General features: G+C 38.3%; 5 protein-coding genes, 1 long non-coding RNA gene and 3 pseudogenes across 11 annotated transcripts in view; 5 read left to right on the top strand and 4 right to left on the bottom strand.

The window, feature by feature from the left end:
* The first annotated feature begins 23372 nt into the window (after window positions 1-23372).
* On the top strand, window positions 23373-27506 carry LOC104087824 (uncharacterized). 2 transcript variants are annotated; one of them, XM_033653878.2, is made up of 9 exons: window positions 23373-23747; window positions 23833-23874; window positions 24824-24933; window positions 25023-25079; window positions 25161-25460; window positions 25773-26020; window positions 26318-26624; window positions 26736-27009; window positions 27151-27506. In XM_033653878.2, exons 1-9 carry the CDS (start codon window positions 23418-23420, stop codon window positions 27403-27405), a joined length of 1923 nt encoding a protein of 640 aa, XP_033509769.1. In that variant the 5' UTR covers window positions 23373-23417; the 3' UTR covers window positions 27406-27506. The 2 variants fall into 2 exon arrangements, with proteins under 2 accessions (XP_033509769.1, XP_009590683.1); XM_009592388.4 differs by lacking the exon at window positions 23833-23874.
* A 419-nt stretch (window positions 27507-27925) lies between these two features.
* On the top strand, window positions 27926-32290 carry LOC117274545 (uncharacterized). The gene is made up of 2 exons (XR_011413066.1): window positions 27926-28200; window positions 32023-32290. It is a non-coding gene; the product is annotated as an uncharacterized lncRNA (long non-coding RNA).
* A 519-nt stretch (window positions 32291-32809) lies between these two features.
* Window positions 32810-33541, top strand: LOC117274547 (octanoyltransferase LIP2, mitochondrial-like; annotated as a pseudogene).
* Window positions 33542-66298: 32757 nt separating this feature from the next.
* Window positions 66299-76582, top strand: LOC104087825 (DNA (cytosine-5)-methyltransferase CMT3-like). Its single transcript, XM_009592389.4, has 21 exons — window positions 66299-66886; window positions 69314-69351; window positions 69452-69551; window positions 72076-72183; window positions 72268-72387; window positions 72469-72568; window positions 72672-72841; window positions 72976-73041; window positions 73122-73382; window positions 73571-73629; window positions 73712-73778; window positions 73909-74238; window positions 74312-74380; window positions 74463-74549; window positions 74654-74741; window positions 75005-75093; window positions 75177-75281; window positions 75351-75394; window positions 75496-75565; window positions 75655-75758; window positions 76169-76582. Exons 1-21 carry the CDS (start codon window positions 66407-66409, stop codon window positions 76323-76325), a joined length of 2712 nt encoding a protein of 903 aa, XP_009590684.1. The 5' UTR covers window positions 66299-66406; the 3' UTR covers window positions 76326-76582.
* Window positions 76583-77370: 788 nt separating this feature from the next.
* LOC104087826 (probable rRNA-processing protein EBP2 homolog) lies at window positions 77371-78909 on the bottom strand (annotated as a pseudogene).
* Window positions 78910-97369: 18460 nt separating this feature from the next.
* LOC104087827 (receptor-like protein Cf-9 homolog) lies at window positions 97370-101148 on the top strand. The gene is made up of 2 exons (XM_009592390.4): window positions 97370-100823; window positions 100949-101148. The coding sequence occupies exon 1, from the start codon at window positions 97756-97758 to the stop codon at window positions 100798-100800; it is 3045 nt and encodes a 1014-aa protein (XP_009590685.1). The 5' UTR covers window positions 97370-97755; the 3' UTR covers window positions 100801-100823; window positions 100949-101148.
* Window positions 101139-104209, bottom strand: LOC104087828 (uncharacterized protein At5g01610). 4 transcript variants are annotated; one of them, XR_684387.4, is made up of 3 exons: window positions 103714-104209; window positions 103139-103195; window positions 101139-101359 (listed from the first exon to the last, which is right to left on the bottom strand). XR_684387.4 is itself a non-coding variant. In XM_009592391.4 (2 exons), the coding sequence occupies exon 1, from the start codon at window positions 104207-104209 to the stop codon at window positions 103718-103720; it is 492 nt and encodes a 163-aa protein (XP_009590686.1). In that variant the 3' UTR covers window positions 101139-101359; window positions 103714-103717. The 4 variants fall into 4 exon arrangements, 2 of the variants coding, with proteins under 2 accessions (XP_009590686.1, XP_070047538.1); XR_684386.4 differs by having other exon boundaries at window positions 103088-103195; XM_009592391.4 differs by lacking the exon at window positions 103139-103195.
* Window positions 104210-132528: 28319 nt separating this feature from the next.
* Window positions 132529-137668, bottom strand: LOC104095450 (receptor-like protein 9DC3; annotated as a pseudogene).
* Window positions 137669-139821: 2153 nt separating this feature from the next.
* The window catches only part of LOC104095449 (DEAD-box ATP-dependent RNA helicase 37-like), a 6278-nt gene continuing 1920 nt past the window's right edge, over window positions 139822-144179 (bottom strand). Inside the window, exons 3-7 of one of the 2 annotated variants that reach the window (XM_009601594.4) lie at window positions 143991-144074; window positions 143055-143297; window positions 142585-142752; window positions 141696-141809; window positions 139822-140792 (exon numbers count right to left, since the gene is read on the bottom strand). In XM_009601594.4, coding sequence (XP_009599889.1) covers window positions 140301-140792; window positions 141696-141809; window positions 142585-142752; window positions 143055-143297; window positions 143991-144074 — 1101 coding nt within the window. In that variant the 3' untranslated portion in view covers window positions 139822-140300. The remainder of the gene's footprint in view (window positions 140793-141695; window positions 141810-142584; window positions 142753-143054; window positions 143298-143990; window positions 144075-144179) is intronic. The other variant, XM_070192153.1, reaches the window with a different exon arrangement.

Raw genomic sequence — 144179 nt, forward strand, 5'->3', positions numbered from 1 at the left:
GGCGAGGAAAGGGAGTCTAAGGAGGCCAAAAGGTCTCGAAGATCTGGAGGGTTCAGTGGATTTTTACTCTTCAGCTAGGACCCATTATAGCAAAGGCTCAAGCAGTCGGCCTGTTCAGGAAGATTATCAGATTACTCGGAGTGCTCTAGTAAGTTCTTACAATGCACCACCGGTACGAGATTTCTATAATGATTACTTTAGTTGTCCGGCACAGACTCAGTACGAGCAGTCGCGACCTCAGAGGGGTTGTTATGAGTGTGGTGATGCTAGGCGCATCATGAGAGATTGTCCCAGACTTGGAAGGGGTGGATTTCATCAGAGCACTCAAGCTACAAGCTTTATTCCAGTTAATACTCTACGTGCACAGTCAGCTAGAGGTGGAGGACAGGCAGGTAGTGGGCACCTAAGAGGTGGAGGCCCGACCCGTTGATATAATCGTTATGATTTGGCTGAGGCCGATACACCAGATGGTGTCGTTATAGGTACGATCTCGATCCTTGTGGTAAAATATTTATGCGTTTAAAATTCTCCCTTAGTGAAATTTAATTTGTACAATAGTATTAATAGGGAGTCATGCCCGTTGGGCTTATTTGATAATTATTGTATATTTTCTGTGCATATTCAGCCATTTTTATGCTGTAAATATTGAGTTTTAGCATATGAGGTGAGTGCCCAGGTGGCGTTAAATGTGACTCATTAATTGTAAGTAATCATGAGGTTTTCATGCCTCACATTCTGTTGTCAGTGTTGTGAAAATTCAAAATGAGGTAGTGGTTAATATGAGATTTATGGATGATACCGGAATTAATTATGAACAACTTTTAAGACCAGGGATGTGGTGATGTGCTTCATGTCCTGATATCATTATGATAATGCAGTGCTTGTAATGCTGAGATTAGTGTTATTGATATATACCTTGTGGTGTTTTGTTGGATTGTGGACGTGTTGTTAGGAGATATTTTGGTGTTACTCTGGCAGGTGGATATGCCCAATTACAGGGGAGACTCTGCAGAAATTTTTGAAAAATTTGGGAGTTAGTAAAAATTTGGGGGATTGAGGCGTGCAAAAGAAGAGATAAATTATGTTATGTGTTTGAGGGCGAATGATCCTAAGTGGGGAAGAATGTAACACCCCAGAAAATTTTTGAAGTACTTCAACACTATCAAGAAAGTTGATGTGTGCGTAGGCACGAGTTACTAAACCCAGTTTAGACTAATACCATGCGTTGTTGTGAAAATCAAGCCTTTTGAAAATGTTTGGAGTTAAATAATCTCAAATAAGATGGTGTTGTCGGGCTTATCTCAAATGCGGTAACATGGGATCAACCATGAGTATATGTGTAAAATTAAAATCATTAATTTGGTAACCTCGGAATAATTCTTAGCACGTTCGAGGATGAACGTTTGTTTAAGAGGTGGAGAATGTAACGACCCGACTTGTCGATTTAATAATTAACGCCCTGTTCAGTGACTTAAGGTCACGAGCAACTTCGTAATAAGTATTATGACCTGTGGGTGTGGTCGAGTTTGATTTTCGGAAGATTCAGATTTTAAGTAAAAGAACAATTCTTATTTAGAAGCTTAAATAGAAAGAGTTGACCGGAGAGTTGACTTTTGAGCAAACGACCAGAATAGAATTTCGATGATATGAATAACTCCATTACATCAATTACGACTAGTGTGCAAAATTTGAAGTCATTCCGGATTGATTTGATATGTTTCGGCGCAAAATATAGAAGTTGGGAGATTCGAAAACTCATAATTCGATTCGAGGCGCGATTCGTAATTTTGACGTTGTTTGACGAGATTTGAAGCCTCCACTAAGTTCGTATTGTATTTTGGGACGTGTTGGTATATTTGGTTGGGGTCCCGAGGGGCTTGGGTGTATTTTTGGATCATTAGTTGAGAGATTAGTAACGTTAAGAAATTTGGGAGTTTGGTCATGGTCAATATCGGGTCAAGACGACCTCTTTTAAGTGTTTTGAGTGCGCGAGCAGGTCAGTAGCGTGTTGTATGATTAAAATTCATATATGGTTTGTGTCCGGGAGGTTCCGGATGAGTTTCGGGAGTGCTGAGGCAAAAGGGAGGTGCGGACCTCAGGGGAATTGTGCGGACCGCACAATTTTGATGCGGTCGCACTTTAGTCCGCAGTGGAGTGTGCGGGCCACACAATGTTGTGGGTGGCCACACTCAAGAACTCTCAGATTTGCTTGTCCGATTTCGGAAGCTTATAACTTTTGATCTACGAAGAATTTTGAGATGATTCAAAAACGAAAGTTATAGCCCTTCGTGTCTAATTTCCAGAAAGGTAAGGAAGTTATCATTTGGACATCTGTAGAGTGTGGCCGCACCATTTTTGTGGGACCTCAGGAGCTGGGATGTGCGGCCGCACTTCGAATTGTACGGATCGTACATTGGATGTTCAGAGGATGTACTATATATCCGAGGTTTAGGTTATTATGTCATTTTTGGACTTTGGGAGCTCGGTTTGAAACGATGTTTCGTGGGTTTTTCAAGAAATTCATCGGAGTAAGTGATTCTAACTTGGATTTGGTTAATATACATGAATATATCAGTGATTTCATCATTTAATTAGTATTTTGAGATGGAAATTTGGGAAAAATTGTAGAAACTTCATAAGATTTGAAGGTCCATTAGACATCGGAATTTGATAATTTTAGTATGGTTGAACTCGTATCAGAATGGGTGATCGGATTTCGTGAAAATTATGCTGGATTCCGAGAGGCGAGTCCCATGTTGACTTTTGTTGACTTTTTGGAATAAATTTTTAAGTCGACGTATTATTATCCGAAATTATTTTTGATGAATTCTAATGAAGTTATACACTTAATTTGGATAGATTTGAGCGGTCCGGAGGTCAATTCAAGCAAGAAGGTGATTTTAGAATATCGGCATAACTTCAAAAAGGTAAGTTTCTTGCTTAACCTCGAGTGGGGGAATTACCCCTTGGACATTTAGTCTTATGTTCCATTTGTGAAATGTGAAAAGCCGTGTACGCGAGGTGACGAGTACGTACTCGGGCTTATATGTGCAAATTTTATTGGATTAAAGTCTTAGGCATTATTGTAAAGTAAATTGTGTAATTGTGGACATTTATTGAATCATCTGTTTGCCATGCCTAACTCCTTGTTGTTGAATTTGTTTTTATATGACAATTTGATGTGATTGTTACTTGAAATATTTATGAAAATTCATGAATATTGTTGGTTTAATATTTATTGGAAATTAATTTCAATATGAATTTTTCATATGCAAATAATTAATTAAGCAAGTTTAAAAGAAGTGTTAATATAATTATCTAAATTTGGATTAATGAAAGATTTACTTTATGTTGAGTAATTTCTATCTCTGTTGATTGCTTTTGGGGAGTTATACACATTGTGTGGAGTCTTTAGCTATTTGTTGTAAAATTTAATTGATTGGTTGTATCTTTGAAATTTTTGGTTGTGGCTGTCACGACCCAATTTCACCTATAGGTCATGATGGCGCCCAACACTACAGCTAGGTAAGCCAACTAATAAGTCATACGTACATTGGTTAAACTTTTATTCCAAGAAAATAATAAAATACCAACTTCTACCAATGTGTGTGTGCCGAGACCCGGTGTCACAAGTGCATGAGCATCTAATAGATTATACAAAACTCCAAATACTGTCTGAAATGAAATAGCAGAATATAAATATAAGAAGAGACACTGGTAGCTGCAGAACGGCTCAGAAATGCAGCTCACCACTATGCCTCGGGATGACGTGGGTATGTGATGATAGGTCATCCACTAGTACCTATCTCAGATCCTGCACAAAAAGTGCAGCAAGTGTAGTATGAGTACGTAAACAACGTGTACCCAATAAGTATCAAGCCTAATCTCGAAGTGGTAGAGACGAGATGGCCGACTTTGACACTCACTATGGGTCAATAATAATAACTAAAATATAACTAGAATATTTAAATCAGCATGATTTACAGAATTTACAATAATTTATTTAATCAGCAGAGATAATCAAATTCCTTCAATTGTAACAATTCTCAATATATTAATTAAATTCCTTCAATTCAAAAAAATTCAAATTTATCAATTTAAATATCATTTACAGGAGTAACAATTAATTCCATAAACAAGCAAGAATAATAATTCATTAAATTCCAAGGATTTTCCAATTTATTAATTAGCTTCTCAAGCTGAAATAAATTATTAAAGTATCGTGTAATTATTATTATTAAGCAAGATTTCTACCGAGGATGTACGGCCCGATCCAGAGTGTCGTGTACACTGCCGAGAGACGTGCGGCCCGATCCATAATTAAATTGTGAAAACAATGATATACTTGTATATGTAGACCAAATCCGAGTTAGAATCACTTACCCCAATATTTTCTTTTAACAACTAATTGATTTAAACAGATAATCAAGCCTATGAGATTTCCATCCTTTAATATATTTATCTAACAATTCACAATATATTCATATTGATATCAATTAATATAAATAAATTAAAGAATACAATTTACACAAGTAAGGCATGCTTTGAGTCCTAAACTACCCGGACTTTAGCATTAATAGTAGCTACGCATGGACTCTCATCACCACGTGCGTACGTAGCCCCCCACAATTCCACAATTAGCAACAATTATTTAATTTTAATCACCTATGAAGTAATTTTCCCCTCACAAGATTAGACAAGAGACTTACCTCGTCTTGCTCCAATTTAATCCACTATAAGGCCTTTTCCACGATTATCCAACTCCATCTGGCTCGAATCTAGCCAAAATAATTCGATACAATCACTAAATACTATAGGAATCAATTCTATAAGAAAATACTATATTTTAAAGAAAAGATTCGAAATTAATTAAAAGTTCGCCCGCGGGGCCCACATCTCGGAATCTGACGAAAGTTATGAAATCCGATAACCCATTCAATTACGAGTCCAACCATACCAGTTTCACTCAAATCGGACTCCGAATCGATACCGAAATTTCAAAATTTCGTTTCTATGAGATTTCTAAACTTTTCCAAATTTCAATCTCAAAACACTAATTAAATTGTGAAAACAATGATATACTTGTATATGTAGACCAAATCCGAGTTAGAATCACTTACCCCAATGTTTTTCCCTTGAAACTCTGCCAAAAGTCGTCTCTGCTCAAGCTCAAGTTCGTCAAAAATGGCAAATGGGACGAATGCCCTCTTTTTATAAAACTGCCCAGCAGCCTTCGGAACTGGACCTCGAACTAGGCCTCGATCGCGGCTTCGATCACAGGCTCGAGCCTAGACCTCGGTCATGGCCTTGATCAGGGCATCGAACATGTGCCTTCGATCAGGGCATCGAGGTTGGGCCTTCGCTCAGGGCATCGAGCTTGGGTCTCGATCTTAGCCCTCGAGCCTTACCTTCGATCATGCCCTCGAGCCTTGCCTTCGATCGAGGCTTCGATACTGAGTCTCATCCCGGGCTTCAACTCAGGGCTCGATCGTGGGCTCGATATCTGGGCTCGATACCTGGGCTCGATATCTGGGCTCGATCACAGCCCAGAATGTCCAACAAAAGAGGAAAAATTACAGCAGCTTTTTAACTCAAATATTTGATCCGTTAACCATCCGAAACTCACCCGAGGCCCTCGGGACCTCAACCAGATATACCAACAAGTCCTAAAACATCATACGAACTTAGTCGAACCTCTAAATCACATCAAACAACGCTAAAACCATGAATCATACCCCAATTCAAGCTTAATGAAACTAAGAGTTTTCAACTTCTACATTCAATGTCGGAACCTATCAAATCAACTCCGATTGACCTCAAATTTTACACACAAGTCATAAATTATATAACGGAGCTATGAAAATTTTCAGAACTAGATTCCGACTCCGGTATCAAAAAGTCAACTCATCGGTCAAACTTCCAAACTTAAATTCTTGTTTTTAGCCATTTCAAGCCTAATTTAACTACGGACTTCCAAATAAAATTCCGAACACGCTCCTAAGTCCAAAATCACCATACAGAGCTGTTGGAATCATCAAAATTCTATTCCGGGGTCGTTTTCATAAAATGTTGACCGAAGTCAAACTTAGCACTTTAAGGCCAACTTAAGGAACCAAGTGTTCCGGTTTCACCTCAAACACTTCCAAATCCCGAACCAACCATCCCCGCAAGTCATAAATCATTACAAGCACCTACGAAAAGTTTTATTTTAGGGAACGGGGTTCTAAAAGTTAAAATGACCGGTTGGGTCATTACATTCTCCACCTCTTAAACAAACGTTCGTCCTCGAACGGGTTTAGAATTATACCTGAAGTGCTGAATAAGTCTGGATATCTGCTCCGCATGTTTTCCTCGGTCTCCCAAGTCGCTTCCTCGACTGGTTGGCCCCTCCACTGGACTTTTACTGCAGAAATCCTCTTGGATCTCAACTGGCGAACCTGTTTATCAACAATGGCAATTGGCTCCTCTTCATAACCCAAGCTATTATCTAGCTGAACTGTGCTGAAGTCTAACACATGTGATAGGTCGGCATGATACTTCCGGAGTATAGATACGTGAAAAACCGGATGAACTCCTGATAGGCTGGGAGGCAATGCAAGCTCATAAGCAACCTCCCCACCTCGTTTCAATACCTCAAATGGGCCTATAAACCTTAGGCTCAACTTGCCCTTCTTCCCGAATCTCAAAATTCCCTTCATCGGCGAAACCTTCAAGAGAACTTTTTCACCTACCATAAATGATATATCATGCGCTTTCTGACCTGCGTAACTCTTTTGTCTGGACTGTGCTGTACGAAGTCGCTCCTGATTCAACTTTACATTTTCCAAGGCATCCCTTACCAAATCAGTACCATATAACTTAGCCTCACTTGGCTCAAACCATCCGATAGGTGAACGAAATCGCCGACCATATAAAGCCTCAAATGGAGCCATCTCAATGCTGGATTGGTAACTGTTATTATAAGCAAACTCGGCCAAAGGTAGGAAACGATCCCACTGACCTTCAAAGTCAATCACACATGCTCTGAGCATATACTCCAAAATCTGAATTATCCTCTCTGACTGTCCATCGGTCTGTGGATGAAAGGCTGTGCTGAGCTCTACATGGGTCCCCAACTCACTCTGTACTACTCTCTAAAAATGTGAAGTAAACTAAGGACATCTATCTGATATGATGGAAATTGGCACACCGTGCAACCGAACTATCTCCTGAATATAAATCTGAGCCAACCTCTCTGAAGTATACGTAGTCACAACAGGAATAAAATGTGCCGACTTAGTCAACCTGTCAACAATCACCCAAACTGCATCAAACTTCCTCAAGGTCCGCGGCAACCCAACTACAAAATCCATAGTAATTTGTTCCCATTTCCACTCTGGTATGGTCATCTGCTGAAGTAGGCCACCTGGCCTCTGGTGCTCATATTTAATTTGCTGGCAATTTAGACACCGAGCTACATACTCAACTATGTCCTTTTTCATTCGTCGCCACCAATAATGCTGCCTCAAGTCACGATACATCTTCGTAGAACCTGGATGAATAGAATATCGAGAACTGTGTGCCTCCTCCGGGATCTTTTTCCTTAGTTCATCCACATTAGGAATACACAGATGATCCTGGAGTCGTAGAACACTATCTGCACCAATAGTGACTTCCTTGGCACCACCTCGTAGTACCGTTTCACGAAGAACCACCAGGTGTGGGTCATCATACTGGCGAGCCTTGATCTGCTCAAATAGTGAAGATTGGGCCACAACACATGCAAGAACTCGGCTGGGCTCTGAAATATCCAGCCTCACAAGTCTGTTAGCCAAGGACTGAATATCCGAGGCTAATGGCCTTTCCTCTGCTGAAATGAAAGCCAAACTACCCATACTCTCCGCCTTTCTGCTCAAGGCATCTGCAACCACATTTGCTTTGCCCGGATGATACAAAATAGTAATATCATAATCTTTTAGTAACTCCAGCCATCTGCGCTGTCTCAAATTTAGGTCCCTCTGCTTGAACAAATGCTACAAACTGCGATGATCAGTGAAAACTTCACAAGACACCCCATAAAGTTAATGCCTCCAAATCTTAAGAGCATGAACAATCGTAGCTAACTCCAAATCATGTACCGGATAAATCTTTTCGTGGGGCTTCAACTGACATGAAGCATATGCAATAACTTGCCCTTCCTGCATCAATACACAACCCAAGCCAACGCGCGAAGCGTCGCAATACACTGTATACATCCCCGAACTGGAAAGCAACACTAACACTGGTGTTGTAGTCAATGATGTCTTGAGCTTCTGAAAGCTCACCTCACAATCATCGGACCATCGGAATGGGGCACCCTTCTGGGTTAATTTGGTCAAAGGTGCTGCAATAGATGAAAAACCTTCCACGAACCGACGATAATAACCTGCCAAACCCAGAAAACTCTTGATCTCAGTCACCGAAGTGGGACGATGCCAATTCTGAACTGCCTCAATCTTTTTGGGATCAACTTTAATACCTTCGCCCGATACAATATGTCCCAAAAATGCTACAGACTCAAGCCAGAACTCACATTTACAGAACTTAGCATATAGCTTTTGTTCCCGCAATGTCTGAAGCACTACTCTCATATGTTGCTCATGTTCCTCCTTACTACGTGAGTAGATCAAAATGTCATCAATGAAGACAATGACAAATGAGTCAATATATGGCCTGAATACCCTGTTCATCAGATCTATAAACGCTGCCGGGGCATTAGTTAAACCAAAAGACATTACCAGAAACTCATAATGACCATATCTAGTATGGAAAGCAGTCTTCGGAACATCCGAATCCTGAATCTTCAACTGATGGTACCACGACCTCAAGTCGATCTTAGAGAATACCCTAGCACCCTGCAACTGGTCAAATAGATCATCAATACGCGGCAACGGGTACTTGTTCTTAATAGTGACTTTGTTCAATTGGCGATAATATATACACATCCGCATTGTTCCATCCTTCTTTTTCACAAATAATACTGGTGCACCCCAAGGCGATACACTCGGTCTGACAAACCCCTTGGCTAGTAACTCTTCAAGTTGTTCTTTCAATTCTTTCGGAGCCATGAGATATGGTGGGATAGATATAGGCTGCATATCTGAAGCCAAGTCAATACAGAAATCAATATCACGATCAGGTGGCATACCTGGAAGATCTGACAGGAATACATCGGGGAACTCCCAAACTACAGGCACTGAATCAATAGCCGGAGTCTCTGCAGTAGTATCCTAAACATAGGCTAGATAAGCCAAACAACCCTTCTCAACCATGTGTTGAGCCTTTATAAAAGAAATAACTCGATTAAATAAACTAACAGGCGAACCCTTCCACTCCAGCTTAGGCAATGCTGGAATAGCCAAGGTAACAGTCTTGGCATGACAATCTAGAATAGCATGATATGGAGATAACCAGTCCATGCCCAGAATAATTTCAAAATCGGTCATCTCAAGCAATAGGAGATCTGCTCTAGTTTCATAACCACAGAATGTAATAATACAGGACAGGTAGATCCGGTTCACAACAACAGAATCGCCCACAGGAGTGGACACATAAACAGGAGTACTCAAGGACTCACGAGAAACACCCAGAAATGGAGCAAATAGAGATGACACATATGAATACGTAGATCCTGGATCAAATAATACTGAGGCATCTTTTCCACAAACAGAAATAATACATGTAATCATGGCATCTGAGGCCTCTGCATCTGGTCTAGCCGGAAAAGCATAGAACCGAGCTGGAGCGCCAACTGTCTGGCCTCCGCCTGGCTAACCTCCACCCCTAGGACAGCCCCTACCCATCTGTCCTCCACCTCTGGGTTGTCGGACTACTGGTGGAGTAACTGGTCCGGTAAGCATAGGCTGTTGACCCTGCTGTACTGGTCTACCTCAAAACCTGGGGCAAAACCTCCGCATGTGACTGGGATCCCTGCACTCGTAACAACCCTTCGGTGCGATGGGCTGCTGACTAAGTGTCTGGCCCTGGGAACCTGAATACCCACTGGGAGGACCCTGAATAGCTGGTGGGCGGTAAGAACTCTCTGGTATAGCACTGAAATAAGGTCATACTGGAGCACCTCGAGGAGGTGATGGTGCTGGATATGGGGGTCTGCTGGACTGTCCCCTCACGAACTGACTTCTACCCCCGGACGGAGCACCTCTGAACTCTCCAGAGTACCTGAACCGTTTATCTCTCATAATCTGCAATCGGCTCCGCTGACGTACACCCTCAATCCTCCGGGCTATCTCCACAACTCGCTCATAAGAAGTACCCATCTCAACCTCTCGAGCCATAGTGGCCTGAATACCAGTATGTAAACCGGCTACAAACCTTCGCACTCTCTTCGCCTCAGTAGGGAGTATCATTAGTGCATGGCGAGATAATTCAGAAAACCTCACCTCATAATCAGTCACTGACATCTGACCCTGCTAGAGCTGCTCAAACTGAAACCGCAACTCTTCCCTCTGGGAGGGTGGAATATACCTATCCAAGAAGATACGGGTGAACCTGTTCCAAGTCATGGGAGGAGAATCAGCTGAACTGCCAAGAGCATAAGACTGCCACCATCTACGGGCTCTACCCTCTAGCTGAAAAGTAGCGAAATCAACCCCCATGGGATTCCAATATCCTCATGTTGTACAGTCTATCCTTGCAACGATCAATGAAATCCTATGGATCCTCATGTCGCTCACCCCCGAAGACAGGAGAATGTAGTTTAGTCCATCTATCCAATAGTTTCTGAGGATCGGCGGCTACAGCTGGCCTGGGCTCAGGTGTAGCTGCTGCCACTGGCTGGACTCCACCCACGGGTAGTGCACCCTGGGTCTGATATACAGCAGTTGCCTGTCCATGAGCCTGCGCGGTAGGGGTCTATGCTCCCCTGCCCGCCTGAGATGTGGCTGGGTCTGCCGAAAATAAACCGGCCTGAGTCATATTGTCCATGAATCGCAGCATACGACCCATGACATCCTGAAATCCCGATGCAGATGTGAAGTCCACCGAAGCTGGCTTTGCCATAGGCACCTCACCCTGCTCTTCAATAATGGGATTCTCTGCTGGATTTACTGGCGACATAACCGGAATAGTCCTGGGACGTCCTCGCCCTCTACCACGGGCTGGAGCCCTCCCTCGGCCTCTGCCTCGGCCTCTAGCAACTGGGGGAGTAGCTCTTCCCTGGTCTGGAATCTCATTAGAGCGTGTTCTCACCATCTGTGAGAGAATAAGAGAAGGATATTTAGTACTACATCAATTGCACGATGGAATATGAAGAAAGGTAGTTTCCTAACACCATATAGCCTCTCGAAGATAAGTACAGACGTCTCCGTACCAATCCGCAAGACTATATTAGGTCTGCTCATAACTTATGAGACCTACGTGAACCTAGTGCTCTGATACCATGTTGTCACGACCCAATTTCACCTATAGGTCGTGATGGCGCCCAACACTATAGCTAGGCAAGCCAACTAATAAGTCATACGTACATTGGTTAAACTTTTATTCCAAGAAAATAATAAAATACCAACTTCTACCAATGTGTGTGTGCCAAGACCTGGTGTCACAAGTGCATGAGCATCTAGTAGATTATGCAAAACTCCAAATACTGTTTGAAATGAAATAGACAGAATATAAATATAAGAAGAGACACTGGTAGCTGCAGAACGGCTCAGAAAGGCAGCTCACCACTATGCCTCGGGATGACGTGGGTATGTGATGATAGGTCCTCCACTAGTACCTATCTCAGATCCTGCACAAAAAGTGCAGCAAGTGTAGTATGAGTACGTAAACAACGTGTACCCAGTAAGTATCAAGCCTAATCTCGAAGTGGTAGAGACGAGATGGCCGACTTTGACACTCACTATGGGTCAATAACAATAACTGAAATATAACTAGAATATTTAAATCAACATGATTTACAGAATTTACAATAATTTGTTTAATCAGCAGAGATAATCAAATTCCTTCAAATGTAACAATTCTCAATATATTAATTAAATTCCTTCAATTCAGAAAAATTCTAATTTATCAATTTAAATCTCATTTACAGGAGTAACAATTAATTCCATAAACAAGCAAGAATAATAATTCATTAAATTCCAAGGATTTTCTAATTTATTAATTAGCTTCTCAAGCTGAAATATATTATTAAAGTATCGTGTAATTATTATTATTATTAAGCACGATTTCTACCGAGGACGTACGGCCTGATCCAGAGTGTCGTGTACACTGCCGAGGGACGTGCAGCGCGATCCATAGATGCATCTATCCTGCCGAGGCGTTCGGCCCGCTCCACAAGAAAGGAGGACATTTTCTTATGTGCCTCCGGAAGGAGAGTATATTTATTATAAGGTAAATTCGGGAGGAGAACAATTTCTTTTAACAACTAATTCATTTAAACAGACAATTAAGCCTATGAGATTTCTATCCTTTAATATATTTATCTAACAATTCACAATATATTCATATAGATATCAATTAATATAAATAAATTAAAGAATACAATTTACACAAGTAAGGCATTCTTTGAGTCCTAAACTACCCGGACTTTAGCATTAATAGTAGCTACGCACGGACTCTCGTCACCACGTGCGTACGTAGGCCCCCCACAATTAGCAACAATTATTTAATTTTAATCACCTATGAGGTAATTTTCCCCTCACAAGATTAGACAAGAGACTTACCTCGTCTTGCTCCAATTTAATCCACTATAAGGCCTTTTCCACGATTATCCAACTTTGCCTGGCTCGAATCTAGCCAAAATAACTCGATACAATTACTAAATATTATAGGAATCAATTCTATAAGAAAATACTACATTTTAAAGAAAAGATTCGAAATTAATTAAAAATTCGCCCGCGGGGCCCACATCTCGGAATCCGGCGAAAGTTATGAAATCCGACAACCCATTCAATTACGAGTCCAACCATACCAGTTTCACTCAAATTCGACTCTGAATCGATACCGAAATATCAAAATTTCGTTTCTATGAGATTTCTAAACTTTTCCAAATTTCAATCTCAAAACACTAATTAAATTGTGAAAACAATGATATACTTGTATATGTAGACCAAATCCGAGTTAGAATTACTTACCCCAATGTTTTCCCTTGAAAATCTTCCAAAAGTCGTCTCTGCTCAAGCTCAAGTTCGTCAAAAATGGCAAATGGGACGAATTCCCTCTTTTTATAAAACTGCCCAGCAGCCTTCGGAACTGGTTCTCGAACTGGGCCTCGATCGCGGCTTCGATCACAGGCTCGAGCCTAGACCTCGGTCATGGCCTCGATCGTGGCATCGAACATGTGCCTTCGATCAGGGCATCGAGGTTGGGCCTTCGCTCAGGGCATCGAGCTTGGGTCTCGATCTTAGCCCTCGAGCCTTACCTTCGATCATGCCCTCGAGCCTTGCCTTCGATCGAGGCTTCGATACTGAGTCTCGTCCCGGGCTTCGACTTAGGGCTCGATCGTGGGCTCAATATCTGGGCTCGATACCTGGGCTCGATATCTGGGCTCGATCACAGCCCAGAATGTCCAACATAAGAGGAAAAATTACAGCAGCTTTTTAACTCAAATTTTTGATCCGTTAACCATCCGAAACTCACCCGAGGCCCTCGGGACCTCAACCAAATATACCAACAAGTCCTAAAACACCTACGAACTTAGTCGAACCTCTAAATCACATCAAACAACGCTAAAACCATGAATCATACCCCAATTCAAGCTTAATGAAACTAAGAGTTTTCAACTTCTACATTCAATGTCGGAACCTATCAAATCAACTCCAATTGACCTCAAATTTTACACACAAGTCATAAATTACATAACGGAGCTATGAAAATTTTCGGAACTGGATTTCGACTCCGGTATCAAAAAGTCAACTCATCGGTCAAACTTCCAAACTTAAATTCTTGTTTTTAGCCATTTCAAGCCTAATTTAACTACGGACTTCCAAATAAAATTCTGAACACGCTCCTAAGTCCAAAATCACCATACGGAGCTGTTGGAATCATCAAAATTCTATTCTGGGGTCGTTTTCCCAAAATGTTGACCGAAGTCAAACTTAGCACTTTAAGGCCAACTTAAGGAACCAAGTGTTCCGGTTTCACCTCAAACACTTCCAAATCCCGAACCAACCATCCCCGCAAGTCATAAATCATTACAAGAACCTACGGAAAGTTTTATTTTAGGGAACGGGGTTCTAAAAGTTAAAATGACCGGTTGGGTCATTACATTCTCCGTCTCTTAAACAAACGTTCGTCCTCGAACGGGTTTAGAATTATACCTGAAGTGCTAAATAAGTCTGGATATCTGCTCCGTATGTTTTCCTCGGTCTTCTAAGTCGCTTCCTCGACTGGTTGGCCCCTCCACTGGACTTTTACTGCAGAAATCCTCTTGGATCTCAACTGGCGAACCTGGGCTTGATACCTGGGCTCGATCACAACCCAGAATGTCCAACATAAGAGGAAAAATTGCAGCAGCTTTTTATCTCAAATTTTTGATCTGTTAACCATCCGAAACTCACCCGAGGCCCTCGGGACCTCAACCAGATATACCAACAAGTCCTAAAATATCATACGAACTTAGTCAAACCTCTAAATCACATCAAACAACGCTAAAACCATGAATCATACCCCAATTCAAGCTTAATGAAACTAAGAGTTTTCAACTTCTACATTCAATGTCGGAACCTATCAAATCAACTCCGATTGACCTCAAATTTTACACACAAGTCATAAATTACATAACGGAGCTATAAAAATTTTCGGAACTAGATTCCGACTCCGGTATCAAAAAGTCAACTCATCGGTCAAACTTCCAAACTTAAATTCTTATTTTTAGCCATTTCAAGCCTAATTTAACTACGGACTTCCAAATAAAATTCCGAACACGCTCCTAAGTCCAAAATCACCATACGGAGCTGTTGGAATCATCAAAATTCTATTTCGGGGTCGTTTTCACAAAATGTTGACCGAAGTCAAACTTAGCACTTTAAGGCCAACTTAAGGAACCAAGTGTTCCGGTTTCACCTCAAACACTTTCAAATCCCGAACCAACCATCCCCGCAAGTCATAAATCATTAAAAGCACCTACAGAAAGTTTTATTTTAGGGAACGGGGTTCTAAAAGTTAAAATGACCGGTTGGGTCATTACAATGGCAATTGGGCAAATTGTGATATGAATTGATTTTGTTATGTTGTTGTGATAATTTACCGTGTAAATTATTGTGTTGTGTGATTTGTTATTTTGAGGAGATAAGGGTGGCATTTCACCGTTGATATTATGTGGGTATAAGGGTGGCATTTCACTGTTATTGTGTTTGTTGGAATATTGTCTGGGCGGAGCGATAAGGGCGGCTATAGGAGCGATAAGGGTGGCTATAGGAGTGATAAGGGTGACTATTGATATTGTCAGGGCGGAGGGATAAGGGTGGCTATATGAGAGATAAGGGTGGCTATAGGAGAGATAAGGGTGGCTATTGTCAGGGACGATATGTGATGATGTGGAGTTGTGGTGTTAATGATTTTCATGTGATGTTATGATTTTCTTGTGTTTATTTTTATACCTTGTGCAATGTTTCTTGTTGTTGGTAAATTGATAACAATCTGATTTACGTTGAAATTGAGAGTCTGTGGCTATTGCCAAGCGGATTATAAAATGAAATGCGGGCACGAGGTGTTGTGAGTAAATAATGAGGATATTGGCACGTGAATTGTCCGTGCAGTTGTGATATGAAATGTGGGCACGAGGTGCTGTGATTAAAGGATAATGATACTTGGAATGTGAATTATCCGTGCAGTTGTGATATGAAATGAGGGCACGAGGTACCGAAAAAATATGATGATTTAATTATGGGAACGAGGTTCCATGAAAAATATGAAAAATGGGTTGAGACCCGTGTTTACGAAAAATATGAAAATGGACTGAGACCCGTTTTTTTATAATTATGAAACGAGGTGTCACATGGTGACTTTTTAATTGAAAGAATTATATACAAAATATTTATTTGGAAGGATTTTTATTTAGAAAGTATTATATGAAAGAATTGTATTTGAAAGATAATTATTTGAGAAAATTATATTTGAAGAGATTTATAGAAAGAATTATATTTGAAAGGTAATTATTTGAGAAAATTATATTTGAAAGAGAGTTATTTGGAAGAATTATATGTGAAATACATCTATTTGAAGGACTTGATTTAATTGGGTGTAATTGTATTTATTAATTGTTGAGCAATTTTAATGGTATTCTTGTTGTCTGTTGTGCCTATCACTAGTTGTTTTATGTTGTCCTTATTGTTATTTGTTTCCTATTATTTTGTATATTATATTGCACAGGCTATTAGACTAGTGAGTGTCTTGACTGTACCTCGCCTCTACTCCACTGAGGTTAGTCTTGATACTTACTGGGTACCGGCCGTGGTGTACTCATACTACACTTCTACACATTTTTGTGCAGAGCCAGGTATTGGAGATTTTGGACTTGAGCAGAGTTAAAGTGGGATCGTAAGGATTTAAGGTAGAGTTTCTTAGTCATCGCAGTCCCTTGGAGTCTTTTTATTTAATTGTACTGTTAATTTTTAATCAAACAGTATTGTATATTCGGTCCTCGTGATCATTCCATGTATTCAGTTAGAGTTCGTGACTCAGTACTACCAGTCTTGGGAGGTTGTATATTCATATTTATGTATAATTATTAAAGCGACTGTGCTAGAACCACGGAACTCGGGAGTGCCTCACACCTTCTCTCGGGTTAACAGAATTCCTTATTCGGTCTTCTGTGTTTTGCAGACTTAAACAGAATCAATTTTCTTGAATTGGGATTGTAAAATAAATGGTGACTTGGGACACTGTAAATATTTATTTCAAGTGGCGCCTCTTTAAAATAAAATAAATTAATCCCTTTTCAAATAATATCACTTAAATTAGAAAAACTCTCTACCCAGGAGGTGTGACAAGTATGAGTAAGTAAAGAAGGTTAGCTCTAGTGGTTTTTTGAAAATGAATCTGAAAAGACTTTGTTAAGTACATGTCATATCTCTTGCGTAAGAGAGCTTGAAAAAAGGTTTAGCTGAAATTTCACCTAAACATGAGTCTGATTGTTAATCATCCCTATTTGGTGTCAAGCTTTCCTAAACTATTAATACAACTTCTAAAGCTTGAAAAAAAAGTTTGATGTTTACAGTAGCTAGAGCTCCTCTTTAAAAAAAAGTTTGATGTTTGTACCTAAGAAAAAAGGTGATTAAAAATGATTATGTTATAAGAAAAATCAAATTATGGTGGATGTCTATTCTTCCTGCATGATCTTCTCAAATGATTAATGGCATATTCAATGATTAATGACATATTCAATGACATATTTTTCTTCACTTTTCATGCCTATATAAAGGCCTTATAATAGATAGGAAAATACACACAATTGAAGAAGAAAATCTCTTCCTTCTCTCTATCTCCATTTCTTGTTCATGTTTTACTAAATTGCTTTTATTTCATAACAACATTTCTTATTCATGTTTTACTAAATTGCTTTTATTTTATAACACGTTATCAGCACGAAACTCTAACTAAATTGAAAGGATAGCCATTTCATGATGGAGCTATGAATAACCGACAACGTTAAATCAATTTGGTTGAGTCAAATAAAACCTGGGCATTTCGTATATCATATCAATATTGAGTTTGCATCTTACTGTCCAACAGTGAGTATTATTTTAAATTATTATCATAAATTGTGTATTTAGCTTATGTTAAAATTTAAGATTTGTAGTTGCTTTGGTTAGACAACAGTAAGCATTGATTTTAAGTTTTCATGCCTGTATGGTTGTATATGGCCGCTAACTTTGTTCCTAGTTCTAAGACTGATCTTATACAATTATAACGTCATGCTATCATTGATTTGCCATGATATTAAAAGATCTCTGTGAAACATTAAAAAAAAAATATTCTGGTCATGTTAAGTGTAATGTAACATTTGGTTTAGAATCATCTTGTGTGTGAACGAGGATTTTAAGATCGACTGCCTAATCTAATTAGATGCAATATTTTTTTATGTTGATAATTGACAAAGTGATATCATTATGTTTTACTAGCCTATTTTGACTTCTTCTGTATAAAAACAAAATATACTAGCAATAGTTATTACTTAAGATTATTTGCTTTCTGAAGTTAAGTATATTTAGAGATGTGTTTCAATTCTTGCGTACATTTTATGTAACCATCATGCATTAGTTTGCAGTAACACATCACATAGTAATAACGCTACATGGTGAGTCTCTGTTTTGGCATGTTTATATGTAGAATACTAGTACACGAGTTTGTCCTCCATCATTTTTTTTATTGATAATAGTTCTTATTATTTCTATTTACTTATTTTTATGATAGATTTTACTACATGGCTACATAAAATTATGTTCCATTCCTAAAAGTGAATGAGATAATTGGTGATAAATATTATATGAGGGTAAGACGGTGGGTTCAAGTCTCAACGCGACATGAGAATAAGACATCGGGTTTAAGTCCTGGTGCACCATGGTGATAAGAGTTGGGTTTGAGTCCCAAATCATTATGGTCTAACGTGTTTTTATATAGGTAAGATATTGGGTTTAAGTCTCAATGCACCACATTGATGATATAATGATGACTAAATAAGATAATGTATTTTTCATGAAAAAGCATGAAGCTTGTCACACTTGATTTGTTCCATTCTTGAAGTGAATGTGATAGCAATGCATAATAAGTTTAAATGAAGACAAGTAGTTAACGAATGAATATTGGTGTGACAAATAAAAAAATAATAATAGTCATCATTATGGTAATTATAAAATGAGAGAACAATAATGATTCTCAAAATATATCCTTCAAAAGGTGAAGGCAATGTTTACCATCAAATTGGTATAGAAAAATAATAAAGCACGTCGCTATGACTATACTCCATTCTTTGAAGAGAATGTAATTTGTGATAAACATTGAGAATGCCGACCCATTCATGAAGCTGAATGCGGCAATATGTGATAAAAGTAATGAATAAAGACATGCAATGCATAATTGGATGAATACCGCACAACTCACCTCTAAGGGATGTTTGAGTGAAATAAAGAGAATTAATATTATTGTGTCGTTACATGAATATGTCATTGTTCGCGTACATGTGATACGCCAAAAGATTTTGGCATGCCTTATAAAAGTTATTAAATGCAAAATTAAAGCAAGAAATGATTTTGCTTATGATGATTTTGACCATGACAATTTATTATGATGTAAGTTTCTCTGTGAAGGAGACATTTACCATATGAATGATGTGACAAAAGATCTTGTAGTACAAAAATTATTAAGAGCTCCGGAAAAATTAATTTGTTACTACCCGGATGAATAAAATTATTCACGACATTGATATTGTAAAGTCTCAAAAGAAACTTTTTGAGTTTCAAATGTTTAAGTCAACATGGTTAGCATATTGAGACTATAAATAAAAGGAATATTGAATATCTTCATATTTCTATAATCATAACGGGCAAATATAAAATGTTACCTGATTTTTTTTCTATTTGTACTACACAAATATAAGCATCATGATGAAATCATATGTCACAAGTAAACTAGAGGTTTACTAAAATAAATATCAGTTGGCATGACCGGTTGACTATCCCGGTTGAATTATGATGCAAAAAATTAAGGGATAATTACATTGACATATATTGAAGAAATAGAAGATTCTTCAAGAATTCTCTTGTGTTGTTTACTCTCATGATATACCAGTTAAGGTTGGGATTGAATCCCTTGATTTCTGGAACGAATAAAAGGTGATAAATATATGGGTTGAGTCACCTGCCATGTGGACCGTTTACTATTATATGATTTTAATAGATGCATCTATTCTATGGTCACATGTGCATTTGTTACCAACTTGCAATTTGGCTTTTGCAAGATTGATTGCTCAAATTATTAGAACACAATTCCAGAATATAAATTATGATGATTTATCTTGATAATACTGGTTTAAATCCAAGTTAGTTTAGCAGAAATTGTATGCTTCCAATTATATCTAAACCATTGGTTATGAGAACAAAACTGCCAAAATAAAATTTGGTATTTGATGTATTATTTAATATACAACAACACTTGTACGCATCTAGCCAAGTTATGATAAGTTCTCCATATCACAATCGGTTCATGGTCAGGAACCAAATAACTTCCATCTAGAAATATGAATATGCTATATGATTTAATTGTTCCACCACAATGCACAAAGATGGATCCCCAAATAAGGCTAGGGATATGTGTTGGTGATCCCAACAATAGGGGGAGAAAATGAGCAGCTGAAAAAGTAATGCATGTAATGAATTATTATCAGTACATCTGGATCCTCGTATGAGAAAATGTGAACTTGAAATTCAAGTGATAATTCATTTGCAAAATATTGCCAGACGTATTTGCTGACCCAAAGTTAAATGTCATATTCAACTGCTAATGCTCCAAATAAAATAAAGTTCATAATGAATAGAGTCTATGGCATGCATGAAGCATAATAGACTAATCGGTTCCAAAGATAAAACTCCTTGAAGAAGGAGATGAGCAAATGTTCAAGATGGTCATAATAAGGAGGCAAGTGCTCTAGAAGAGTACCACGGCCTAACACTTCATAAGACCTCATGGGAGAGGCTCAGGTACCTAAAAATAATAAGATAAAGAGATCTAATATAATGTAGCGCTCAATATTATTAATATTGACGGGGATCTTGAGCTCAAATCTGTCATGAAATTTGGATAGATAAATGATTGGCCAAATGAAAAATATGCAATAAAAATTGATTTCACCTGAAAAATATGAAGTTGGACGGATAGTCCTAACACCTGAAAGTATAAAGCCAGTGGAGGTATAAATGTGTTCTTGTGCGAAAAAATAAAGGTCAAGTCGATAGACATAAAGACGACTTGTGTCACAAGAAGATTTGTAAATATCCTGGCATTGATTATATAGAAACATGTTCTTCTGTGGTGGATGTCGCCATTTCAGGTTTTAATCTGGCAATACAAGAAAAACGTGATATGCGTATATTGGAAATTATTGAAGGATTTAAATTGTTTTGAAGCATATTAAGGTTTCCAAAAAAAAATTCTTAAATAAAGCTTCAAAAATCCTTATACGGATTGAAACAATCAGGGCACATGTGGTATAATCGCCCGAGTAAATACCTATTGAAAGAAGGGTACAATAATGATTCAATTTGTCCGTGTGTCTTTATAAAAAGATCTGAATCTAAATTTGTTATAATCGTCGTGTATGTTGATGATTTAAACATCATTGGTACTCCTAGGGAACTTCCTAAAGCAGTAGACTATTTAAATAAGGAATTTGAAATGAAAGATCTTGAAAAGATAAAATTTTATCTTGGTCTACAAATTGAGTATATGAAATATGAAATTTTTGTCCATCAATCAACATACACTAAAAAGATTTTAAAGTGATTCTATATGGATAAAGCACATTCATTGAGTACCCCGATGGTTGTGAGATCACTCGATATAAATAAAGATCCATTCCTACCTCATGAAAATAATGAAGAGTTTCTTGGTCCCGAAGTACCATATCCTAGTGCAATTGATGCACTAATGTATCTTTCTAACATTACAATGTCTGACATAACGTTTTCAGTTAATGTCTTAACAAGATATAGCTCTGCTCCTACAAGGAGACATTGGAATGGAATCAAATACATATTGCGGTATCTAAAAGGGACTACCGATTTGGGATTATTTTATGGCAATGATTGCAGTCCTGATCTTGTTGGTTATGCCGATGCTGGGTATTTATCTGACCCACATAAGACTCGATCTCAAACATGCTATGTATTTATATATGGAGGCACTGCCATATGGCGATCGACTAAGCAATCAATCGTGGCTAATTCATCTAATCATGCTGAGATAATTGCTATTCATGAAGAAAGTCGAGAATGTGTATGGTTGAGGTCTATAATATACCTTATTCGAGACAAAAGTGGTTTGAAGTGTGACAAACTACTCATAATTTTATATGAAGACAATGCAGCATGCATAGCCCAATTGAAGAGAAGATTTATAAAAGGGGATATGACAAAGCATATTTTACCAAAGTTATTTTTCACACATGATCTTCAAAAGAATGGTGATATCAATGTGCAACAGATCCGTTCAAGTGATAATATCGCTGATTTGTTCACCAAATCTCTACCGACATCAACCTTCTAGAAACTAATGTACAAGATTGAGATGAAAAGATTCAAGGATGTGAATTGATGCTCTCATCGAGGGGGTGGGGGAGTTAATAAGCGTTGTACTCTTTTTTCCTTATAAGGTTTTGTCCCACTAGGTTTTCCTTATAAGGTTTTTAACGAGGCAACCAAAAGGCGTATTTCTAAATATGTGTATTATTTTTCCTTCACTAAAATTTTTTTCCCATAGGGTTTTTTCCTAATAAGGTTTTAACGAGGCACATTATCTATGGACATCCAAGGGAGAGTGTTATAAGAAAAATTAAATTATGGTGGATATCTACTCTTCCTCCATGATCTTCTAAAATGATTAATGACATATTCAATGACATATTTCTATGCTTAATGACATATTCAATGATATATTTTTCTTCACTTTTCATTCCTATATAAAGGCCTTATAATAGATAGGAAAATACACACAATTGAAGAAGAAAATCTCTTATTTCTCTCTATCTCCATTTCTTGTTCATGTTTTACTAAATTGCTTTTATTTCATAACAACATTTTTTATTCATGTTTTACTAAATTACTTTTATTTTATAACAGATTATTCATACTTTGTGAACAGAAAGTTAACAAAAATAATAACAACGACATTTATATGTATGGATCTTTTGAAAATTTTATTTGGGAGATATCAATAAAAAGAACTTAACATAAAAAAACTACTACTAGATAACAACAATATCAACAAATATGTATGGATTTTAAATAAAATGTAATTAGAAGTTCTTCTGTGTGGATCTTTATTGATCATATTTTTTTATTTAAACTTATGTCAGGCTAATATTATAAAAATTAAAAATATTTTTTTAAAAGTTCTTTATCCTTTCTTCTGGCATATAAATCTCTAATGTAATTAACAGAATGTTATAACAAAATATTCTAAAATGATATGTTCATTTATTCCACAATATTAACAAAATGAGATTATTAACCAAAATCATTTATTCAAAATTGTACCCACATCCCCTTAAATTCCAAATGAGATTATAAATAAAAAATTTAGGTCAAAACTGCCTCAAATTTTGAGTGGGGAAGCAAAATGGATAATACAAACCAAAATTGGACCCCAAAACAAAAACATAAAAAGAAAGACTTCTACTTCCTCAAGTAAATAATTCATTCATTTTAGTCCCCACAAAATTACAAAAAATGCTTTCCCACATTTCAGCTTCACTCTCTCACACCTCTTCCACCACCACCGCTTCCTTCCTCCTCCGCCGCGGCCCATCTCTTCGACCCAAATTCCCTTTTTGCCCTTACAAACCCTCCAAATTTCAAAAACAACACCGTTTTGTGTTTTCTTCAATGGACTCAGCTGCCACTGTTGATTCAGTTGCTAATGATTTAAAGAAACAAAGCTTAAAAGGAACTGAAAATGTTGATATTAGTAGTAAATTGAATATTGAAGAGCTTAATTGGGATAATTCTTTCGTTCGTGAATTGCCTGGTGATCCCAGAAGTGATAGTATTCCAAGAGAGGTTTGTTTTAATTTCTCAAATATTTTTGTATTTTTATTGAATTTTTATCAATTTGAACCTAAAAGGTCCTTTTTTTATCAGGCAGGTATTACTCTTTTATACTCCGTCCGCCCCAATTTATGTGGTGGTGAGTTAAAACAAGCTATAGACATTTGTGTAAAATGAGAATTTTAAAATTAAATTATTTCTAAATATAGAAAGATGATATTGTTTTTGGGATAGACTAACAAAGGAAGTATATTAGTTATAGTGGAAGAATATATTAAAATAATGGTTGAAAATTTAGTTTGATACAGAAGATGTGATAGGAAAGCTCATTTGAATGATTATGCATATTCAAAATTGAATTTTTGTTTGAATGCTTAATAAATTAGTTGGAATTTCTGGAATTACTCTCTTAGTCCCATTTTGTGTGCCTGTGCTTGCAGAACACGGTGGTTAAGTTGTTAAATTTGAGTTTTTTGTATTAGTGGTAGCGAAAGAAAATATTAAGGTAATGATTGAAAAGTCAGTTTGATAAATCACCTCAACAATTCAAATTTGAATAGCTTAAGGAAGTTGAATTCTTGAATGTTGTGAAAGCTGTGTGAGAATTGTGTAAAAAATCTTACGTCCAAATTAATAGCGTGGGTCATATAAATTGGAGCAAAGTAAGTATTATATTAGTGAGAGTGGAAGAAAATAATAATGTAATGGTTGAACTGCTAGTTTGATAGAGAAGGCTTCACGTTGAAGTTTAAAACGTGATATGTATAAATGTATAGTGAATTTGAATTACTTAAGTTGTGGGTGTGTAGAAATGGAATTATGACAAATATTCTAGATGCTTCAACGTGGAAAGAATGTTATATAAATCGGGATGGAGGGAGTACTATTTTATCATAAGTAGATAACAAGTTAGGTTTATAATAGATACTCGTGCTGGTTTATCATAGAATTCATAGATAGCAAAAAGTGGAAAGTAGATATTACCTATGTGATAAACGATGCAGTTTGCCTTTAATTTGAAATATCAGTAACTGCAAGATAGAATCCTTTTGTAGGTCATTTATCTGTGTCAAACATTGCGCTTGTAGGTGTTGCATGCTTGCTACACAAAAGTGTTACCCTCTGTAAAGGTTGATAACCCTCAGCTTGTAGCATGGTCAGAATCAGTGGCGGAGTTACTCGAATTGGATCCCAAAGAGTGAGTTTTCAAAAGCTTGCTGAATGTTATGGTCATGCTAATTGTGGGTTGATGAGATTGATACAGACTTACTTATCTTAATCTTTCAGATTTGAGAGGCCTGATTTTCCCTTTATATTCTCGGGGGCATCACCATTAGTGGGAGCGTAAGTTTCTCGAAGCTTGTCGGCTTTGTCTTTGAATTCTTAGTAATGAAACAACATCCGAAGTTGGGTTTGATTCTGCAGGATGCCTTATGCCCAAAATTATGGCGGACATCAGTTCGGCATGTGGGCCGGTCAGTTAGGGGATGGTAGGGCGATAACTCTTGGAGAGATTTTGAATTCGAAGTCTCAAAGGTGGGAGCTGCAACTGAAGGGTGCTGGAAAGACCCCATATAGTCGTTTTGCTGATGGTCTTGCAGTGCTTCGTAGCAGCATTCGGGAATTCCTTTGCAGCGAAGCAATGCATAGTCTTGGAATCCCAACAACACGAGCACTTTGTCTAGTGACGACAGGAAAAGATGTCCTGAGGGATATGTTTTACGAGTATGTTAAGATTCTTTCTGTTGTTTGATAAGCTGCATATCAGTAAGAAATCATCTAGCTAGCCTTGAAATGCATTTTGTGTTCTCTTAATCAACTAATAGCATAGAGCATGTCTATCATTGTTGCTTCAAAAGACAAATCTTCTTCCTTTTGGAAGAATGATACTGAGGAGTTTTATCGATAAGTTGATGAGAAGCGCTTATAGACTTGTCTCCGGGGAGGTTTTGGGTCTGCATAGGAATTCATGTCTTAGAATTATACTCCAGATAATTGTCGTTTCATCTATTGAATATTGTCTTCCTTCTCATGCAGCGGAAATCCCAAAGATGAGCCTGGTGCAATTGTCTGCAGAGTTGCCCAATCCTTCCTGCGTTTTGGTTCTTATCAGCTACATGCCTCCAGAGGTAAAAAGGATCTTGAGATTGTCCGTGCTTTGGCAGACTACGCCATTAGATATCACTTCCCCCATTTGGAGAACATGACTAGGAGTGGAAGTATATCATTCAACACTGGTGAGGAAGACAATTCAGCTGTGGATTTAACTACAAACAAGTATGCAGGTAAATATATAGGTTATCTTGAAGATAGTATGGGGGTGGATTCCCGTGTCTATGAAAAATTTAATCTCTGTTTATTGAGACTGAATATAGTTAGGTCAAGGAGAGTAATGGTGTGTTTTTGCTTTTGGTTTGATAAGGGCGGAAAAACTGTGGGGAGGGGGGTGGCTACTACTTTTCTCTACTGTCTTCTAAACAATCTGAATACCAAACACTTGTATAAAGATAGGTTACGAGGTCCATGCGTACTTTGACAATTTGCTTACTCACATGCATTGATGAATGGGTGCATTATTTCAGCATGGGCAGTGGAAGTCGCTGAGCGAACCGCTTCAATGATTGCCAGGTGGCAGGGTGTTGGTTTCACACATGGAGTGATGAACACTGATAACATGAGCGTGTTAGGACTCACCATCGACTATGGCCCTTTTGGATTTTTAGATGCTTTTGATCCCAGTTTCACACCAAATACCACTGATCTTCCTGGCAGAAGATACTGTTTTGCAAATCAGCCAGATGTGGGTTTATGGAATATTGCACAGTTTACCTCTGCTCTATCTACTGCGGAGTTGCTAAATGATAAGGAGGCTGATTATGCCATGGAAAGGTTGTACTTAAATTACTACAAGTTGGCCATTTTCTCTAGTGTTTTCGTTTTGTTATTTGCTCGATTTTTTCTCTTTTACTGTTGACGATGTTTATCTACTGACTTTTTTAGTTATGGCAACAAATTTATGGATGATTACCAAGCTATCATGACCAGAAAACTTGGTCTGGCAAAGTACAATAAAAAGTTGATTGGTGAACTACTCAAGAATATGGCCATTGATAAAGTTGATTATACAAATTTCTTTCGATTGCTATCAAACATCAAAGCTGATCCTACAATTCCAGAGGACCAGTTATTGATTCCTCTTAAAGCTGTTCTCTTGGATATTGGCGAGGAACGCAAGGAAGCCTGGGCAAGCTGGGTAAAGGCTTACATACAAGAGGTATGTGACGATGACATTTTTTCTTCAAATAATGATGAAGCATATAATGCATATAATACATATAATGAATTTGTCAAGGTTCTTTCTTGTATGTGTGAGATGATTAAGGTCTCACTTTTTCTACTTCTTGGCTTGTTGCAGCTCTCTACAACTGGTGTTTCCGACGAGGAGAGGAAGGTTTCGATGAATTCTGTAAATCCAAAGTACATACTTAGAAACTATTTATGCCAGACTGCTATTGATGTAGCAGAACAAGGCGATTTTGGGGAGGTTCGGCAGCTATTAAAGGTAATGCAATGCCCATTTGATGAACAACCGGGTATGGAGAAGTACACACGGTTGCCTCCAGCTTGGGCCTATCGTCCGGGTGTATGCATGCTTTCTTGTTCTTCATAAGATTTTTCCACTATGTAATAGTACAAGAGTTTTAACTTGTATATAACAGAAATTAGTTCTTCAATCTTGTAGTAATGTGCAAAAGGCATAGCTTGCGTCTATTCCACGTTCTTGTTTTTTGGTCATTAATGCGCAACAGTGTATTGTAAGTGGAGGAGTAGCGCTGCAGCCACAATACAAGGATATCCGGCTCTTTCTGCTCAAACATAGAAAAAAATTGTGTTTTTCTATACAAGTACTCTTCTTTGTTTAATCTCCTTTCGTGTAAGTGATCGATAAACCACCCTCTAAAGGTTTAACAACATAAACTATACATATCAGTAACTTCACAGAAAAAAGTTATAAATTATAGATTTTCTGTAAAAAAATAAATGTTTTTGTAATCATTATTAAAGAAAGACTTGTTTAACTCCTTTCAGAATGACAATAATTTTCAATCGGATCAACAATCCAAATTCAACATCTCGGAAAAAATTCAACCTCCATCGTTTATAAACTCCTCTCTACCACAAGAATGTGGAAATGCTACCACAAAATTTATTTGAACAAAAAACAAAGGGATAAACAACAACACCTGTTAGCTTGAAATATTTGGATAATCTTTTTTAAAAAAAAAAAAAAAAAAAGAACTCGAAAGTGGAGTCGGGTCGGGTCATGGTACTTTTGTTTCATTTCGGGTCGGGTACATTTTTAACTTGTACTATATTATCCAAAAGTAATGTCCCCTCGCCAGAGCCACTTCCAGCCAAGAGGAGAGTTACTCAATCTATTTAATTTACACAGTGAACTGTTCAAGTAAGTTTATTTCTCTCTTTTTCTATCAATATTGATGCATAAATGCATTCGTGTTACACATGTAACCTTGCTGTTAATCTCTGATCTGTAATGAAAATCAGATAATATGTGAATGAGCACGTTGCAGAAGCACGTTGCAGAAGGATATCAGACACCTTAAATTATAGACCTTTTTGATTTCATCTTTGCTTTACACCTATAATTGTTTGAGAAAAGCTTGACAGGCAAGTCTTAATGTAATACAGTTTCTATTAAAAATGTAATATTTCAAGTATGAATCTTAGATTGAGAATCAGATAATTTGGGAATTGATTCAATTACAAATGGAACACAGACACCTTAAATTAGAGACCCTTTTTGATACTCTTCTTGTTGGACCAAAGCATGTCAAAATTTGGTAGTCAAGTTGTAATCTTTAAAATATGGACGTTCCCAAGACTTCATTTTTTTCTCCTTATTTGATACTCCATCTGTTCCAATTTATGTGAACTTGTTTGACTGAGCACAAAGTTTAAGAAAAAATGAAGACTTAAATTTGTGTTCCTAAACAAGTCAGAAAGGGGTCCAGAATATTTGTGTGGTTATAAAAGTTTCTCGTTAATAGTACAATTGGAAGTTTAAACTAAATTGTTTTCAAATTTAGAAAGGGGTCATTCTTTTCGGAACGGATCAAAAAGGAAATAGGTTCATATAAACTGCAACGGAGGGAGTACTTAATTGTTGAATTAGGGTGGGTTCAATTTTTTTTAAACTCATCTTTTTGTTTACTGTATTTTGTAGTAACTTCTCTCTTCACAGTTCGGCGCGGGTCCAGGGAAGGGTTTGACGACAAGGGTCTATTGTACGTAGCCTTACCCTGTATTTCCGCAAGAGGCTGTTTCCACGGTTCGAACCGTATAAGGTTAGATAATATGGGAACGAGTAATTTGCGTCTGTCTCGGATGAGGAGCCCCTATATAATACTCTTCTTGTTTCCATCTTTGCTTTACAATCTCAATTGTAGGAGAAAGATTTTTAAAATTTGGCAGTCTAGTGTAATGTAATCTTTGAAGTATGATTGTCCCCAAAACTTGGGTTTCCTCCTTATCTGGGTACTTAATTGTTGGGTTCAGCAAATTAAAAAGAAAGAGTGTCAAGATGAGCTGTAATAAAAGACAATAAATCAACTGGCTTTACTGGTCATTCCTTTTCGGAATGAATTAAAAAGAAAGAGTGACATATAAAATGAAACTGGGGGCGTATTCTGTGATCTATCTGATTAGGAAATCTTTAGTAAAAGAGAAAGTATCCATACTTCCCCTTATACCATTTGAGTTGTATTATTTGATGGCTCTAGAAAACCGTTCTATGGTTGCTTTTGCGTTTCCCCTTCTGTGATGACCCAAAAGGTCATCTTTAAATTTGATAATTAATTTTGTGTTCTAAAACCTCGAAAAGCACTATTCATCATTCCTCGACTTGCGTGCGCATTACGTATAATCTTCCGGAAAGTTTTTATGTGAAAAATAGATTAAAATGTGAAATAGAGCTTTAAAACTTAATTGAGTTGACTTTGGTCAACATTTTGAGCAAACGGACTCGGATCAATGTTTTGACAATTCTGGTAGGTCCGCATCGTGATTTGAGACTTGGGCGTATGCCCGGAATCGAATTCCGAGGTCCCTAGCCCGAGATATGGAATTTTGATAAAAATTAAAAGTTTGAAAGCTTAATAATTTTTAAGAATTTACTGATGTTGGATTTATTGACACCAGATCCGTATTTTGGTTCCGGGGCCCGGTATAGGTCCACTATAGTATTTATTGCCGAATTTGGTGAGAAACGGAGTTGATTTGACATGATTCGGACGTCCGGTTGTGAAAATATAAGTTTTATAGTTTTCTTGAAAATTTCCTTTGATTTGGTGTCCGATTCGTAGTTCTAGGTATTATTTTGGTGTTTTGACTGCGCGAGCGAGTTCGTATTAAGTTTTTGGACTGGTGTGCATATATGGTTTGGAATCTCGAGGGCTCGGGTGTAATTCGGATCAGGATCGACGCATTTTGGAACCATGAAACTGCTGAACCTGCTGCTACTGGTTTCTTTCTATGCGATCACGTGACTGTATCTGCGATCGCGAAGGCTTAATGGTCACAGATGCAATTTGTACTATGCGATCGCATAGTGAGGTCCGCGATCACACTGTGATAGCAGGCAAAGCACCGCGAACGAGAGGGCCAAGCTGCGTTCGCGGAGAAGGAATGAGGCAGAAGTTGAAGCATAAAATTTGTACTATGCGATCGCACAAAGATATCTGCGATCGTGGAAGGCTAATAAATTGTGCTCCGCGTTCGCGAGAGCACTGCTGCGTTCGCGTAGAGCAAAAAGCTGGGCAGCCAAAAATGCTGATTTGATTTATGTGCATTAATTGCTACTTGACATTTAGCATATTAAATAGTAAACTGCCTATTTTCTCCCTGATTTTCATAATAAATTGCTATTTGTCTTTGTTTGTTTCATAATTAAATCATAATTATTGTATGCTTGTTGTCTTAAAAATTTTATATTAATTGTTGCATTTATCACTACTAGAAATTCGGCAAAAACCGACCAAGGTCGACCGACCAACTTTGGTCGGTCAAAAAGCCGACCAAAGTTGGTCGGTTTTTCAAAATATTTTATTTTTTAATTTTTTTTTTACGAAACCGATCAACTTTGGTCGGTTTTCTTTGGCGCAAAAATGCGAGAAACTATTTTTGAATCCCGCAAAATTTATTTTTCAAGAAACCGACCAACTTTGATCGGTTTTTCAATTAAATAAAAATTAATATTAAAAAAACCTACCAAAATTGGTCTGTTAATTCAGCCGGTCATTTAAAAAAAATGACCAACTTTGGCCGGTAATTTTACTTTTTAATAAACGACCAACTTTGGTCGGTTTTTTTCGTGCGAAAATACAATTAAAGAGTATAAATCAAATAAAAGACAGTTTTAAAAACAAAATGCACCAATGGTCTAGTGGTAGAATAGTATCCTGCCACAGTACAGACCCCGGTTCGATTCCCAGATGGTAAATCTTTTGATTACATAATTAAAATACCGACCAACTTTGGTTGGAAAAAACCAACCAACGTTGGTCGGTTTTTTTTTGCGATATTTTTTTTTTTTGAATTTAATTGACCGACCAAAGTTGGTCGGTAATTTCCGATCAACTTTGGTCGGTATTCCTTTCCGACCCCTAAAATACTGTCCACACGTAAATGGTCACGTTTTGGTCGGTTATTGGCCATTACCGACCAACTTTAGTTGGTTGTTTTGGTCGATTTTTACCGGATTTCTAGTAGTGTATTGGGGCAATTTCTTTTATAAGAATTGAAATATAAATATATTGGAGGATCGGGTTGCACGCCGCAACAGACTTATTAAAAGTCCATATTGGGGGATCGGGTTGCACGCTGTTGCACTCCGCAACAGACTTGTTTAAAAGTCCATATTGGGGGATCGGGTTGTTCGCCGCAACAGACTTATTTAAAAAGTCTATATATATACTTGATTAAAATAAATATATTGGAGGGTTGAAAATGAATATATTGTGGGAGCGAGTTGCACGCTGCAACGGCAATTGGTTGAAATAATAATTGGTTATGACTGGTGAGTTGGCTTCAACTATTAAAAATGAGTTATCTGATTTAATTCTATTATTGTGGTTATTACTATTATTGCGTACATGTTAATGTAAGTGACCTGCCTTAGCCTCGTCACTACTTCGTCGAGGTTAAACTCGGCACTTACCAGTACATGGGATCGGTTGTACTGATACTACACTCTGCACTTCTTGTGCAGATTTCGGAGTTGGTCCCAGCAGCGTACCATAGACTTGCTCGGATTTCAGCTACTCAGATGAGACGTGAGGTATAACTGCACAGCGTCCGCAGTTCTGAAGTCCCCGTCTATCTTATTTTAGCTGTGTGTTTGCTTTCAGACAACTTTATTTTATTCAGACCTTATTTGTATTATTTTAGAAGTTCGTGCACTTGTGACTCCAGTTCTGGGATGGTATTTAGACATCGCTAATATTATAGATTATGCACTACAATTCAGACTTTACTTCCGCATTTGTTTCTTTGTTATTAATTAAATTTAAAATTGTTTTAAAATGGCTAATATTATTCTAGCGTTGGCTTGTCTAGCAAGTGAAATGTTAGGCGCCATCACGGTCCCGAAGGTGAGAATTTCGGATCGTGACACCTTCTCATGATAGGAACAGTCTATCTGGATTTTGAATTACCTCATACAAAATATACTCTGGAATTTGAAGTAAACTTATAAAACCTCTCTCATCGATACAAGACTCTCTTCTTAGTCTCGTTTGAGGCTGCGGGATATCATTTTGACAAAATTCTTTTCTTTCTTAACCACTTCGTAAGCTCCTTTTATTTTTTATTTGTTTGTAAACTAACCTTGTATTACAGTGGACATAAGTGATTGTGCCCTTTCCTATTTTACTCTGCTAAACATATTAAAGTCCATCTCTAAAACTGTACTAGTATACTTTTCTACATAGCGTATGCATCTTTGAGTCATATTTCCATGCTGCAACAAACAGGTACTTCGTTAATTGTTCCAAAGCTTTTGATGCTATCTGGCTTCGTATGAATGAACGATTGATCTGTGATTTACGTGAAAAATGAGGCGTAGCCTTGAGGTTTGGAAAATGGGCACTGTGAATTACTTGGAGGCACTGAAGCTGCAAGAGCAGCTGGCATCTGATAGAAAAGCTCTTAAAATTTCTGATACCCTATTATCTCTGCAACATCAGCCAGCGTATACCGTTAGCTATAGGGGCAAAACTTCACTATACACAAAGAGGAGGTGACATTACTTATCATGGTCCTCATCAAGCAATCTTGTATCTGATTATCTCGTTGAGAGATATCGGTTTTGGGGCAAGAAAGTATGTAGAAAAACTCGAGCTAACTATGATTGAATTAGCATCAATGTATGGCGTGAAAGCACAGACGGGACAAAGATGCGAAACAGGAGTTTGGGTTGATAATAGAAAGATTGGCGCGATTGGAGTACGAATTTCATCTGGGATTACATCTCATGGATTAGCATTCAATGTGGATCCGGATTTAAGTTACTTCAAGCATATTGTGCCTTGTGGGATTGTACAGATAAAGACGTTACGTCGTTGAAAAAAGTGGCAGATATAGAGCTTCCTGCCGAAGGTCACGAAAATCCGGGAATCGGGAAGAATTCTAGTTGCATTGCCCTAAAATGCCAAAATATTAGTAATGGTCATGGTGAGGTGGTGACTATTGTTCCTGAGGTCCTTCTTTATAGGCCGGCAAAATTTTAGGCTATCCGGGTCCGGTGGCCCGGGCCCATGCAGAAGGCGTGGGCTATATCACACAAAAATCTGAGAATCGGGCGACATTCTAGTTTTATGGTCCTAAAACGCCAAAAAATGAGTAACGATCAAGGACAGACAGTGACTATTATTTTTTAGGTCATTTTTTATGGTCTGGCAAAATATTAGGCGAACTCAGTCCGGTGGCAAAGGCCCATTCAAAAGGCGTGGGCGTACGAAATTCTGGGAATCAGGCAGAATTCCAGTTTTATAGCCCTAAAACGACAAAAAATAAGTAACAGTCATGGTGAGGTATTGACTATTGTTCCTTGGGTCATTTTTCATAGGCCGTCAAATTTTTAGGCGATTCGGATCCGGTGGCCCGGGCCCAAGGAAAAAGCATGGGCTAGCACACGAAAATCTAGGAATCAGACAAAATTCTAGTTTTAAGGCTGTAAAACGCCAAACAATGAGTAACAATCATGGCGAGATGGTGATTATTATTCCCTATGTCATTTTGAATGAGCCAGCAAAATTTTAGGTGATCCGGGTTCGATGGTCGGGCCCATGCCACCGGCGTGGGCTATAACACACAAAAATAAGGGAATCGGGCGGAATTCCAGTTTAATGGCCCTAAAACGCCAAAAAATGAGTAATGATAATACCGAGGTGATGACTATTGTTCCTTAGGTTTTTTATGGGCTAAAAAGATTTTAGGCGATCTGAGTCCGGTGGCCGGGGCCTATGCAGAAGGTATGGGCTATAATACACGAAAATTTAGAAATCGGCGGAATTCTAGTTTTTTGGTACTAAAAAAATGAAAAAACGAGTAACGGTCATGGCGAGGCATCGACTATTGTTACTTAGGTCATTTTTGATGGTCTGGAAAAATGTTAGTAGATTCGGGTCCGGTGGCACGAGGCCATTCAGAAGGCGTGGGTTATGCACACGAAAATCTGAAAATCAGGCACAATTTCAATTTCGTGGCCTTAAAACGCCAAATAATAAGTAACGATCATGGAAAGATGGTGACTGTTGTTTATTAGGACTTTTTGATAGGCCGGCAAAATTTTTGGTGATCCGAGTCCGGTGGCCCGGGCCTATGCAAAAGGCGTGGGTTATAGCACACAAAAATCTGAGAATCGGATGGAATTCAAGTTTATAGCCCTAAAATGCCATAAAGAGAGTAACGGTAATGGCGATGCAGCGACTATGCAGTGACTATGCCATAAAACTGGTCTGGTGTCCGCCCATGCAGAAGGCGTGGGCTATAGCACACGAAAATCTGGCAATCGGGCGAAATTCTAATTTTACGGCCCTAAAATACCAAAAACGAATAACCTTCATGGCGAGGCAGTGATTATTGTTCCTTAGGTTGTTTCTGGTAGGCCGACAGAATTTTAGTCTATCCGGGTTTGGTGGCATGGGCCCATGTAGAAGGCATGCGCTTTACCACACAATAATCTAGGAATTGGGTGGAATTTTAATTTTATAGCCCTAAAATGCCAAAACACGAGTAACGGTCATGGCGAGGCATTGGAAATTGTTCTTTAATCCGGGTCTGGTGGCCCTGACTTATGTTAAAGGCATGGCTATAGCACAAGAAAATTTAGGAATCGGGAAGAATTCTAGTTTTATGGCCCTAAAATGCCAAAAAATGAATAACGATCATGGCGAGGCGGTGACAAATGTTCCTTAAGTAATTTTTGATGGGCTAGAAAAAATATAGTCGATCCGGGTTTGATGACCCCAACCTATGCAGAAGGCATGTGCTAGCACATGAAAATCTGGGAATCGGGCAGAATTCTAGTTTTATGGCCCTAAAGAGCCAAAAACGAGTAATGATCATGGCTAGGCGATGGCAATTATTCCTTAAGTCATTTTTTATGGGCTGAAAATTTTTTAGACAATCCGGGTCTGGTGGCCCGGGCCCTTGCCACCGACGTGGGCTATAGCACACGGAAATTTGAGAATCGGCGGAATTCCAATTTTATGACCGTAAAACACAAAACAACGAGTAACGATCATGGCATGGAAGTGACTATTGTTCCTTATATCATTTTTTCTGGGCTGACAAAATTTTAGGTGATCCAGGTTATTTGGCCCAGGCCCAAGCCACTGGCATGGGCTATAACACATGAAAACCTTGGAATCTGGCAAAATTCCAGTTTAATAGCCCTAAAATACCAAAATAGAGTAACGATAATGGTGAGGCGGTGAATATTGCTCATTAGGTCATTGTTTATGGGCTAAAAATTGTTAGGTGATCTAGGTCCATTGGCCCGGGCCTATGCAAAAGGTGTGGGTTATGGTACACAAAAAGCTGGGAATCAGCGGAATTCAAGTTTTATGGTCCTAAAATACCAAAAAACGAGTAACGGTCATGGCAAGGAGGTGCCTATTTTTCCTTAGGTAATTTTTTATGTACCGACAAATTGTTAGTAGATTCGGGTCCAGTGGTACGAGCCCATTCAGAAGGCGTGGGCTATAGAACAAGAAAATCTGGGGATCACGGTGAATTCTTATTTTATGGCCCTAGACCCCCCAAAAATGAGAAACGGTCTTGGTGAAGTGGTGACTATTGTTACTTATATAGTTTTCGATGGGCCGACAAAAGTTTAGGCTACCCGGGTCCGGTGGCCCAGGCCCATGAAGAAGGTGTGGGCTATAGCATACGAAAATCTAGAAATCAGGCGGAATTCCAATATTATGGCCCTAAAATGACAAATATGAGTAGCGGTCATGGAGAGGCGGTGACTATTATTCCTTAGGTTGTTTTTGAGTGGCCGACAAAATTTTTGCCGATCAGGGTCCGGTATCCCGGACCCATGAAAATTTGGGAATCGAGCGGAATTCCAGTTTCATGGCTCTAAAACGCCCAAAAATGAGTAGCATGGCGAGGCAGTGACTATTGTTCCTTAAGTCATTTTTATGGGCTGTCAAACTTTTAGATGACTTGCCACCGGCGTGGGCTATAGCACACGAAAATCTGGAAATCAGGCAAAATTATAGTTTGATGGCTCTAAAATGCCAAAAAATGATTAACAGTCATGGCGAGTCAGTGACTATTGTTCCTTAGGTTATTTTTGTTGGCCGAAAAATTTTTAGGCTATCAAGAACCGGCGTCCCGCACCCATGCAAAAGACGTGAGCTATAACACATGAAAATTTGGGAATTAGGCGAAATTCCAGTTTTATGGCCCTAAAACGCCAAAAAATGAGTAACAGTCATGGCCAGGTGGTGACCATTTTTACTTAGGTCATTTTCGATAGGCCTACAAAATTTTAGGTGATCTAGGTTTGGTCACCCGGACCCATGCAGAAGGCGTGGGCTATGGCACACGAAAATCTGAGAATCGAGCGGAATTTTAGTTTTATTGCCCTAAAACGCTAAAAAACGAGTAACGATCACGGCGAGGCGATGACTATTGTTCCTTAGGTCATTTTTATGGGCCAGAAAATTTTAGGCGATCCGGTTCCAGTAGCCCGTACAGATGCCACCAGGTGGGCTATAGCACATAAAAATCTTGGAATCCGGTGGAATTTTAGTTTTATGGCCCTAAAATGCCCTAAAAAGTGTAAAGGTCATGGAAAGGCAGTGACTATTGTTCCTTAGGTCGTTCTTGATGGGCCGAATTTTTTTTAATCGATTGGGTCCGGAGGCCAGGGCCATGCCGAAGCCGTGGGCTATAGCACATGAAAATCTGGGAATCATGCGGAATTCAAGTTTTTAGGCCCTAAAACACCAAAAAATGAGTAACGATCATGGAAAGGAGGTGAATATTGTTTATTAGGTAATTTTTTATGGTCTGGAAAATCTTTAGACGATCCGGGTCCGGTGGTCTAGCCCATGCCACCGGCGTAGGCTATAATACACGAAAATATGAGAATCGGTGGAATTCCAGTTTTATGGACTTAAAATGCCAAAAAATGAATAACAGCCATGGCGAGGCGGTGTCTATTATTCCTTAGGTCGTTTATGATTGGCCGATAAAATTTTAGGTGATCCGGTTCCGGTGGCCCGGGCCCATGCAACTGGGTGGGCTATATAGCATACGAAAACCTAGGAATCCGAAGGAATTTCAATTTTATGGCCCTAAAATACCCAAAAACGAGTAACAATCATGGTGAGGCGGTGACTATTATTCCTTAGGTCATTTTGATAGGCTGGTATAATTTTAATCGATCGAGACCGGTGGCCCGGGCTCATGCAAAAGTCGTGTGATATAGCACATGAATCTGGGAATCAGATGGAATTCAAGGTTTATTGCCCTAAAATACCAAAATACGAGTATAGGTCATGGCGAGACAGAGACTATTGTTCCTTAGATCATTTTTAATGGGTCAGAAAACATTTTAGGCGATACGAGTCTATTTTCCTCGGCCCATGCCACCTGCATGCACTATACACATGAAAATATGGGATTAGGGCAAAATTATAGTTTTATAGACCTAAAATGCCAAAAAGCGAGTAACAGTCATCGTGAAGCGGTGACTGTTGTTCCTTAGGATTTTTTTTTATGGGTCAACAAAACTTTAGGCGATCCAGGTCTGGTGGCCCGCGCCCATGCACAAGGCATGGGCTATAGCATACAAACATCTGGGAATCTAACAAAATTCCAATTTTGTGGCCTTAAAACTACAAAATATGAGTAACGGTCATGGCGAGGTGATGACTATAGCACACGCAAATCTGGGAATCGGGCAGAATTGCAATTCATGGCCCTAAAATATCAAAAAATAAATATCAATCATGGTGAGGTGATTACTATTATTTCTTAGGTTTTTTTTGATGGGCAGCAAAAGTTTAGGCGATTTGGGTCCGGTGGCCTAGGCCCATGCAAAAGGCATGGGCTATAGCACATAAAAATATGGGAATCGGGCAGAGTTCATATTTTTTGGGCATAAAACGCCATAAAATGAGTAACGGTAATGGCGAGGCGGTGACTATTGTTTGATAGGTAATTTTTGATAGGCCGTCAAAATTTTAGATGATACGGGTCCGGTGGCTCGGGCCCATGCAGAAGGCGGGAGCTATAGCACATGAAAATATTTGAATCGGGCGGAATTTTAATTTTAAGGCCCTAAAATGCCAAAAACACAAGTAACGGTCATGGCGAGGCGGTGACTATTGCTCCTTAGGTTGTTTTGATAGGCCGACAAAATTTTAGTAGATCCGGGTCTGGCGGTATGGGCCCATGCAGAAGGCATAGGCTATAACACTCGATAATCTAGGAGTCGGGCGGAATTACAGTTTTATGGCCCTAAAATGCCAAAAATCGAGTATTGGTCATGGCGAGGCGTTGACTATTGTTCCTTAGTTCATTTTGATGGGCGAAAAAATTTTTTAGGCGATTCGGGTCCGGTGGCCCTAGCCTATGCTGAAGGCGTGCGCTATAGTACAAGAAAATTTAGGAATCAGACGAAATTCTAGTCGTATGGCCCTAAAATGTCAAAAATGAGTAACGGTCATGGCGAGGCGGTGACAATTATTTCTTAGGTTATTTTTTATAGGCTGAAAATTGGAGATCCGAGTCCGATGACCCTCACCTATGTAAAAGGCGTGGGCTATATCACATGAAAAATTAGGAATCGGGTGAAATTCCAGTTTTATGGCCCTAAAATGCCCAAAAAGGAGTAACGGTTATGGCGAGGTAATGACTATTGTTCGTTAGGTCATTTTTTATAGGCTTGCATAATATTAGACGATCCGGGTCCTTACCATCGGCGTGGGCTATAGCATGCGAAAATCTAAAAATCGTCCAGAATTCCAACTTTATGGCCCTTAAACACAAAAATATGAGTAATGGTTATGGCATGGCGGTGACTATTGTTCCTTAGGTCATTTTTTATTGTCTAACTAAATTTTAGGCGATCCGGGTCTGGTGACCCGAGGCCATGCTACTAGCGTGGGCTATAGCACACAAAAAACTAGGAATCAGACGGAATTCCAGTTTTATGGCCCTAAAATGCCAAAAAATGAGTAAAGGTCATGGCGAGGCAGTGACTATTGTTCCTTAGGTTAATTATTTTAGGCCAGAAAAATTTTTAGGTGATCCGGGTCTGGTAGCTCGGACCCATGCAGAAGGCGTGGGCTATAGCACATGATACTTTGGGAATCAGGTGGAATTCTAGTTTTATGGCCCTAAAACATCAAATAATGAGTAACGGTCATTGTGAGGCGGTGACTATTGTTCCTTAGGTAATTTGATATGGCCCGGCAAAACTTTAGGCAATCTGGGTCTAGTAACTCGGGCCCATGCAGAAGGCGTGGATTATGACATACAAAAATCTGAGAATCAGGCAGAATTATAGTTTTATGGCCCTAAAACGCTAAAAATCGAGCAATGACCATGGCGAGGTGGTGACTATTGTTCCTTGGAATATTTTTTACGGGCCGAAAAAATTTTTAGGCCTTGCCACCAAGTGGGCTATATCATACGAAGATCTAGGAATCCGGTGGAATTCAAGTTTTATGGCCCTAAATCTCCCAAAAAAGAGTAACGGTCATGGCGAGGTGGTGTCTATTGATTCTTATGTCATTTTTGATAGGCCAGCAAAATTTTAATCGATCGGGTCTGGTGGCCCGAGTCCATATAGAAGTCGTAGGCTATAGCACATGAAAATCTGAGAATCGGGCAGAATTCAAGTTTTATGGTCTTAAAACACCAAACACTGAGTAACGTTGATGGCGAGGTGGTGACTATTATTTCTTAGGTCATTTTTATTGGATGGCAAAACTTTAGATGATCCGGGTCCGGTGGCCCAAGCTTTTGCCATCGGCGTGGGCTATAGCACACAAAAATTTAGGAATCGGGTGAAATTCCAGTTTTATGGCCCTAGAATGCAAAATAAATGAGTAATGGTCATGGCATGGCGATGACTATGGTTCCTTAGGTCATATATGATGGGTCGAGAAAATGTTGGGCGATCCGGGTCCGGTGGCCCTAGCCCATGCCTCTGGCGTGGGCTATAACACACGAAAATCTAGGAATCAGGCGGATTTCTAGTTTTATGACCCTAAAAAGCCAAAAACTGAGTAATGGTCATGGCGAGGCGGTGACTATTATTCCTCAAGTCATATTTGTTAGGCCAACAAAATTTTAGGCAGTCCGAATCCGGTGGCCTGGTCCCATGCAGAAGGCGTGGGCTTATAGCATACGAAAATCTGAGAAGTGTATAAGCATATAGTAGATTATGCAAAATTCCAAATAGTAGATTTCAAGAAAAATAATAAGACCCCAAATTCTACCAGTGTGTGCCAAGACCTTGTGTCACAAGTGTATGAGCATATAGTAGATTATGCAAAATTCCAAATACTGTCTGAAATGAAAATAGACAAAATTTAAAATATAAGAAGAGGCACTGGTAGCTGCAGGACGGCTCAGAAAGGCAGCTTACCACTACGCCCCTGGATAACGAGGATGTGCGATGATAGGTCCTCCACTAGTATCTGTCTCAAATCCTGCACAAAAAGTGCAATAAGTATAGCATGAGTATGTAAACAACATGTACCCAGTAAGTATCAAGCCTAATCTCGAAGTGATAGAGACGAGATGACCGACTTTGACACTTACTAAGGGTCAACAATAATAAATAGAATAAATTATAATTATTCGGCTCGCTCTACAAGAAAGGTGGACATTTTCTTATATACCTCCGGAAAGAGAGTATATTTATTATAAGATCAATTCGAGAGGATAAACAATTTTTCTTAACCATTAATTAATTTAAACAGAAAATCAAGCATATGAGATTTTCATCCTTTAATATTTTTATCTAACAATTCACAATATATATATATATATATATATATATATATATATATATATATATATATATATATATATTAATTAAACAAAAAATATAATTTACACAAGTAATTCATGCTTTGAGTCCAAAACTACCCGAACTTAAGCATTAATAGTAGCTACGTACGGACTCTCGTCACCTCGTGCATACGTAGCCCCCACAATTAGCAACAATTATTACTTTAATTACCTATGGGATAATTTCCCTCTCACAAGATTAGACAAGAGACTTACCTCGTCTTGCTCCAATTTAATCCATTAGTAGACCCTTTCCTCGATTATCCAACTCTATCTGGCTCGAATCTAGCCAAAATAATTCGATACAATCATTAAAATTTATAGGAATCAATTCTATAAGAAAATACTACATTTTCAATAAAAATCCCGAAATTAAATTAAAAATTTGTTCGTGGGGACCACGTCTCGGAATCTGGCAAAAGTTACGAAATCCGATAACCCATTCAATTATGAGTCCAACCATACCAGTTTCACTCAAATCCGACTCCGAATTGATACCGAAACCTCGAAAATTCGTTTCTATGAGATTTCCAAAATTTCCCAAATTTCAATCTCAAAACACTAATTAAATGGTGAAAACAATGATATATTTGTGTATATAGACCAAATCCGAGTTAGAATCACTTACCCCAATATCTTTCCTTAAAAATCTATCCAAAATCGCCTCTGCTCAAGCTCCAATTTGTTAAAAATGGCGAATGGGACGAATGCCCTCTTTTATAAATCTGCCAAGGCAGCCTTCGGAATTGGCCCTCGATCGTGGCTTCGATCATGGCCCTCTAGCCTAGGCCTCGATCGTGGATTCGATCACAGGCTCGAGCCTGGACCTCGGTCATGGCCTCGATCATGGCATCGAGCATGTGCCTTCGATTGTGACCCTCGATCTTGGGTCTCGATCCTGATCCTCGAGCCTTGCCTTCGATCATGGCCCTCGAGCTGGACCTTCAATCGTGGCTTCGATACTGAGCCTCGTCCCTGGCTTCGACTCAGGCCGTCAACCCTGGGCTCGATATATGGGCTCGACATTTGGGCTCGACATCTGGGCTCGATCACAGCCCAGAATATCCAGCAGAAGGAAACATTGCAGCAGCTTTTAAGTCCAATTTTTGATCTGTTAACCATCCGAAACTCACCCGAGGCCCTCGGGACCAAAACCAAATATACCAACAAGTCCTAAAACATCATACGAATTTATTTGAAACCTCAAATTACATAAAATGACGCTAAAATCACGAATCATTCTCCAATTCAAGCTTAATGAAACTTAGAATTTCCAACTTCTACATTCGATGTCGAAACCTATCAAATCAAGTTCGATTGACCTCAAATTTTGCACATAAGTCATAAATGACATAATATAGCTATGAAAATTTTCAGAATTGGATTCCGACTTCGGTATCAAAAAGTCAACTCCCGGTCAAACTTCCAAACTTAAATTCCTATTTTAGCCATTTCAAGCCTAATTTAACTACGGACTTCCAAAAAATATTCCGAACACGTTCCTAAGTCCAAAATCACCATACGGAGCTATTGGAATCGTCAAAATTCTATTCCGAGGTTGTTTTCTCAAAATATTGACCGAAGTCAAACTTGGCCTTTTAAAGCCATCTAAAGGAACCAAGTGTTCCGATTTCAACCCAAACACTTCCAAATCCCGAACCAACCATCCATGCAAGTCATAAATCACTAAAAGCACATACCGAAAGTTTTATTTTAGGGAACAGGGTTCTAAAAGTCAAAATGACCTGTTGGGTCATTACATTCTCCACCTCTTAAACAAACGTTCTTCTTCGAACGGGTTTAGAATTATACCTGAAGTGCTGAATAAGTGTGGATATCTGCTCCGCATGTTTTCCTCGGCCTCCCAAGTCGCTTCCTCGACTGGTTGGCCCCTCCACTGGACTTTTACTGTAAAAATCTTCTTGGACCTCAACTGGCGAACCTGTTTATCAACAATGGCAACTGGCTCCTCGTCATAACCCAAGCTATTATTTAGCTGAATTGTGCTGAAGTCTAACACATGTGATAGGTCAGCATGATACTTTTGGAGCATAGATACATAGAAAACCAGATGAACTTCTGATAGACTGGGTGGCAATGCAAGCTCATAAGCAACCTCCCCAACTCGTCTCAACACCTCAAATGAGCCTATAAACCTTAGGCTCAACTTGCCTTTCTTCCCGAATCTCATGATTTCCTTCATCGGTGAAACCTTCAAGAGAACTTTTTCACCCATCATAAATGATAAATCATGCACTTTCTGATCTGCGTAACTCTTCTGTCTGGACTGTGCTGTACGAAGTCGCTCCTGAATCAAAATTACCTTTTCCAAGGCATCTTTCACCAAATCAGTACCATATAATTTAGCCTCATCGGGCTCAAACCATCCAATGGGCGAACGACATCGCCGACCATATAAAGCCTCAAATGGAGCCATCTCGATGTTGGATTGGTAACTGTTATTATAAGCAAACTCGGCCAAAGGCAAGAAACGATCCCACTAACCTTCAAAGTCAATCACACATGCCCTGAGCATATCCTCCAAAATCTAAATTGTCCGCTCTGACTGCCCGTCGGTCTGCAGATGAAAAGTTGTGCTGAGCTCTACCCGTGTCCCCAACTCACTTTGTACTGCTCTCCAGAAATATGAAGTAAATTGAGGGCCTCTATCTGATATGATAGAAATTGGCACACCGTGCAACCGAACTATCTCCTGAATATATATCTAGCCAACCTCTCTGAAGTATACGTAGTCACAACCAGAATGAAGTGTGCCGACTTGGTCAACCTGTTGACGATGACCCAAACTGCATCAATCTTCTGCAAGTTCCGCGGCAACCCAACTACAAAGTCCATAGTGATGTGTTCCCATTTTCACTCTGGTATAGTCATCTGCTGAAGTAGGCCACCTGGCCTCTGGTGTCATATTTAACTTTCTGGCAATTTAGACACCTAACTACATACTCAACTATGTCCTTTTTCATTCGTCGCCACCAAAAATGCTGCCTCAGGTCACGATACATCTTCATAGCACCTGGATAAATAGAATACCGAGAACTGTGTGCTTCCTCTAGGATCTTTATCCTCAGTCCATCCACATTAGGAACACATAAACGATCCTGGAGTCGTAGAATAGCATCCGCTCCAATAGTAACTTCCTTGGTACCACCCCGTAGTACCGTTTCTCGAAGAACCATTAAGTGTGGATCATCATACTGGCGAGCCTTCATCTGCTCAAATAGTAAAGACTGAACTACAACACATGCAATAACTTGGCTGGGCTCTGAAATGTCCAATCTCACAAGTCAGTTAGCCAAGGATTGAATATCCAAAGCTAATGGCCTCTCCTCTGCTGTAATGAAAGCCAAACTACCTATACTCTCCGCCTTTCTGCTCAAGGCGTCTGCAACCACATTTGCTTTACCCGGATGGTATAGGATAGTAATATCATAATCTTTCAGTAATTCCAGCCATCTGCGTTGCCTCAAATTTAGGTCCCTCTACTTGAACAAATGCTGCAAACTGCGATGATCAGTGTAAACTTCACAATAAACCCCATAAAGGTAATGCCTCTAAATCTTAAGAGCGTGAACAATCGCAGCTAATTCCAAATCATGTACCGGATAATTCTTCTTGTGGGGCTTCAACTGACGTGAAGCATATGCAATAACTCGCCCTTCCTGCATCAATACACAACCCAAGCCAACGCGTGATGTGTCGCAATACACTGTATATATTCTCGAACCGGAAGGCAACACTAACACTGGTGTTGTAGTCAATGCTGTCTTGAGCTTCTGAAAGCTCACTTCACAATCATCAACCATTGGAACGGAGCACCCTTCTGGGTTAATTTGGTCAAAGGTGCTGCAATAGATGAAAAACCTTCCACGAACCGACGATAATAACCTGCTAAACCGAAAAAACTCCTGGTCTCAGTTGCCGAAGTGGGACGATCCCAATTCTGAACTGCCTCAATCGTTTTGGGATCAACCTTAATACTATCACCCGATACAATATGCCCCAAAAATGCTACAGACTCTAGCCAAAACTCACATATAGAGAACTTAGCATATAGCTTTTGTTCCCGCAATGTCTAAAGCACTAATCTCATATGCTGCTCATGCTCCTCCTTACTGCGCGAGTAGATCAAAATGTCATCAATAAAGACAATGACAAGCGAATTAATATATGGCCTGAATACCTTGTTCATCAGATCCATAAACGTTATCGGGGTGTTAGTTAAACCGAAGGACATCATCAGAAACTCATAATGACCATATCTAGTCCGAAAAGGAGTCTTCGGAACATCCGAATCCCGAATCTTCAACTGATGGTATCCCGACCTCAAGTCGATCTTAGAGAACACCCTAGCACCCTGCAACTGGTCAAATAGATCATCAATACGCGGCAACGGGTACTTGTTCTTAATAGTAACTTTGTTCAGTTGACGATAATCAATACACATCCGCATTGTTCCATCCTTCTTCTTTACAAATAATACCGGTGCACCCTAAGGCGATACACTCGGTCTGACGAACCCTTTGGCTAGTAACTCCTCAAGCTGTTCTTTCAATTCTTTTGGAGCCATGTGATACGGTGGGATAGATATAGGCTGGGTATCTAGAGCCAAGTCAATAAAAAAATCAATATCACGATCAGGTGGTATACCTGGAAGATCTGAAGGAAATACATCGGAGAACTCCCGAACTACAGGCACTTAATCAATAGTAGGAGTCTCTGCAGTAGTATCCCGAACATAGGATAGATAAGCCAAACAACCCTTCTCAACCATGTGTTGAGCCTTTATAAAAGAAAGAACTCGATTAAATGAACTAACAGGCAAACCCTTCCACTCCAGCCTAGGAAATGCTAGAATAACCAAGGTAACAGTCTTGGCTTGACAATCTAGAATAGCATGATATGGAGATAACCTGTCCATGCCTAGAATAATTTCAAAATCGGTCATCTCAAGAAATATGAGATCTGCTCTAGTTTCATAATCACATAATGTAATAATACAGGACTGGTAGATCTGGTTCACAACAACAGAATCGCCTACAAGAGTGGACACATAAACAGGAGTACTCAAAGACTCACGAGAAACATCCAGGAAATGAGCAAATAGAGATGACACATATGAATACCTATATCCTGGATCAAATAATACTGAGGCATCTTCCCCGCAAACAGAAATAATACCTGTAATCACGGCATCTGAGGCCTCTGCATCTGGTCTGGCCGGAAAAGCATAGAACTGAGTTGGAGCGCCTACTGGCTGACCTCCGCCTGGCTGACCTCTACCTCTAGGACGACCCCTACCCACCTGTCCTCAACCTCTTGGTGGTCGGACTACTGGTGGAGCAACTGGTGTAGTAATCATAGGCTGCTGACCCTGCTGCACTGGTCTACCCCGCAGTCTGGGGCAGAATCTCCGTATGTGACCGGGATCCCCGCACTCGTAATAACTTTTCGGTGCGATAAGCTGCTGACTAGAAGTCTGGCCCTGGTGACCTGAATACCCACTAGAAGAACCCTGAATAGCTGATGGGCGATAAGAAATCTTTGGTATAGCACTGAAATAGGGTCGCACTGGAGTACCTCGAGGAGGCGGTGGTGCTGTATATGGGGGCCTGCTGGACTGCCCTCTGCCCCCAGACGGAGCACCTCTGAACTCTCCAGAATACCTAAACCGCTTATCTCTCGTAACCTGCTCTCGGCTCCGCTGACGTACACCCTCAATCCTGCGGGCTATCTCCACGATTAGCTCATAAGAAGTACCTATCTCAACCTCTCGAGCCATAGTGGCCTGAATGCCAGTATGTAAACTCGTAACAAACCTCCGCACTCTCTCCGCCTTAGTAGGGAATATCATAAGTGCATGGTGAGATAACTCAGAGAACCTCGCCTCATAATCGGTCACTGACATCTGACCTTGCTGGAGCTACTCAAACTGAAACCGCAACTCTTCCCTCTAAGAGGGTGGAATATACCTGTCCAGGAAAATACGGGTGAACCTATCCCAAGTCATGGGATGAGAATCTGCTGGTTTGCCAAGAACATAAGACTGCCACCATCTACGAGCTCTGCCCTCTAGCTGAAAAGTAGCAAAGTCTACCCCATGAGACTCCTATATCCTCATGTTGTACAGTCTATCCTTGCACCAATCAATGAAATCCTGGGGATCCTCATGTTGCTCACCCCCAAAGATAGGAGGATGTAGTCTAGTCCATCTGTCCAATAGTTTCTGCGGATCAGCGGCTGTAGCTGGCCTGGGCTCAGGTGTAGCTACTGCCACTGGCTGGGCTCCACCCACGGGTAGTGCACCCTGGGTCTGATATACAACAGCTGCCTGTCCATGAGCCTGTGCGGTAGGGGTCTGTGCTCCCCCACCCGCCTGAGATGTGGATGGGTCTGCCGAAAATAAACCGGCCTGAGTAATATTGTCCATGAACCGCAGCATACGACCCATGACATCCTGAAATCCCGGTGCAGATGTGAAATTCACTGGAGCTGGCTCTGCCATAGGCACCTCACCCTGTTCCTCAATAATGGAATTTTTTGCTGGACCCACTGGCGGCATAACTGGAACAGTCCTGGGACGTCCTCGCCCTCCCTCGGCCTCTAGCAACTGGGGGAGTAGCTCTTCCCTGGTCTGGAACCTCATTAGAGCGTGTTCTCATAATCTGTGAGAGAATAAGAGAAGGATATTTAGTACTACATTAATTGCATGATGGAATATGAAGAAAGGTAGTTTCCTAACACCCCATAGCCTCTAGAAGATAAGTACAGACGTCTCCATACCGATCCGCAAGACTCTATTAGGTCTGCTCATAACTTGTGAGACCTACGTGAACCTAGTGCTCTGATACCATATTGTCATGACCCAATTTCACCTAAAGGTTGTGATGGCGCCCAACACTACAGTTAGGCAAGCCAACTAATAAATTAAACATATATCGATTATTTGCAAAATAATATTCCAAGTTATTTTATTATTTTATTAGCAATATTAAAGAAAATAAAAAGATACCAATAAATTTAAATCCAAGAAAAATTATAAGACCTCAAATTCTACCAGTGTGTGTGCCAAGACCTTGTGTCATAAGTGTATGTGCATCTAGTAGATTATACAAAATTCCAAATACTGTCTAAAATGAAAATAGACAGAATTAAAAATACAAGAAGAGGCACTGGTAGCTGCAGGACGGCTCAGAAAGGCAGCTCACCACTACGTCCCTGGATAACGAGAATGTACAATGATAGGTCTTCCACTAGTATCTGTCTCAGATCCTACACAAAAAGTGCAGCAAGTGTAGCATGAGTATGTAAACAATGTGTACACAGTAAGTATCAAGCCTAATCTCGAAGTGGTAGAGACGAGATGACTGACTTTGACACTCACTGAGGGTCAACAATAATAAATGGAATAAATTATAATTATTCAAATCAGCATGATTCACAGAGTTAACAATAATTTTATTCAATTAGCAAAAATAATAAAAATCCTTCAAATGCAACAATTTCCAATCTATTAATTAAATCTTTCAGTTTCAATAAAATTTTCAATTTATCAAATAGCTTTACAAGCTGCAATTCAATTTTAACAAATTTCTAATTTATCAAATAGCTTTACAAGCTGCAATAAACTGTCCAAGTATTGTGTAATTATTATTATTATTAAGCACGATTTCTGCCAAGGTCGTACGGCCCGATCCAGAGTGCCGTATACACTGCGGAGAGACGTGCGGCATGATCCATAGAGGCATCTATCCTGCCGAGGCGTTCGGCCCGCTCCACAAGAAAGGAGGACATTTTCTTATGTACCTCCGGAAAGAGAGTATATTTATTATAGCATCAATTCGAGAGGATGAACAATTTCTCTTAACCATTAATTAATTTAAACAGAAAATCAAGCATATGAGATTTCCATCCTTTAATATTTTTATTAAACAATTCAATATATATATATATATATATATATATATATATATATATATATATATATATATATATATATATATATATATTAATTTACACAAATAATTCATGCTTTGAGTCCTAAACTACCCGGACTTTAGCATTAATAGTAGCTATGCATGGGCTCTCATAACCTCGTGCGTACGTAGCCACCATAATTAGCAACAATTATTACTTTAATTATCTATGGGGTAATTTCCCCCTCATAAGATTAGACAAGAGACTTACCTCATCTTGCTCCAATTTAATCTACTAGTAGACCCTTTCCTCGATTATCCAACTCTGTCTGGCTCGAATCTAGCCAAAATTATTCGATACAATCATTAAAATTTATAGAAATCCATTCTATAAGAAAATGCTACATTTTCAATAAAAATCCCAAAATTAAATTAAAACTCCGTCCATGGGGCCCATATCTCGAAATCCGGCGAAAGTTATAAAATCCGACAACCCATTCAATTACGAATCCAACCATACCAGTTTCACTCAAATCCGACTCCGAATCGATACCGAAACATTTCAAAAAATTCCCAAATTTCAATCTCAAAACACTAATTAAATGGTGAAAATAATGATATATTTGTGTATATAGACCAAATCCGAGTTAGAATCACTTAACCCAATGGCTTTCCTTGAAAGTATATCCAAAACTGCCTCTGCTCAATGGCGAATGAGATGAATGCCCTTTTTTATAAATCTGCCGAGGCAGCCTTCGGAACTGGGCCTCGAACTGGGCCTCGATCGTGGCTTCGATCATGGCCCTTGAGCCTAGGCCTTGATCGTGGCTTCGATCACACGCTCGAGCCTGGACCTCGGTCATGGCCTCGATCATGGCATCGAGCATGTGCCTTCGATTGTGACTCTCAATCTTGGGTTTCGATCCTGGCCCTCGAGCCTTGCCTTCGATCATGGCCCTCGAGCTGGACCTTCGATCGTGGATTTGATACTGAGCCTCGTCTCTGGCTTCGACTCAGGCCGTTAACCCTGGGCTCGATATCTGGGCTCGACATCTGGGCTCGATTTTGGGCTCGATCACAGCCCAGAATATCCAGCAGAAGGAAACATTGCAGGAGCTAAGTCCCATTTTTGATCCGTTAACCATCCGAAACTCACCCGAGGCCCTCGAGACCTCAACTAAATATATCAACAAGTCCTAAAATATCATACGAACTTATTTGAAACCTCAAATCACATAAAACGATGCTAAAATCACGAATCATGCTCCAATTCAAGCTTAATAAAACTTAGGATTTTCAACTTCTACATTCTATGTCGAAACCTATCAAATCAAGTCCGATTGACGTCAAATTTTTCACACAAGTCATAAATGATATAACGGAGCTATAAAAATTTTCAGAATAGGATTCCAACTTTGGTATCAAAAAGTCAACTCCCCGGTCAAACTTACAAACTTAAATTCCTATTTTAGCCATTTCAAACCTAATTTAACTACGGACTTCCAAAAAATATTTCGAATACGCTCCTAAGTCCAAAATCACCATACGGAGCTATTGGAATCATCAAAATTCTATTCCGGGGTCGTTTTCTCAAAATGTTATCCGAAGTCAAACTTGGCCTTTTAAAGCCATCTTAAGGAACCAATTGTTCCGATTTCAACCCAAACACTTCCAAATCCCGAACCAACTATCCCCGCAAGTCATAAATCATTAAAAGCACATACGGAAAGTTTTATTTTAGGGAACGGGGTTCTAAAAGTCAAAATGACCTGTTGGGTCATTACATGCCCACACATCCATCTCGGTATCCTCATATCTGCTACTTTCATCCTTAGAACATGGGAGTTCTTGACCACCAACACTCAGCCCTATATAACATAGTAGGTCTAACCACACTTTGTACAACCTACCCTTAAGTCTTGGTAGCACATTCAAATGACATATAACATATACCTATATAAAACATTTCCCAAAACAATTAACTCGCCTACCAAAAACTGGAAAATAAGTGGTTTTCTCACTTGTTGTCCAGGAAAATATTTTTCATGAAAAATTTCCCGCATACAACACACAACTGGTAGTTATGATGGTCTACCTTCAGCTATAAACCATTAATGACTCCAAGAAACAACACATATTTTTTCTTCTATTTTGTGTCAATCGACTAAATAAACTTGGTGTAGATACATTAATACAAATAAAAAAGGAACATATGTTAAAAGATACCTGCATATTCATTGCAACATTAACCACGTAATCACTCAATCGAATCTTGTCTTGGTAATGGAAGGCAGTCTCACAAATGAGTAATAGTCATGGCGAGGCGGTGACTATTGTTCCTTAAGTAATTTTTGATGGGCCGACAAAATTTTAGGCGATCTGGGTACTGTGGCCTGGGCTATAGCACATGAAAATCTGGAAATTGGGCGGAATTCTAATATTATGACCCTAAAACGCCAAAAAACGAGCAACGGTTATGGCAAGACGGTGCCTTTTGTTTCTTAGATCATTTTTGATTGGCTGGAAAAATTTCAAGTGACCCGGATCCGGTGGCCCGGTCCTATGTAGAAGGCGTGGGCTATAGACCATGAAAATTTGGGAACCTAGAAAAATTCTAGTTTTATATCCTTAAAATATAACAAAACGTTTAAAGTTTATGGCGAGACAATGACTATTGTTCCTTACGTCATTTTTGATAGCCCGAAAAGTTTTTAGGGAATCTGGGTCCCGTGGCCCAAGGCAATGTAGAAGGCGTGGGCTATAGCAACAGTCATGGCGAGGTGGTGGCTATTGTTCCTTAGGTCATTTTTGATGGGCCAGCAAAATTTTAGGCAATCCGGGTCCAGAGGCCCAGGCCCATGCAGAAAGCATGAGGTATTACACACGAAAATCTAGGAATCTGGCGAAATTCCAGTTTTATAGCCCTAAAACACCAAAAATGAGTAACGGTCATGGCGAAGAGATGACTATTATTTCTTCGATCATTTTTGATTAGCTGGTAAAAACTTTGGTGATCCGGGTCCGATCGCCCAGGCCCATGCAAAAGGCGTGGGCTATAACACACGAAAATCCATGAATCGGGCGAAAATCTAGTTTCATGATCCGAAAATGCCAAAAAATTATTAACGGTCATGGAGAAGCGGTGACTATTGTTCCTTAGGTCGTTTTTCATAGGCGGGCAGAATTTTAGGCGATCCGGGTTCGGTGACCCGGACAGAATTTTAGTTTTATGGCCCTAAAATGGGTAACCACCATGGCAAGGCGGTGACTATTGTTTCTTATGTCATTTTTGAATTTTGATAGGCCGACAATATTTTAGGCGATCCGGTGTCTAATGGCATGAGCCCATGCAAAAGGCGTGGGCTATGGCACACAAAAATCTGAAAATCGAGCGGAATTCTAGTTTTATGGCCCTAAAATACAAAAAGGATGAGTAACGGTCATGGATAGTTGGTGACTATTGTTCCTTAGTTCATTTTTGATGGGCCAACAAAAATTTAGGCGATTCAGGTCCGGTAGCTCGGGCCCATGCAGAGGCGTGGGCTATATAGCACACAAAAATTTTGGAATTGGGTGGAATTCTAGTTTTAAGCCCTAAAATACAAAATAATTAGTAACGGTTATGGCGAGGTGGTGACTATTGTTCCTTTGGTTGTTTGTAATGGTAGGTAAACTTTTAGGTGATCCACGTAAGGTGGACCGAGCCCATGCAGATGGCGTTGGCTATAGCTTACGAAAATCATAGGATCGGGCGGAATTCTAATTTTATGGCCCTACAATACCAAAAAATGAGTAACGGTCATGGCAAGGAGGTGACTATTTTTTCTTATGAATTTTTTGATGGGTTAGCAAATCTTTTGGCGATTCGGGTCTGGTGGCCCAGGCCTATGCAGAAGTCGTGGGCTATAGTAAACAAAAATTTGAAAATCGGGCGGAATTCTAGTTTTATGGTCCTAAAATGCTAAATATCTAGTAATGGTCATGGCGAGGTAGTGACTATTGTTCCTTGTGTCATTTTTGATGGGCTGGCAAAATTTTAGGCTATCTAGGTCTGGTGGTCCTGGCCTATGCAGAAGGCGTGGGCTATGGCGGAATTATAGTTTTATGGCCCTAAAATGCTAAAAAATGAGTAACGATCATGGCGATGCGGTAACTATTATTCCTTAGGTCATTGTTTATAGGAAGGCAAAATTATAGGCAATCCGGGTCCGGTGGCCCGGGCCCATGCATAAGGCATGAGCTATAGCACACGAAAATTTGAGAATCGGGCCGAATTCTAGTTTTATAGTCCTAAAATGCCAAAACTCGCGTAATGATCTTCGCGAGACAGTGACTATTGTTCCTTAAGTTGTTTTTATGGGCCGGCACAATTTTAGGTTATTCGGGTTCGGTGGCTTGAGCCCATGTAGAAGGCGTGGGCAATAAAACACGAAAATCAGGGAATCATGGGGAATTCCTATTTTATGGTTCTAAAATGCCAAAAATGAGTAACGGTCGTAGCGAGGTAGTGAATATAGTTCCTTAGGTTATTTTTGATTGGGCGACAAAATTTTAGGCAAACCGGGTCCAGTAATTCTGACCCATGCAGAAGGTGTGGGGTATAGCACACAAAACTCTAGGAATCGGGCGAAAATCCAAATTTATAGCCCTAAAATGCCAAAAAACGAGTAACGGTTATGGCAAGATGATTACCATTGTTTCTTAGGTCGCTTTGTATGGGCATGAAAAACTTTAAACGATCTAGGTTAGGTGGACCGGGCCCAAGCAGAAGGCGTGGGCTATAACACACGAAAATCTGAGAATCGGATAAAATTCCTGTTTTATGGACCTAAAACGCAAAAATAATGGTCATGGCGAGGCGGTGAATATTTTTTCTTAGGTCGTTTTTGATTTTTTCTTAGGTCATTTTTGATGGGTCGATAAACTTTTAGGCGATCCGAGTCCAGTGGCCTGGGCCCATGCATAAGGCTAGCACACGAAGATCTAGGAATTGTACGGACTTCCAGTTTTATGGCCTAAAAGGCCAAAAATGAGTAACGGTGATGACGAGGTGGTGACTATTATTCCTTAGATTATTTTTTCTAGGTCGGCAAAAATTTTAGGCTCCGGTTCTTGTGGCTCGGGCCCATTCCATCGGTGTGGCTATAGCACACGAAAATCTGGAATTAGTTTTATGGCCTTAAAACTCCAAAACAATGAGTAAGGGTCATGGCGAGACAGTGACTATTGTTCCTTGGGTCGTTTTTGATAGGTCGGAAAATTTTTAGGCGACCCGGGTCTAGTGGCTCGGTCCTATGCTGAATCTATAGCATACGAAAATCAGGGAATCAAGCGGAATTCTAGTTTTATGGTCCTAAAATGCCAGAAAATGAGTAACGGTCATGGTGCGGTAGTGACTATTGTTCCTTAGGTCGATTTTGATGCGCCGAAATATTTTTAGGTGATCTGGGTCTGGTGGCCAGGGCCCATGCCATCGGCATGGACTATAGCAAGAAAATTTGGGAATCGGGCGAAATTCTAGTTTTATGGTCCTAAAATGCAAAAATAAATGAGTAACAGTCATGGAGAGGCAGTGACTATTATTTTTTAGCTTGTTTTTGATGGACAGACAATATTTTAGGCGATCCGGTTCCGGTGGCTCGAGCCCATGCGGAAGGCAGGGGCTATAGCATATGAATATCTAGGAATCGAGCGGAATTCTAGTTGTATGGCCCTAAAACGATAAAACATGAGTAACGGACACGGCGAGGAATTGACTATTATTCCTTAGGTCATATTTTATGTGCTGGTAAAATTTTAAGCGATCGGAGTCCGTTGGCACGTGCCCATGCAGAAGGCGTGGTATAACACACGAAAATCTAGAAATCGAGCGAAATTCTAATTTTATGGCCCTAAAATGCAAAAATCTATAACGGTCAAGGAAAGGCAGTGACTATTTTTCCTTAGGACGTTTTTGATGGGCCGACAAAATTTTAGGCGATTCGGGTCCCGTGGCCCGGGCCAATGCTGAAGGTGTGGGTTATAACACACATAAAACTGGGAATCAGGCAAAATTCTAGTTTATGATCCTAAAACGCCAAACAATGAGTAAAAGTCATGGCGAGGTGGTGAATGTTATTCCTTAGGTCGATTTTCATGAGCTGGCAAACTTTTAGGCGGTCTGGGGCCTGTGGCACAGGCCAATGCATAAGGCATGGGCTATGTCATACAAAAGTTTGGGAATTGGGAGAAATTCCTGTTTTATGTTCCTAAAACGCCAAAAAAGAGTAATGGTCAAGGAGAGATTGTACTATTGTTCCTTCGATTATATTTTATGGGCCGGGAAAATTTAGGTGATCTGGGACCGGTGGCCTAAGACCATAAATAAGGCGTGGGCTAGCACACGAAAATCTATGAATCGAATGGAATTCTAATCGTATGGCCCTAAAACGCAAAAAAGTTAGTAATGATTATGGCGAGGCGGTGATTATTGTTCCTTAGGTCATATTTGATCGTTAGTAACGATCATGGCAATCCAGGACCGGTGGCATGGGCCCATGCAGAAGGCATGGGCTATAGTACACAAAAATCTGGAAATCGCGGGGAATTCCAGTTTCATGGCCCTAAAATGCCAAAAATTGAGTAACGATCATGGGGAGGTGAAGACTATTGTTTCTTAGGTCGTTTTTGATGGTCCGACAAAATTATAGGCGATCCAGGCCAATAGCTCATGCCTATACAAAAGGCGTGGGCTATAACCCACGAAAATTTGGGAATTGGGCGGAATTCCAGTTTTGTGACCCTAATACGCCAAAAAATGAGTAACGGTAATGGCGAAGTGGTGAATATAGTTCGTTAGGTCATTTTTTATGGGTCGGCAAAATTTTAAGCTATCCGAGTTCGGTGACCCGGACCCATGCCACCGGCGTGGGCTATAGTACAAAAAATCTGGAAATCGGTAGGAATTCCAGTTTTATGGCCCTAGAATGATAAAAAAAAAAAACGAGTAACGGAAGGCGGTGACTACTATTCCTTAGGTCGTTTTCAATGAGTCGGTAAACTTTTAAGCGATTCGGGTCTTGTGGCACGTACCCATGCAGAAGGCGTTGGCTATAGCACAAAATAATCTGGGAATCAGGTGAAATTCCAGTTTTATAGCCCTAAATTACAAAAATGAGTAACGGTTATGGCGAGGTTGTGACTATTGTTCCTTTGGTCATTTTTAATATGCCGAAAATTTTTTTTGTGATCCGGGTCCGGTGCCCTGGCCAATGCAGAAGGCGTGGGCTATAACACACGAAAATCTGATATCTGGCAGAATTTCAGTTTTATGATCCTAAAATGCCAAAAAAGAGTAAAAGTCATGGCGAAGTGGTGACTACTGATGACTTCCAAATCCACTACTAACAATTAAATGGATTCGGTCGCATGCAATATAATATACCCAACTATGAGTCGGGTTCGAATCCCACAGATAACAATATGTAGGCGATTAGGTGTGTAAGATAATTATCACTTATTATGCTAAGCCAAGCATTTAAAAAGGTTTTGAGAAAATATTTATAACTAATTGCGAAAATGACTAACCTAGAAAGCAAGTAATATGATCAATGGCTACAAGCATGGATGCAAAGGGAATTTACACTCAAGTAACGATCTAATGTATTTCACGATTTTACAAATATAAGCGAGTTTATGTTAATTAGCCTCGGGTAATAATTCTTTATTAGCTTCTTCTGAAGACTAATTGTAACGACTTGGCCGGTTGTTTTGAGTATTACAGTCATGTTCCCCCATTTACTGCTTATCCTGTGTTCAATTATAATTATCTGACTCATCGGAGAGGGTTCCGAATGAATTGGAACACTTAGTTCCAAGATTTAAAGCTTAAGTTGAAATAGTTGACCGGATGTTGACTATGTGTAAACGACTACGGAATAGAGTTTTGATGATTCTAATAGCTCTGTATGGTGATTTTGGTCTTGGGAGCGTGTCTGAATTTTTTTGAAAGTCCGTAATTAAATTAGGCTTGAACTGGCTAAAATGGAAATTTATGTTTGAAAGTTTGACCGGGGAGTTGACTTTTCAATATCGGGGTCGGAATCTGATTCTGGAAACTTGAAATACGTCCGTTATGTCATTTATGATTTGTGTTCAAAATTTGAAGTTCATCGGACTTGATTTGATAGGTTCCGGCATCGAATGTAGAAGTTGAAAATTTTTAGTTTCATTAAGCTTGAATTGGGGTATGATTTGTGGTTTTAGCATTATTTGATATGGTTTAGAGGTTCGACTTAGTTCGTATGATGTTTTAGGACTTGTTGGTGTATTTGGTTGAGGTCCCAGGGGCCTCAGGTGAGTTTTGGATGGTTAACAGATCAAATTTGGACTTAGAACAATTGAAACTTGCTGTTGCCTACTGATGCAATCGCACCCGCGGAAATTGGCTCGCAGAAGCGAGCTTGGTTGCGCAGAAGCAGAATTGGCTTGGCAAGGGCAAGGGGTGCAGGTGCACATGCAAGACCGCATAAGAGGACTCGCACCTGCGACGAGTTGATCGCAGAAGCAAAACTGAGAGGGGAGGGGCCTAATCATAGAAGCGACTTGGGTTCCGCAAATGCGAGGCCGTAGAAGCAGACCTCTTGTCCGCAGAAGCGGAGAGGACCTCACATCTGCGAAACCGCAGATGCAGTTTAGTACTCCGTAGAAGTGGAAACACTAGGCAGGCTACAAAAACAGAAGGGTCTGACATTTTTGTTATTTTGGACATTCCAGCCACGGTTTTGGGGCGATTTTTAGAGAGAATTCACGGGAAAATGAGATTTGGGGATTTCAAGGTCGAGTTGTCATCGGAATTTAGTAAATTTGGTATGGTTGGACTCGTGGTTGAATGGGCGTTCATATTCTGTAACTTTTATCGGGTTTCGAGACGTGGACCCCACTAGCAATATTTTAGTGTAATTTCGTATTTTGTGGAAAAATTAGTATTATATATGGAATTAATTTTTATAATTTTTTGTTGACTGAATCGAATTAATTGTGACTAAATTTGAGCTGTTCGAATGTTGATACGCGCAGAATTGAATTTCTGGAGCATTGTGTAGCTTGCTCGATATTGGACTCGGCTTCTTCGAGTTAAGTAACTCTTCTAATCTTGGAGTTGAGGGTATGAACCGTGATTATACGTGTTATGTTTTTGGTGTTGAGGTGACGCACATGCTAGTGACAGGCGTGTCGGCATGCACCGTGTGAAATGTGACTTCGTTATTTATGTAGTACTGTGTAGTTACCTGAACTTATCTGTAATCATGAAATCTCTACGTACTAGAGTTATTGATTTGTGATTCATGTTAGAAACCATGTCTAGACTATATACTTATCATGTTGGGACCTACTATGGTCATTACTGTTGTTGAGTTATTTGCTTTCATTGCAATTTCATACTCAGTCATATGCATTTATTGCATATCATATCTCAGTCTCTTTAGTTATTTATTGATACATCATATCATTATTTTGGGCTAGTTTCATGACATTGTGAGCCCGAGAGACTGGAGAGATTGATGACTGAGTGAGGCCGAGGGCTTGATTTTGAGATATTAATACTATAGTACGTGAGTTATCCGTGCGGATCCAGATATTGATACTATAGCACGTGAGTTTTCCGTGCGGATCCAAATATTGATACTATAGCACGTGAGTTGTCCGTATGGATTATATCGCTTGGGCTGAAGGAGCCTCTCCGGAGTTTGCACACACCCCCAGTGAGCACAGGTACCTATTGAGTGCGAATGCCGAGTGATTGGGAGGACTGAGTGGATTGATAATCTGAGAGTATGCATATGGCTGTTCACTATGTTGCATTGCATTGACATGCACACTTGACGTACAGTCATAAAGATGTATTTTCCTCATGCTATAGGATATTGCATCATTCATGACTTCACATGCACATTGACATGTAGGCATAGAGATGTACTTTTCCTCATGCCATTTGATAATGAAATACTTACCAGTTGAACAGTTTTGGAAGGAAAAAATCACGATTTTGCAAACTTGCTCATATTTTGGTGCTTTCGATAAAGATTTGGGTTTCCAATGATATACTTGAAAAGCATGCCTATTTTTTTTTAAGAATTGTGGACGAGCTGAATATTATATTTATGAGTTATTTATTGTACTATTTTTATTATATTGTTATGAGTCGTTATTGGCTATTGGTGTTGGGATTTGGCTTGTGTACCTGCTTGTCACTACTTTCAACCTAAGGGTAGGTTTGTTACTTATTGAGTACATGTGGTCGATTGTACTCATACTACACTTCTGCTGTCATGACCCCAAATTCCCTCCGTAGGATGTCGTGATGGCACCTAGTCTCTAAGACTAGGTAAGCCTATCAATGCGAAATAATATTAAATATCTGAAATAAATAAACTACAATTCAAACAATTTTAACTCCCAAAACCCGGTAGAAATAAGTCACAAGCTTCTAAGAATTTATTCTCTATGTCTCTATACATCAGAGTCTAAAGCAAATAAGGAAGACAACATAGTAAGATAGACTGGGACTCCGGAGTCTGCGGACGCTGGCAGATATACCTCGAAGTCTCCTCGTACAACTAGTTTACTGATGCCTGGTCTGATAAGATGTACCTGGATTTGCACAAAAAGATGTGCAGAAGCATAGTATGAGTACACCACAGCGGTACCCAGTAAGTGCCAAGACTAACCTCGGTAGAGTAGTGACGAGGTCAGGTCAGGCCTTACTGGAGAATAAATAATGGCATGGTAAAATGTTTAAACAATATTATAAAATAAAATCAAAATGGAAATGAATCAAGTAGTATGTCACATTTAATTACACCAAATAATAGCAAATAAATACCTCGTGGAAACAAAACAGAATTCTTTTCAGCTTTAAGAAAATCACAACAATAATCAAAGGCAACTGCGGCCATAAATCAATATCAACAAGGGCACTCCCGAGGTACCACCTCGTAGTCCCAAATCATAAACAAATTCACAATATCTCATTTTCTTATCTCACCGCGGGAGCCTTCACAATTTATTTTAAAGTAAATATTTTTTCTGAAATAGCATCCCGCGTTTTAGCGATCCTTATCACACCGCATGACTTATAGTAGTTCCCCCTACTAGCCACGCGCATCAAGCCACCCTTATCTCACCGCATGCATTTTAATACCCAGACCTTATACCACCGCATCCGTATCAATATCATAATATATCACAATTTGCACCTCAAGTGCTGAAATAATTTAACTTGCCAAAATAATTCAACAACAATATTTTTTTATAATAAAGAGCTCACAGCTCATGCCAAAATAAATCATCAATAATATTTTTCCATAATAAAGAGCTCACCGCCCCATCACAATGAGTACGAAAATTTTACAAAAATATTCAGGAGTAAATAATTCAGGAAAATAATATTCAAAATCTTTAATACGTTGCTTCAATATCAAGTTGAAAAATGTCAAATACTTCATATTAATAATATTTAATTTAAAAAAAAATCAACCTTCAAATAATACACAAAATAAAAGAAACCATGTTTCAACTAAACAGGTAAAATAATTAGTAGGAAAAGGTCAAACAAATTTGAAGTATATATCTCAGATCAATGCGCAACAATGATCTACACAATTTAAAAATATAATCTTTCACATTTAATCCGTGTACACACTCGTCACCTCGTGTACACGACTTTCAACACATTTTAATAATCACATCAATACCAATCTTAGGGGAAATTTCCCCCACACAAGGTTAGAGAAGTCACTAACCTCGACTTGCTCCAATTTAACCAAGTATTATGCTTTTTCCTCAATTTTCTGACTCCGATCGACTCGTATCTAGTCATAATTAATTCGATACAGTCAACAAAAATTATAGAAATCAATTTCATAAGAAAATACTATATTTTTTAAATAAAATCCGAAACTAGCTCAAACATTGCCCATGGGCCCACGTCTCAGAATCCAGCGAAACTCACAAAATCCGACAACCCATTCAATTATGAGTCCAACCATACTAGTTTCACTCAAATCCGACTCTGGATCGACACCGAAATCTCAAAAATTCATTTCTAGGAGATTTCTAAAATTTTCCCAAATTTCTATCTCAAAACACTAATTAAATGGTGAAAACAAAGATATATTCGTGTATATTGACTAAATCCATGTTAGAATCACTTGCCCCAATATTTTTCCTTGAAAATATATCAAAATCGCCTCTCCTCAAGCTCCAATTCGTCAAAAATAGCAAATGGGACGAAGTCCCCTGTTTTTATAACTTACAAATCTGTCAGGGAGCCCAATTTGACAGGGAGCCCGATTTGTCAGGGAGCTCGATTGTTAGGGAGCCCGATTTGTCAGGGAGCTCAATTTGTCAGGGAGCTCGATTTGCCAGGGAACCCGATTTGTCAGGGAGCCCGATTTGTCAGGGAGCTCGATTTGTTAGGGAGTTCGATTTGTCAGGGAGCTTGATTTGTCAGGGAGCCCGATTTGTTAGGGAGCTCGATTTTTCAGGGAGCTCGATTTGTCAGGGAGCCCGATTTGCCAGGGAGCTGGATTTGTCATGGAGTTCGATTTTAACAGGGAGTCCGATTGTGATAGGGAGTTCGATTTTGACAGGGAGCTCGATTTTGACAGGCAGCCTGTGATGACCCAAAATGTCATATTTAAATTTAATAATTAATTCTGTGTTCTAAGACCTTGTAAATCACTATTTATCATTCTTTGACTTGCGTGCACAGTCCGCAAAATTTTCCAAAAAGTTTTTATGTGAAAAATGGAAAAACAAATGTGAATTTGAGCTTTAAAACTCAACTGAGTTGACTTTGGTCAATATTTTAAGTAAACAGACTCGGATCAGTATTTTGACAGTTCCGATAGGTCCGTATCGTGATTTGGGACTTGGGCGTATACCCGGAATCAAATTCCGATGTCCCTAGCCCGAGATATAGAATTTTGATAAAAAATAAAAAGTTGAAGTTCAAATAGTGACCGGAACGACCCCGAAATAGAATTTTGATGATTCCAACAGCTCCGTATGGTAATTTTGGAATTAGGAGCGTGATTGGAATTTTAATTGAAAGTCCGTAGTGAAATTAGGCTTGACATGGCTAAAATAGGAATTTAAGTTTGGAAGTTTGACCGGGGAGTTGACTTTTTGATATCGGGGTCGGAATCCATTTCTGAAAATTTTCATAGCCTTGTTATGTCATTTATGACTTGCGTGCAAAATTTGAGGTCAATCAGACTTGATTTGATAGGTTCCAGTGTTGTTTGTAGAAATTGAAAGTTTCAAAGTTCATTAGGCTTGAATCTATGAGTGATTCGTGTTTTTAGTGTTGTTGGATGTGATTTGAAGACTTGATTAAGTCCGTATGGTATTTTCGGACTTGTTAGTATATTTGGTTGAGGTTCCGAGGGGCTCGGGCGTGTTTCGAATGGTATTCGGAGTATTTTCCTTCATTTTGGCACTGCTGGTAGCTGCTGATTTCTGGTATTTTAAACCTTCTATGCGATCGCGAAGATTGGGATGCGATCGCGTAGGCTTAGTTGAGGCAGTGTTAATTTTGTTCTTCGCGATCGTGTGAGATCAACCGCGATCACATAGGTTTGGCAAGCTGTGCATCGCGATCGCGTGGCATTGTTTGCGATCGCGTAAGGTTAATTGAGGGCTGCTAAGTTTTGTGCTTCGCGATCGCGTGAAGCGGGATGCGATCGCGTAGCTTTGAGACCTTGTGACTCGCGAACGCGTGAAGAGGACTACGATCGTGTAGAGCTGGGAATTCTATGCTCTGCGACCGCGTGAGGATATACGCGGTCGCGTAGAGTTAATTTGGGAAGTGGTAATTTTTGCTTCGCGATCGCGTGTGGATGTTCGCGATCGCGATGAGTAAAAGCTTGGGCAGAATGTTTAAGTTCTGAAAATGGGACTTCGTCCCATTTTTCATTTTTAACGAATTGGAGCTCGGATTGAGGCGATTTTTGAGAGATATTCAGAGAAAACATTGGGGGTAAGTGTTCTTAACTCAATCTTTGTTAGATTACCCGAATCTATCACTGTTTTTAACATTTAATTGATGATTTAAATTGGAAAAAATTTGAAAACCCTCTTGGATAGATTTGAGGATTTGAGGGTCGAACTGTTATTGGAATTTAGTCATTTTGGTATGGTTAGACTCGTGGTTGAATGAGCGTTCATATTTCGTAACTTTTGCCGGATTCCGAGACATGGGCCCCACGGGTCATTTTTGAGTTAATTTCGGATTTGTATTGAAAAATGTAGTATTCTCTTACAGAATTAATTCTATAATTTTTGTTGACTGTATCGAATTAATTATGACTAGATACGAGTCGAACGGAATTGAAAAATTGAGAAAAAAGCATACTACTTGGTATAATTGGAGCAAGTCGAGGTAAGTGACTTGTCTAACCTTGTATGAGATAAATTTTTCCTAGGATTAGTATTAATTGTAATGTGATGAAAGTCGTGTACACGAGGTGACGAGTGTGTACACGGACTAAACGTGAAGGATTATATTTTTAAATTGTGAAGATCACTGTTGCATATTAATTAATTTATTAAATCTTGTTATATTTTGCATCATTGTTTTGATTTGTATACCTTAAATTTGCTTGACCTTTTCCTGCTAATTGTTTTACCTGTTTAGTTGAAACTTGATTCCTTTTATTCTATGCATTATTTGAATTGATTTTCTTAAATTTAAATATTATTAATATGAAATATTTGACATTTTAAATTTGGTATTGAAGCAACGTATGTTTTTGAACTTTTACTAATGCAAAATCCAGAACAGATAAGGAATGATTCATGATTTTTGAATTTACATTATACTTCAACAATTTTTAACTTCTAAATACAATATCCAACATATTTGTTTTTTGCTGATTTTTGAACTTTTACTAATGCAAAATCTAGAAAAATATACGATGATTCATAAAATTTGAATTTATATACGTCAACAATTGAGAGCAACTACTTCAGGCCATTCAATCTCCATAAACAATACATGAATTTTAAACTTACAAGCATTCAAAATTCAGCAATCGTCCATGAAGTTGTTTCATGTTTTAGATAGGGCTATTTTTGTTCAAACTTGTATTTTCGCATTAATAAGTGGCTACTTTCCCAATACAGTTTAAAAAATATGGCTAAACTCTAATAGTCGACCTAAAAAATGACAATTTACCAAGATCATCCTCGAAATTCCTTTTCATTCCTTAGGGCAACATTAAAGACCACTTCTAACCTACACGCTGCTACTAGGGCGCAACTAGGCCGACTACGAATTTGACAGAACACACTAGTTTTTGTAAATTTGTATGAAGAAATTTATTAATCGAGTATAAACATTAAACTAGAGCTCTATTATTAACACTTGAAGTCTATCGTTCTAAAATTCAGAACCCATAAAATTACAATCTAAGTTTTGTCTCTATCTGCACCTTATACGAATAAATGTTTCCCAAACTACCTCGCTAAGTCTTCGAATAGCATAATGTTCCAACGAAAGGTCTTTCAAATTTACCACATTTTGTTTTTTCCCTTTTCTCCTTCAATGCATCCCAACTTCTTCTATCATTGTGTTTGTTTTATTTTGTTAGTTTTTGCTTCATTTAAGTATCGAATTTGAGCTAGAAAACTGAATCTCGATTGATGAGTGTCCATATGAAAATTAAAGTTTTGTTGCGCTAAGAGTTGAAACTTCATTTAAGGAGTTTCGAAGCTCGTATTTCAGCTCAGTTCTTGAAAATCTCACTCTAAAATGATTGAGCGAAGTTACAAATTATTAGAAAAGCTTATAGTAACTTGAATCTAGATTTACAACTATCCGCTTTGAGTAACTAATAGTTTTTGAAGAAAAAATTAATCTTCCCTTTTTTTTACGACATATAAATCAAGTTGCTTAATAATTTCAATATTCCAGTACATTAAAGATTTCAAAAGAATTAATTATTTTTCTTTTCTTATTTCTACTCAATATCATGAATCATAGGTATATCAATATTTCATTCCTGAATTGTTTACTGAAATTGATTCCAATTAGATCAATCAAATTCATTCGTCTATCTAATAGTTAAGTACGACATAACACAAAATGGCGTTAGTATGTCAAGAGAAAAAAAGAACTTCATACACGATGTTTGTATTAAGCCATATTATTTAATACACTTAAGTGACAAATTAAAATGGAAATACATGTTATTTTACCATAGGAATAAAAAATTATAACTCACTCTTTAATCAAGTAAATTAAATCCATTCCGTACGAGCAACGCAACAATTGAGAACCATGAGAAATTACTGTAATTATACGATAAATATTCAAATTTGCAATATGTCTGATCTAAATTTGATTATGAAACATTTCACATGATGTCATCCAATATTTGATTGTAGGAATATTACTTAAGGTTAGATGTAGAGAATAATTATTCATCATCGTATACATAACTTAACATTTTCTATACATTATAAGTAGTTCCTTCTCTAAATTAGTATATTTTCTAAATTAACAATGAATAAGGTATTTTCTCGAAGATTTCGTCTCCTTTTATGGAAACATTTTGAAAGGTATTGCCTATTTCAATTTGCAATAAAAATAAAATATATGAACATAATTATTCACCATGTTAATACATAATTAATATTTTCTAGATGAGGAGTACCTCTTCTAAATTAGCAAAATTAACAATGAATAAGGTACTTTTTTCATAATTTCCTCTCTTCTTATGGAAACATTTTAAAGTGTAATGTCTATTTCAATTTGTAATAAATATAAAATATATAAACACAAAAAAGAATTACTTACTAAATAAAGTTTTTATCCCTAACGTTCAATTCCGGAACTCAGGCCATATTTCAAATTCACTTTCGAAAATGCCCAATAATTCCGCCAGTCCCGCCTTTTTTTCCCTCTTCCCACTACTTTTCAAAATTTACCCAAAGTCCCAAAAAAGTTTAAAAGCCAATAACAACACTCTGCCCTTCCTCACTCTCTCCATCCTCCGCCACTGTACCCACGGCGCCGCCGCTGTGACCTAACCTACTGCTTCTCTTCAAATATCCTTACATTTACTTATGCCGAGCAAACGTAAAGCTACTTCTCCGGCGTCAAAGCCGGAGTCTTCATCGGCTAGCAGGAAATCGAAGAGACTCGCAGCAAAGCCAGATCCAGTAGTAGCTCCACCAGCTGATAGTGATTTTGAAGAGTCGGAACCTGTTTTGTCAACAAAGAAGAAATCTACGAGACGGACAACTGAAAAAGAAGCAGTAGATTCTCAATCGAAGAGACGAGCTGTTGAAAATTCAGGTTCTTTTGTAGCTGAAAAGACAGAGCCAGATCCAGATCCAGATCCAGAGGTGGAGGATTGTGCAGTGGAGAGTGATTTTATAGAAGAGGTAGATGAGACGGAGCACGGGACTTTGAAGAAGAGCTTAGCGGCTTCGCCTTCGAAAAGGAAGCCGAAGAGAGGTGAGAATGTAAAGGATGAAGAGTGTGTACTTTACGGTGAACCTGTTCCAGATGCAGAAGCTCGTCAAAGGTGGCCTCATCGCTATGTAAGAAACGTTTTTAAAAAAAAAAGTTTTTTATCTGTTTTTACTGTGAAATACATTCTTTTAGCTGCTAAAATGTAGAATATCTTTGAATTCAGAAAGTTGCGTGTTATGTTAACTTGTTTATCGCAAATAGATACTTTTTAGATGCTCAAATAGACAAAAGGATAATGGAAAAAGTTAAGCTATTGATGCTCTTGCTTGAATTTTCTGCTCTTTACTACGGGCTTTGTAGTTTTTTGAAAACTTGAATTCCTTCAAGCTAACATGAGTTCTTTCCATCAGGGCTTACTCTTGCTTATCTGGGTACTCTAGCATAAGAATTACTCCATCTATTTCAATTTATGTTATCATTTTCACTTATGAAGAGTCAAACGATAATTTTAAAGCTATTAGATTATATTAACTCAATATTTTACAGTTAAAATTTGTATATTCTAAAATTATATAAAGAGAATTATAAGTTGCAATTCTTTTCACGCCAATATGATTATAAATGCATTTTTAAATGATGATCAAAGCTCACATAGTTTGAATCATCGAGAAGTGTCACATAAATTAAGTACCCATTTGGCCATAAATTTTGCCAAAAAATATTTGTTTTTTGGCAAATACTAGTTTGTTCATAAATTTTATTCATATTTTGAAAAATTCTCAAAACACAAAACTAGGCACAAAATATTACTATTACATTTTTAAAAAATTGCTCCAATCTTTTATATTTTATAAAATAACCCACCATTTATTATTTTGTAACAATGCTTATTCATCTTCTCAATCATCTAATACTTTATTATGTAGTTCAGTATAAAAATGATAATTTTGTACCTAATTTATTTATGTTTAGGACTATTATTTGCTATAATATAATCAATTTTATTGATTAAGTTACTGTTTAGTATCTCTTATATTTTTTATAACTTGTGTTTATAAGTTATGTTTCATGTTTTTCATAAATAAATAAATAAATAAATTGAAATATGTTTTGAAAATTGATGTCCAAAATACATTTTCATCTTCAAACCAAACTTCACCCAAATCATATTTTTCAAAACAAATTTCGGAATCTATGGTCAAACTCTTTCTAAAATATAAAGAGTATGTATGTTCTAATAGTTTTGTATCGTATATATGAAATTGTGCTGCTTAAAATTGATTAGGGTTTTGGTATTTCAAAATGCTTGTATTTGGATGGCACCTTTGAAGTTTCTGAAGAAATGCAATTATCTTGTTCATTTTTTGTCCACATTAATATAAATACACATGCATCCTCTTATATTTTGGTCCTTTATCTATTATTATTAGTACTTTATTCGTTTCAATTTATGTGATTGAGTTTTACTTGACATATCGTTTAAGAAAAAAACATTTAAAATTTATGATCTTAAAATCTTAAATGCTAAAACCTTTGTAGTATCATTATATTTGTGTATCTATAAAAGCTCTTCATCAAAATTTAAAATGGATAAAATAACAAGTATAAAGTTAAATTCTTTCTAAATATAAAAATATATTGTTCTTTTTGGAATGTACTAATCAGATAAATATGCTATATAAATTGAAACGGATGGAATACTAATTTTCTTTTATTTTTATTTGGTAAGATGTTGGTATGTGATTAAGTTTAAATGGAGAAACATTGTCTGCGATGATTCATATAGCCTACCCAATTTGTCTAAGATAGAGATATAGTTATTATTGTTAAGTAGACACATAAATCTTATTCATGAATTAAAAGTGTCATCTAACAAATTATTGTAGTAGTACTATATTTGTCTGTTTCAAGAGGCTAGTTGATAGTTTGTCCGTTTTAATTTGATAGTTTGAATGAAAATATTGAAATCATTGTTGACAAAAAAGTATGTGAGAGAACATCAACATCTTAGTTTTAAATCTGGTCGTTCAATGTATTTGAGTTCTGGAAAGTTGCAAAAGCTGTATGGAGGGATACTTCAAACATTATGAGGCATTTCAAAGTTGAAGATATGTCTCAAATTGAAGTTGTGATCAGTGGTATCTCTTTTGTTACTACTTATTTACCATTTAGTTGAATACTTATATAGAATGTGTATGCGTTATATCTCAAACCTGAAACAGTACATGTAAAGTGGACCTAATACTGTTGAAAATACTCACACTGTTGTTTGATTGGGTTCAGAGTAAGAGTAAAATACTTTTGGCACATACCAAATGTATTCTTAGAACTTGTGGTCCTAAATTTGTTGTGACATGCCTATGGGTATGTGAGCATTCATTAATAGTAAAATGAAAAGTTTGATGTTTTTTTTTTAAATCTAAAAAAGTGCCATTCTTTTTTAAATAATTTATAAAGATAAAGATATATAAAATGAAATAAAGACAGTAGTTCCAAAAACCTTTTAGTGTTTAATTTATTTTTACATACTTAACTGTTTTTTGTTTTGAAAACAGAATAGGGGGAAAGCAAATGGTACTAAGAGCTTAAATGGGTAAGTTTTGCACAACTGTCCACCACAACATTGTTTTTGGCTCATAATAATTTTGTTTATTTTGATTGGCGTATGTGATATTGGTAATTTCATGTTACAGTCAAGATGATTCAGACCAGCAACTTCAAGCTAAGTGCCATTTTACTCAAGCATCGGTTGATGGTCAGATTTATTGTCTTGAGGATGATGCACATGTGAAGGTAAAATATTGTAGTGAAAAGTAACCTTGGCCTATGTTATGTGAATCCTTCATTGTGTTGATTTACCCGTTTCTAAAGGATTTGATAAGAATTTGGGTATTTTTTGTGGAGTCCTATTGAATTTTGTGACTATCTATCTTAAAGCTTAAACTTTTTGAGTAATTTCACATTTTATGTATTTAATCATGTTTTCAACATGTCCTCTCACATACACTCCTAATTTGAGGTAATTTTGTGATTTTTTAATAATGACTTATTGTGAGACTTGAACCTACAACTATTGTATGCTTTGATATCAAGCTGTGAATGGATCGAACTTTCCTTCCAAAACAGTTGCTGTTCCTTTCCAGCATAATACTCACATTACGCAAGCAGAAACTGCGTTTCAAATTACTTTAGCATTCTCTTCCTCCAATCCAGTCAGTTTCCAACCACCTAGGAGTTGTTTTACTGAAGAAGGTATGTCCCACATGACACCCATAACAATGAAAAATAAGTCCCATTGCTGGCCTGCAACAGGACGGCGAATGAAAATATGCCTTGTATTCTCCACTTCATTCTCACATAATAAGCATCTGCTGTAGATAAGGAATCCTCTTTCCTGCATATTCTGCTGCGTAATCATTGCTTGATATGTACCTCCAAAAAATACAAGCCACTTTATATGGATCATTCTTCAGTATTCTCCTAGGCACATTTTCTTTGTTGCTAGTACAAGCTGAATCAAACTCCTTTAGCAGCTTTTAATATTAGATATCTTATTCTTACTTACTGGCCATATTATGGTATCTGATTCATTATTCAAATTTAGTAGCCTTCTTTGATAGTTGAGAGCTTGTGTCACTTGAATTTCCCACTGTCGAAGTCTCTTATGAATCTAAAGTTCCATCCATCTTTGTTTTTGCATTGTTCAACATTTGTATTTTGATTGCTGCTATTTTATAATCTATACAACCTTAAGGTGATGCGTTTTACATATGCCTCAGCGGGTTGTAAACCCCGAGTCACAGGGTGTAAGCCTCATAGGTATTCAATTTTTAATATTTTATAAAATAATATAATGATAGTAAATATTTATAAACAAATAAAATTGCATAAAAATTGAAAAAAACTATATATATGCTCCATCCCCACAAAAAACACTAATCAAAACAATCTATTATACACTATTTACAAGCACACATAATTTGAGTCTAAAAGAATAAAGTTTTCTATATGAAAGATCAAAAAGTATGATTATCCTCCAATTTTAACTTTGAATTTGCTCTTATGAAGTAGAATGTAGTTCTCTTTGTATTTGTAAAAAGTATTAAATATTTGTTGCTTTTGTGAGATATTAGCAGACTAGCGGACACGATAAAAAATTGGGAAAGATCATGAATTAGGTTTTGACTTTTACATTTAATACTTTTGAGTTCCCTTTTAAACCTTTTGAGTAATTACCAAACTAACTTTTGAGAATTTGGGTATTATATGAATGACTTATTCAATAAATTTTGTTTTAATTTGAGAAAGTCTCTGGGGCTTACTCCTCACTAAACAAATGTGCCTCGAACGTCCGGACGTACACCCCCAATTGCTGGGCGTACACCTTTTGAGACTTTCACCCCGGGGCGTTTTTGGTTGGTCTTGCCCCGAAAATGCCTTTTGAAACAATGGTTTAGATATTTGTGTAAATAGATAGGAAAATCTTAAAGAGGAAAGAATGCCTTTCTATTATGAACTACATGTGTGAGAAGTATCATATTATAGTTGCTCATTATCCTGGGAGGTATCAAGTACTTAATGGAATAGTTGAGGTATGTGGCTTGTATGAACTTCTCTTAACAATATTTCAAAGATTTGAATTTATAATTAATGAATTACAGTCTTAATTTCTTGTCTTAGACCTGAAAAGTATTGGTTTAAGAGGTTTGGCATCAGTGAAAAATTGTTAACCTGATAAATCAATCATTAGACAATTCGTTTGGTCTTGTTTATTTTCACAAGCCATGGTAATCATTTTATTTTACAGTATTCTTAATCTTCTTTAGAATATGTCTCCAGGCATAATAATGTCTGATTCTATTAGCATGCTAGCCTACGTTGCTTGTAGTCTTAATGACATAAAATGAAAATAATACCTTAGGGTTTGCGCTGAATGCTGTCCCTGTACCTTAAGCTTGGAGGAATGTCAATTTTTTACCAAATCATTGTAATTTTTTGTTGCTCTTCGGGATTGATTGGAAGAATTAAAATAGTATTAGTACTTGAAAGTTAAAAAAAGATTGCATAGATTATTTATAAAAAAAATGGAAAGAAAAGAAAGCAGAAAAGAAAGAATGCTTAGGTCTATACTTGGCACTGTTTGTCTGTGTTGCATTTGACCTCAATTTCTCTGTGGAACCTGCTTGTTTAAACAGTGAAATTATTGGATTAAAGCCTTCTTTGTTTTTAGCCCGGTTGATTGCTTGTTTTAGTTTATTATGATACATATGACCATATGATGGATTCATGTATTGACTAATATTTCTCTTGTAACTAGGCTGCTGATGGTGAGGAGGATTACATTTGTAAGATTGTAGAATTCTTTGAAGCAGTTGATGGCATGCAGTATTTTACTGCTCAATGGTTTTACAGAGCTAAGGATACTGTAAGAAATGCCAACTCTATCATATGAAAGGTTTCCTTGTCCTCTTTGTGATGCTATATGGTCTGACATCATATATCCTGTTAGGTTATTAAAAGCCATGATCAGTTCATTGACAAGAAGCGTGTGTTCCTTTCTGAAATCATGGACGATAACCCAATCGATTGCCTTGTGATTAAACTCAAGATTGTTCCTGTGCCTTCAAATGTATGTCTTTGTTACCTTATTGGTGGATACTATGTCTTGGCATTGGGTGGTTGAACTAAAGAATGCTGAATGCTCCTGCAGGCAACTTTACAGTTCAAGGAAAATGCTAAATCAAATTGTGATTTCTACTATGACATGATGTACCTGCTGCCCTACTCATCTTTCTTGAGCTTGCCACCTGGTATTTCTTTGTTTGCTCGTTTACATAGCTGAATACAGCTCAGTTCCTTTCACATTAATATTCGAGCGTAAACTTGCATAACGGAGATGGTAATTCTTTGTAGATTCTTCAAGTCCAGTTAGTTCATCTTCGACTATATCAAGTGACACTGATGCTGGTGAGGTCAAAGAGCACAATCTGGAAAAGAAGCTCTTGGATCTGTATTCAGGATGTGGGGCAATGTCCACTGGACTATGCCTTGGTGCTAATAGCAACGGTGTTAAACTTGTTACTGTATGTTCTTTCCTTCTGCTTGTTTATTCTATATTTTACCAATTTGTTTCAGCACAATGTGGCTTGCATTTTTGTTTCTTTATAAGACCATCTGTCCTGTTGTCTGTTTTGTTAATATAAGTTCTTGGATGCAGAAATGGGCTGTTGACCTCAACAGCTTTGCTTGTGACAGCTTGAGATTGAACCACCCAGAGACTCAGGTATAGATTTTTCATTGGACATAAATATGTCTCTATTTTCTTGGTGGCCTGTCAATGAAGAAAATGAATGCACTATTCAGGTGAGAAATGAGTATGCCAGTGACTTCTTATCACTTCTGAAGGAGTGGATGCAGCTTTGCAGCTCTTGTTCCTTGGTAAAAAGCAGTGTTCCTCCACACCCTCATTTAAAAGTAATTGATGAAGTTGAAGAAGATGAAAATGCTGATGAAAGTGAAGATTCTGGAGATGATAAAAGAGGCGAAAATTTTGAGGTTGAAGAACTTTTAGAAGTTTGTTATGGAGATCCAAATGCAGTTAAGAAACCTGGACTTTACTTCAAGGTACTTAACCATTGAGCTTGGAATCTTTAATTTTTGGTATGTCACATTGTCAACCATATTTTCTTTGGTAGAATATTTACAGATTTCTTTTGTGGAAAAGCTGAAGTCTTCTGTTGTCAACTTTGTTTTGTTCTGTGTTTCTGACCCATGTCATTGTTCTCAAGTTACTTTAATTACCTTGTATATAGGTTCACTGGCAAGGTTATGGCCCAGAGGAAGACACCTGGGAGCCAATAGATGGCTTAAGGTACACTCTTGAAGCAGTCTATTCTGAAAATAACATATGTTTTTCTTTAAATTCTTTCCAACTAGTTGGCATATTGTTATAGTGAATGCCCGAAGAAAATAAAAGAGTTTGTGACCAAAGGCTTCAAAGCAAATCTTCTGCCTTTGCCTGTAAGCTTCATTACTCTCTTTCTAACTAGTTTTGGGTTCCAAATTCTAAACCACTTCTAGGCTGTCAACTTGTTAATGATTTGTGATTCTGACTCATATTGATTGCATTTTTCTATTCATCTTTTTGTAGGGGGATGTGGATGTTATATGCGGTGGACCGCCATGCCAAGGCATCAGTGGTTTCAACCGTTTTAGGAATAAAGAAAATCCACTGGAGGATCCAAAAAATCAACAGCTTGATGTCTTCATGGACATAGTGGATTTCTTGAAACCTAGGTTTGTACTAATGGAAAACGTGGTAGACCTTATTAAATTCTCCAACGGTTTCCTAGGGCGATATGCGTTGGGCAGATTGGTAGGGATGAACTACCAAGCCCGCATGGGTATGATGGCAGCTGGTGCTTACGGTCTTCCACAGTTTCGCATGCGTGTCTTTATGTGGGGTGCACTTTCATCAGAGGTAATACTGATTTTGAAATGCAGTGCATCAATCTACCAACCTCAGTCTACTTAAATCTTGTCATGTTGTGCAGAAGTTGCCACAATATCCTTTGCCCACACATAAAGTTATTGTGAGGGGTGTTATTCCCACGGAGTTTGAGGTAGGTTTTTGAATTTGTTATAATCCCATGAATGTTGTAGCGTTTGCTATTTGACTAAATGTGCATCCATGTGCGAATGCAGTCAAACACAGTTGCGTTTGATGAAGGCCAGGAATTAGAGTTAAAGAAAGAACTTTTTCTTGGTGATGCACTTTCTGATCTTCCTTCGGTACGTAAGAGATTAAAGTTTTTTTTTGTAAGCCACCTCTGATTACTTAACCATATATTAAGCATCATTTTCCCTCTAGTTTATGTGCAAGCTTTTCTTCTCAGGTGGAGAATAATGAGCAAAGAGATGAAATGATTTACACTAATGAGCCCAAGTCTGATTTCCAGCATTTTATAAGATTGGGGAGGGATGGTGAGTCCACATTTTGCTTGTAGCTTAATGTAAATCCGTTTGTTCCATTTTTTTTGCATGTTACACCTCATAGTTTAACAGCTTGGTCCCCTGAGGGGTGTCAGTTAAAACACCAATTCCATTTGAGAAGTCTCATGTACTAATTATGGTTGAGCTGAAAATGGGTTCTGCATTAATGAATATTTTGCTAATACAGTTCAGTCATTCAATTACATCAAACAGTGGTTCAGCTGCTTTCAAATTTTGATTCTGCTATATTGTAGGGGCGCTGGGAAGTGTTCTATATGATCATCGTCCTCTGCAGTTGAATGATGATGATTATCAGCGTGTTTGTCAAATTCCCAAGCGGAAGGTATACAAATTGTTTGTCTGGCCAGTTGTTGTACTTATGGAATGCGTTCTTCGCTGTGCTGAATTATCGACCTGTGATTTTAGGGTGCAAACTTCAGAGATTTGCCTGGAGTTCGTGTTCGTTCTGATAATAAAGTTGAATGGGATCCAGATGTGGAGAGAGTAAAACTTCCTTCAGGGAAGCCTTTGGTATGATTTAATTTGACTGACAGTTCTCTGTTTTTTTTTTCTGGATCTTATGATGCTTAAAATCAACAGGTCCCTGACTATGCTATGAGCTTTGTTGGTGGTAGTTCCACAAAGTAAGGATACACCTTTTTCTTTCTTATTTGGTATTTTCTTTGCATTTGTATCTGCTTTTCCATAATATTTGTACCGATTTTCATGGTGTGAAATCATGCAGGCCATTTGGTCGTCTGTGGTGGGATGAAACTGTCCCAACAGTAGTGACGAGAGCTGAACCCCATAATCAGGTAGCTTTTACCTTTCCCATCTTATCTCAAAGACACAAACCATAGAATTGTGTTAAGTCTCATCCTGATGCCATTGTTATTCCTTCCAGACCATAATACATCCACATCAGAATAGAGTGCTTACAATTCGTGAAAATGCAAGGCTCCAAGGTTTCCCTGACTACTATAAATTGACAGGGCCAATCAAAGAAAGGTATCACTTTAACCCTAATGTAATGTATGGGTACAGATCTGATTTCTTTTAAGTAGTTCTTTCAGTAATTCCCTCCTATGCTCCATATCACCTATAAAGCTGGTACCTAAGCTGACATGTTTTTATGCTCACTTGGAATACTATCTGGTTTGAGCTTAAACTAATACATGAATATGGAAACATGCCAGAGCCATAGTTTTCCTAACAGTGTTAATGAGCTGCTGGTATCTGGAGCCTTTTATAAAGGCTATTGTGCTTACTCTTTGGTTATACCATCCTTTATTCTTGAATTTACTAATTATTGTCCAGAAGCTGCTTATGAATGGAGATAGTGAACTAGTTCATTTGTACCTGAAACATCATTTTCCTTGCTTGTTGTTACATGCTTTTGGTTGTTTTATGTTACTCAGGTACATCCAAGTAGGTAATGCAGTTGCTGTTCCAGTAGCCCGAGCTCTAGGTTATTCTTTGGCCATGGCGATGAAGGGATCTTCTGAAGGAAAACCATTAATGTCATTGCCAGATAACTTTCCTTCTCACGCGGAACAGATTGAAGTTTCTCAATGAAGGAAGTGAAATTACCTGCAACTATCAAATGGTGTTTCCCCCTTTAGGTAGATTATGGGGACTGATTATTCATAGGGTGTTATCATATATTTATTTGCATTCAGACATTGTTTCAAAAAGTGAATGCTTGCCAATGTTGAAGTTGGTGAAGACATTGAGTTTATGTAACAACTTTATGCAAGCATTTGCATCTTGTTCTATCTATTTAGAAATTGTATTTCTATCATTCAATTCAATGAAATATTTCAAGTTTGTCATGTGATTTAAAACTTGGGAGGAAAATTTAGGCACATTATAGAGTGGTGGTTAGATTGGCCATGTTTTTATGGGGTAAAGTGTTGGCCTCTTAAGAAGAGATGCGTATGTTGAGGTGGATGTACGAGTACACTAGAATATATAAGATTAGGAACGAAGATATTCGGGAAAAGGTGGACGCGGCTCTTATGGATGTCAAGATGCGTGAAGCGATGCTTATATGGTTTGAGTACATGCGGAGGAAAAGCCTTGAGGAGGTATGAGTGGTTTGTTTTGGTGGGTACGAGAAGGGATAGATGATGACCTAAGAAGTATTGAGGATATGGGTGGCACGTTGGCCAGTTCGGGATCGCGGACCAAGTGGGCCGGTAGGATTACTAGAGGTGGGTTTGAGCTGGTCTCGTGGGCTGGTTCTTGCTTTTGAATTGTTAGGACCTGGACTGTTTGACCCGCCAAGGGACTGGATCGGATCGGTCCCTTGGTGGGCCAAACGGTCATACCGATAATTTTTTAAAATTGTTTGTTTTTTGGCTATTTCAAAAAACAATTGCTGGGCAACCCAAAATAGCTGTTGGCTATTTAGAAAATAGCTATTTACCCCCCCTCCCCACTTTGGTTTAATTCCAATTTTTTTATAATTATATTTTTCTTTATTTTTAATTATAAATACTCCCTTATTCTTTCATTTTTCTTACAAAATTAATATCAATCTATCACAATTTCTCTAATTTTCTTCTATACTTGCTAAGTTGTTGAATTGAAATCTTCAACGATAATCAATTTTCAATAAGTTCGTTAATGCGGTCAACTTTTCAGAGATTGGATCCGTTCGAAAAAAAAAAATTTTGGACTTGTTGAATCACAACTAAAGAAAAACGAAGCTTACGAAGAAATGCTAGCTGAACTTGCGGAGGATGAAGCTTCGCGCAACAATGGAAGCGACGATGACCAAGCTACTTTTTCGCCACCACCAACGAACATTCGTCCTAGAACATTTCAGTTTAGCTTAGATTCTTTGATTGCTATAGTGACAGTTTCCATTATCAGGCTTTGTCCAAACATAAGTGAAAGGACTAGTACTAATGGAAACTGTGAGAAAAATGCAAACCTTGCAGTGGTGGATTGAAAATAAGAAACTTTTGGCAGACTAAAAGGATATAGACTCTCCTTGGAAGAAGATTTATACTACTAAGGACCTTATGGGATCAAAGAACTATGACTACAAGCTAATGCAGAAATTGAACATAGAAGGTAGGCAAAGAGGCCATTAACTTGCAGAAAAGTGCAAGACTAGAATCTGACTGAAAGGCCCAGATCAATATGGAAGTCTATAAAGGAATTAACTTAAATCATCTTATTTTACTTCACCCTTTTCTTTGTGGCAGATGAGTTGAATCCTCTGAAATCGTCGGTCGTTTCAGCAGTGTTCTGCTTCTTTAAACCTTTTCTCCCACCAAAGCCAAACTTTGAGTTCTTGAATTCCCTGCTCTTCCGTTTTTTATCGGACACTTTCCCCTTTTTACCACCAAATGTCGCCTTTCCTCCTGATCGATCTCCAGGAGACACACTAGGCCTCTTCTTATTCGATCTTTGATGGGGTCTCGCCCCATCTTCATCAAAAGCCAAATCAAGATCGCCAACACTCTCTTTATCAAATCCGCTCTGCTGCCTTTGCTACATCCTTTTTCTGCTTAGCCTTTTCCTTCATCTTCTGTGCCTTAACTTCTTTCGCCAACTTCTTGTTCTCCCTCGCCTTCCTCTTCTCTTCAACATCCTCAATCTTCTTCATCTCTTTCAAGACTACGCCTTTGATTTTCTCCATGTGTGCATCAGACTTCACCATATCTGCAAAATAATCCGAGGGCCTCAGAAAAGGATGTCCCATAGAGTGAAACATCAGATACGCTTGGCGGACACACTCCAACCCTTGCATGTAGAAAGAGATATCCCTCGCCAAATCATCGCTCACATCCACATCTTCTTGCTCCTCCCTGTTGACATCAAGCTTGTGAATCCAATCCAAATTATCAGGCCAACTGATTTCTCTGAGCTTATCAAGCAAACCTTCCACGTTGTATACAATGTTTTTTTGAAGGTTCAGTCAATTTTACAACTTCTTGGTCTTCTGATGATTCTGATTCTGGCTCGGATTCCTCATGATTAGCATTCATTTCCTCGTCCAACATCATTTGTGTTCCACTCGCTTTATGGTAACGATAACTTTAGTGGACAGAAAGATTGTAGGAGATTAGCATTCTAGCTCAGTCAGTTAATAACAGTATGCAGTAGGAGATGACACAAAAATATCATAGTGTTGAATTTTGACAAGATTAATGTGAACTAGTATGAACATTTGAAGCCTCCTTTTAGGAAGAAATTGGTAGATGCATTTTTCATGCATTTACATTGCATGTTCACACTTAATATGATGTCATGCATGACATTATTAAGACCATTTCTCTTCTATAAATAGTAAGAGTTTTGTTCATTTGTAAGCATCTCTCACTTGCCTTCTTATCTCCTAAGGCATTTGAATCTTCTTTCTCTCTTGTAGTATTTCACTTGTATTTTTGGAGTGAAATAAATTTGAGTTGATTGTGTCCGAGGACTAGGCAAAAATTAAATTTTGCCTAACCTCGTTAATTTCTGGTGTTCATTTTATTATTGTCTCATTTACTATTTATAAGCTATCTTTAGATATAGTAGTTGTGATTTAATCACTCTCTATATATTCGGCTTCCGCAACAATTGGTATCAGAGCCAAGGTTCTATCTTAGTATGCTCTGTGGTTGCAGCATAGTCTGAACTTCCACATCAGAAAAGAATTACTTTGGTGTTCTGTACTGTCAGCAAATAAATAGTATCTATAGCAAAATAAGAGATAATAAAAATGAAGAGTCCACATCGGGTGTTAGTAATACGTCGTTGGCATCTTCGCTTATGACAAGAATTATGTCAAATGCGAAATTTGCAGTTGAAATTTTTGACGGGTCAAGACATTTCGGGATGTGGCAAGCTGAGGTTCTTGATGTCCTTTTTCAACAAGTCTAGATATTGCCATAAAAGAAAATAAACCAGACAATATCGGAGAGGGAGATTGGAAGATTATCAACCGCATTGCTTGTGGTACCATTCGATCTTACCTCGCAAGAGAACAGAAGTATCCATACACAAAAGAAACTTCTGCAAGTAAATTGTGGAATGCGTTGGAGGATAAATTCTTGAAGAAAAATAGTCAAAATAAACTTTACATAAAAAAAGACTGTTACGCTTCACATATGTTCCTGGTACTACAATGAATGATCATATCACCAGCTTTAATAAATTGGCGACATATTTGCAGAATATGGACGTGAATTTTAGTGATGGAGATATGGCCTTAATGTTATTAAGTGCACTTCCCGATGAGTACGAGCACCTCGAAACTACTCTACTTCATGGGAATGATGAAGTGTCTCTCAAAGAAGTTTGTTCTGCCTTGTACAACTATGAACAAAGAAAGAGAGAAAAACAAAAGAGTGGAGAAGGAGAAGCACTGGTCATGAGAGGTCGTTCTCAAAATCATATGAGAACGAAGAAAGGAAGATCCAAGTCAAGATCCAGACCCAACAAAGATGATTGTGCCTTTTGCCGAGAAAAAAAGCATTGGAAGAAAGACTGTCCAAAGTTGAAAAATAGGGCCAAACCTAACAATGGAAAGGCTGTCATGGATTCAAATGTAGCTGATTGTGACGACTCTGATTTCTCGCTAGTTACAACTAAGCCATTCAAACCATCTGACATATGGCTGATGGATTCAGCTTGTAGCTATCATATGTGTCCCAACAAGGACTGGTTCGTTGATTTTCAATAAGGAGAATGTGGAGTTATTCACACAGCAAATAACAATCCTCTTACCGCATATGGTATTGGTTCAATCCGATTAAGGAACTATGATGGATTGATCAGAACATTAATTGATGTTCGATATGTACCGGAATTGAAGAAAAATCTCATTTCTGTAGGAGCCCTAGAGTCAAAGGGGATCAAAGTCGTTGCAGAAAATGGGGTAATGAGAATATGCTATGGTGCACTGGTGGTAATGAAGGGAATCCGGCGAAATAATAACATGTACCACTATCGCGGTAGTACAGTTATTGGGACAACAACAGTGACATCCAGTGATGACAAGGAGGCAGAAGCAACCAAGCTATGGCACATGCGCTTGGGACATGCTGGAGGAAAATCCTTAAAGATTTTATCAGATCAAGGATTGTTAAAAGGAGTAAAGACTTGCAATTTGGAGTTTTGTGAACACTGTGTCAAGGGGAAACAAACAAGGGTTAAATTTGGAACAACAATCCATAATACTAAAAGTATTTTGGATTATGTTCACTCTGATGTTTGGGGTGCTTCCAAAACACCTTCATTAGGTGGGAAACACTATTTTGTAACCTTTATTGATGACTTTTCCCGGAGAGTGTGGGTGTATACTACGAAAACTAAAGATGAGGTGCTGGGAATTTTTCTCAAATGGAAGGCGATGATAGAGACTCAAACAGGCAGAAAGATAAAGTGTCTTCGCACAGATAACGGTGGAGAATACAAAAATGATCTTTACAATAAGATTTGTGAAGATGATGGCATTTTGAGACATTTCACCGTCAGAAATACACCACAACAGAATGGAGTGGCAAAACACATGAACCGGACTTTGCTGGAGAAGGTTCGGTGTATGTTGTCCAATGCTGGCTTGGGCAAAGAATTTTGGGCTGAGGTAATAACATATGCATGCCACCTCATTAATCGTCTACCATCTGCCGCTATTGGAGGCAAGACACCATTTGAAAAATGGTATGGAAAAACTGCTGAAGATTATAATTTTTACATGTGTTTGGCTCAATTGCATATTATCATGTGGAAGAGTCAAAATTGGATCCGAGGGCAAAGAAAACTATATTTATGGGGATTACTTTTGGAGTCAAAGGATACCGATTATGGTGTCCAGAGACAAGAAAAGTTATATTCAGCAGAGATGTTACCTTTGATGAATCTGCCATAATAGTTAAGGTGACATTTGAAGATGTCAAACAAACTGATAGTGCTTCAAAGCAGGTGGAGTTTGAGGGAAAATTAATTTTCCCAACACAGGGAGAAAACGAGGAAACAATAGAAGATTTTCCCCTGGAAGAAGAGTCAGTGGAAGGGGAGATTCCAACTTAGGAACCCCAACAACTTGAATCAATAGCAACCAGCAAGCCAAAAAGAACAATAAAGAAACCTGTTCGTCTCATAGAGACGGTGGCTTGTGCAGCCTCAATTGTAGCTGATGGTGTTCCTACCACTTATAAAGATGCAATCCAAAGTTCAGAAGAAGATAAGTGGAGGATTGCCATGAATGAAGAAATGCAGTCCCTTCATCAGAATTGCACATGGAAATTGGCCAATCTCCCGAAGGGCAAGAAAGCAATTGGGTGCAAATGGGTGCAAATGGGTATTTGCAAAGAAAGAAGGATTTCCTAACCAAGAAGATGTTCGCTACAAAACAAGATTGGTGGCCAAAGGGTATGCTCAAAAGGAGGGAATTGATTACAATGAGGTATTTTCTCCAGTCGTGAAACACTCCTCCATTAGAGTTTTGTTGGCTTTAGTAGCACAATTGAATTTGGAACTAGTTCAGTTAGATGTAAAAACTGCATTTTAACATGGAGACTTGGAAGAGGAAATCTATATGACTCAGCCAGAAGGATTCAAAGTTGATGAAAAGGAAAATATGGTGTGCAAACTTGAAAAATCGTTGTACGGATTGAAATAATCTTCTAGACAATGGTAAAAACGATTTGATAAGTTTATGTTGCAACAAAAGTACAAAAGAAGCAAATATGATCATTGTGTGTATTTGCGCAAGCTTGAAGATGGATCCTTCATATATCTTCTCCTATACGTTGATTATATGCTGATAGCTTCCAAAAGTCAAGAGGAAATTGAGAAGTTGAAGATTCAACTAAGAAAGGAGTTTGAGATGAAGGATTTAGGTGAGGCGAAGAAAATTCTTGGCATGGAGATAAAAAGAGATAGACATTCAAAAAACTCTATCTATCTCAGAAAGAATACTTGAAGAAAGTAATAGATCAATTTGGCATGAATGAGAACACGAAGTTGGTTAGCACTCCTCTTGCTCCTCACTTTAAGCTTAGTGCTGCTATGTCGCCGAAGAATGAAGCTGAGCAAGAGTATATGTCAAGAGTGCCATATGCGAATGCCGTTGGTAGCTTGATGTATGCAATGGTTTGCACAAGACCTGATATTTCACATGCTATCGGAGTTGTAAGCAGGTATATGCATGATCCAGGAAAGGAGCATTGGCAAGCTGTGAAATGGATTCTACGGTATATTTGTAATAATGTAGATGTTGGATTGATTTTTGAGCAGGAAGATAGTTAGTATCTGGTTGGATATTGTGACTCGGATTATGCGGGTGATTTGGACAAGCGTAGATCAACTACTGGTTATGTTTTCACTATTGCAAATGCACCAGTTAGTTGGAAGTCTACTTTGCAGTCAACGGTTGCTTTGTCTACTACTGAGGCAGAGTACATGGCAATTGCGGAGGCTGTAAAGGAGGCAATTTGGCTTCAAGGGTTGCTTAGAGATCTTGGTATTGGTCAAGAAAATATCACACTATTTTGTGATAATCAGAGTGCTATCCGATTAGCAAAGAACCAAGTTTATCATGCAAGGACGAAGCACATTGATGTTCGATATCACTTTGTACGAGATATTATAGAAGAAGGTGGAGTCATGGTGCAGAAAATTCGGACTACAGACAACCCTGCCGATATGCTAACAAAAGTAGTGACTGCGATCAAGTTTCAACATTGTTTGAATTTGATCAACATTGTTGAACTTTGAAGATTGGAGTTGAAGACACAATCAAAATTTATCAGTAAGAGAAAATTGCAAAAATGGAATCTTGCCAAGGTGGAGATTTGTTGAATTTTGACAAGATTAATGTGAACTAGTGTGAACATTTGAAGCCTCCTTTTAGGAAGAAATTGGTAGATGCATTTTTCATGCATTTACATTGCATGTTCACACTTAATATGATGTCATGCATGGCATTATTAAGGCCATTTCTCTTCTATAAATAACAAGGGTTTTGTTCATTTGTAAACATCTCTCACTTGCCTTCTTATCTCCTAAGGCATTTGAATCTTCTTTCTCTCTTGTAGTATTTCACTTGTATTTTTGGAGTGAAATAAATTTGAGTTAATTGTGTCCGAGGACTAGGCAAAAATTAAATTTTGCCAAACCTCGTTAATTTCTGGTGTTCATTTTATTATTGTCTCATTTACTATTTATAAGCTATCTTTAGATATAGTAATTGTGATTTAATCACCCTCTATATATTCGGCTTCTGCAGCACATAGACCCCGTATATTATTTGAATTTTACCATCGAAAATAATTGGAATCATAAGGGAAGCAAATACTAACTTCTACAACATCAAAACTCAACGAATAGTTTGTATTTGGGAGAGAATAGATTATCAGCTGAGAAGCAAATACTAGTACTAAGTACTAACTAGTAAAAGTCACAAAATTTGTACAACACAAAAACACATCAAACCCAAAATATAATTTCTTTTTTACCATTAAAAAGAATTGGATCAGTTGAAAAGCAAATACTACTAGTAACGAGTACTATACTTTAAAAGTCACAGAATTATATGCCTACTCAACACCTCACAACAAAATAATACTCCATACATATGCATTTATTGGGAAAAGAACTTGTCAAAGCAAATACAAATACTAACTAGTAAAAGTCATAAACTTTATACAGTAGGACTGTCACGACCCAAAATCCTAATCTGTCGTGATGTCGCCTATCGTGGAACTAGGCAAGCCGACTCATTTCCAAACAAACCGATATGTTCATTTTAAAGATAATTTCAATACTATTTAACATAAAACCTTCATTTAAGGAGTTCAAATCAAAGAAAAATAGAAGTGCGGAAAAGAAAAGCCCGACATCGGGGTGTCACTAGCAAATTACATACCTTATTAGTCAGAAACCTCTTTCTTGCTTCTTTCTAGGAGAAAATCATAACACACAACATGCTCCGTATATCGGTAGAAATTATCCGGTTTAAACCATGGTAGAACCCATCATGAACATTTTGAAATCCATTTGCACATAATCAAGCTATCTGAACCGAATTCCTCTAACTTCACCAAGCCACACAGGTTGCCAAATCCGGGAGCATTGCCACAAAACACCTATAGATACTAGCCACGTCATAAATACACAAATAACCGATCATACCCATTACCGTGCTACCCCAACCTACTTCCAAACGGTCATATTTCCCCAAGTCCTTTCCAAATTGCCTTCAAATTGCTATTTTATTTCATTGTTAGAACACTACTATCCTTAACTAAAACTTGCCCCACGAACTCTAGCATAGAATCACACCGCCCTAAGGCTTATAAGCCGCCGAATACCCTTTTTATGTATCCCAAACGTTCCACAACCAAAAATGCTTACTCCGCGGAAACTTTATGTGAACCTAAAACTGTTTCCTTCACTTTCTTGATACTGAAATGCATATTTCACAATGATACAAGATGCAACGAGTCTCAACACCGTTAGATGCAACTTCCAGTTTTCTAGCCATATTTATAAATCTTGAATCCATTGTAACCATTCTCGAATTAACCGACCAAACAGACCGAAACGACCTGCGCCCCATTAGCACACCAACACCCAAGGGAATAAAGAGTAACCCTCACTTCTATGCAACCGAGCAAATTCCCTCTCCATGTACACTACATTCTCTGTAAATAACCACTCAATTATTTTTATGGTCCTCCTATAACCATATAGTGTAATACAACTTGTGTCCAGAAATTTCTTTACCAGAGTCATCCTCGATCTCGACCTCTGCAAGTCATAACTGATTCACCGGTATACCCCGAACCGAAACTAATACGACCCATAACCGTACAATCAACTCGTCGATAGCAGACTCCCCCACTTAGCCTTAAGCTGCAATTATATAAAATTAGAACTTGTAAGGATTTATCCTTCTCAATTACCAAGGTCTCGCACCGTTAACCTGCCAGACTTCTCGAAGTCTTTTATTAAGCCTTTCATGAACATTCTGAATCTCCAGCCAAAATCATACACGCGACCTCCTACCGGGTAGCTAGTAATATTCCTCACAAAAGCTTCATCAACATCATGCCACCGCTAGCTGCACACAGGAGATAACCCACCTGTGAAATTCCTTATCGACATCTCCCAATGACATTGCACTGAGTGCAACGACCACGAAATTCGTAAATTCTCCTGAGTTCATGCTCACCCACCATTTATATAAGTCTGCACTTTCCCTATTGATATCAACTGTACATCAACAATACCTTCCGAACTCAAGTCATATTGCACATGACACGATAATCAGATCTTCACGCCTCTATTCATTTCAAACACACTCCTTTCTGCCAAATTCAATTTTTCCTTTGTACACTAACCATCACTCCAAATAGAGTTTGCAGGCCGATTCACATATTAACACGATTCCAAATCATTCTACACATTCTCAAGGCGCACGACTACCCTACTAGTGGATTCATATGCTAATCTGTCACTCTTACATTGGTTAAATCATCTCCTTTAAGAAACTTCTCAACCTCTACTTCTCTAACTTGACCTGCTAGCACTTCAACCACCGCGAAACACTTCCCGCCATGTCTTCCCTCATACTTTGCTACCCAATTACTGCATCAAATCGAAATGTATTTCTGTCGCACCTGAACCAATAAAATATTACCGACTCTAAGTCTCTTTAATGTTTATCTTTCCCGAGCCATTAACATCAAAATACCCATTCGCAACCACCATTACTACACAACCACTTACTTTTCTTGAGTTCAAACTCATTGACAGACATGAGAATTTAATTTGCCCCAAAATTTAACAACGTGAAAGATCCTTCAAAACATTCACACTCGAGACGGTACGTCGCATCAAAATGAAAATCAAGCACCCAATGGCCTTCCTTTACATTTTAAGAAAACATTTCTCGTCACATTCACATAGTCTTAACACTTCTCGCAGTTACGTCATACTCACCATAAGCCATTCCACTGCTCATCGAGCCACAATTCCACTCGTAGGGACATTATCAGACATATGAGTCCAAATGTATAGGTTACAACTGAAGCTACCGAGCCTAAGCTGCGGTCTAACCATAGCTTCAAGTCCTCCAGACTGGCCCACCACCACAACACATAATGCACATATCAACCTTGTTCATAGAATCACAAGCCGGCGATGAACAACTGATACCGAGCGCTTTTGTGCGCATACGAGATGCGTGGAAGGAATTTAAAGAGTTATGTCTCAAGCTAAATCAATTTCGCACGATTGAATACAAGAAAGTGAAATTTTCCTAAGAGTTCTGCAGCCTCTCGAAGATAAGTACAGACGTTTCCGTACCGATCCGCAAGACTCTACTTAACCCGCTCATGACTCGTGAGACCTATGTAACCTAGGCTCTGATACCAATCTGTCACGACCCAAAATAACCTCTGTCGTGATGGCGCCTATCGTGGAACTAGGCAAGCCGACTCATTTCCAAAACAAACCGATATTTTCATTTCAAAGATAATTTCAAGGTTATTTAACATAAAACCTCCATTTAAAGAGTTCAAATAAAAGAAAAATAGAAGTGCGGAAAAGAAAAGCCTGACATCGGAGTGTCACTAGTCATGAACATCTGCTACAATCTGTCTAACAATATCAAGGCTAACTCAGCCTGAAAAATAGCTAAATACAACTAGAGGAAGATAAGAGGGAGAAGAGCAGGGGTTGCGATCGCCAAACAACTACCTTGCTATCTCCAAGAAAATCTGCAACCAGAACACTCAATAACCGCTACCGTGTCCAGCTACACCTGAATCTGCACACAAGGTGCAGGGAGTAACGTGAGTACGCCAACTCAGTAAGTAACAACACTAAATAAAGAGTGAGCAGTAGTGACGAGAAATAAAGCATATAACGTTCATATCAGGAAATCTCATTAAAATACCACATGCTCTTAAAAATCAGGATTTGAATCAAACATCTCGTTTGAACCCAGTTCCAGTAAAAATCATTTAAAGACATTTTCCCAACAGTTTTCAAAAAAAGGCTCAATGCAAAGGTAAGCAAAAATGATGAAATCATAAACAGCCCCTCGGGCAAAACATCACTCATATACAGCCCCTCGGGCAAACCTCACAGTCACTCGTGCCACTCGGGCATACCTCACAATCACTCTTGCCACTCAGGCATACCTCACAATCACTCATGCCTCCCAGTCACTCAACACTCGCACTCAGTAGGTACCTGCGTTCACTAGGGGTGTGTACAGACTCCTGAGGGGCTCCTTCAGCCCAAGCGCTATAATCTGCACGGATAACTCACGTGCTATAATAATAAAGTATGCTGCAGGCGAGCAACCCCAATCCACACTCATCCTCACAAATCAGGCCCTCGGCCTCACTCAGTCATAAATATGCTGCAGGCGGGCAACCCCGATACACTCATCCTCACAAATCAGGCTCTCGGCCTCACTCAGTCATAAACCTCTCAAGTCACTCGGGCATTTCAGTAAAACAGGGCATTCGACCAAAAATATTTATATGCATCAAAATAGAGTCATAAAAACAGAGTTATGCGGTAAACAAGTATAAACATGACTGAGTATAGATTTTCAATCGAAAACAATGAGGATGGTAATAAACAACCCCTAATGGTCCAAACAGCATTGACGCAATGCCCAAACATAACATTCAACCCAATTTACAGAAATTCTTTCTAAAACATATAAGTATCAAATAGTTTCAACAAAGTATGCAACTTTACAGTTGCTACGGGACATACCAAGTCACAATTTCCCAACAGTGCATGCCCACACTCCCGTCACCTAGCATGTGCGTCACTAAAAATAGTAGAATGATACAAAATCCGGGGTTTCATACCCTCAGGACCAGATTTACAATCGTTACTTACCTCAAACCGGTCAAATCTCTAACCCCCAATGATCTTGCCTATGGAATCGACCTCCAAATGCTCCGAATCTATTCACAATCAGTACAATACCTTCAATACGCACTAATGGAATGAATTCCACAAGAAAAATTACAAAATTAGACCAAAATCCAAAATTGGCTCAAACCCGCCCCCGGGCCCACATATCGAAGTCTGACTAAATTTATAAAACTAGAAAGCTCATTTACTCACGAGTCTAACCATACCAAATTCACCAAAATCCGACATCGTTTGGTCCTTCAAATCCTTAAATTACTCTCCAAAAATTTCAAGCCCTAACCCCTCATTTTTACTAATTACCATGATTAAAATAACGGAAAATCACCATATACACAAGTATTAGGGCTCAAGTAACTTACCTCATTGAAATACCCTTGATTCCCTCTTCAAATCCCTCCAAAAAGCTCCAAAAACCGAGTTGAAATTGTGAAGAATGACCAAAATTCGCGAAGGGTTCTATTTATGGTTTCTGTCCAGGTTTTTCGCACATGCGGTCATTTTCTCGCACCCGCGCGATCGCACCTGCGGTCCAAGAAGCCGCACATGCGCAACTCACTTAATCACCCAGCTTCCGCACCTGCGGACACCTTCCTCGCACCTGCGGACTCGCATCTGCGGTCCCAGGTGCGCATCTGCGAAACCAGCCCCAACTTCTCATCTCCGCATCTACGCTCAAGGCCTCACACTTGCGGGCACGCAGATGCGGCCAATTCTTCGCACCTGCGTTCCCAGCCTTGGCCCAGTGTCGCCCGCACCTGCGCACTCCCCATGCGCACCAGCAGCCTCGCATCTGCGACCCTTTCTTCCGCAGATGCAGAAATAGCAGAAGCAGCAGCTCCAACTGCAAAGTCCAACTTCGACAAATCCGTTAACCACCCGAAATTACCCCGAGGCCCTCGGGACCTCAACCAAAAATACCAACAAGTCATATATCAACATACAAATTTAGTCGAATCTTTGAGTCACTCAAAACAACATCCAAACACCAAATTACCCTCGGATTCAAGCCTAAGAACTTCTAAATTTCCAAATTCGGCAACAGATGCCAAAACCAACCAAACCACGTCCGAATGACCTCAAATTTTGCACACACGTCACAAATGACACTACGAATCTACTCCAACTTCCGGAATTTCATCCCTACCCCGATATCAAATTTTCCACTGCCGACCGAAATCGCCAAATTTCCAATTTTGCCAATTCAAGCCTAATTCCACCACGGACCTCCAAATCACATTTCGGGCGCACTCCTAAGTCCAAAATCACCTAACGGAGCTAACAGAATCATCAAAATTACAATCCGAGGTCAAATGCTAAAGAGTTAAATTTTGGTCAACTCTCCCAATCTAAAGCTTCAACAATGAAATTCCTTCTTCCAATTCGATTCCGAAATACCTGCGACCCGAAACCAACGATTCACACAAGTCAAAGTACATCATACGGAGCTACTCATGCCCTTAAACAACCGAGCGAAGTGCAAATGTTCAAAACGACCGGCCGAGTCGTTACAAAAACAATGCACAAAATAACACAACCAAAAATAATATACCCAATATAATCTCACAAGTGGGATCGCAGACCTTACTCCAACTTTGTGAACAGTTTTGGAAAAAGAATTTATAATAGGGGAAAAGCTATGAAAAAAGAAGCAGTAACAATAAGATAACAAATAACCGAAGCAAAAGAAACAATATGTAGTAATATAAATCTAAGAATAAGAAAATACAAAACATAATACTAATACTACTAGTATGGAAAAAGAAACTCTCGATTACCTACTAACATAATCCTGGACTTCCACACCATCATATCCCAAGTCACAAAATCCAATCTTTGCAATTATCAACTGGCATGGGAATCAAATTTTAACTTATAACAGCAACACAAAATAAAAAAGCTTTAAAAAAAATGAAGACCAACAACACAGAACAACTACCCTCATCTTAAACTAGTTGGGATTAATTATATGAATCCACTTGATCCAAAAATCACAAGGTTTATACAGTAACATAAGACCCAAACATATTTTGTATTTCACAATTGAAAAATAATAGGGAGAATCTCGTTGGTCTCACAAGACAAAAATACATAGAAATAGAAGAAAGCTTACCACTCGAGTTTTGCAGCGAGTTTGCAAAGGTTTAGGCTTTTAGCTTTTAGGATCATAAAATAGGAGATATTAAACTAAAATCAGAGATAGCACGTAATAATTTTATTTTGGGTAATTAATATAAAAGATTTTACCTATATTTAAGGCATTATTTTACCAAATAATAATAATAATAATAAATATTTGCAGCCAACGTTTAATGCATTATCTATCTATTTAATTACAAGATTTGCGCAGATATAATATATCTGTTTTTCTTTTCCTAGTAAAACAATGCAACTCAAATAATGAGGTTTGAAGAAGAGAAACCATACAAAATTGATTCAACAACATAAAAAAAAGGAAAAATAAGTAGTTGCAGCCAACATTTAATGAGGTTTCCACCGATTGTGCTTTACAAGCAATTTCGTAAGAGTCATACTTCCAATATTCATCCCTTTATATAGAAAAAAACCAAGGAAATATCCAAACCAGTAATTTTTTTTTTCCCAGAGTTTTGCAACGTCTACAAAAGAAAAATAATAATTACACAATCAAGTCATTTAAATATAATTAATTATATTTTTCTGATATATCAATTTATAATACTAGCACTTAATTTGTATTCATATGTTACACTAAACTGGTAGAGTAACTTTTTTTAAATAGTCATTACATATAATTTAAACCCATGATTAAATCTTGTGCAAGTGAATAGTATAATACGTTAATCCATATATGTAAATTCAGTACCAGCTTGTCTATATGTTCCCACGACACTTTTTGAGACTTCAGAGTCTTCTATCTCTCAAAACCTGATAACTCAATCTTTTTCTTCTGCAAGGAACCAGGTTCCTCACTCACACTATCCTTTCCATGTCTCCATGTTCTTCTTCTCAATCTGTTCACCCTTATCATCTGTTGCATCTTTCTCAGCCGACTTTCTTTTCTCAATTTTTTTCTTTTTTGAATTCATTCTCTCTTCTATATTCACAACATCAGCAGGTCACACCACTTCATCATCAATTAACCTACTTTTCATCAATCCTTTTTATTGAATCAAAAGTTCGTTTAAACAGAGAACTCAAAAAAAAAAAGATCATCATTAGAATTAACATCCCGAGAAGGACTTGAGGGATCAGGTCCCTCATTTAGTTTTCCCTTTTCCAGCACATTCACCAATTCCTCCATCCTTCAAGACTTCTACAAACCTAGCAATAATTTCAGCCTCACGCTATAGACTATTAGATCTACCCCGTTCTCTTTCAGTTAAACTCACATCAAAATCTACCAAAGACTTCTTGGAGTTTTGATTCAGATGGAGTTAGGGTTTTGGAAGGTGACAAGGTTGGGTTCACTTCTGGCATATTTGTAAAGAAGGATTCTTTTTGAGATAAAGTTGATTTTGATTTTGAAGAAAAGAATCGGTTTTGGTTGGGTGTAAGAGAAGGAATTTTTTTTTTTGGGGCAACGGGTCAGTTCAGAAAAGTTTTAACATTTTGGACTTCAAAAATTTAGAGAGAGGCAAGAATAAATTAATGACATTATACTTCAGCAGTTTAAAAAGGCATATAAGTATTAAAGAGACTACTAACCTGAGTCACAGGAACCAGGTTCCTTGATTGTTTTTGAAAATCTGAGCAAAAACTCTTAGAAGTGCAATGCCACTCTTACTTGTTTTGTCCTGAAACTGCCATGTATGTATACCTGTAATAGTATAGATTTGAGTTAGATGTCGCCAAAAAATACTTTTTAGCATTGCACATTTCCTTCTTAACATAGCCAATCATCGAGGGACCAGGTCCTTAGTTAAGCTTGATCAACCCCAACTCCGCGCCTTGGTGAAAATGCCTGCTACCTGGTCCTCCGTCTTTCAGTACTTCATATAAATCAGACCCTTTTCAACATTATCCCTCAAAAAGTGATGTCGCACATCAATGTGCTTTGTCTCCTTGTGCTGTATCGGGTTCTTTGCAATATTTAGAGCACTTGTATTATCACATAACAACAATATACAATATGCAAACACGCCCAAATCTTCTAGTTGTTACTTGTTCAACAACAATTGAGCACAACAAGAAGCAACATCCACATATTCAGCTTCAATAGTAGAAAGAGCCACATGGTTTTGTTTCTTTGTACCCTATGAGATCAAGCATGACCCCAGAAAATGTGCCATTCCATATGTTCTCTTTCGATCCACCAGATATCCAACATGATCAACATCAGCATATCCAACCAAGTCAAAATTATCTCCTGAAGAATAGAAGATGACCAAGTCCTACGTTCCCTTAGGATACCTCAGAATGCTTTTGGCAGCCTTCAAGTAAGATTCTTTTAGGCTTTATTGGAACCCAGAACACTAAAAATAATATCGGGTTTGCTAACAGTCAAGTACAGAAGAGATCCAATAATACCCCTATACATAGTTTCATTGACATGAGAACCAGTTTCGTCCATGTCTAAACGAGTAGTAGTAGCAATATGTGTATCAATGGTCTTAGCATTCTCCATCTCAAATATTTTCATCAGATCCTTGAAGTACTTAAACTTCAGAATTTGAAGGACCAAGTTCCTCCATATTTGAAACATCATTAACATCAACATAATTATGACTTCCACTTCTTTGTTCTGTATGAGGAGTACTTGATGTAACATCAGAAATCCTATGACCAGCTTCAGTCGAGGTGATAGAGGGACTAAGTTCTTCTGTGCCTTTTGGAGATTCTGCTGCATCTTCTTCATCGCTCTGCTTGACTTGACACATCAAATCAGTCTTTTCATTTGCAATATCTATAGCTTCACCATGAGCATTTGTAAATTCTCCATCTTCATCTTCTTTGTTATGTGACCCTTTGCCACCATTGTTGAGAACAAAACATATTGTATCCAAATGCTCTCAGATAAGTCAGCTTAGGTTTTCTCTCATTGAGCAGTTCACAGAGAGACTTCTCGTGAAGGGACCTGATCATGCACTTGTTAACAATTATTTTCTTTGAAATTCCTGCTGGAACTTCCTTTCTTTGGAATCCCACCATTTTTTCGAATCATCTTTTGGAATCTTTGAGTGAGATACTCCATGTCGGATTCATCACTACTTGAGTCATTGTCGGCAGCCTTGAGTACCAGGTTCTTATCCTTCTTGGGCTCTTTTCTTTCAAGATCCTTCTTTCTCTTCATCTCATAAGTTTTGAGATTTCCAATGAGTTCATCAATGGTTAGCTTCTGCAGATCCTTGGCTTCAATGATAGCATTCACTTTACTTTCCCAGGAACCTGGTAAAACACTGAGTATTTTTCGGACCAGTTTATTTCTTGGGATGACTTCTCCAAGGGAGTGAAGCTCATTGATAATAAAGATGAAACATGTGTGCGTATCTTGAATAGACTCATCCTCCTTCATCTTGAAAAACTCATACTCAATAGTAAGCATATCAATTTTTGACTGCTTAATCTGAGTAGTTCCCTCGTGGGTAGTTTGAAGAGCTTCCCAGATCTCCTTAACAGACTGACAAACTGAGATGCAATTATATTCATCTGGTCCGATGCCACAAACAAAAATCTTCTTTTCCCTGAAATTCTTCTCAATAACCTTTCTATCAGCATCGTTGCACTCTTTTCTTGTTTTTGGGACTCTAACTATTCCCTCACCAACAATTTTCATGGGAATAAAAGGTCCATCACAGATTATATCCCACAACTCCGAGTCCTCAGCCATGGTGAAATCATGCATTCTTGTTTTTCACCAACCATAGTATTGACTGTTGAATCTTGGTGGTCTGTACGTTGATTGTCTTTCCTCGAAGTTTGGTAGAGCAGCCATGTAGATCCTTTATAGGTGTTAACCTTTTAGAAAGAACCTGCTCTGATACCACCAATTGATAGAAATTAAGAGTCTACCAAACTGTATAGAGAACCAGGTTCTCTATCAGTTCCCACGGTAAGCAACAGACTGTAAAACCAAACAGTATAGGGAACCAGCTTGTCTATTTGTTCCCACAGTAAATCAATAGTAAATAAAGAACAAGCGATATTTACGTGAAAAATTTATTGATCAAGGGATTAAAAATTATGACATATCCTAGTAGTATTTTACCTCCACTAAACCGAGCAAACTTTAGATTACAACCTATTGCAATCTAGAAATTAAACTCTTAATCCCTCACCCCTTAAAATAACTCTATTGTAAGCCCTTTGTAATAACTCTATTACAAAGCAACAAACCTTGACTAACTCTAGTCAATCTAGAAATTAAACTCTTAATCCCTCACCCCTTAAGATAACTCTATTGTAATCCCATTGCAATAACTCTATTACAAAGCAACAAAACTTGACTAACTCTAGTCAAGAAACTAAACCAAACGGCGGTTTAAATCTGTCCTACAAAGATACTTCTTGAAAGTAGTGTATGATTACAAATGAAGAACAAAATAACAAAGACTCAATCAAACCTAAGGACTTAAGATATCTTCAATCTTTGGATCTGGTCCTTGAGGTTGCAACAACTTTGTTGTTGAGAGAGGTGGTGACTGACATTTGAGAGAATATGATATTTGGTTTTGCAAGTGTTAGAGAGATGAAATCCCTTGCCTCATGTTGATAATATGTGTGTGTGATGTCATCCAGGATGATGCAATAAAGTGTCCTTTAGTTTGTCCTTAGCAAGCTACAACTGTGCTGTTGTACTGCTGCAATACGGTACGTGCAGCAGCTTGCCAGACGGTACAGTGCAACAACTTTTACAGTTGTAGAGTTGACCGCACGACGACCAGGGGAACTGATCCATATCTGTTCCCACTGTTGTTCCCTTATCTGATTTCATTGAGAATTGAACCAGACATCTGACTAGTTACTCTGAACGCAAGGGAACTAATTGTATCAGGTTCCTTATATGGTTCTCTCATGAAGTTTGTCAAATCATCAAAACAAAAGACGCATAACTTATCAAATTCATATGAAGGTAATGATAAATAATTAAGTTGTTCTTACTAGATGTATTTCTAGTCTAATTAAACAAAGCATAAAAGTCTGATGAGGCATGAAGACATAAGTCTAGTTAAACAATGTTTACCATCAAAGTGAAAGTATGTGTATTGACTTAAAATGTCTCATTCCTTCGGAACTGTCCCTTTCTTCACTAAATGAGATGCAAAAATAGGACAACAATTGAGTCCAGATTTGTGTATTGGCTTGAGGCATGTTCTGTTCAACAAATACTAATGACTAAAATCAGAGTAAAATGACAACCTAAAAAGAATTCTGGCAACAATTACTTATATACATGCTTATTATTGGGTTTTTTCGTTTTTAAAAAGATCTTGTCCCACGATTTTAGCTTTCCCATTAAATCATATGCATTGATACAATCATTGTGCATGAACGAATACAGTTGATACAAGCTGCTGACAACAAAACTTTTTCTATGAATAGTAATTATTGAAACAATAGCTGCATTTGGTAAATAGCTAGTAAACTATAGTGGCTTCTGACGTTTAGTACTAAAATATTTGATCAAAACACTCTCGGAAGGCTAATTATCTAGGCTTTAATATACTCTTTTCATATAATTTCCCTCACCAACCTTGCACTCGAAAACATTTTTCAGGATAGAAAAGATATTTTCCATGGAAAAAATACTTGAGTAAATGAGAAGACATGGGCAGTTGGCCACTTGACTCAGTCTTGCAGTATATTCACATAAATAATTTGATTGAAGCAGTTTCCTTCCAATCCATTCCACCTACTTTCCTTACACCATTTAATGGAATTTACTCCCTAATAGCGATCTGTTGACCAGTTAAATGTAGTATAGGTCATATGTTCTTTTCAACTGTTAATCACTAAAATCAAAGTGAAACATCAACTTGGAAAAGGTTTGTCCATAGTAGGCTTTCATTTGAAAATTTCAACGGAAAGACAGATTTGTGCATTAACTTGAGCTAAAATTCAAGTACTGGTTTTGTCCTTGACATGTTATAATGGATAACTCATTGCATTCACTTCAATGAAATAGATATAGTTAGATATCCTTGTATAACAAAACGATGCCAGGCATAACTCACAACAATCGATGGCAATCGGCACGTACTGAGCTTAGCCCCATGCGCACGGCACCTTGCGGCGCTACTTGCATGAGACCTCGCCGTTCGGTTACCAAAAGCCATCAGCCGCCACGAGCGATGTCGCCTCCCGATGTTGCCATAACAATCATCGATGGCAATCGACACGTATTGAGTTTAGCCCCATGCGCACGGCACCTTGCGGCGCTACTTGCACGAGGCATCGCCGTTCCGTTGCCAAAAGCCATCAGCTGCCACGAGCGATGTCGCCTCCCGATGTTTCCCCCAACAACCGATGGCAATCGGCACGTACTGAGCTTAGCCCCATGCGCATGGCACCTTGCGGCGCTACTTGCACGACGCTTCGCCGTTCCGTTGCCAAAATCCATCAGCCGCCACGAGCGATGCCAGACACAACTCACAACAACCGATGGCAATCGGCACGTACTGAGTTTAGCCTCATGTGCACGGCACCTTGCGGCGCTACTTGCACGAGGCCGCGCCGTTCCGTTGCCAAAATCCATCAGCTGACACGAGCGATGTCGCCTCCCGATGTTGTCCCCAACAACCGATGACTTCACCATAAAAGCCAAGTTTTTTCCGGAATCAAATTCCATGCTAGCAATTCGCTATAACATCCAAAAATATCCAGAACAAACAAAGCTGTTATAGAGACGTTTGACTGTATCACACCGCAAACCATAATTACTTACTGACTGCCACCTTGATAATGAATATGGTCCAGATTTGTTTGGCTTAACAACTGCAGTATAACATTTCAAAGCTGAAATTTTGGATTAGCAGACTAACTTTTTAAAGAATTCATAGCATCCACCTATATATATATATATATATATATATATCATGAATCTTGATTTGGAAATAACAAAAAGCAAAGCTTTCTGCGTTTCTTGTCTACCAACTTTTTTATTTATACTATCGCGAAAATGGGCTATATATTTGGGCACCTACTGCTAATTCTACTATGTTTCTTTCCCTGTCAGCTTGCTTTTTCTTCACTGGCACAGCCTCAATCATGCAGCAAAGGTCAAAGCCTTGCCCTTGTAGAATTCATGCAAACACTTGTTGTAGAAGCCTCTTCTTCATCTTATTGGTGTGGTCAGAAATCTTATGCAAAAACGAGTACATGGAATATGAGCAGAGATTGCTGCTTATGGGATGGAGTGATATGCGATGAAATGACTGGCCATGTGATTGAGCTTGATCTCAGTTGCAGCAATCTAGTAGGGAAGATTGATTCCAATAGCAGCCTCTTCAATCTCTCTCATCTCCAAAAGCTTAACCTTTCTAGGAATTTCCTTCCTTCGCTTATATCGCCCAAATTTGGCAGGTTTTTGAGTTTGACGCATCTTGATCTTTCCTACTCATCTTTCTTAGGTCAAATTCCTTCTGAAATCTCTCATCTCTCCAAGTTACAGTCCCTTCATCTCGCACAGCCTTTACGTATGCTGAGTTTCGGGCCTTACGATTTTAAATTGCTCCTTCAGAATTTGACCCTCTTAAGAGAGCTTGATCTTACTGAAGTAGACATCTCTTCAGCAATACCTCAAAATTTATCTTCTTATATAACAACTCTGAGGTTGGGATCCACAGAATTGAATGGGATAATTCCTGAGACTATTTTTCACTTGCCAAACTTGCAAGTTCTTACATTGTCAAACAATAATCAGCTTGGTGGTTATTTTCCAAAGACCAAATGGAACAGCAGTGCATCTCTCAGGGAGTTAGATCTTTCTCCAGTTAAGTTTTATGGTGATTTGCCTGAATCTCTTGGTTATCTAACATCATTGCAGTCCTTGGAACTTAATTCTTGCAATCTCTCGGGGCCAATTCCAAAATCTCTTTGGAATCTCACTCGTCTAGAGTTGTTGCACCTTTCAAAGAACCATCTTGAAGGACCAATTCCTCTATCTCTTGGCTATCTAACATCTTTGCGCTCCTTGCAACTTAATTCTTGTAATCTCTCGGGACCTATTCCAAAATCTCTTTGGAATCTCACCCGTATAGAGTTTATGGATTTTCGAAATAACCATCTTGAAGGACCAATTCCTCCTTTTACTAGTGGACTGCAGAATCTAAACACACTTCTGCTAACAAATAACTCTTTGAATGGAGCGTTACCATCATGGATATCCTCTCTTCCATCACTAAGTGAACTAGACTTGAGTCGTAACCACTTTTCCGGTCAGCTTGAGGATTTCAAGTACAATACATTAGTCCGGATTAATTTAGGACACAACCAGTTGCAAGGTCCGCTTCCCAAGTCACTTCAGAACCTCGTGAATCTAACAATACTTTATCTTTCATTTAACAATTTTAGTGGCAATGTAGACGTCAGCATCTTTTCAGACCTCAAACAACTTACCGATCTTGATCTTTCATATAATAGTATTTCGCTAACCAATAAGAACAAAACCAAGTCTACCTTGCCTGAATCTTTGACAAGCTTACTGTTGTCTGCTTGTGAAGTAAATGAATTGGATTTTTTGCGATCAGCAAAGAATCTTGAGCAGTTAGATCTTTCTCATAACAAGATTCAAGGAACAATTCCTGATTGGGCATGGTCTAATTGGATGCATTCCATGTCAGTTCTTGATCTATCCCACAACATGTTGACAAGTTTTGACCACATTCATCTTCTTCCTCTATATGCTATTGATTTACGATCTAATTTTCTTCAAGGATCACTACCTGTTCCACAGCCCTCTGTACAATTTTTCTTCATGTCAAATAATAATCTCACTGGGGAGATACCTTCCTCTTTTTGCAATTTTACATCATTAATAATTCTAGATTTGTCAAGGAACAAGTTGAAGGGAGCAATCCCACAATGTTTGGGTAACATGAGTGAACTACTCGTGGTTTTTGATATGCAACACAATAGTCTTTCCGGAAATCTCCAAATAACTTGTACATCTGGGAGTTCACTTAAAAGCTTCAACTTGCATGGCAACAAACTAGAGGGAAAAATCCCAGGATCCTTGGCCAATTGCAAACAGTTGGAAGTTCTTGACTTAGGAAACAATCATCTCAATGACACATTTCCTATGTGGTTGGGGACTATTCCAACACTACAAGTTTTAAGCTTGAGATCCAATAAATTGCATGGACCCATTAGAACTTCAAGCATTGAAAACTTGTTTCCTCAGCTTCGGATACTAGATCTCTCCGGCAATGCGTTTACAGCAGAGTTACCAACAAGTCTTTTTCAACAATTGAAAGCCATGTGGAGAATGGATCAAACAATAAAGCCACCAATTAGTGATGAAGGGGATTTATATTACACAGACTCAGTAACGGTTGTAACAAAGGGACTGGAGCGTGAAGTTGTGAGAATCTTGTCATTGTACACCACCATCGATCTTTCAAACAACAAATTTGAAGGACATATTCCTAGTGTTCTGGGAGATCTCCATTCGCTTCGGGTGTTGAATTTGTCTCATAATGAATTACAGGGTCATATACCACCATCACTTGGAAATTTATCTCTAGTCGAATCGTTAGACCTTTCATCTAACCAGCTAGCGGGAAAGATACCAGAACAACTTGCTTCTAAGCTTACATCTCTTGCAGTTTTAAATCTCTCCTACAATCATCTTGAAGGATGCATCCCTAGGGGACCTCAATTTGCTACATTTGAGAACAATACATATGAAGGTAATGATGAATTACGCGGATTCCCACTTTCAAGAGGTTGTGGAAGTAACGGGATGCCAGAGACAAACAACACAACACGTGAGTTTGATAAAGAAAGCAATTCTACATTTCTAAGTGAATTTAGGAAGGCGATGCTTATGGGATATGGGAGTGGACTAATTATTGGATTCTTCATAGCATATTTCATGCTTTCTACTCGAAATCCAAATTGGCTTTCTTGGATCGTTGAAAAATTAAAATACATAATCATTGCCAGAAGGCGAAAGAAGCAGCAAGGCCAAAGGCGTTACAGAGGGAGGAATAATGGTGTCTAAACAAGTTTCGAAAGGCACAAGATGTAAGTTCAAAACTTTCGGGTATATATTCGTATTAAACTCATTTCTATAGAAAAATGTGTGAGAATATGGAGATAATTATTCTGTATCTAACTCTTTTACTTTGTATGTAATGAAATAAATGCAGGGAATAACTTGGGAGAAGTGAATGGACAGAGTTGAAATACTAAGAATTGGAAAGATTATGTAGTAGATGCTTGCAACAACAAATGCCAATATGCTACCAGAAATAAAGTGATCAAAGTGAAACTGTCCTTAATAGCTACTACGATTGAAGTATGTTGTCTTCGCATTGAGTTATTTAATAAAAGTTGTGATTTAAAGAAAGATTTTGTTATTCATTCACTATTTGCAGATTTTGTATTGGAAATATTGAACAGAGAAGAAAAAACACCAAAGACAGAATATAGAAGTCCCTTCTTGCGTTTCTATTAAGGAAGATTTCCTCCACGTACAGGTAACATTTACTATTTCTTAAGCCACATCAACATTTCAATCTTCACAAGCAGCATAACAGTACCTCAGAGCTCCGTTCGTCCTGCAAGACGATCAAATGGATCAGCAATCTCAACAACAACAAAAAACCCAGCGTAATCTCACAAGTGGGGTCTAGGGAGGGTAATGTGTAAGCACCCCTACTTTCAAGAAGCAGAGAGGCTGTTTAAATAATCTTAGAATACATTTCATTCTGAAGGAGACAAAGTTCATATCAGAGGAGTAAAATGCTCTAGAGCATCAAACTTTTATGCTTTGTGTACTCACACTGAAAAAGGGACGAAAAGAAAAGGCAATGACAGCATATTTTAAGCACAAAAAATTAGTAGTAGTATCATTAGTGTCCTCTTCTTCCCTTCTGATTCTATCCCTCCGAATGTATCCTAAATAACTTCGGCATAGCCTTGTACTCATTTCTCTTTGGCAAGTATAGTCTTCAAACTCCAACTATCTTAAAGGTAGAACATCAGTTGGCCCTTCCATAGTTGAACCACTCAAGATCAAACAACGATGGGGCGCAGAAGCAATGATCAATAGATACAAGATACATAACACTTTAGGAGCTCCTTGTAATAGGAAATTGTGGCTTGCCATGATATCCACATCTAAAGGACCAACATAACACCTGTTTATCTTTACCAACCTAATTCCACAAGAAGCAAACACTGGTTTCTCAGAACAGAAAACATTTACCTATTTTGTAAGGACCAACTTGGACCATCTAGTGAACTAACAAGAATTACATACATCCCTATATTTTAGATTTGCTGTCTACTTTTTGTAACTCAAAAGTTATAATTAAGAAGAAAAGAGCTAGCAAGTTGATATTTGCTCTTTCTGTACTTATTCTCGATTTTTCTCTAAGCATTTTCTCATATCTCAACTATCTCCAAATATGTCTAATTTGTCCTGAGACTTTGGTTACTGGAGATGTTTTCTTAGACGTTCTTGATGAACTGTGCTAGCGTAATGATGGCATTTCTTCCAGCTTGTGCGCATTCGACTAATCTACCAGGTGACCTACTAACCAAGGATAAGGCAAACGGACTTGTTTCTGATGGCTGTTTGGAATCCAAGCCTAAGATCCCCGAGTTTTTCTTCAACCCTTAACCACTTAATACACACACAGTACACACACACACTTATATATATATGTATCCTTCCTTAAAGTATTGGATCCACCTCTTAGTAATACTAACAAAAATGTGAATCGCCAATTTCAACAACATAATGGACCCAAAGTCCTTGGACTATTGGAATCAACATTATGCATACAAAGATTAGAACTTCACCTCTATTGAAGCAAGGCAATATTCTAGGGAACCCTTATTCTTACAAGTGAGAATTGCCTAAAATTCTTCCAAGAGCAACTTCTGAGACAGAACCCCAACTTGAAACTCTATCATATCTGACTTTTCATCATATTAATTCCTGTTATATATACACAATATATAACATGGCCATGTGAGTTCAATGGTAAAGGAGTTGTCTTTGGGAGAAAGATAACTCACTTTTAGTAGAACCTACTGCCTTATGCTCTTCTATTCGAACAATATATATATATAAATGTTATATATACATAAAGTCATAAAATAAGGCGTATCAGATTGACAACATTATAAATGCTTATGAGGATTGGAACTTCATTTTATACTGAATCAAGGAGGTAATTTTGGCATCCTTTATTCATTCTTACAGTAGGAATAGCCTCAAATTCCTTAGACAACATCTCAGACGATAACTGAACATGGAAGAAATCTGTGGTACATACTGACTTCTCAACTTCCCATCAACAGCAATGTCTAATAGATATAAGAAAAACCTTCTCTGCTTGAATCTTTCTGATTTCACATTTGAAGTAAACAGGATGATCTTTGAACTGTAAATAACAACAAGTGTGTGTGAGTTCAAGGATAAAGGATTTTTCTTTGCAAGAAAGACAATTCCTTTTCAGCAGGACACACTGCCTTCAGCTCGGGACAAACAAATAATAGATGAAGAATTTCGCAATATATATTTATACAAAGTCCGCATTTCATTGTCACACCACCCGTTGACTCAAACTACTCGAACGCGAAGCTAAATCTAAACCAATATTAACAACATCAATTAACCTAAACTACAAGGAGTATTAAATTTAGACATCAAAAATATTACCCCCTCAGTTTCATTTGATCTGTCTTAGTTTTGACCGGTCACGAAATTTAAGAAAGTAAGATTATTTAATATTCCAAAATTAAACTAAAGATATGTGTAATATATCAAAACATGCCGGATGAAATGTTAGAATTAAAGAATTATTACCAAATATAGAAAGTGACATTCTTTATTAAACAAATAATATAGAGTAAGACTCATAAATTGAAATGTATGGAGTATAAAGATAAGAACTTTGACCTCATCATATTGAAGAAAGGAGAGAATCTTGGCACCCCTTATTATTCTTACAAGTGGGAATAGTCTCAAAATCCTTAGCAGGCAACTTCTCAGACAAAAACCCAACATGGAATTCAATCATATGAGACTCCTCATCAACATTAATCCCTGTTACTGGGACCCACACGAACAGTTTCTTAGCTTGGATTCCAGAGACATCAGAAACCTCACCATAACTCATTTTCCCTTTGATTTCTTTTTGGTAGTAAACAAGTTGATCTTGGAACTGTACATAACAAGGGTGTGTGAGTTGGACTGTAAAAGAGTTGTCTTTAGGAGAAAGAATGTAGAATTTCACATTATTTGGGAGAAGTCCAATTGGAAGGTTGTAGGAAGGAAGGAGATCATGGACATCATCATCTTTATTTGGACGGCTAGGATTGAAGGAGAGAGAAAGGGAGATTAAGATGAAGAGGAGAGAGCAAAACAAGAGTTGTGACTTTTGAGAGAAAGCCATTGATGAGGCAGAGAGAGAAGGTGAATGATTAGAGGAAGAGGAGGAGAATTATATTGGGCAAAACAAGAGGCAAAATTGTATTTTAATTAGAGCATATTATGTTAAACACAGTTGGAACCTGTCATTTTCCTATAGTTTTTTGACTTGAAATTAAGTCGATAATAATACATTGAATCAAATAATCAAGTAAATTAATAAAACATGAATAAGAAAGGGAGATAGAGAAGAAAGAGATGACAGATTATTATTTCTTTTTTAATTGTGTGTATTTTTTTATCTATTACAAGGTGAAGAAGAATATGTCATTAAGCATTTGAGATGAAAATCATGGAGTAAGGTCGTAGAGTAAGAGTAGATATCCACCATAATCATGGAGGAAGAGTAGACATACATCATAATTTGATCTTTCTTATAACACTTCCCTTTTGATGTCCATAGATAATGTGTCTCGTTAAAACCTTATTAGGAAAAAACCCTATAGGGGGAAAAATCCTAGTGAAAGAAAAAGAGTGCACATGTTTAGAAATAGACCTTTTGGTTGCTTCGTTAAAAATCTTGCAAGGAAAATCGAGTGAGACAAAACCTTGTAAGTGAAAAAGAGTACAACGCATATTAACTCCCCATGATGAGAGCATCAATTCACATCTTTGAGTCTTCACATCCCAATCTTGTACACTAGTTTCTTGAAGGTTGACGTTAATAGAGATTTTGTGAACAAATCAGCCATATTATCACTTGAACGGATCTGTTGTACATCGATATCACCATTCTTTTGAAGATCATGTGTGAAAAATAATTTTGATAAAATGTGGTTTGTCTTATCTCCTTTTATGAATCCTCCCTTTAATTGGGCTATGCATGATGTACTACTCTTCATACAAAATTATGGGTAGTTTGTCACATTTCAAACCACATTTGTCTCGAATAATATATATTATAGACCTCAACCATACACATTCCCGACTTGCTTCATGAATAATTATCTCAGCATGATTAGATGAAGTAGCCACAGTTGATTGCTTAGTCGATCACCAAGATATGGCAATGCCTCCAACGTAAACACATAGCCTGTTTGAGATCGATCCTTGTATAGGTCAGATAAATAACCTGCATCGGCATAGCCAATCATTTCTGGCTTTAATTCATTAAAATAAAACAATCACATATCTAGAGTTCCCCGAAGATATCTAAATATATGCTTAACACTATTCTAATATCTTCTTGTTGGGGAGGTGTTGAATCTTGCTAATAAGCTTACTGCAAAAGCAATATCTCGTCGGGTATTGTTGGCAAGATACATCAGCTCCCCAATTGCACTAAGGTATGGAGTTTCATCACCAACGAGCTCTTCATCATTTTCTTGAGGTCGAAATTGATCTTTATTTATGTCAAGTGATCTCATAACCATTGGGGTACTCAATGGATGTGCATTATCCATGTAAAATCGCTTAAAAACCTTTTCAGTGTATGTTGATTGATGGACAAAAATTTCATTTGTTACATGTTCAATTTGTAGGCCAAGACAAAATTTTGTCTTACCAAGATCTTTCATTTCAAATTCTTTCTTCAAACACTCTACAACCTTTGAAAGCTCTTTAGAAGTGCCAATGATATTCAAGTCATCGACATATACAATTATGATGATAAATTCAGATCCAAGCCTCTTAATAAAGACACAAGGTCATATAGGGTCTTTTTTGTACCCTTCCTTTAGCAAATACTGTAGCACCCCGAAAAATTTTAAAGTACTTAAGCGCTATTAAGAAAGTTGATGTGTGCTAATTATATTATTTTGTATGCAGACGAGGACTATTAATATGATGGATATCAATTGGATATGGTAATGAGTGTACGAGGCATATTATAAGTGGTGTGGGGTCTAAGGACTATCCTAAGCCCAAGTCAAGTTGGAAATTACATAAAGACTAAAGTTCTAAATGAGTACGCATATGACCTAACTTTGGATGAGCATATATATATATATATATATATATATATATATATATATATATATATATATATATATATATATATATATATATATATAAGGATTTATGTGGAGTACAACCTATCAAATGAAATGTCTTTGAGTCTAGTTTATAACTCTTTAAACCGTTCGTTATTTGGACATTCCTATAAGACGTTATGATCAAATCACTGAAGTCTGGTAGTGAAGTACTTCCATAGCGTTCGAGTCCGCATCCAAGCTTCTAAGAGGAGTGAAGTGGGGATGCGAAGCATCCGGGGCCGCATCCGAAACCCAGAAATCTGGGCCTATAAATATAAAATCGGGGGAAGAGAGTATTTTGTGTATTGGAGGTTAGGGTTCTTGAGGTGAAGAGACGATTTTGAGCTCAAATCAAGTCCAATCAACTAAGGTAAGTTGTTAATGATGTTTTGAGTTGATTCTTACTCAATATACATGAGTTCTAACATCATTCTTACATCCAAATACTAGATTTCATCATCAAATCCTCAAGATCACAAAAATCACCAAAGTTGTGATTTTTCAAAATTGATCTACTAAAGGTAATTCCAATGCTTCAAACTCGTTTATTATGAGTAGTTAGAAGTATTTGAAGCATTTGTTACAAGTTTTAATGGTTGAAATTGTGATGACCCAAAATGTCATCTTTAAATTTAATAATTAATTATGTGTTCTAAGACCTCGAAAAATACTATTTATCATTACTCGACTTGCGTGTGCAGTTCATAAAATTTTCTAGAAAGTTTTTATGTGAAAAAATGGATTAAAGTATGAATTAGAGCTTTAAAACTCAACTGAGTTGACATTGGTCAACATTTTTAACAAACGCACTCGGATCAGTATTTTAACAGTTTCGATAGGTCCGTATCATGATTTGAGACTTGGGCGCATGCCCGGAATCAAATTCCGAGATCCCTAGCCCGGGATATGGAATTTTGAAGAAAAATTAAAAGTTTAAATTCAAATAGTGACCGGATGTCGAATTATGTGCAAACGACCCCGGAATAGAATTTTGATGATTCCAACAGCTCCGTATGGTGATTTTGGACTTAGGAGCGTGATCAAAATTTTATTTGGAAGTTCGTAGTGAAATTAGGCTTGAAATGGCTAAAATAGGAATTTAAGTTAGGAAGTTTGACCGGGGAGTTGACTTTTTGATGTCGGGGTCAGAATCTAGTTCTAAAAATTTTAACAATTTCATTATGTCATTTATGACTTGTGTACAAAATTTGAGGTCAATCGGACTTGATTTGATATGTTCCGGCGTCGTTTGTAGAAATTGAAAGTTTTAAAGTTTATTAGGCTTGAATCTATGTGTGATTCATATTTTTAGTGTTGTTGGATGTGATTTGAAGACTCGACTAAGTTTGTATAATGTATTAAGACTTGTTGGTATATTTGGTTGAGGTCCTGAGGGGATCAGGCGTGTTCCGGATGGTTAACAGATCATTTTTGGCCTTGGTGAGATAGCTAATATCTGCTGCTATAATTTTTCTGGTTTCCTCTTTCGTGTTCGCAAGAGGAGCCTCGCATTCGCGAAGAGTATTCTGAGCTGGTGAGATTTTTGTTCTACGCGTTCGCGGAGGAGAGGACGCGAACGCGAAGGGTAGGGCAGTGTGTGCATCGCGAACGCGTGAGTGGCGTCGCGTTCGCGAAGGAGAGTGAGGCGGTTGGGAACCCCAGTCTTTTGTTCTACACGTTTGCGAGGTAAGGGACTCGTTCGCGAAGATCTCAGTTTGCAAAGCTTCGCGTTCGCGAAGAGGAAAGTTGGGCAGCACATTTTTGTGCTTCGCGAACGCGAGTCAAGGGTCGCGTTCGCGAAGAAGAAATCACTGGATAGAATGTTTAAGTTCAGAAAATGGGACTTCGTCCCATTTTCCATTTTTAATGATTTGGAGCTCAGATTGAGTCTATGTTTGGGAGATTTTCAGAGAAAACATCGGGGTAAGTGTTCTTAACTCAATCTTGGTTAGATTACCTGAATCCATCACTGTTTTTAACATTTAATTGGTGATTTAAGTTGGAAAATTTTGAAAAACCCTCATGGATTAGATTTGAGGATTTGAGGGTCGATTTGTTATTGGAATTTAGTCATTTTGGTATGGTTAGACTCGTGATTGAATGGACGTTCATATTTCGTAACTTTCGCTGGATTCCGAGACGTAGGCCCCACGGGCCATTTTTGAGTTAATTTCGGATTTTTATTGAAAAATATAGTATTTTCTTATAGAATTAATTATATAATACTTGTTAACTGTATCGAATTAATTATGACTAGATACAAGTCGACCGGGATCGGAAAATCGAGGAAAAAACATACTACTTGGTATTGAAGCAACGTATTAAATATTTTGAAATATTATTTTGCTAAATTATTTATTCCTAAATATTTTTGTAAGATTTTTGTACTCATTGTGATGGAGCCATGGACTCTTTATTATGGAAAAATATTATTGATGATTTATGTTGTCCTGAGCCGTGAGCTCTTTATTGTGGAAAAATATCGTTGATTTATTTTGGCAAATTAAAATATTTGAGCACTTGAGGTGCAAATTATGATATATTATGATATTGATACGCATGCAGTGGTATAAGATCTGGGTATTGAAACGCATGCGGTGAGATAAGGGTGGCTTGATACGCGTGGCTAGTAGGGGGAACTACTAGAAGTCATGCGGTGTGATAAGGATGGCTAAAACGCGGGATGCTATTTCGGAAAAAATATTTTCTTTAAAATAAATTGTGCACGCTCTCGCGGTGAGATAAGGAAATGAAATATTGTGAATTTATTTATGATTTGGGACTACGAGACGGTACCTCGAGAGTTCCCTTGTGTCACGACCCAATTTTTTCTCCGTTTGGGTATCGTGATGGCACCTAGTCTTAGGGACTAGGTAAGCCTAACAATGATTAAAACAACAACATTATTTAAATAGAATCTAACAAGTTAAATAGAAATCTCTTACAATTCTCAAAACCGGTAGTACAAGTCATAAGCTCTGCAAAGTGTTTTCTAGAAAACTTCTAAATACAACTGTCCTGAAATAAGAATAAACAGTGCAAAACGAAAACTGGAAGGTGACTCCGAAGCCTGCGAACGCAGCAGCAGGTTTACCTTGAGCCTCCACAGCAACAGTCCACACAGCTAGCTAACGAACAAGTACATGGATCTGCACAAAAAAAATATGCAGAAGTGTAGCATGAGCACACCACAACGGTGCTCAGTAAGTATCAAAACTAACCTATGTGCAGTAGTGACGAGGAACAGTCAAGACACCCACTGGTCTAATAAACTGAACAAATATAAGTACATGAATAACAGAAGTATTATGTCTACATAAAGACTATGCAATATGGCTCACAGTACAGTAATGGCAATAAGTAAGGAAATAACAAGTATCAACGGAATATCATGAAAATGACACAGAAAAGTGAATGGAACACAACCTAAGTCCAGAATCACAAATACAGCAAGGACAAGTAATAACCCAGCGACTATAACTGCCTTTACATCAGGTTTTAGTAAACAACTCCACGAGGTACCGAACCTCGAACAAATCACAACTTACGGGTCTCAATACCTGAACCCTAACGCTTGGCATCATGTGCCCTCATAACACCTCATAACCGCAATGACGGCTCACGTGCCAATAGAGCCATTCTCACATAGAGTAAAGTAAACAAGGGTGAGCATTTATGCTCCATAATATCAAGAACACCTCTTATCCGATAAGAGTGCTTAACTACGTGTATGCTTGTGCAAGTGTCCTACCATAGTCCATATCAGCAAATAAACATAAGGAAAAAAAGAACGGACAGCACATAGAATATTTTCTTACAGCTTTCACAAGATAAAGCTCACACAGGTATGTATACCACTTCACAAATATCAACAACAAGAATGCCCCCAGGCCACAAATCATCACAAATCAATCCCTGACACAGCCCACCTTGTCTCGCCACATATGCAATAGTAACATAAATGCCCTCCTTGTCTCGCCACACATGCATAACAATGTTCCCACCTTGTCTCGCCACATGCGCAACCCCCCCCCCATATACATATATATATATATATATATATATATATATATATATATATATATATATATATATATATATATATCCCGTCTTGTCACGTCGCATGTACAATATCAATGGTAACAATAGCACGGTAGAAATCTCGTGCAACCCCATAATAACAACCGCACAGCAGAAACCTCGTGCATCACCACAGCAAGTACAATGACAATAACACAAAGTGCGACAAGTAAATCAACTCAAGAACTTTAATTCACAAAAAAATGGTAGAACCAATTCACAAGTAATAACCACAGTAAAGAATGCTAGGCGTAAAAAGAACAGCTCAACAAAGGAAAAACTAATGTGTAGCAACAATCCCACAATATACACTTCAACAACGGGGAAGCTAACACGAATCAAATAATATCAAATAAAATAAGTCAACTAAGATATAAGGTATCTAAACTTCTTTTAAGGTTGAGAAAATTACGAAGGATATTCAACAATTCAATTACGGATAAGCAGCAGAAAAATAATCATAACCTCAATTAAGACTGAACAATTATAGGATAAAAATAATAATAATTCCAAATAAAGATAAGCAGTTATGAAAAGATAGCATGGCTATAAAAGAGATAACAGTTTCAGTTAAGGCACATATGAATCAAGTAACAATAATAGTGGATCATGAAATAATTGGTTCTAATTAAGCAGGTAGATGTGAATCTAGTAATTAAGATATATAATCATAACAAGAACAACTGCATATTCAATGAATACAAGGACCTAAGAACCCCAAAAGGCCAACTTCCCACAAATAAGCATGTGCACGCACTCGTCACCTCATGTACACGGACTACAATCAACATAGAAAACTCAAATCCTAAGGGGAAGTCCCCCACACAAGGTTAGGTAAGATACTAACCTCGAACCAAGCTCAAGCAATCGGTCACAATACCTTTTTCACGAATACCCGGCTCTGAATGGCCCAAATCTAGCCAAACATAATTGCATAACATGAATACAACAATAATAGACTCATCTAATCAATAAAATCAATATTTTAACAAAAATTCCGAAATTCAACCTAAAAAGTCGACCCGGGACCACGTTTCGGAATCGGGTAAAAATTACAAAATACGAACACTCATTCACTCACAAGTCCAACCATATAAGAATTACTCAAATCCGACCACAAATCCCCCTTCAAAACTCAATATCTTTATTGAAGAAGTTCTTCCAATTTTTCCCAATTTCAACCCCAAAATCCGAAATTAAATGGAGAAAACAACTATAGATTAATATAATACAACCAAAAACAAATTAAGAATCATTACCCCAAAACTTCCTCTAAAAATCCCTCAAAAAATTGCCAAATTCCGAGCCCTCAAGTCCAAAAATGAAGAATGAAATCAAACCCTCGAATTTCTCTTTTCTGCCCAGGCGTAACCACACCTGCGACATAATTAGTCGCATCTGCGCAACCGCAGGTGCGCATGTCCAACAACACATGTGCTTCCTCTCGCTTCTGCATCCTAGAATCCGCTTATGTGGTTCCGCTGATGCGCACAAATATTCCGCATTTGCGGAGACTTCCAAGTCCAGCTCTTCTCGCACCTGCGCCTCCATCTTTGCATCTGCGGGCATCGCAGATGCAGAATTTTCCTCGCACCTGCGATCCCTGGCACTCCTCCATTTTTTTGATTCTGTGCTTGCCTCTCCGCACGTGCGATCTCGCACATGCGGTCTCTCCACCGCAGGTGCGAAAATACCAGATGCATGAAGACTTCAGTAGTAACACAAATCTAACTTTTAATCTGTTAAGCACCCGAAACTCAACCAAACATACCAACCAATCCTAAAATACCATACGAACTTAGTCGAGCCCTCAAATCACATCAACTAATGCTAAAATCACGAATCACCCTCCAATTCAAACTTAAAGAACTTGAAACTTTAGATTTCCACAACTGATGCCAAAACCTATCAAACCACGTCCGATTGACTCCAAATTTTGCACACAAGTCATATTCAATATCTCGGACCTATTCCAACTTCCGGAATCGGATTCCGACTCTGATATCAAAAATTTCCACTACCGGTCCAAAACTCCAAAAATTCGACTTTCGCCAATTCAAGTCTAAATAAGCTACGGACCTCAGATTCACAGTTCGGACACGCTCCTAAGTCCAAAATCATCCAACAGAGCTAACGGAAATGATGAAACATCATTCCGGAGTCGTCTTCACATAGTTCCGACTATGGTCAAAATCCAAAGACTTAAGCTTTCGTTTTAGGGACTAAGTGTCCCAAATCACTCTGAATCATCCGATAACTGAATTCAACCACGCACGCAAGTCAATACACATAATACGAAGATGCTCAGGGCCTTATGCCACCGGACGGGACTTACATTCTAAAAACGACCGGTCGGGTCGTTATATCCTTCCCCTCTTAAACAAACGTTCATCCTCGAACGTGCTAGGAATCGCCTCGAAGTCTTCAAATCACTGAAAGTACATATCCAACATACCCCCGCAGGGGACCCCACATCACCCCAATCCACATAAGCCTGACGACACCATCCCAACTGTAATTTATCCTTTCTATCAACACCGATAAGCCTTAGAGTCCAAATTCTCACCTTCCATTTATCTTCAAAAGACCCGATTCTAAATCCATAACCGGTATCAGTCTCAACTAGCTGTAACACTTCATGCCTACACCCACAAGGTATGACCACATAACAAGACACACCACACATAGGCCCATAATAACATTTCTGATCACTATAGCTGCCCGTAATCAAAACCATCACCGGCAATTAGACCCATATCCGTTAGCAACCCGTTTCAAACCTCAACAACGCTGACAATGATGCAAGAAACACGAAGACCTCATAACTATACACCCGAATCAACAAGTCACAACTAACACCACCAGGCACACACCCCGCAAGCCAAAACTCAAGAAGCACATAACGAAATTGACTAAATATGTAAAGAGAAACACATAAGATAAATATCAAACAAGCCCAATAGGCACAACTTTCTAACAATACCCTACTACGAATCAATTCAAAAGGAAAAAATCAAAGTACATGGACAAATCATATGGATCTCATCCTGGTATCACCCTCCATCGCGGCACGCAGCCCGGCTCAAACATATCAAATCACATGGAGTCGCGAGGGTCTCGCCCTCAAATCTGAATCACAAGTCGAAATACATATCATACCAATAGAAATCTTCCACTAACTCAGTTCTGCCAATAAAATCTCAACACTTGCTAAACTCTCACCCCGGTAGAGTATCAAATCATAATTTATAACCAATTTACTCAGGAATCACATCAAACCTACCATAATGGACAACGTGAATTCACTTATAGTCTCGTAACTTTCAATAATGAATAGAAATGATAGACACGGCTATCACTCATAGAATCTCCCAACGGGGTAAATATTTGAACATAATACTAAGTCATAAACTCACCTATAGGTTGGACAACAAGTAGGGGAACTCGCCTCGATAAGCAGGACCGAATCAAAATACGAATGGTGCCCCTCTGTAACAAATAAAAAGCATACCTGTATGACATCATCTGGCGTAGTGGCCTCAAGCCTACTATATGAAACACATCAACGGGTCGGGCCTTCCCCTCTTGGGCGCCCTCTACTCGCCTGAATACTCCGCTGTGACATACCTATCCTGAGTCTAGGACAATCTCTCACCATGTGGCTGGTATCTCCACACTCGAAGCAACCTCTCTACTGACGTGGTTGTGGGAACTGTGCGGTACGGGTACTCTGAGACCCATGAGCACCTGAAATACTGTGCGAAGCCTGAAGTGCAAACTGAACCGGCTGACCCACAAAACCTCTACCATGTCGTACCCTGCCTCCAAAATAAGGACCAGTAGATCTCTCCGGTCTACAAGGCCTCCTCACCTCCCCGTCCTCTCTCTCCTGATATCGCATGTACTCTCTCTCATGGCCCCGCCTGTCTTCTCTATCTTGGTCCCACATGCCCTCTACTCAGCGAGCGATCCCTACCACCTACTGAAACGAAATATCTGACTCTAACTCCTGAGCCATGCTGAACCGAAAATCATGTATGAGTCCCTCAATAAATCTACGGACACGCTCTCTAACTGTGGCGACCAAAGCAGGTGCATGCCTGGCCAAATCACTGAATCTCACGGCATACTCTGACACTGACATAGTGCCCTGGCGCAACTGCTCAAACTCTGCGTGCCATGCTTCTCGAAGTGAAGCTAACTCGACTAGGCTACCCAACTCATATGCCCGCCACCACTGGTAAGCTGCTCCGCTGAGCTAAGCTGGAACATAGTAAAAATAACCCCGCTCATCTCCACAATACCCATAGTACGGAGAATGCAGTGACACTCTTCCAGAAAACCCTGTGCACTCTCTGAAGCCAAACCACTGAATGTAGGAGGGTCATATTTCTTGAACCTTGCAAGTCTAAGATGCTCTTCCTCAGATATTGCTGCCCTGACCACAGGCTGAACTTGAACCACAGGCTTTGTCGCCATGACACCTGGAACCTGACAAACATGAACTCGCTGCTCTGGGGTGTGGGCTGTGGGAGTCTGGGTTCCTCCCCCGGTCTGTGAAGTAGCTGGTGCAACCGGAATCAACACCGCCTGAGCCAATGTACTAAGGAACTTTGCTAAGGTCTCCTGAAGTCTGGGGGTAATAACAGGCGCCTCTGGTACCTGCTCCCTAACTGGAACTACTGGCGGTTCCTCAACTGTTGCTCTGGTATGTGCTTTGGCTGCGACACTTACTCCTCGTCGGCCTCTACCTCTACCGATACTTGCTCCAGGAGCAGCGTCGTCTATAACTGTAGCTCGTGTCCTCACCATCTGTGAGAGAATGGAATGATAAAAGTTCAAACTCCGAGATCAATAAGCTCGCATGATAGGAATCAAAGAAGTGAGATTTTCCTAATAGTTCTGTAGCCTCTCGAAGATAAGTACAGACGCCTCCGTACCAATCCGCAAGACTCTACTAAACTCGCTTATGACTCGTAGCACCTATGAACCTAGAGCTCTGATACCAACTTGTCACGACCCAATTTTCCCTCCGTTTGGGTATCGTGATGGCACCTAGTCTTAAGGACTAAGTAAGCCTAACAATGATTAAAACAACAACATTATTTAAATAGAATCTAACAAGTTAAATAGAAATGTCTTACAATTCCCAAAACCGGTAGTACATGTCATAAGCTCTGCAAAGTGTTTTCTAGAAAACTTCTAAATACAACTATCCAGAAATAAGAATAAATAATGCAAAACAAAAACTGGAAGGTGACTCTGAAGCCTGCGAACGCAGCAGCAGGTTTACCTTGAGTCTCCACAGCAACATTCCACACAGCTAGCTAACGAACAAGTACTTGGATCTGCACAAAAAAAATGTGCAGAAGTGTAGCATGAGCACACCACAGTGGTGCCCAGTAAGTATCAAGACTAACCTCTGTGGAGTAGTGACGAGGAACAGTTAAGACACTCACTGGTCTAATAAACTGAATAGATATAAGTACATGAACAATAGAAGTATGATGTCTACATAAAGACTATGCAATATGGCTCACAGTACAGTAATTTTAATACGGAAGGAAATAACAAGTATCAGCGGAATATCATGCAAATGACACAGAAAGGTGAATGGAACACAACCTAAGTCCGGAATCACAAATACAGCAAGGACAAGTAATAACTCAGCGACTATAACTGCCTTTACATCAGGTTTTAGTCAACAACTCCACAAGGTACCGAACCTCGTACAAATCACAACTCACGGGTCTCAATACCTGAACCCTAACACTTGGCATCACATGCCCTCATAACACATCATAACCGCACTGACGGCTCACGTGCCAATAGAGCCATTCTCACATAGAGTAAAGTAAACAAGGGTGAGCATTTATGCTCCATAATATCAAGAACACCTCTTATCCGATAAGAGTGCTTAACTACGTATATGCTTGTGCAAGTGTCCTACCATAGTCCATATCAGCAAATAAGCATAAGGAAAAAAAGAACGAACATCACGTAGAATATTTTCTCACAGCTTTCACAAGATAAAGCTCACACAGGTATGTATACCACTTTACAAATATCAACAATAAGAATGCCCCCAGGCCTCAAATCATCACAAATTAATCCCTGACACAGCCCACCTTGTCTCGCCACGTGTGCAATAGTAACATAAATGCCCGCCTTGTCTCGCCACACGTGCATAACAATGTTCCCACCTTGTCTCGCCACATGCGCAACCCATATATATATATATCCCGCATTGTCACGCCGCATGTGCAATATCAATGGTAACAATAGCACGGCAGAAACCTCGTGCAACCCTATAATAACAACCGCACGGCAGAAACCTCGTGCATCACCACAACAAGTACAACAACAACAATGACAATAATACAAAGTACGACAAGTAAATCAACTCAAGAACTTTAATTCACAAAGAAACGATAGAACTATTTCACAAGGAATAACCACAGTAAAGAATGCTAGGCATAAAGAGAACAGCTCAACAAAGGGAAAACTAATGTGTAGCAACGATCCCACAATATACACTTCAATAACGGAAAAGCTAACACGAATTAAATAATGCCAAATAAAATAAGTCGACTAAGATATAGGGTGTCTAATCTTCTTTTAAGGTTGAGAAAATTATGAAGGATATTCAACAATTCAATTAAGGATAAGCAGCAAAAAAATAATCATAACCTCAATTAAGACTGAACAATGATAGGATGAAATAATAATAATTCCAAATAAAGATAAGCAGTTATGAAAAGATAGCATGGCTATAAAAGAGATAACAGTTTCAGTTAAGGCACATATGAATCAAGTAACAATAATAGTGGATCATGAAATAATTGATTCTAATTAAGCAGGTAGATATGAATCTAGTAATTAAGATATATAATCATAACAAGAACAACTGCATATTCAATGAATACAAGAACCTAAGAACCCTAAAAGGCCAACTTCCCACAAATAAGCATGTGCACGTACTCGTCACCTCATGTACACGGACTACAATCAACATAGAAGACTCAAATCCTAAGGGGAAGTCCCTCACACAAGGTTAGGCAAGATACTAACCTCGAACCAAGCTCAAACAATCGGTCACAATGCCTTTTCCACGAATATCCGGCTCCAAATGGCCCAAATCTAGACAAACACAATTGCATAACATGAATACAACAATAATAGACTCATCTAATCAATGAAATCAATATTTTAACAAAAATTCCGAAATTCAACCTAAAAAGTCAACACGGGCCCACATCTCAGAATCAGGTAAAAATCATAAAATGCGAACACTAATTCACTCACGAGTCCAACCATATAAGAATTACTCAAATCCGACCACAAATCCCCCTTCAAAACTCAATATCTTTATTGAAGAAGTGCTTCCAATATTTCCTGATTTCAACCCCAAAATCCGAAATTAAATGGAGAAAACAACTATAGATTAATGTAATACAACCAAAAACAAATTAGGAATCATTACCCCAAAGCTTCCTCTGAAACTCCCTCAAAAAATCGCCAAATTCTGAGCCCTCAAGTCCAAAAACAAAGAATGAAATCAAAACCTCGAATTTCTCTTTTCTGCTCAGGCGTGACCGCACCTGCGACATAATTAGACACATCTGCGCAACCGCAGGTGTGCATGTCCAACCGCACATGCGCTTCCTCTCGCTTCTGCATCCCAGTATCCGCCTCTGCGGAGCCGTTGATGCACACAAATTTTCTGCTCCTGCGAAGACTGCCAAGTCCAGCTCTTCTCGCACCTGCGCCTCCATCTTCGCATCTGCGGGCATGGCAGATGCGAAATTTTTCTCGCACCTACGACCCCTCGCACTCCTCCACTTTTCCGCTTCTACTCTTGCCTCTCCGCATGTGCGATCCCGCGCCTGCGGTCTCTCCACCGCAGGTGCGAAAATACCAGATGCCTGAAGACTTCAGCAGTAACACAAATCCAACTTTTAATCCGTTAAGCACCCGAAACTTACCCGAGGCCCCCGGGACCTCAACCAAACATACCAACCAATCCTAAAACACCATACGAACTTAGTCGAGCCCTTAAATTATATAAACTAACGCTAAAATCACGAATCACCCTCCAATTCAAACTTAAAGAACTTGAAACTTTAGATTTACACAACTGATGCCAAAACCTATCAAACCACGTCCGATTGACCCTAAATTTTGCACACAAGTCATATTCAACATCTCGGACCTACTCCAACTTCCGTAATTGTATTCCGACTCTAATATCAAAAATTTTCACTACCTGTCAAAAACTCCAAAAATTCGACTTTCGCCAATTCAAGTCTAAATAAGCTACGGACCTCAGATTCACACTTCGAACACCCTCCTAAGTCCAAAATCACCCAACGGAGCTAACGGAACTGACAAAACACCATTCCAGAGTCGTCTTCACACAGTTCCGACTACGGTCAAAATCTTAAGACTTAAGCTTTCGTTTTAGAGACTAAGTATCCCAAATCACTCCGAATCATCCGATAACTGAATTCTACCACGCACGCAAGTCAATACACATAATATGAAGCTGCTCAGGGCCTTATGCCGCCGGACGAGACTTACATTCTAAAAACGACCGGCCGGGTCGTTATACTTTGTTGATATTGATTTATGGCCGTAGTTGCCGTTGATTATTTATTTTGATTTTTTTAAGTTGAAAGGAATTTTTGTTGGTTTCTAGGAGATATTATTTGCCATTATTTTTTATATTTAAATGGTGACATGCTGCTTGATTCATTTTCATTCTCATTTTATCTTATTATATTGTTAAACATTTTACCATGTTATTATTTATTTTTCAGTAGGGCCTGACCTGACCTCGTCACTACTCTACCGAGGTTAGGACCTCGTCACTACTCTACCGAGGTTAGGATTGGCACTTACTGGGTACCGCTGTGGTATACTCATACTACACTTCTGCACATCTTTTTATGCAGATCCAGGTATATCTTATCAGACTAGGCATCAGTAAACTAGCTGTACGAGGAGACTTCGAGGTATACCTGCCAGCGTCCGCAGACTCCGGAGTCCCCTTCTATCTTACTATATTTCTTCCTTATTTATTTTAGACTCTGATGTATAAAGACATGGAGAATAAATTCTTAGAAGCTTGTGACTTATTTCTACCAGATTTTGGGAGTTGAAATTGTTTGAATTGTAGTTTATTTATTTCAGATATTTATTATTATTCCGCATTGATAGGCTTACCTAGTCTTAGAGACTAGGTGCCATCATGACATCCTACGGAAGGAATTTGGGGTCATGACAAGTTGGTATCAGAGCACTAGGTTCATGGGTGTTATGAGTCACAAGCAGGTTTAGTAGAGTTTTGTGAATCGGTACGGAGACGTCTGTACTTATCTTCAAGAGGCTATGGAACTGTTAGGAAATATCCACTTCTTTGATTTCCTTATCGTGCGCCTTTGTTGATTTCAATGTTTTAAACTATTGTCTTTCTATTCTTTCACAGATGGTGAGGACACGCACAACTGGATCTGATGATCAGACACCCGCGCACCCTATTGGAGCCGCAAGAGGCCGGGGACGGGGTAGAGGCTGAGTCAGAAGCCGAGGAAGACCATGTGGTGTAGCCAGAGCACCTGCACGAACTGTTGCACCAGAGCCACCAGTAGTTCCGGTTGGAGAGCAGGCACTTGAGACGCCTGTTACTACTCTTGCACTTCAGGAGACTCTTGCCCAGGTTTTGAGCATGTTTGGCACTTTAGCCCAGGCAGGATTAGTTCCACTTGCTCCTGCCAAATCTCAGGCTGAGGGAGAAGCGCAGACTCTCACCGCCCGTACTCCAGAGCCACGACCCAAAGTTGACCATGCCCCAGAGGTTATACCAATATAGACAGTTGTCCCAGTTCAGCCTGAGATTAGGACATCAGTTTTAGAGGGGGAGCAACTCAGGCTCGAGAGGTATAAGAAGTACCACCCTCCCACTTTCAGCGGTTTAGCTTCAGAGGATGCTCAGGGTTTTCTAGAGGAATTTCACTGTATCTTTCGTACTATGATTATTGTAGATTTCAGTGGGGTTTCTTTCACGGCATTCCAGTTTAGAGGTGCAGCCTACCAGTGGTGGCGGGCATATGCGTTGGATAGTCCGGTTGTGGCGGCTTCACTTACTTGGACTTAATTTTTAGATATGTTCTTAAGGGAGTATGTTCCTCAAAGTCTTAGGGATGCATGGCGCGCAGAGTTTGAGCAGTTGCGCCAGGGTTCTATGACTGTGTCAGAGTATGTGGTCTGATTCAGTGATTTGGCTAGGCATGCACCAGCCTTAGTTGCTACTGTTCGAGAGTGGGTTCGCAGATTTATTGAGGGTCTCCACCCTAGTATCAGATACAGTATGGCCCGAGATCTAGAGATGGACATCATATACCAACATGTGGTGTCAATTTCTAGGATATTGGAAGGTATACAGACTCGGGAGAGGGAAGAGAGGGAAGCTAAGAGACCCCGAGATTCTGGCACATATAATAATTCTCATGCCCCAGTTGCAGTCCGTCATGGTAGAGGTTATGTGAGCCATTCTATTCATTCAGCACTTCCAGCTTCCAGTGGTATTCCGACTACTCCCACACCCCAGTTTCCATATTATGCACCACCAGTGTCTTCTGTACCTCTTGTATGTGGTGCTTTTAGCGGACAGTCTAGTCGATCAGGCCCGAGCCAGTCCCAGCAGCCACGTCCTCCGAGGGATTATTTTGAGTGTGGTGACACTCGTCATATCATGAGGGATTGCCCCAGACTTAGGAGGGGTGCACCTCCACGGATTTCTCAGGCCACACCTATCCCACAGGGTCCTCAGGCTTCTTAGGCCATGATTACAGTACCAGTTGCCACTCCATTTGCACAGCCAGCCATAGGTGGAGGTCGGACAGGTAGAGGTCACCCTAGATGGGTAGGCCAGGCCAGATATTATGCCATTCGTACTAGGATAGATGCAGTTGCATCCGATTCTGTTATCACAAGTATTATTCCGATCTGTCATAGAGATGCATCAGTCTTATTTGATCCAGGCTCCACTTATTCTTATGTGTCATCTTATTTTGCCCCGTATTTGGGTGTATCACGTGATTCCTTGAGTTCTTCTATTTATGTATCTACACCCGTGGGTGAATCTATTATTGTGGACCGTGTGTATTGATCGTGTTTAATTGTTATCAGTGGTTTTGAGACCAGAGCTGATTTATTATTGCTCAGTATGGTGGATTTTGATATTATTTTGAGCATGGACTGGTTGTCGCCCTATCACACTATTATTGATTGTTACGCCAAGACGGTGACGTTGGCTATGCCAGGTCTACCGTGGCTAGAGTGGAGAGGTACCTCGGATCATGTTCCTAGCAGGGTTGTTTCATTTCTTAAAGCTCAACGAATGGTTGAGAAGGGGTGTGATGCGTATCTGGACTATGTAAGAGATGTTAGTATTGATACTCCTAATGTGGAGTCAGTTCCTATAGTAAGGGATTTTCCCGATGTATTTCCAGCAGATCTTCCAGGTATACCACCCGACAGGGATATTGATTTTGGCATTGATTTGTTACCGGGCACTCAGCCCATTTCTATTCTACCATACCGTATAGCCCCAGCAGAGTTGAAAGAATTAAAATAACAGTTACATGAATTGCTGGATAAGGGCTTTATTCGGCCCAGTGTGTCACCTTGGGGTGCTCCTGTCTTATTTGTAAAGAAGAAGGATGGTTCTATGCGGATGTGTATTGATTACCGCTAGCTGAACAAGGTTGCCGTGAAGAACATGTATCTATTGCCACATATTGATGACCTATTTGATCAGTTTCAGGGTGCCAGAGTATTCTCTAAGATCGACTTACGTTGAGGCTATCATCAATTGAAGATTCGGGAGCCAGATATCCTGAAGACTACTTTCAGGACTCGGTACGGTCATTACAAGTTCTTTGTGATGTCTTTTGGCTAACCAACGCCCCAACAACATTTATGCACTTAATGAATAGTGTATTTCAGTCCTATCTTGATTTTTCGTCATTGTGTTTATTAACGACATTCTGGTGTATTCCCGTAGTTGGGAAGATCATGAACAACACCTAAGGATTGTGCTTCAGATTTTGAGAGAAAAGAAATTATATGCAAAATTTTCAAAGTGTGAATTCTGGCTTGATTCATTGGGATTTTTGGGTCATATAGTTTCGTGCAAGGGAATCAAGGTAGATCCGAAGAAGATTAAAGCAGTGCAGAGTTGGTCCAGACCGTCCTCAGTTACGGAAATCCGGAGTTTCCTTGGTTTGGCAGGGTATTATCGTCGATTTGTAAAGGGTTTCTCTTCTATTGCTGCATCTATGACCAAATTGACCCAGAAGGGTGCTCCGTTCAGGTGGACCGAGGAATGTGAGGAGAGCTTTCAGAAGCTCAAGACAGCTTTGACTACAGCCCCAGTATTGGTATTACCTACAGATACAGGGTCTTATACTGTGTATTATGACGCGTCGCGTATTAGTCTCGGCGCAGTGTTGATGCAAGATGGTAGGGTGATTGCCTACGCTTCCAGACAGTTAAAGGTGCATGAGAAGAATTATCTTGTACATGAATTAGAGTTAGAAGCTATTGTTCATGCCTTAAAAATTTGGCGGCATTATTTGTACGGTGTCCATTGTGAGGTCTACACGAATCACCGGAGTCTACAATATTTGTTTAAATCGAAGAATCTTAATTTTCGGCAGCGTAGATGGTTGGATTTGCTTAAGGATTATGATATCACCATTCTCTATCATCCTGGGAAGGACAATGTAGTGGCCGATGCCTTGAGTCATAAGGCGGAGAGTTTGGGCAGCTTAGCATATTTACCGGTAGCAGAGAGGCCTTTAGCCTTGGATGTTCAGGCCTTAGCCAACCAGTTTTTCAGGTTGGATGTTTCCGAGCCGAGCCGAATTTTAGCTTGTGTGGTTTATCAGTCTTCTCTTTATGATCGTATCAGGGAGCGTCAGTATGATGACCCTCATTTGCTTGTCCTTAAGGATACAGTTCAGCACGGTAATGCCAAGGAAGTCACTATTGGAGATGACGGTGTACTACAGATGCAGGGCATGCTATGTGTACCCAATGTAGATGGCTTGCATGAGTTGATTCTCCAGGAGGCTCACAGTTCGCAGTACTCCATTCATCCGGGTGCTGCAAAAATGTATCAAGACTTGAGACAGCACTATTGGTGGAGGCGGATGAAGAAAGACATAGTGGGGTATGTAGCTCGGTGTCTAAATTGTCTGCAGGTAAAATATGAGCATCAATGACCGAGTGGATTACTTCAGAAGTTAGAGATTCCAGAATAGAAATAGGAGCGGATCACTATGGATTTCATTGTTGGGCTCCCATGGACTCAGCGGAAGTTTGATGCAATTTGGGTGATTGTGGATAGGCTGACCAAATCAGCTCATTTCATTCATGTGATTACTACTTACTCTTCAGAGCAGCTGGCTCAGGTATATATTCGCGAGATTGTCAAACTTCATGGTGTACCGGTATCTATCATCTCTGACCAGGGTACACAGTTACCTCACGGTTTTAGAGGGCAGTACAGCGTGAGTTGGGTACTCGGGTAGAGTTGAGTACAACATTTCACCCTCAGATGGACGGGCAGTCCGAACACACTATTCAGATACTGGAGGATATGCTTCGTGTGTGTGTGATAGATTTTGGGGGTGCTTGGGATCAGTTCTTACCACTTGCGGAGTTTGCTTACAACAACAGTTACCAGTCAAGCATTCAGATGGCTCTATATAAGGCCTTGTATGGTAGGTGGTGCCGGTCTCCAGTGGGTTGGTTCAAACCGGGCGAGGCTAGACTATTGGGTACAGACTTGGTTCAGGATGTCTTGGAAAAAGTTAAGTTAATTCAGGATCGACTTCGTACAGCCCAATCTAGACAGAAGAGTTATGTGGATCGGAAGGTTTGTGATGTTGCATTCATGGTTGGTGAGCAGGTATTGCTCCGGGTTTCGCCTATGAAGGGTGTGATGAGGTTCGGGAAGAAGGGCAAGTTGAGCCCTAGGTATATTGGGCCTTTTGAGATTATTGAGAGAGTTGGAGAGGTGTCTTACAAACTTGCACTACCACCTAGTCTTTCTATGGTTCATTTGGTATTCTATATTTCCATGCTTCGAAAATATCATGGCGATCAGTCTCATGTGTTAGACTTCAGTTCGGTTTAGTTGAACAAGGATCTATCTTATGTTAAGGAACCAGTGGTTATTTTGGATAGGCAGGTTCGAAAGCTGAGGTCAAAGAACATTGCTTCCGTGAAGGTTCAGTGGAGGGGCCATCCGGTCGAAGAGGCAACTTGGGAGACCGAGCATGATATGCGCAGTTGTTATCCACACTTATTCACCAGCTCAGGTATTTCTTCTAACTCCGTTCGAGGACGAACGTTTGTTTTAGAGGTGGAGAATGTGATGACCCAAAATGTCATATTTAAATTTAATAATTAATTCTGTGTTTTAAGACCTCGAAAAGCACTATTTATCATTACTCGACTTGCGTGCGCAGTCCGTAAAATATTTTGGAAAGTTTTTATGTGAAAATGGATTAAAATATGAATTAGAGCTTTATAACTCAACTGAGTTGACTTTGGTTAACATTTTTAGCAAACAGACTCGGATCAGTATTTTGACAGTTTCGGTACGTCCATATCGTGATTTGGGACTTGGGCGTATGCCCGGAATCAAATTCCGAGGTCCTTAGCCCGAGATATGAAATTTTGAAGAAAAATTAAAAGTTTAAATTTACCGGATGTCGAATTATGTGCAAACGATCCCGGAATAGAATTTTAATGATTCTAACAGCTCCGTATGGTGATTTTGGACTTAGGAGCGTGATCAAAATTTTATTTGAAAGTCCGTAGTGAAATTAGGCTTGAAATGGCTAAAATAGGAATTTAAGTTTGGAAGTTTGACCGGGGAGTTGACTTTTTGATGTCGGGGTCGAATCCAGTTCTAAAAATTTTAACAGCTCTGTTATGTCATTTATGACTTGTGTACAAAATTTGAGGTCAATCGGACTTGATTTGATATGTTCCGGCATCGTTTGTAGAAATTGAAAGTTTTAAAGTTTATTAGGCTTGAATCTATGTGTGATTCGTATTTTTAGTGTTGTTGGATGTGATTTGAAGACTCAACTAAGTTCGTATGATGTATTAGGACTTGTTAGTATATTTGGTTGAGGTCCCGAGGGGCTCGGGCGTGTTCCGGATAGTTAACAGATCATTTTTGACCTTGGTGAGATAGCTGATATCTGTTGCTGTAATTTTTCTGGTTTTCTCTTTTGCATTCGCGAGAGGAGCCTCGTGTTTGCGAAGAGTGTTCTGAGCTGGTGAGATTTTTGTTCTACGCATTCGCGAAGGAGAGGACGCGAACGCGAAGGGTAGGGCAGTGTGTGCATCGCGAACGCGTGAGTGGCGTCGCCTTCGCGAAGGAGAGTGAGGCAGTTGGGAACCCCAGTCTTTTGTTCTACGTGTTCGCGAGGTAAGGGACACGTTCGCGAAGGTTTGAGTTTGCAAAGCTTCGAGTTCGCAAAGCATAAGTCGCGTTTGCGAAGAGGAAAGTTGGGCATCACATTTTTGTGCTTCGCGAACGCGAGTCAAGGGTCGCGTTCGCGAAGAAGAAACCACTGGACAGAATGTTTAAGTTAAGAAAATGGGACTTTAACGATTTGGAGCTCGGATTGAGGCGATGTTTGGGAGATTTTCAGAGAAAATATTGGGGTAAGTGTTCTTAACTCAATCTTGGTTAGATTACCCGAATCCATCATTGCTTTTAACATTTAATTGGTGATTTAAGTTGAAAAATTTTGAAAAACCCTCATGGATAGATTTGAGGATTTGAGGTCGAATTGTTATTGGAATTTAGTCATTTTGGTATGGTTAGACTCGTGATTGAATGGACGTTCATATTTCGTAAATTACGCCGGATTCCCAGACGTGGGCCCCACGGGCCATTTTTGAGTTAATTTCGGATTTTTATTGAAAAATATAGTATTTTCTTATAGAATTAATTCTATAATTTTTGTTGACTGTATCGAATTAATTATGACTAGATACGAGTCGACCGGGATTGGAAAATCAAGGAAAAGACATACTATTTGGTTAAATTGGAGCAAGTCGAGGTAAGTGACTTGTCTAACCTTGTGTGGGAAAATTTTTTCCTATGATTGGTATTAATTGTATTGTGATGAAAATCGCATACACGAGGTGACGAGTGTGTACACGGACTAAATGTGAAGGATTATGTGTTTAAATTATGAAGATCACTATTGTATATTAATTAAATTATTAAATCTAGTTATATTCTCCATCATTGATTTGATTTGTATACTTTAAATTTGTTTGACCTTTTCCTATTAATTGTTTTACCTGTTTGGTTGAAACTTGGTTTCTTTTATTCTGTGCATTATTTGAAATTGATTTTCTTTAAATTAAATATTATTAATATGAAGTATTTGACATTTTAAATTTGGTATTGAAGCAACGTATTAAAGATTTTGAAATATTATTTTGCTAAATTATTTATTTTTGAATATTTTTGTAAGATTTTTGTACTCATTGTAATGGAGCCGTGGGCTCTTTATTGTGGAAAAATATTATTAATGATTTATGCTCGCCTAAGTCGTGAGCTCTTTATTGTGAAAAAATATCGTTGATTTATTTTGGCAAATTGAAATATTTGGGCACTTGAGGTATAAATTGTGATATATTGTGATATTGATACGCATGCGGTGGTATAAGGTCTGGGTATTGAAACGCATGCGGTGAAATAAGGGTGGCTTGATACGTGTGGCTAGTAAGGGGAACTACTAGAAGTCATGCGGTGTGATAAGGATGACTAAAACGCGAGATGCTATTTCCGGAAAAATATTTTTTAAAAAATAAATTGTGAAGGCTCCCGCGGTGAGATAAGGAAATGAGATATTATGAATTTATTTATAATTTAGGACTACGAGGCGGTACCTCGGGAGTGCCCTTGTTGATATTTATGGCCGTACTTATCGTTGATTATTTGTTGTGATTTTCTTAAGTTGAAAGGAAATTTTGTTGGTTTCTACGAGATATTATTTGCCATTATTTTGTATAATTAAATGGTGACCTGCTACTTGATTCATTTCCATTGTCATTTTATCTTATTATATTGTTAAACATTTTACCATGTTATTATTTATTTTTCAGTAGGGCCTGACCTGACCTCGTCACTACTCTACCGAGGTTAGGCTTGACACTTACTGGGTACCGCTGTGATATACTCATACTATGCTTCTGCACATTTTTTTGTGCAGATCCAGGTACATCTTATCAGACTAGGCATCAGTAAACTAGTTGTACGAGGAGACTTCGAGGTATACCTGCCAGCGTCCGCAGACTCTGGAGTCTCCTTCTATCTTACTATGTTTCTTCCTTATTTGTTTTAGACTCTGATGTATAGAGACATGGAGAATAAATTCTTAGAAGCTTGTGACTTATTTCTATCGGGTTTTGGGAGTTGAAATTATTTGAGTTGTAGTTTATTTATTTCAGATATTTATTATTATTCTGCATTGATAAGCTTACCTAGTCTTAGAGACTAGGTGCCATCACGACATCCTACAGAGGGAATTTGGGGTCGTAACAGAAAGATTAGATTATAAAACTCTAGTTCATGGCATGAATAGTACCTTTGAGAAAATAAGAGAGAAGATGAATGCTAATCTTGGCGATGAAATTTATGAATACAATAAACCTATGGAATTATTTGTTAGCAAAAGATGGAAGTGATCAACTAAGTTATCACCCAAATTTTTTTTTTTGAAGTGTTGATTATGGAAGACGATGAATAGTAACTTGGTGGCAATGGACAATTGATGTAGTATCATTAGTGACTTCGAATGGGTATTAAAATATAAGAATAAAGTTAAATGGTCTAGCGTGTAAAACTATTTGGCAATTTGAGTTGTTGGAGGCTTGTAGCCAACTTATGAGCCATATATGGATGTTGATCAATATCTTAGGTCATATTTTGATGTAATTAGGATATCTAATTGTAGATATCGACTTGTTGGTGATGTTGAGCATTTTAATCAATATTGAAATGATGGAGGAGAATTAAAAGCTTGTGAATGTTAATAAAACGAAAGCGAGTTAAGCTGATTAAAATTTACTCTTCTTGAGGGACTTTCTCCAAAAGCATGTTTCGAGTTAATACTTAAGTTATTTGCAAATGTGCTTTCGTACTTGTGGGGACAAACAAGTACGGATGTATCCATGCATTAAAATATTATGTTGCATATGTAGTGTCATGCTGTTTTATAAAATTTTATTTTAAATCTTGTTGGCAAAATGACACTCAAGGTAAATGTTATAAGTTTTAATCAAAACTTACGTATTTACAAGAGTGTACATATTTGAGTGCGAAAGATAAATTTTCGTGAAAAGTATTTCTTTTGGGAATTGACGAATAGAATAGCACATATGGTATCTTTTAAAGATTGATGTTAAATTGCTAAAGGTTTTAGCATGAAAAAGGTTGTTTATTTAATTTTTGTTCAAATGAATTAGATTTTTTATAAATGCTATGAGTTGATAAAAATAGATCCTTTGAAGCTACTATGCTATGGATCTATTTTTGAAGTATCAAATATTTTGGGAGTTACTTGTGTTCACCGAGATAGACTTCGGATATATTGTGTTCGTTGTCATGAAATTACACGTGTCGGTGTAGGCATAGATGGCCACTTTGTGGTATAGACTACGACAGAGTACTCTCCCTCGAGAGAGTACTATTTTGTGCTATTATTAGCATGGCTGAGTCGATTCATACGGCACTACGATGAGACGACCTAAGCAAGTAGGGTATATGATACTTGCCGCTAGGTACATAACCTAGTTGACCTTCTTATGTCGGTAATGGTATATTACTCCTAGTGAAAGGTAAGGATGATTTTCTTATGTTTAAGCCTAAGGAGCCAAAAGTGATTTCGATGACTTAAAGCAAATGGAATGATTTTGTACGATTTAATCCAAAATCTTGGATTGATGTAAATATTTTAAAAGTTTATATTGTGGGTTATATTTCACTTGGTTGTTATTTAAAATAATAAGGGTCATGAATTGATAGAATTTCTTATCATTTTATATCAAATATTTGTGCATTATTTTTATAACGTTTGTCCCACGAACTTAAGTTCTTTTAGAGAGAGTCTATGACACTTATTGAGTACTGTTGTGGTGTATTCAGCCCTAAGCCCTTCCTTCCCCCCCCCCTCCAGGGCCCTGCTTACTTTACATGTTTCAAGATGATGTATGATACATGGCATGCGGTCAGGTTAGGATGACTCTCTTTCCGAGGTATTATGAAACACTACTTTTATTTCGTGGTAGCTATCACATTCTTTCTTATTTAATTTTGTTGGAATTACTCCAACCGTTGGTTCTATTCTTTGGTATAGAGGCTCCATAGATTGTCAAAGGTTGTAGTAACGGGGTTGTACACGACATACATGAAAGTATATTTATTTTACTTAATCTCATTGTTATTATCATGAAAGACGTTATGTGTGATTATGAATTGGAAAATATTTTATCATTTAACTTAAAAATGTACATGATTTTCAAGGAACTTCCGTAGTTAAATTGGTTTTCAAGCAAATGATTTGAGTGCATTATATGGTTTGGTTCGCTCGGATCGGGTAGTGTACCCAGTTTCGATCACGTGAATTTGGGTTGTGACAAATACTCGCCAAGGCGATTGTACCACATCCTCCCTGATTGCTTCAATCCGTATAAGGATTTCTGAAGTTTTATTGAACAAGTTTCCCTTGAACTTTTATGTGCTTCAGGAACTTAAATCCTTCAGGGATTCTCATAAATATTTCATTGTCCAATGATCTATATAAGTATGCTGTGACAACATCCATTAACCGCATATCAAGCTTTTCATGGACTGTCAGATTTATTAGATACCTGAAGGTAATTGCATCTACTACAGAAGAATATGTCTCCATATAATCAATATCAGGCCTTTGCGAAAACCCTTATGCCACAAGTCGTGCTTTATATCTTACGACTTCACCTTTCTCATTTCGTTTTCGCACAAAAACCCATTTGTATCCTACTGGCTTGACAACTTCAGGCGTTCGGATTACTAGTCTGAGAACTTCACGTTTTTCGAGTGAAGCCAATTCTGCTTGAATTGCATTTTTCCATTTTGGCCAATCATTTATCTGTCCAAATTCCATGACAGATTTGAGCTCAAGATCTTCGTCAATATTAATACTATTGAGCGCTACATTATATTAACAACACCGTCGATGATCATTTTGCATCGGTTCCATTATCACTCATTGATGAGGCAGAGAGAGAGAAGGTGAATGATTAGAGGAGGAAGAGAATTATATTGGGCAAAACAAGAGGCAAAATTGTATTTTAAATTAGAGTATATTATGTTAAACACAGTCGGAACCTGTCATTTTCCTATATTTTTTTGACTTGAAATTAAGTCGATTATAATACATTGAATCAAAAAAACCAAAGAGAATCTTCTCTTTTTGTACGTTTTTCTTGACGAGCTGAAGTTGGCGTAGTTGGATATCTAACTCAAGTATATACGGTAAGGGTGGCACGTGGGTCGGGCCCGGTCCTAAATGGGCCGGTCCTAAGCGGTCCCGGAATTCGCGGGCTTCTTGTTGGAACCGGTCCGGGATCAGGACCGCGAACTAACAGTCCCGAGTTAAGTGGGCCGGTCCCGGACCTAAGTGGGCCCAACAGATACTTTCTATCTTTAATTTTTTTTTTTTATAGAAGTTAGAGAAAAAAATGGTAATAAAAATATCTAAGGCAATTCCTTGTAAATTATATTATAGAATTGTCACCTAAATTTTTTAATTCAAATTTAAAGACAAAAATATTGTAAAGAGATATTCAAAGCAATGCGTTATAATATTATAATATCTTAACAGGATCGAGTGTAGACGGGCAGTAATATATATACTATACTATACTATATATACATCTTAAGATATATAAGCTATATTCGATATATATATAAGCTTATATATATACTATACTATACTATATATAAATCTTAAGATATATAAGCTATATTCGATTTACTATATATACATCTTAAGATATACAAGTTATAAGATATATATATATATATATATATATATATCGAATATAGCTTATATACTATACACTTAGTATATATATATGCTATAAAAAGTTTGGGGTTAAAATAAAGTTGGGGTTAAATGACTATTTTATAAATAGCCAACGGCTATTTTGACAGGTAAAACTGCCATATTTTAAATGCCATAACGGCTATAATGTGGCAAATTTGTTTTTAAAAAAAATTAGTCGTTGGGCCCGGATAGGCCCGTTTAGGACCGCTTGAACCGGCCCACTTCCCAGTCGGTCCCGGTCCCAACCGGTCCCGGTCTCGCGGGCCTCGCCTATGGGACCGGCCCACTACCTATCCCACCTCCCCACGGTCCCGGTCCTATCCGGTTAGGGCCGTTTAGGCCCACAGCCCATTTGCGCTTGCGGTCCTGGGCCGGGCCCGATCCTAACCGGCCCACATGCTACCCTTAATATACAGTGAGATTTCTCCATAATATTATTATTATTCTAATACCTATTAACTATAAAAATTAAGTTTTTCTCGAAAACGATTTTTAAGTTAAATTTTATCTTTCTATAATAATATTTTACTTATAACAACAATAATCATTTTTGTAGCAGAGCACTCTTTGTAAAATTACACATTTAATTAACGTATATACCAACGGACGCATTATTAAATTAGAATTGTCGTTTTGTTATGTTGTGTCCTAGCACTTAAAATGAATTGAAAACAACTAAATATTAATTAAAAACTTGAATATTTATAGACTAATTTAAAAATTAGCTCTCAAAATGGCATCGAATATTTAAAACGAAAAGAGTAAAAGAATTATCTCCAGTATTATGTTTAAATCGCAGTTTGAAATTTCACAAACTATAAAAACTGATAAATATATTGCTTTTAATCTTTATCTACTCAGTTTCACAAGATTTCTCTCTTCATCTTCTGCTATTTCCTATTCTTTTTTTCCCTCCATGCCATATAATTATTTTGCAGTGTTGTTAAAATAAAAATACTTTTTTTTGGTGTTGAAAGAAAATAAAAAACAATTCATTGCGGAAAATATTACACCTTTTATAAAATAACTTACTACGAAAAATGCACCTTTAAACAATATACGTAATCATACGTTAACTAAGGACTATAATTTATTCTCTTTTTTCTATTTAAAAACAAAAGAAAAAGAAAAAATGACAGCAACATTTACAGCACAAAAAGAAAATTCAAAAGCATCTATTAATCTTCATGTTCGACCTTGTGGCATTTGCTGTTGTAAACATATATAGTAGAGTTTTTTCCCATTCTCCTGGTATTTCAACTGGACACATTCTTTGCCTACATTTAATTCATACAAGTTAAAATGAAGTCAGATACAAAATAAAATAATCTCAATTCTCATGCATTAATAAAGATTAAGGCTGTCCAACGGGACGGGCGTTCCGTCCCGTCCCACTTAATTCTAAACGGGATAGGCCCATGTTAAACGGGACACGGGATGGGACGGGATGGTCATTTCGTCCCGTTTGTCCCGTCCCGCCTGTCCCGCCTATCCCGTCCCGTCCCGTCCCGTTCCGTCCCGCGTCCTTTTTTTTTGTGCATTATATACAAGAAACTTATAATCCTGCTTTTCAAGGTTTTCCTAAGACCACGGTTAGAAATGATGTTTTTAAATTTCAAACCGAATATCTTCAGTATATTCGTTGTGTATTTTTTTCACTTCGATTGTAAAGTATCTATCACATCTGATATAGGTCGTAGTCCTAATGGTTGTGATTATTTAACTGTTACATGTCATTTGGTTGATCATCACTAGAACATGCAAAAATGTATTATTGGTTATAAATTTGTTGATTCAAAACACACTGGAGCATATATTGCAACTACTGTTTTACAAATTGTTGATTTTTATGGACTCATTGATAAAGTTTTAACTATCACCTTAGATAATGCTTCTGCTAAGTGCTAACACAACTGCAACAACTAGCTTAATTTAATGGTTGCAAAATTAATCCAACTTATGCACAAGCCATTAATAAAATGATTGCAAAATTTAAAAAGTATTTTTTCCCTATTCCCCAACTTTATTTAATTTCTACTATACTTAACACATCTTTAAAATTAAGAGGTGCAATTGGACTTGTTCGTAAAATTTATGAGAATTTAGCAAATCAAGAAAATGAACAACCATCTCTCGAAGACTGCCAAGCTAACATATATTCTTATGTTAGATCAATGTTTAATAAATATAAATCTATGAAAACAACAGGTGGTGAAACTAGGGAAGAAGAAGAATACAATGAGATACTTAGCACTGGGAGCTATGACGGCATGGAACTCATGGAACATCAATCAACATTGCCAATTCCAGAACAATGTCCAAGAGAAATTATAGATAAGTTACAACAAAGTTATATAGGAGCTTACATATATTAGTATGATAATTTGTAGTTGGCTACTAAGAGGCCTAGTTTCCTAAAAGGTGGCTGCGTAGATTAGGTGCTTTTCAAAAGAATTATATTTGTATGTGAGATTTGAAAGTTCTATTAATAAAATAAAAGGCTCTAAGCGTTGAATTTTTTTAATGAATTGTCTTACAATCTTACTTAGTAACTTAATGGCTTGAAATTATATTAAATAAATTATAACTCTATTATAAATTTATAATTACTAGAATAATTCATTACAAGTCTTTTGTTTTAATATTTTATAATTCTTTACTTAGTTTTTTAATTTTCGTTTAATTTTTAAGTTTATTAAATAATTCAAAAAACTAGTTGTTGCAAACTTTAAAAACTTAGTCATTGTCAAAAGAATAGCCGTTGCCAAACTCAATGCTTAAATAATTTTTTTTTTGAAAACGGCACTTAAGGCCCGTGAACCCGTCCCGTTCCGTCCCATCCCGTTTGTTAGCGGGACGAGATGGGCCTACCGTCTGTCCCGTCCCGTTTGTTAGCGGGACGGGACGGGCCTACCGTTTCGTCCCGTTTATCCCGTCCCGTTTTGTCCCGTCCCGCCACCGTCCCGACTAAATGTCGTCCCGTCCCGTTAATTTTATCCCGTCCCGTCCCGTTGGACAGCCATAATAAAGATACACTTACCAAGCTAATAAAGCAAGATATATTTCCGGTTCACTAAGTTCTCGCTATGAGCAGGGTCGGGGAAAGGCCGGACCACAAGGGTCTATTGTACGCAGTCATACCCTACATTTCTGCAAGATCTTGTTTTCATGGCTCGAACCCGTGACCCCCTGGAATATCACTTAATATAAACTAAGAAAAAATATCAGATATAGAGCTTAATATGAATATGTACCTGAAATTACATATTGGACGACTGGAACTTGTCTAGACACCATTATTTCTTCTTCTGTAATGCCTTTGGCCTCGCTGCTTCTTTCGCCTTCTCATGGTGATTTTGTGTTCTAGTTCTTCAACAATCCAAGAAAGCCAATTGGGATTTCGAGCTGAAAGCATGATATATGCAATGGATAATCCAATAATTAGTCCACTTCCATATCCCATAAGAGTAGCTTTCCAAAAATCATTGAGAAACTGAGAAGTGCTTTCTTCATCCAAAACGCGTGTTGTGTTGTTTGTCTTAGGCATCCTGCTACTTCCACAACCTTCCGAAACTGGGAATCCACGCAATCCATCATTACCTTCATATGAGTTATTATCAAAGGTATGGAATTGAGGTCCTTGAGGAATACATCCTTGGAGATGATTGTGGGAGAGATTTAAGAATGTAAGAGACGTAACAGAATCAAGTTGTTGTGGTATCTCTCCTGAAAGCTGGTTAAATGAAAGGTCCAATGATTCAACTACAGATAAATTTCCAAGTAATTTCGGTATATGACCTTGCAATCCATTATGAGATAAGTTCAACACACGAAGTGCAATGAGATCTCCCATAATACTTGGAATTTGTCCTTCAAATTTATTATTTGAAAGATCCATAGTGGTGTACAAATATAAGATTCTCACTACTTCAAGCTCCAATCCCTTTGTTACCACAGTTACCGAGTCTTCATAATATCTATCATCACTTGGTGGCTCCATTGTTTGATCAATTCTCATCATGGCTTTCAAATGATGAAAGAGACTTGTTGGCAGCTCTGCTGTAAATGCATTGCAAGAGAGATCCAATATCTGAAGATGAGGAAACAAGTTTTTAGCCCTTGAAGCTCTGATGGGTCCATGCAATTTATTGGATCTCAAGCTTAAAACTTGTAGTTTTGGAAGAGTCCCCAACCACATAGGGAATGTGTCATTTAGGTTATTTTTTCCTAAGTCAAGAACTTCCAACTCTTTGCAATTGGCTAAGGATTTTGGGATTTTTCCCTCTAGCTTATTGCCATGCAAGTTGAAGCTTGTCAGTCTACTTCCAACTCTAAAAGTTGTTTGGAGATTCCCAGAAAGACTATTGTGTTGCATATCCAAAACCTGGAGGTAGTCACTCAGGTTACCCAAACATTGTGGAATTGCTCCTTTCAGATTGTTTCTTGCCAAATCAAGAACTGTTAATGATGTCAAATTGCAAAAAGAAGAAGGGATCTTCCCACTGAGACTATTATTTGATATGAAAAGATTACTTAGAGAGGAAGGTAGAATAGGTAGCGATCCTTGAAGAAAATTGGATCGCAAATCTAGAGTATCTAGTTGAAATAATGATGAAATATGGTCAATACTTGTCAACATGTTGTGGGATAAGTGAGTGCATCCAATTGGACCATGCCCAATCAGGAATTGTTCCTTGAATCTTGTTATATGAAAGATCCAAGGAGCTAAGATTCTTTGCTGATCTCAAAAATTCCAGTTCTTTTACTTCACAACCGGACAAGTATAAGTATGTAAGAGATTCGGGCAAGGTAGACTTGACTTTGTTCTCATTGGTCATCGAAATACTATTATATGAAAGATCCAACGAGTCAAGCTGTTTGAGGTTTGAAAAGAAGCTGACGTCTACATTACCACTAAAATTGTTAGATGAAAGATGAAGTCGTGTTAGATTCACAAGGTTTTGAATTGACTTGGGAAGATGGCCTTGCAACTGATTGCCTCCTAATGAAATGTTGATTAGTGAATTGGACTTGAAATCCTCAAGTTGACCAGAAAAGTGGTTATCCCTCAATCCTAGTTTAGTTAGTGATGGAAGTGTGTATATCCAGGATGGTATTTCTCCATTCAGGTTGTTATTTGATAGCGATAGGAACTCCAGATTCTGCAGTCCACTTATAGATAGAGGAATTGGTCCTCCAAAATCGTTATATCGAAGGTCCATATACTCTATACGAGTGAGATTCCAAAGAGATTCCGGAATCGGCCCCGAGAGATTGCAAAAATTAAGATTCAGTCCCAGAAAGGAAGTTAGATAGACAAGAGATTCGGGCAGAAAATCACCAGAAAAATTCACTTCAGAGAGAAATAACACCTTGATATTGAAAATTATTGATATTCAATTAAGATTGTATTTGTAAAAATTACAAAGTTCCATTTGGTCTTTGGAAAATAACCACTGAGCTGAAAATTGGAATCTAAATCAAGAATTTCCAAGTTTGGCAAGTGATAAATACTCTCAGGTAATGCCTCATGCAATCCTGTATACTCAAGCGTCAGAGTTGTTATATGATAAGAGATATTTAGAGGAATGGTGGAAGAGATGCTTACTTCACTAAGATCAAGCTCTCTTAATTGGGTCAAATTCTGAAGAAGCAATTTGAAATTGTGAGGTCCAAGACTGAGCGCATTGCCTAATAAATAAAGAGACTGTAACTTGGAAAGATGAGAGATTTCAGAAGGAATTTGACCTGTGAAATATGAGTAAGAAAGATCGAGATGAGTAAAGCTCGAAAACCTGCCAAATAGAGGTGAGATTTCCGAAGGAAAGAAGTAAGTAGAAGAAAGGTCAAGCCTTTGGAGATGAGAGAGCCTTTAAGTTGGCTGCAACTGAGATCAAGTTCAATGACATGGCCAGTGAACTCATCGCATGTCACGCCATCCCATAAACAACAATCGCTGCTCATATTCCATGTACTTGTTTTCGGATAAGAATTCTGACCATAGTCACTACAGAAATGAGAAGCAGAGGGATCTACAGTAAACATCTGCTTGAATTTTAGAAGGGAAATACTTTGATCTTTGTTGCACAATTGAGGTAATGTGGATGAAGAAAAAGCAAGTTCATGATAGAGAAAGACAACTAAAAGCACAACTGAGAGTTGCTTGTAGCCCATGCTTGCATAAAAGGAGTTCAAAAGTTGGTTGCTGAATTTAAGAAAAAGCCTATGCACAAATATATAGGAGGATAAGTTGCTGTTACTGTTTGATTGATATTATGAGAATAAGTGAGCATTTTTTAACTTAAGATAAAGAGCAGCTGTATAGTGTCGTTGTTGTTTTTTCTTTTTCGGTTTAGATAAGTTTTTTCAATTTTGTGTGGTTATTATAAATTAGTTTTTGATTCCCAGCTAATAATGTCTCCAAAGATCACTTAAGCATGATTAACTTAATTCAATATGTGTTGTTAGATTAATTTATCACACTTAACTATGATACATACGTATGATCTGAATGTAAATATCAAGTATGTGTAAGTTTTTCTAAATGTACATAATTCTTTTTCTGATTGCAGAAGATATTTTATTTTTATAGTAGAATATTCAGTTTTTATTTCAAAGACTTGGGAATTTGATGTTCGACTTTGCCCCGGAAGTTGTCATCCCTTTTAGGATAATGCAGTAATTTTCTAATTTTTAAATTACTTTTTCTCCTTTGTTGGTAATCCACAATATAGATGGGTTTTATCACAATAGAAATAAATATAAACAAATTTATAAAAGGACTAAGCCATATTCCAAAACTTCTACCAAATATAATGAGGATAAAAAGGCCTATCCTCAATTCTGTGGTGTATACTTGACCTTGTGTCAAGTAGGCAACTTGTTATGGGTGCGGTTTCTCTCGTCCTTAGCTGGACGAATCTGGCCACTTGGGTCACAATTAACCGAAAATCTTTGCAAAAGGATCGTTTCCAAGAAAATTCAAAAAATAAATCAAAACGTGTATGTGTGGTCTTCTATTGTTTACTTTGAAGTCTTTCCTTGATACATCAAATTCCAAATCCAAAATATTTTCCTCTTATAAGCCCTCTTTGAGGAAACTCAAAAATCCAAAATATCTTCCTCCTTACAAGCCTTCCATAAGGGAATTAAAAAAAATGTTGAAGCTCAATTCACAAGAATCATATCTAGGGCCGGGTTTTTTTTTTCAAATAGACAAATACGTAATTGGTTTAATGTTAAGAAAAAGTGAAATTCTTGAATTTTTTAACTTCATCATTAGGGTAACAATATTTATCTAATTACTAAAATAAGAAATAAATAACCCAATGTTTAGTTCAAGTCAATGCACAAGTCTTTCCATGGAAATTTCAAACGAAAGCTACAAGGGACAAACTTTTTCTTTGTCATTAGTAATTGTTGAAGAGACCATATATAGCTCAAGTCAATGCACAAGTCTGGGGGGCTACTTGTTCCTTCCTATTTCTACATCACATTTATAGCATCTTTTTGTGAAGAAAGAAAAGAAAGGGACAATTCCAAATGAGTGATAGATAGTAATCAATGTACAAGTCTTTCCATGGAAATTTTAAAAGATAGCTACAAAAATATAATGCTCACTTTGATGTTAGACATGTTTAATAAGCTTATTTTCTGCAGTTAATTAAGGGCTAAATATTCATTAGAAAACTGGATTCTTTAACAATTTAATAAGTGGTAATTGATAAAATTAATTTGATCAATTTTTTCTGCAATATAAGAACAACTTGATATGTTCTTAAAAGTCTGCTAAATAAATACAAATTCAACAGTAACTCAAATAGTAGAAAAGATAAGCAACCGCAAAACTAGAAGTCACCACTCCGTATGCAAAGATTTAGGACCCGTCTGTCCATAAAAAAAATTCTTTTTTTTTGAATTTTTTTTCAAAAATATGTTTGTCCATGAAATTTTACAAGTTCTTTTTTAAAAAAAAATCGAAAATGAATTTTTCAAAAACCAAAAAATAGTTTGGACCACTTTTTCAAAATTTTTAATTTTTTTTCCCATTCACAAAACTGAAATATTTTTTCAAGTGAAATGCATACCTAAACATAATTTCAAATTCCAAATATCATTTTTCAACCTTACTTCAAATGCTACTTTTTTCAAAAATTACAATTTTTATGTCTAACCGCCCACTTAACCTTTCACCGATAGGCAAAAAATTAACCTTACCGTTGGTTATATAAATAATCAGCTAATGCAAAGTTACTACCACTGCCTTATGAATGAAAATAATAACATAACAAAAACAATTCAAGAACTTACTCTGGAGAGAAAAGTAATACAGTACAAAACTTGGCACTGACTTTGTAATATTTCAACAGTGGTTAGAGTTGAACACTACACTTCATAGGGCTCTGCACCAGAAATCTACAACCAATACATTTGGTTTGATAAAAGAATATACCTAAGAGATATATAAATCTATTGCTGGCAGAAACATAACTCCCCCCCCCCCCCCCCCCCCAATACTCTTTTAACACATACCATCACCCTACCAAATGTTAGAGCAAAGGGAGAAGTTAAGAAAGGCAAAGTAAATCCTAATATGTTAGTAATTATTCACCACCACCTGCCAGGATTTACACATCCCCATTGAGCCCCAACTACGTCCCAACAACCCAGACCACCATTGCAGCGAAGACTTCTACAGAACGTCAAAACTAACAAAAATGAGCAAAATAAAGAGTGAACACTACAGTGAGTAGAGACCAGCTACTGCAAAATTGAAACTATTTCTGAATTTGCAAAATGTGGGTGGTTAGTCCCAGGCACTAGTCACACCTGCACCACCATATGATGCAGCATAACCACCAGATGCACCATAGCCACTGCTCATATTGGCCCCCCCACCATAGTAGTCTGTGGCCCCTCGATTGAAAGAGGAATCCTTTCGGAAATCACGCCCGCCAAAACGATTTCCACCACGACGATTTTTGCCGCCTCCATGTGAAGATCGAGCAGCATAGCGAGAGAGCCAAGCAGGTACTTCTTGGTTTGCTTCTTCCATCAGATCAGCCAGTGCTCTTGCCACTGACGAATTGTTCTCGTTAAAGAAAGCTGTTGCTAAACCTGTTTTTCCTGCTCGCCCTGTCCTTCCAATACGGTGGACATAATCATCAATGTCATTTGGAATGTCAAAGTTGACAACATGTGCAACGTGGGGTATATCAAGACCACGTGCTGCCACATCCGTTGCAACCAAGATTGGTGTGTTACCACTTTTGAAGGATCTCAGGGCATGTTCCCTTTCCTGCCATCAATGCACAACAATAAGATCAAGGGGAAAAATAAAGTGAAATCCCATCCAGAACAAGCTACTTCAAGGAGTAAGGTAGAAAAGGTTCCGCAGATCTTAGACTAATGATAACTATAACACCAAAGTAGATATATCAGTAAAGGCATCGTGAACCTGATTCGATTGAAGAGAGATACTATGCTCCAAAAGACAGAAGCTAATTTAACCAGTTAACTTTAGCAATCTGTAAATTATTATCAGACAAGGAATCCGCTATAGCAGAGATGATCTTGGACAACATGCAGCCCAAAAATATTACAATGGCATACAGATATTACCAGAAGGTGCTGAGAGGTACTAACTGCTCCAACAAAGAGAAGTACTCTATCCCCAAGAGTTGAAATATGAGACAGTTGAGATAGGACTCTAGTGATCAAATAAAAGGAAGAAGAGTTGGGAACTAATCCCAAGTTCTTCCAATGTTAGTGTGTATACTTCACTCTTCTAAGGGAGCAGCATTTCACATCTTCATTCTTCTATAAACAAGAGAAGATAAAGGAAAAGCAAGAACAGAAGTTTCACATGCCCAGTTTCTAGAGCATTGCCTTCCGAACACAGCTAAACCCAGAGGATCAATATAAAATCACCCTCCATTCTCCATGGTTCTGATTCAAAAGAGAACACGGGGACTGGACATTTTTTTATGAGAAAATCCGGGAACTGGACACATTTTAAGTCAGCCAAAAAGACACACCAAAAAAGTTTATTTGAACTCGTGAAAAAATACAAACAAGCGTAAGAGAATCAGGAAAAAGGTCAAAAAGCACATCACTTATAATAGAGAATAAACAACCATATCAGAGCTAAATGTCTCCCGAGATCAACCAACCAGAATCACACTAGAGAAAGCATCGATACCTGCTGAGTTCTATCGCCATGAATAGCAGTAGCAGGGAAACCATTCATACAAAGCCAATTCTCCAATGAATCAGCTCCTTTTTTCGTCTCAACAAAAACAAGGGTAAGAGCTTGCTGAAAATTAAAGACCAGCCGAATTACAATTTCAAACAACAATTTCTGGCACTTGAGCCAAAGATTAAATAGGAAAAGAAAATTGAACTGTCTCTCACAGGACAAATAGTAAAGAACAGCCATAAGATTCACTTGTGCATCTCACTCTTCAATATGGTTGAACACTAACATAACATGCTAAACCAGGAATGCAGCAACTTGTGCAAATTGCTAATTTTAAGCAACGACTATCTGCTTTTTTTTATAAGGATTTTTTTCTTTTAAACCCTCCCAAATTAGGAGGATCTATAGTGTTTCCAGACTTCCCCTCCAGCGTGACTCGAACCCAGGACCTAACGGTCGTAGGTGGAGGTGCTTTTACCAACTGAGCAAGCCTCACTTGTCCAACGACTATCTGCTTTAACATCTTCATTAATCTTTAGACTGTTCTACCTCTAATTTCTCAAACTTTGGCCTGTCATTAGCATCACCATCAATAAATGACTAAATTCCAAGAATTATCACATTAGACAACACAATTAGTTTTGAAATTCTCAGGTTCTCTATTAAAGATACAGATATAGTCTCCAATCCTGAAAACCCCTATATAGAACAAGGCAATACTTCAGAAGAATACAGGCAAGTACCTAACTTCCACTATGAATGCTTTGCCACCAACTAACAATGAAACGGAAGGTTCAGAATGTATACTTACAGGCCGGAACAGCATTCGATTGCTCAGCCTACCTAATAAACACCAATAATTAAGTCAAATCGAATAACAGATGGCTAATACCTTGCCATGAGCACCATTTGCCCTCTGTGCATGAAGGAGATCCATCAAGTGGCTTCTCTTGTCAGTCTCCTGAACGTATTCAACTCTTTGGACAATCAGATCAGTACTAGAGCCAACCCTTCCCACGGCCAAAAAGATATAATTTGAAAGAAAATCCAATGCCAGTCTCTGCAATATGGAAGTAGCAAACTTGTCACAAAAATGTATATTCACATTGATCATACCAATTCACTCCTTATGCTATTAATTGAGCGTAGATATAGGCAAAAAACAACTGAGGAGAAACAGAAAAACTCAGGTCAGCTCGAGAACAATGTAAATAAATATTGTGGCAGCAAGAGGCATATCCTGCTTTAAATTCAAAAATATAAGTCTACAGGATGATCAAGATTTAAACTTTTAATTTTAAAAAGGTTAAAAGAGAGAGAATAGGTTGAAAGGCAAAGAGCCCGTCCAAACAGAGAACTGACCTGAATCTCTTTGGGAAAAGTGGCACTGAATAGCATTGTCTGTCTTGCACCTGGTGGAGGCATGTCCATTTGTTGCACAATTTTCCTTATTTGAGGTTCAAAACCCATATCAAGCATTCGATCTGCCTCATCTAAAGCCAAGTACCTTATCATCTGTAACGAGACTCTAGCTCTCTCAAGTAAATCAACCAATCGTCCAGGTGTTGCCACAAGAATATGCACTCCCCTCTCTAGTTCTCGAAGCTGACACACCCCAAAAACATCTATAAGCAACTCTGAACTGCTTTTAATGATGATAGACATTTTAATATATTTATTGGGCACATATGAAGTCTCTCTCTCTCATAATGCATGCGTGAAACCATACAACAATTTGCATATTCACTATCTTGTAAACCATTCAAAAATTGTCATGTAATTAGACTAGAAAGAACCTCTTGCTGAAAGATAAAATTCACTGAATTGAAGGCCAATTTCACACGTGTACAACTTCTGTAAGACATCAAACAAAATTGGGAAAGATAAAGCAGGTGTAAAAATATGACAAGTGCAGGCAAGATCGAGCTTCAATGAAAACAATGTTCTTCTTTCACAAAAAAATGATCTCTCTGATAGGCATGAGAAGTTCAAACAGCCTCAACATAGAAATGGTAAAACTGGCCTATGACCGATGGCTTTATCCCCAATCAACGTAAAAACTTTTATCCTTTATCACTGTAGAGGAATCTCCAGGACAACGTCTCGAGTGTAGGACACAAGTATAGTCCTGTCTTCTTTAGAAACCAAATAACCAAGAGAACTGTAGGTAATTGAGCAACAAGGGCATAACAAATAATGCGCTTGCATGAAAATCCAAATAGATGCCACAGAACGATCTCAGCTGAATAGAATAGGCAAAAAGTGAAAGCACCAAGCAAACAAGAGAAGAAATACAACCTGTTGGTTTATGGGAGCACCACCATAAGCAACAACCACCCTGACACCAGTTTGATATGCGAATTTCTTAGCTTCATCATGGATCTACAAGCCAAAACATGACATTCAATAACTTTTTTGAAAATCAAACCATACAGCATAGTCCAAAGAAACCAAATTGTTCTTCTTTCCCCCGCCCTTTTGAGTGCA

Source organism: Nicotiana tomentosiformis, chromosome 12 (genome assembly GCF_000390325.3).
Source record: "Nicotiana tomentosiformis chromosome 12, ASM39032v3, whole genome shotgun sequence".
Classification (NCBI taxonomy): domain Eukaryota; kingdom Viridiplantae; phylum Streptophyta; class Magnoliopsida; order Solanales; family Solanaceae; genus Nicotiana; species Nicotiana tomentosiformis.

What these genes read in the sequence shown, in the direction of transcription:
- LOC104087828 (XM_009592391.4), bottom strand. Translation starts at nt 104,209, where the DNA reads ATGGCTTTCTCTCAAAAGTCACAACTCTTGTTTTGCTCTCTCCTCTTC.
- LOC104087824 (XM_033653878.2), top strand. Translation starts at nt 23,418, where the DNA reads ATGCTTTCCCACATTTCAGCTTCACTCTCTCACACCTCTTCCACCACC. An exon ending in CTCGAATTGGATCCCAAAGA is followed by an intron (nt 24,934 to 25,022) that starts GTGAGTTTTCAA and finishes TTAATCTTTCAG; the next exon opens with ATTTGAGAGGCCTGATTTTC. An exon ending in TAAAGGCTTACATACAAGAG is followed by an intron (nt 27,010 to 27,150) that starts GTATGTGACGAT and finishes GGCTTGTTGCAG; the next exon opens with CTCTCTACAACTGGTGTTTC.
- LOC104087827 (XM_009592390.4), top strand. Translation starts at nt 97,756, where the DNA reads ATGGGCTATATATTTGGGCACCTACTGCTAATTCTACTATGTTTCTTT.
- LOC104087825 (XM_009592389.4), top strand. Translation starts at nt 66,407, where the DNA reads ATGCCGAGCAAACGTAAAGCTACTTCTCCGGCGTCAAAGCCGGAGTCT. An exon ending in TTTACAGAGCTAAGGATACT is followed by an intron (nt 72,184 to 72,267) that starts GTAAGAAATGCC and finishes ATATCCTGTTAG; the next exon opens with GTTATTAAAAGCCATGATCA. An exon ending in CAAATCTTCTGCCTTTGCCT is followed by an intron (nt 73,779 to 73,908) that starts GTAAGCTTCATT and finishes ATCTTTTTGTAG; the next exon opens with GGGGATGTGGATGTTATATG.